Here is a 144,179-nt window from a genome sequence, read left to right as displayed (position 1 = left end):
TCTGTCTTCAGTCACAATTTTGTGACAAAGTTGTTTGTTTTCTATGTCTTATTTAAGTTTTCAGGAGCCCAGGTGGTAATGCTGGATAGTGTTGGACTATTAAGAGCAAGGTCGCTGGTTCAAAGCCACTAGTCATTCCACAGGAGAAAGATGAGGTTATTGCTTCCTGTAAAGGTAGCAACTTCAGGATCCCTACACAGAGTCACTATGAGTCAGAGTCAGCAGGACAGAATGGGTGTCATTTTATTTAAGTCACTGTGGCTGTGGGTCCTTCCAACACCATTGTGGCCTCATGCGGATGCTCTCCTTCATCCAGAACAGCAGTTTGTGCCTTTTTCTTGTGTAAAACTTAGCAAAGGAGTTCCTAATAAAATATAATTGGATTGGGAGTCTTTTTCCCCTAAAAACAAAGTAAATACAAAAATAGAAATGAGACTATGGTGGTAATAACCAGTTGGAGAGTTGAGAGAGCTGAACTCTCAATCCTGATAGAAAACCATTGTGACTGAGCACCTGCTCAAGGTCATCCACAGCCTATGAGGTTGAGCCTATGTGTTGGGGAGTAATTGTGTACATAAAGTTAACCATTTCTCTTTCTAAAGATTCTGTCTAAAGCTTACATTAAATAATAAGCTTTCCCCTGGGCTAGGTAAAGTTCAGGGAGTTTAACCCCCTAGTATCCACCCCCTCTCAGCATTCATCATGTTAGGCCAGAGGAGGCAAATCACACCCACTACCCAGGGAGCACTGCTTCCAAAAGCACATTGCCTGTGCCGGGGAAGAGGGGAGGTACCCGGACCAGAAATGCTGACAGAGTGGAACCAGAGAGCTCAGCCCCCAGCTTCCCGAGGGAGCAGCTGTGATGGTTCACTTCTGGATGAATATGTTTAAGCAAAGGCCAAGGGCATGACTTGGGCAGCACGAAAAGCAGATGTGCAGAGGTTGTTCACTGCATTCCAGAAGTTCACACACTCTCCTGAGGCTCCTTGGCTCAATGGCAGGAAGTCATTGGTGGCTTCCACCTTCAATCCCAAAAGGTCACTGCCGTCCAGTGGATTCCAACCACAGTGACCCTATATGGAATTTTCAAGACTGTAAATTTTCATGGGAGCCAGCAGTCTCATTGTACCCCTTGGGACAGCGAGCTAGCAGCCCGTTTTGCCACCAGGGCTCCTTCCTCTCAAATTCTGGATGCAGTCCCTCCGAATATCCTGCCCTGCCCTTGTCTAGGCTTCTTAAATGCGTTCCACGCTGCTTATGTTAGTCTGGGTGCATTCGAGAAACAAATCCACAGAAACACGTATGTATAAGAGAGTTGTATATAAAGGGTGAGTGCACATCAAGAAAACATGCTCACATGTGCTTATGCACCCGCTTTGTCTTCAGCGATCATGTTGGTGTAGGCTGGTGTGCTTTCTCCATGTGGACTTTGTTGTTTCTTAGCTACATGGCCCCCTGTTTATCTTCCAGCCTTTAAGACCCCAGACGCTATAAGCTTTGATAGCCGGGCACCATGGTGCTTAACTACTACACCACCAGGGTTCATTAGCATGTGACTTATCTCCTGTCATTCACACTAGATGCTCAAAATAGCAGAAGACCAGGTTTCTCCTTTGTGGCCACACCAGGTACTGACAGAACCAAGAACAGAGACACAGTTATATATCTTGACTATCATTTGCATATTATATGCCAGGAATCCCTAGGAAGTGTCTTGGAATTGTTCTACTCTGGTTCAAATTTCACACACCCTCCCAGTTTCCATACTGACTCTGCCAAACCCCTAGTAACTGATTTGCACCTCCTATCAACTTGGAGAAAACACCCTAGGCCAGATATAGAAGTGGACATACTTGGTACCCAGAAAAACTGTTCAGTGTTTTGAGGGCGGCTCAGCAAACAAAATGGGCACAGTGATTAAGCATTCAGCTGCTAACACAACGCTCAACTCTGTAGTGGTTCTGCAAGAGAAGGATATGGTAGTTGACCCCCCAAAAGAGTTACAAACTTGGAAACCCTACGGGTATTTGTATAGGGTAGCTATGTGTTCCAATTGAGATGATTGTCATAGGTTGGGTTTGGTTCAACCCGTCTTACTGAGGAGACTCCTTCTTTACATGCGATCAGTTACTTTAGAGGAAAAAGACATGCCTGTCCCAGAACAATCCAAGGATTGGTAAAGGCAACACCCACAAAGACACTCCCTCTGCCTGCCTAACTCTAAAATGCTGCCCATAAAACACTCTGCCTGGTAATATCTGGGCAGCACACTGGGGAGGTGCAGCAAATGTGTGTTGAATGTATGAGGCCATTTCATAGTTTGGTTGCACGATCAGGGTGTCTGTCATAAAGCCCATCTCTTTGACTCCACCTCTCAGCAGAGATGAACACAAGCTTCCCATTTTTTTCTCGGCAATGTCCTTGTCAAATAAAAGTTCCTTGTAGATCAGTAACTTGCCACAGAGCAAAAGATATGGGAAGAGGCTCATCTTTCTCCTGGCTATGAAACAGAATGGCAAGCCCCTCCCTTCAACACACACACACACACGCACGCACACACACACACGCGTACACGCACACCCCTGCCTTACAACTACATTCGGTTGATTAGCAAACAAAGCTCTACAACCCAACTATGTGTTTTTCTTCTCCAGAGGAATGACGGACTTATATACCCTGCATTGTCTTTTTTTAATGGAATTGCCCCAGTTCTCCTCACCTTTCCTTAGATAGTGCAGTGAACTATTAGATGACTGCAGGTATTGAAAACTAGTATTGATTTCCGGTTTGTGTCACCTTTGGCTTTTAGCACCCTCCACTTCTCTAGTAAGCTTTCCATTGCTTTGGGGAAATTTTCTCTCTCTGAATTTATTATGTGAGGGTGGTAGTGTAATAATCAATGTGCCTATGGAGGACTATCCTTCATGACCTAAACTCATTAAGGGGCAGTGCCTGATGGAGCATCAGGTTGGAGGAAGGCCTATTAACAACCTGCATTATACAGATGACACAATTTTGCTGAAAATGAGAAGGACTTGATTCACTTGCTGATGAAGATGAAGGATTGATTAAAGCCTTCAGTTTGGATTATGACTCAATGTAAAGAAAACCCAGACCCTCACAACTGGACCTATTGATAACATCATGATCAATGGAGGAAAGATCGAAATTGTCAAGGATTTTGTCTTGCTTGAATCCACAATCAATTCTCATGGAAGCAGCAGAGAAGAGAACAAATGACACATTTCACTAGTCAAATCTGCTACACGAGACCTCTTTAAAGTGTTGAAAAGCAAGAGATTACTTTGAGGACTGGGGCGGGTTGACCCAGGCCATGGTATTTTCAACTGTCTCATATTCATGTGAAAGTTGAACACTGAATAAGGAAGACCAAAGAAGAATAGATATATTTGATTAGTAGTGATGTAAAAGAGTAATGAATGTACCATGGACTGCCAAAAGAACAAACCCATCTAACTTGGATGAAGTACAGCCAGAATGTTCCTCAGGGCAAGGATAATGAGACTTCGCCTTAACTTTGACATGTTGTCCGGAGAGATCAGTCCCTGGAGCAGGACATCGTGTTCTGGAAAGTAGAGGGGCAATGAAAAAGAGGAAAGCCCTCAACAAATGGGATTGACACAGTGGCTGCAACAATGGGCTCAAACTTAAGAACAACTGTGAGAATGGTACAGGACCGGGCAGTGTATGATTATGTTGTATGTATGGTCACAATGAATCCAAACCCTCACTATGACACTGAACAACAACAACAACAACAACCTGACTGAATCCTCTAGGAGGACTCTTGAATGTGAGAAAAATGGAACGAAGCCAGAGGAAGGATTGGAGGATGTCTTAAGTTTCTGTCTTAATCTCCTTAACCAAAAATTATCCAACAAGTCAGTAGCCTTAAAACACTTTTCCCCCTGCTTTGGAGCTTACAGGTTCAAATTTGGGGTGCGACTCTAGGTCAGGGTCCTTCTTTGTGGATAGCAGAAAGTTCCTTGGCATTCCTCGCTATCTTTCTCCCCGTACTGTGTGTTACTGGGTCTATCCTGGCCTTTAACTCAGAAGTGTTTAGGTTTAGGCTCAAGCCTATTCTCATATGGCCTCATTTTTTAAAACATTTTATTAGGGACTCATACAACTCTTATAACAATCCATACATATACATATATCAATTGTATAAAGCACATCTGTACATTCTTTGCCTTAATCATTTTCTTTTTTTTACATTTTATTAGGGGCTCATACAACTCTTATCACAATCCATACATATACATACATCAATTATATAAAGCACATCCGCACATTCCCTGCCCCAATCATTCTCAAAGCATTTGCTCTCCACTTATGCACTTTGCATCAGGTCCTCTTTTTTTTTCCACTCCCTCCCCGCTCCCCCCTCCCTCATGTACCCTTGGTAATTTATACATTGTTATTTTGTCATATCTTGCTCTATCCCGAGTCTCCCTTCCCCCCCTTCTCTGCTGTCCATCTCCCAGGGAGGAGGTCACATGTGGATCCTCGTAATCAGTTCCCCCTTTCCAACCCACTCACCCTCCACTCTCCCAGGATCGCCCCTCACACCTTTGGTCCTGAAGGTATCATCCACCCTGGATTCCCAGTGCCTCCAGCCCCCATATGCACCAGTGTACAACCTCTGCCCTATCCAGCCCTGCAAGGTAGAATTTGGATCATGGTAGTTGGGGGGAGGAAGCATACAGGATCTGGGGGAAAGCTGTGTTCTTCATCGGTACTACCTCGCACCCTGACTGACCCATCTCCTCTTCTAAACCCCTCTATGAAGGGATCTCCAGTGGCCATGTGGCCTCATTTATATTACAAAAGAACTCCCTTCTTTTCAAACAGGATCATGTCGACCAAGGTTCAAATTTCTCACATATTTTGAAGGGGCTACAGATCAATCCATAATGGTTCTTTTGGGTAGCTGTAACAAATGGCTACCAATCGAGTGACTTAAACAGCAGGCATTTGTTCTCTCACTTTTCTGAAGGACAAAGGGTTAAAATTAAGGTGTGGGCAAGATTCATTCCTTCTGAGAGCTCTGAAGGAGAATCAAAGTAGCCTCTCTCTGCTTCTGGTCACTGCTGCTAATCCTTGATATTTCTTGGCTTATAGATGCACTGATCCAATCTCTGCCAGTGTCTTCACACGGGGTCTCTGTGTGCCCACTCCCCTTCTTATAAGAACACACCAATCAGTGCATGTAGTATCCATCTGAAATCTAAACCCAGAAAGATGGAGCTCTTGAAATACTTATCTAAGCACATCTGCCAAGACCTCCTCTCCAAGTAAGGCCATAGCCTCAGGTCCCATGTGAACATGAATGGGTGTGTGTGAATGTGATTTAATGTACTACAGAGGGCACGCTTTGGCCTCAGGAGGAGTGTTTCGCCATTACCTGCTTCACAGCCCTGAGATTGCCCAGGCATTTGCCACATTTTCTTGTCTTCCCAACATTTATCCACCATTAGGCCTTTTTCCCTAAGTTAGTCAAGCGTCAGTTTCTGTCACTTGTGATCATGACCCTCCCTCCCGCCCAGGTCACAAATTTAAAGTGACACAGGCAGTTTCTTTAATGGGCACTATGTTATCCTGACTAGCAAGCATTGCTAAGGAGGGAGGATGAATCAGGGAGAACCCGCTTGCTTCATCTAGCTTCGGGGCAGTCCACAGAGGATTGATCCCTGAGCCACTAACGAATTTTGCAACTGTCACAGAACAATGCAAATAAGTAAGATCCACATCTGCTGAACACCATCATGAGGTCAAACTGTGTGTAAATCAATGCCTGTTTCAAAGAGTGAGTAAATCCTAAGGTAAGGAGTGACAGGGCTTTGTTGGCATAAACCCAGCAAGGCATTATGGGTCGGATATTAATGAACTCATGCTCCTGGGCCTCACAGAGCCCCAGCTCAACTGCTTCAGCTTGTTGACAAACTGAACTCAGGGTACCCGGAGAGAGCACTAACATTTTGATGAACAAGGTTGGTTGGGGATGATGCTTCCTAACTTGCATTTTAATATAAATTTGATGATTCATCTGAGCAATGTGGAAAGAGCATTCAGATAAAAGAGAGGGACAAACATCAAGTGACCAGAGGATGAAACTTCTTTCTAATCTGTGCCCACTGGAATTGCTTCTTGGGAAGGTATTTTTTGGGGGTGTGGGGTTGTTCCCCTACCCTGCTCCAAGCCTTCCTCCTCATGCCCACCCCCACCCCAGCATACATCCTACTGGGAGAATGTCTCTGAATAATGAAGTTTTAATAAATGAAGCTTTAATGAGCCTGATAGTCTGCCTAAGACCCCTTCAAACTGTAGTCTTTCATTTGTATTCTTCCATCCTTTCTGAAGAAATGAACCTGATGGCAGGTAGTATGTTTCCTTTCCAGGATGAGCTGATAGAGCCTCTCGCTGCTGCAGTGGGAGGTGAAACATTAAAAGGCCCTCTGTGGCCATGAGACATGCCCACTCTCCAAGAGACACTGGGCAGGTTTTCTGAAGCTCCTCAGAATTGACTAGTGGCCCTGGTCCACCCATCTCAACCAACCCAGTCTTCATTTGCACTGCATGCCCTCTCTGAGCTCCAACTGCATGCTTCATTTGAGGATGACAAAGCCTCTATTGTCTGAGAAGATGTGCAGACATATGAACTAATCAATGCTCCCCCTGTCCCCGGGGAGTGTGAAATTCTCCCATCATGACCCACCAGCTTCCCTGGAAATTCCTGTCTTAACTCAGGCACTTAATATCAATGGTGTCTCTGCTTCCTTTCTTCTTGCACACCCCCCAGGCATTAACTGTCATCCTTCCTCTCCCTAAAATATACTTTGAATCTATTCACTTCATGCCATCCCTACTGCCCCAAGGTGTGTCTTGCATTGACTATGAAACTAGATTCTGTATCCATTTTCCAGGGCTGTCAAAACAAAGCATCGTAAATCAGGTGGCTTTTAAGAACAGTCCACCACCTGTCTATCAGTTCGTGGTGCAGTGGTAGCTAGAGTGCTGCTGTGAAATTGGAAGCTGTGCCACCGATATGACAAACCCCAGAAGGGTCAGCAATGATGGGCAGGCTTCAGTGGAACCTCGAGCCCTGTGGTGCTCAACCTTCCTTTAATACAATTCCTCATGTTGTGGTGACCCCCAACCATAAAATCATTTTCCTTGCTACTTCATAACTGTAATGTTGCTACTGCCATGAATCGGGTGACTCGTGTTAAAAGGTCGCTGGACCCCAAAAGGGGTCACAACCCACAGATTGAGAACCACTGCTCTAGCCTAAGGCAGACTAGGAAGAAAGACCTGGTGATCTACTTCCAAATATTAACAAATGAAAGCCTTATGGGTCACAACAAAATATGGTCCTATAGAGTGCTGGAAGATGAGCCACTGACCTGCAAACAACAGCTACAAAAATAGACTCAAACACACCAACAAAGGCCTGCTGAACTCCAAAGCCCTAACAAACCCACTGCCCTCAAGTCCATGCCAACTCATAGCGGCCCTATAGGACAGGGGCGAACTGTGTATTAGTCTGGGTATGCTAGAGGAAAATCGAGGGAGACTCATGTGTATGAGAGAGAGTTGGTGGTTTTTAAAAATCATTTCCCTATTATTTAATCATTATATTAGGGATTTATACAACTCTTATCACAATCCATCCATCCATCCATTATAAAGCACATTTATACATTCATTGCCCTCATCATTGTCAAAACATTTGCTCTCCACATAAGCCCCTGGCACCTGCTCCTCATTTTTCTCCTCCCTCCCCACTCCCCCCTCCTTATGAACCCTTGATAATTTTATTGGGGGCTCATACAACTCTTATCACAGTCATTCCATCCATCCATCCATCCATCCATCCACCCATTGTGTGTCAAGTACATTTGTACATGTGTTGCCCTCATCCTTCTCAAAACATTTGCTTTCTACTTGAGCCCTTCGTATCAGCTCCTCATTTCCCCACTTCCATCCTCCTCCCCCTCCCTCATAAATCCTTGGTAATATATAAATTATTTTGTCATATCTTACACGTCAAACATCTCACTTCCCTCACTTTTCTGTTGTCCGTCCCCCAGGGCAGAGATTTTATGTAGATCCTTGTAATCGATTCACCCTTTCTACCCCACCTTCCCTCCACCCTCCTGGTATTGCCACTCTCACCACTGGTCCTGAAGGGATCATCTGTCATGGATTCCCTGTGTTTCCAGCTCCTGTCTGTACCAGAGTACATGTTCTGGTCTAATTCTACCTTATAAATCCAGAGAGAGAGTTTTATATCAAACAGTAATTGTACATTAAGCAAACGTCCCAGCCCAGTGCACATCAAATCCATAAGTCTGATATTAGCCCATATGTCTGATACCAATCTATAAATTCCTTTTCAGACCCATAAAACATGTGCAGTGATGCTGAATGCAGGATAATCACAGGCCAATGGGTGGAAAGTCTTGTGGATCCAGTGGCATTGTAAGCATCTCAGTGCTGGCTGCGATCTCTCTGAGGCTTCTTTGGCTTCAGAGGTCTGGTCGCATCCATTTGGCTTGCCTTCTGCAATGTCTCCCAAGGAGTAGCAGAGAGAGAGAGAGAGAGAGAGAGAGAGAGAGAGAGAGAGAGAGAGAGAGAGAGAGAGAGAGAGAGAGAGAGAGAGAGAGAGGTGTCTTCCACCTCCAAGGAGGAAGTACCAGATTTCTCAGAGTTCTCAGGAGAAGGCTATGCCCACATAAAAATCTCACTGACTATCTCCAGATTGGCAGCCTAGACTCCACGCCTACACTCCTAATCCTTAACTTGACACAAGATTAGGTGACTACCACAGGCTCCTAATCCATAACAAGCCCATTTATTTTTTCCCTGCATACCGACACCAATCCAATACCCAAAGCTTTACACAATGGGTGGAGATCTACTTCTAAAACATGAATATAGAAAAATCGCTTTTGCTTGAAGGCTCTCAAGGAAATGCTCACTGAAAACTCCATTCCTATTATCTCACCTCCCCCAAATTAGTCTTCTTCTGGGCTTTCAGTCACACCAAGATCTCTCCTGCCCCAAGGCCTTTACATGCACTGTCACCTCTTCCAAGCCCTGAAGTGCCAAGTTCAAAGTTCCAGTTAATCTCCCTGATCCTGAATTTTAAGAACGGTGTGTGTGGGAGGGAAGGGGTTGGGCTGTTTGTTGAACTGCTGGGTTTTGGAGCCATTTGTCATGCAACCTCATTTTGTCAATGACTGGTTAATTAATGCAGCATTCATTTGCCCTTCTTCCACTCACAGCACATGGCTTGTATCTTTGGGATCACTCTTCCACCATGCTCCATCTCCATGCTTCTGCTGGCATTGACCCAATCTGCCAGCTCCAGGCCTGGCTAGTCAGGGCATGACTTTCCTCTGTCCAAAGGGACTGGGTCAGACTCAGTATGAGACTCATGCTAGGTTAATGATATCTAACCCTAAAAAATGCCCCAGAAACAATTTCCCCATTGCCAATGAGTCCATTTTGAATCATAGAAGGTCCCTGTGGGGTTTCTCAGACTGTAAATATTTATGTGAGCAGAAAGTTCCATATTTTTCCCTATGAGGTAGCTGGTAGGGTAGCACTGCCAACCTTGCAGTTAGCAATCCAATGCTTACCTGATAGTACCACCAATGATTAGAAAGGAAAAGAGCCTCTCTCTAATAGAATTCCTAAGCTTCTAGATAAAACTACAGCTGTCATCAGGAAGCCTGCGTGAAACTCAAAAGGAAACAGCTCTGAAAGGAAAAGGTTCAAACTCTGATGGTATCAACTGAGTGCCAGAACCCAGCTATTCCTGATGCTCTGTCTCCAGACTTACAAATTCCATAAACCTACCCATTAATTCCTTCTCCTGCTCCTTCCCTTCTCACGCCCCAAGGTACTTTGACTTAGCTTTGAAGGCACTCACAACTTCACGGGTTCTGCCTTGCACAGGTGTCTGCTTGCTTCCAGTTCAGTCCTGACATTGTCCCTATCTTTAGCCATGTTAGGCTTGCGTCCTAGAGCTTTCCTTTGCTTGTCTCCCTATTGCTCTTGTCCTATGAAGTCTGTGGCTTTATCTTTAAGTCTAAGTCCTGCCCTTTCGCTTTCGTAGAAATCTGTCTCTGTATCTTGGCTCATGGCAGGTTGTGTCCTTCAAAGATGACTGTCCTAATGTTGCACATCGCACATTCTCTTGTTACAAGATGAGTTTGTGTTCATTTTTCCAGAAACAGGGCCTGCTTTCCCTCTTCCTTGCATCTTGGCAGGCCTTTGACTATGGCAGAAGTGTTGCTCTGTGACTTCCACCTGGTCGTATTGGGTTGTTCACCATTGGGACCCTATCAGGATGTTGCAAGGAAGACCAAGCCAAATGAAAATGTCACATATAGGGTTCTTCTTGAGCTCCAACCAATAGAAGTATCAGTCGTGTGAGGGAGTGAGTCTTAAGAGAGCTGCAGCCTCTGTCCTTTGAGCTACCCCAGCTAATGCTTGATGAAGCCAAAACTAGTGTCCTCACTGAGCTCTGCCCAGATTGCAGATTTGTGAGCAAAATTGATATTATCATTACTTTAAGATGTTATTTGTGGGGATACTTTCTGTTAGCAGCAGATTATCAGAATACTGCCTAATCAGACTGCATTGCCACTTTTACTCTCTCTCTCTCCATATATAGATATAGATATCCTCCACTCATCTGTCAGTTGGTTGTACTATAATGGTTTGTGTATTGTTATGGTGCTGGAAGCTCTGTTCCCAGAATTTCAAATACCAGCAGGATTGCCCATGGTGGACAGGTTTCAGTGAAGCTTCTAGACTAAGACAGACAAGGAAGAGGGGCCTGCTAGTCCACTTCCAAAAATTACTGAAAGAAAACCTTATGGATCACAAGAGAACACTGACTGACTAATGTGTTTTGGACACACTATCAGTGGACAATTGCTAGAGGAAGACATCATATTTGATGAAATAGAGGGACATGGAAGATCCTTATTGAGGCAGATTGACCTAATCGCTGCAACAATGGACTTCAACATTCAGGAATGTGTGACAATGGTGCAAGATCAGACAGCACTCCATTCCATTTCATATAAGGTCTCCATGGATCACAGTAGACTTGATGGCACTCTCTATATGTTTGTCTTCAGTGACTTCCCAGAGGGCTGCTCTGCCTGGCAGCCTCTATTCTTCATGCTTCCAAATGGGGAGCACAACAGGTCCATAGTCACTGATATTCCCCTCAATCCCCAGGTCAAGTAAGGAGGCATGAAACTAACTATGTTGTTCTCTTTGCCTTGTCTCTCTTCCTTTTCCCCTCCTCCAACAGGGCTAGAGGGGGTAAATACTTACCTTGCAGTCTAGAAGAGAATTTCTTCCACACCAAAATCTTCTCCTTCCTCAAAAGGCACATACATGCTTTTCTCCCTGTTTTGAATTAAAATGGCAGATGGGATGGTAGGAAAGAAAATGAACTAGTCTAACAGAATGGCCAAACAGATTTACCTTCCACATAAGAATGCAAATAACTCCTCAATCTTGTTATAGAGTCATGATATGATGAGCTCCATCAAAGCAGAGTAGAACACCACGGAGGTCAGACCAGAAAGACCATATTGAGTTGATTTTGTATGAGAGATTCTAGTTGCTAATTATACTTTTCATAACAGACAGATGGCAGGTATAGAAGCCCAGACTTAAAATGTCTTTATCTAATTGCCTGCCTAAATATATATTTGCAATATGGTCCTCAAAGGGAATACTTTCTTTACCTTAAATTCCATTTCTTTGTCCCCTTTCTTATGTAATTTTATTGAAGTATCATTGATGTACAATAAACCATAGTGTGTTTTGCTCTTTGAGGTTTTTAAAAAGAATCATTTTATTGGGGGCTCCTACAACTCTTATCACAATCTATACATACATCCACTGCGTACATTTGTTGCCATCATCATTCTCAAAACATTTGCTTTCTACTTGAGCCCTTGGTAGTAGCTCCTCATTTCCCCTCCTTCCCCCTTCCCCTCCCTCATGGACCCTTGATAATTTATAAATTATTATTCTGTCCTATCTTACACTGTCCGACATCTACCTTCACCCACTTTTTTGTTGTCCCTCCCTCATGGAGGAGGTTATATGTAGATCCTTGTAATCAGATCCCTCTTTCTACCCCACCTTTCCTCCATCCTCCTGTTATTGCTACTCTCAGCACTGGTCCTGAAGGGGTCATCTGTCCTGGTTTCCCTGTGTTTCCAGTTCCTATATGGACCAGTGTATATTCTCTGGTCTAGCCAGGTTTGTAAGGTAGAATTGGGATCATGATAGTGGGCGCGGTAGCATTTAGGAATGAGAGGAAAGTTATATGTTTCATCGTTGCTACACTGCATCCTGACTGGCTCATCTCCTCCCAGCGACCCTTCTGTAAGGGGTTGTCCAGTTGCCTACAGATAGATCTTGGATCCCCTAACTGTACCCCCCTCATTCACAATGATATGATTTTTTTGTTCTTTGATGCCTGATACCTGATCCCTTCTACATCTTGTGATCACACAGGCTGGTGTGCTTCTTTCATGTGCGCTTTATTGCTTCTGAGTTAGATGGCCACTTGTGAACCTTCTAGTCTTTAAAACCCTAGACTCTTTATCTTTTGATAGCTAGGCTCCATAAGCTTTCTTCACCACATTTGTTTATACACCCACTTTTTGTCTTGAGTGATTGTGTCGGGAAGGTGACCATCATGGAATACCAGTTCCTTAAATTCCATATCTATAGGCTTAAGTCTTACCCACAGGAAACCTATTTTTATTTTATCCCTGGAACAAAATCTTGCAATAATTTTCTCTTTTTGGGCAAGTCCATCCTCAATCACTTATCCTTTAACATTTACAAGAATTTATCTGTAACCAACCCCATTTACATAGTCTCATTCATGCTATTTCCACAATAATTGCTAATAACCCTATTTTTTAGAATCGGCAGAAAGCATCAGCATCAATATCCCATTGCCACTGGGTTGATTTCAACTCAGTGGTACCCTATAGGACAGAATAGTATTGCCTCATAGGTTTCCAAGGCTGAAAAAAAATCTCTTTATTGTGAGTTGGGTGAAGGTTTACAGAATACATCTGTTTTCCATTTGACAGTTCACACATATTTTGCTTCATGATATTGACTGCAATCTGCTCAACATAATATCACTTATCGCACTTCCTCCTTGTATTTCCTGTTTCCATTCCCCCTTCTTTCCTGAGCCTTCTGAACTTTATCTTTGAATAAATTATATCCTTTTGATTCAAAGAGTTGATTAGTGTTACTTTTTACCTTATAAATCTACCTATTGTTTGGCTGAAGATTGAGCCAAGGGAGTGAGTTCAGTTCCAGATCTGAAGGTGCCTAAGGACAACAGTCTTGTGGGTTCCAAGAATCTCTCTCTGAGCAATACCACTGAACATTTAAAATAAGTTTAAACTTTGTTGCACATATTTCTCCTATTCTATCCCAAAATTCCAAAGCAAACTCATTATCATTGTGTTGAAGCTGACTCATAGAGACCCTACAAGATAGAATAGAACTTCACCCTTTGATTTTCCAAGGCTTAAATCTTTACCAGAGCAGACAAACTCCTATTTCTCACATGGACCAACTGATAGGTTAGAACCACTTTCCTTGTGGTTAGGAGATCAATGAGGAGTCCACTCTGCCATTAGAGCTCGTTAAGAATGCGATCCAGCATCCCCTAATGCTATCCCTCTCAGATCAGTTGGTAGTGGTAATCAATGTAAATCTTAAGGGGGTCAGACTGCCACATCGTAACTCTTCCTTGGGGAAGATGGTGGGTTTGAACTGCTGATTGATTAGCCCTTAAGTGCTTAATTACTGCCTCATCAGGGTTCTCCTTAACATCAAAACAGTGGACACTTATTGGTTTATCTTACTGGTCTCTGTTCCCTAAAAATTGCACTTCATCCACAGGGTTTTCTTCTACAACACACAGCTGCTAGTGTTTTTGGTTTGTTTTTCCACATGACTTCACCTTCCTGGTCAAAGCTGATTTGTCCAGGGCTAAACACACAATGAAAACATAGCCATATTTGCACACTACAAAATTTGAAGTGAGACAGCAAGCTATTTGTTGAGTTTTTTGAATGACTGAAGTCTAAAAGGAAGTGTTATGATACAGGAAACAGTGAGTTTTGATGTCCAGGATCTATGCTGGGGACCCAGTTGGCACTCCGAATGACTATTCAAAGTGATGGTATGAATTCTCCTCTTCCATGACCTACACATATAATAGCTATAACCACTAAGTCCATGATTTGACAAATGTCTTGTGTGATTGAGTTTGGGTTCCCCATAGGATTAGATCCTGAGACAAAGGTTTTAATTAAGCCATTTTCTGGGGAGATATCAATAAGGAAATGGGAAATAGAAAAGAGAAAGAAGGCAGCCAATGAAAAGTACATTATCAAACAATTTAAAATTGTGAGCAACTGGAGGTTAATCTTACTGGAGACACTGTAGAAAATCCACTAGTTATTCTGCCCAGAATGTGAGGGAGTGTGGCTATTTGTCCAACAACTCCTATGGGTCATTGGTTAAGGGTTACTCCAGGAAGCAAGAATTAACTCCACAACCTCCTAAGCCATGCATGCTCAGGTACAGTGGTCTACAGAAACTAGAGAAAGCAAGAAGAGAGATGTGCTGGCCATTCGGAATTAGGATAGCATGCCAAGTTGTCAGACATGTCAGGTTCTTGAACTATCATAACTTGAAAGTCATCATGATCCTGTGAGATATACCACTGGTATTTCAAACACAAGCATAGTTACCCGTGGTGGAAAATTTTCAGAAAAGCTTACAAGCTAAATAGACTAGAAAGAATAACCTGCCAATCTACATCTGAAAAAAATAGTGGTGTTTGTGGAGCACATTGATAGCAGTGGAATATTGTTTCATATAGTGCAGGATGATGAACCCCTCAAGTTGGAAGACACTCAAAATATAATTGGGGAAGAGCTGTCTCCTCAAAGTAGAGTTGACCTTAGTGATATAAAGTTTTCAGGACCTATATTTGTTGATGTGGCAATGACTCAAAATGAGAAGAAACAGCAGTACTGCAATAACCACTAACAAGAAGATGGGATGCATGAAATATGGATCTAGAAAAATTGGAAGCCATGAAAAAATGGAACACATAAAGATCAAACACTCTAGGTGTTATTGAACTGAAATAGACTGGTATTGGCCATTTTGAATGTCACAATAATATGGTTTACATACCAGAGTAACAAATTTGAAAGGAATGGATGACTTTCATGTTAAAAATGAGAATGTTTCAACATCGATTCCAATGTTCACCATTGTTAGGTGTAGGATATATTACTCCTACAAGGATGAATAATTAATAAAGTTATTATTCAAATTTACACACCAACCACTAATGCTAACAATAAAGCCATTGAGGATTTTTACCAACCTTTTCAGTCTGAAATTGATGAAACATGCAATCAAGATTACTGATGACTTGAATGCAAAAATTGGAAACTAAGGAGGAGGATCACTAGTTAGAAAATATGGCCATGGGGATGGAAGCCACATGGGAGATCTCATGATAGAATTTTCCAAAAAGGATGGCTTATTGATTGAAGATTTATTTTTCAGGGATGTAAACAGTAACCATAGACATGGATCATGTATATTCGATAGAAATACACAGGAATTAAATCAACTATATCTGTTGAAATAAACTACTATACATACTCGAGTATAACCCAAGGCAACTAATTTTACCCCCCAAAGCTGGGGTGCTTTTTCAGCATAAAAAATGTGCTGAAAAAACCTCGGCTTATACTCAAGTATTTACGGTATAAAGAAGTTCAATATCATCAGTCACAAGACTGGAGACGAACTGTGGAACAAACCATCAATGGCAAATTCAACTCGAATTCCAACAAAATTAAAACAAGTCCCCAAGAGTCAAAGTATGAATTTGAGTATATCTCATCTAAATTAGAGGATACTTCAAGAAGAAAGTTGACACATTGAACACAAATCACCTGAGATGATACGAGTTCTGCAATAATATCAAGAACATCATAAATAAAGAAATTCAAAGATAATTAAAAAGATAGAAACTAAAGAAAAGACAAAACGGATGTCACCTTGAATGTGGAGTAGCTGAAGCCAATGAAAGAAATGATGAAGTACGAAAAAGAGAGAGAGAAATATAGAAATAATTGATGAAGTAAAGACGCTGAATAAAGAAGCTGAACATAAAATTTCAAAGGGGAATTAAAAAAGATGGAATAAAGAATTATATGAAAAGGTGCAAAGACCTGGAATTAGGACAGCAAAAATTAAAAGCATGTGCATTTCACTAGCTGAAAAAATTGAAGAGAAATTCAAAATACAGAATTACACAGATAGCATCAAAAGAAGATGAAAGGGATTCACTGACCACATGAAGCCCAGGCTCCACAGCGCTGAGTCCAGAAGACCAAGATAGCATAGGGTTCTCACTGCAGATTGCTCTGAAAGTGCTCACAGTAGTAGGCCCTGGATCAACTGGGGAAAATGTAGAACTCAAAATAAGAAGACTAACCTTAGGATATGATAGGCACTAGTGGAATTCCCATTTGACACCTGACCTCACCTCCATGGCTCAACTTTCAGCCCCCAAATAGGAGACCTATACTGTCAACGATGTACAATTCAGAGCCCAGCATTTGTCAGGGAGTTACTCAGAAGGCAGGAAGGCATGGGAACGAAAGACCAATGGAAACGGCAAACAAAGGGAGGGAATAGGAAAAGTAGTATTGCATTGTAGGTATTGCAATCAATATCATAAAACATTGCATGAATTGTAAAGAAAATCAATTTACTCTGTAGATTTTCCCTCACATCACAATCAAAACAGTGTAAAAAGAAAATAAGTCATATGACCGAGTACACTGGTAGATCTTGCTGAAGACCAATTTCCAGTGTTAAAAGATGTCACTTTGAGGAATAAGGCACAGCTGAGCCCTAGTGGTATAGTGGTTACAAACATAATGCGTCAGAACCAACCAAGTTGGGTTGCTCAACACAAGATCAGCAGTTCTGCTCCCATACAAAGTTCCAGTATTGGAAACCCACAGGGATATCTCTCCCCTGTCCTATAGAGTTGCTAAGGGTTGGAATCAACTTGATGGCAGTGAACTGGATGTAAGCCAGGCTGACTAGAGACACAAATCAAGTGACACTCATATATGTGCAATAAATAGTTTTTAATCAAGAAGTCATTATAGTATTTCTAGTTCAAGGAAATATCCCAGGCCAGTCCAACTCAAGTCCATAAGTCCAACACTAGCCCATAAGTTCCTTTCCAACTTACGCAGTTACATGCAATGATGCAGAATGCAGGGATGTCAAAGGCCAGTGATTGCAATGTCGTGTGGACCCAAGGTCGATGGAAGCATGGCAAGACTCTGGCAGCTCTCAACGTGGGCAGGAAGCAGTCAGGTGAATGCAAAAAGAAGGGGAGGTTCCCAGGGCCCTCCTTATGAGAAGGCCATGGTCACAAAGAGGCACCATCAGGCTTTGGTGTGATTGACAGATTGGATACCAACCTTACACTTTTACATATCTTCAAACTGACATAAAATTATATAACTATCATACTATGGCATTTTCAATCACCTCATATGTACTTGAAAATGGACAATAATTATGAAAGGTAAAATAAAAGTTGATGTCTTTGAATTATGATGCTGGTGAAGAATATTGAATATTCCATGGACTTTCAGAAGAAGGAACAAATCTTTCTTGGCGGAAGTAGAGCCAGAATGCTTCCTAGACGTGAGAATGGCAAGACTTCATATCACATACTTTGGACATCTTAACAGCTGAGCATAGTCCCTAGAGAAGGTTATCATGCTTGGTAAAGTGGAGTGGTGAAAAAAAGAAGAAGGTCCTCAATGGGATGAATTGGCATACTGGCTGCAAAAATGGTCTCCAACATTAACTGTGAGGAAACAGGCTGTGGGTGCTATGAGTTAGAGCCAAATTAACAGTGTCTAACAATGAAAACTCCCCTCCCGCGCCCCATCTGTCAATTTGCTGCACTGTGGTAGCTTGTGCTTTGCTGTGATGCTGGGAGTTAGTCCACTAGTACTTCAAATACCAGGCAGGATCACCCACGGTGAACAGATTTCAACACAGCTTCCAGACTAAGAACTGACAGGACGACAAAACAATCAGTCCACTTCTGAGGGATTCACCATTGAAAACTTTATGCATAGCAGTAAAATATTGTCTGATATAATGCCAGAAAATGAGTCCCTCAGATTGCAAAACAATAAAAATATCACCGAGAAAGAGAGCTTCCTCAAAGTAGAGTCCACCTTAATGATAACTCAAAACCTCACAACAGGAGCTGTAGATAACATCATAATAAATGGAGAAAATATTGAAGTTATCAAGGATTTCGTCTTGCTTAGATTCACAGCTAATGCTCATGGAAACAACAATCAAAAAAACCAAATAACATATTGCATTAGGCAAATCTACTGCACATAACCACTTTAAAGTACTGAAGATCAAGAATTTCACTTAGGATTAAGTTGCGCCTGGCCCAAGGCATGGCATTTTCCGCCACACCTTATGCATGTGAAATTTGAACATTGAATGAGAACGACTGAAGGAGAACTGGTGCATTTGAATTAAGGTACTGACAAAAAAATACTGAAAGTACCACGGGTGGAGAGAAGAACAAACAAATCTGTCTGAGAAGAAGTGCAGCTAAATGTTCCTTGGCAGATAGGATGGCGAGACTTCATCTCATGTACTTTGCAGATGTTATCAGGACAGACCAGTCCCTGGAGGACATCATACACATTACAGTGGAGGGGTTGCAAAAAGAGGAAGACACCCGATCAAATGGATCGAGACAATTCCTACAACAATGGACTCAAACATAACAAAATTTTTGAGTATGGGGCAGGACCAGGCAATGTTTCATTCTGTTGTGTAGGCATTATTATGAGACAGAACTGACTTGAAGGCATCTAGCAACAAAGTGTACTAAAGCTTCTTCTGGCACCTTCATTTGCTAATGGATTATAATTCAAAATGAGAAAAATCATTGCAACCATTCATTAATAATCAGAACATGAAACGTGCAAAATAAGAATCTAGGAAAATTGGAAATCATAAAAAAACGGAATCTGACCTACAAAGATCAATATCCTAGGCATTGGTGAGTTGAAATAGTCCCTTTGAATCTTAAAATGATAAGAATGACTATGCTGACAATGACAAATTCAAAAGAATGTCTCTTTCATCCTCAAAAAGAGCATTTTTAGATCTATCTTGAAGTGCAATGCTGCCTGTGACAGAATAATATTTATCTTCATACACAAGGAAGGCCGGTTAATAGAACCATTATTCAAATTTTCTCACAAACCACTAAAGCCAATGAAGAATTGTACCAACTTCTTTAGTCTGAAATTGACCACACATGTACTGAAAATGCATTAATAATTGCTGACAATTGGAATGCACACATGGAAACAAAAAGGAAGGAAGAGTAATTAGAAACTATGGCTTTGGGGATCGAAAAGAAGCTGAAGACTGCATGAAAGAATTCTGCAAGAGCAATAACTTCCTCATTGCAAACACCTTTATTCAACAACAGGAGCGGCATATATACATGTGGAATACACAGGAATGGAACTGATTAAATCTGTGGGAAGACAGGATAGAGAAGCTCAATATCATTGAGACAAAACAAGACCGGGGGCCAACTATGTAAAAGACTATCAATTACTAATATGCAAGTTCAAATCAAACCTGAAGAAAATTAAAATAAGAACGCAAAAGAGCCCAAATACAGTCTATATTATATCTGTGGTCGGCTGGGGTTTCTAGAGAAACAAACCAGTGATACTGATACATGTAGAAGAAGGAAATTTATATCAATAAGAATTTTACATTAAGAAGTCCACACAACAAGAAACCCCAGTCCAACTCCAGCCCATAAATCAGATGCAAACTAGAGGCCCTTCCAGACTCCTGAAGCTGTTGGAGGAATAGCCCAAGAAACAGGAAAACCACAGGTTGGTGGAAGCAGAGTTGGGAGAGTCCAATGTCAACAGGCAGTTGGCAGGCCACAGACAGCTCTTAGGGTCAGCAGGTCTCATGGTGATTGCCATCCCAAGAAGCCAGACGTAGGGTCCAGGGTCATTTCATCAGGAAGAAAAAGAGTGAGCCCATTCTCCACAGTCTACTTATAGCTATGAAATAGGTCATACCCCCAAGGAGAGTGTGAGCTGCACCTTCTGAAGATCCTGGTCAAGCTAAATTGACACGAAACCTTACTATCACAATATCTCACCTGAATTTAGAGCCTATCTCAAGAATGGTTCGGACATATTGAACATTAATGATCAGCTACCAGAAGACTTGTGAAATAGCATAAAGGTCATCAATCTTTTTGTTTTGTCATGTCACCTGTGGCTATTTATTTATTTATCATAAATCATTTTATTGGGGGCTCCTCAAAAAGATCATTAATAATACAGGAAAGAAAGAAAATACTACAGTGGATATCAGAGGAGACTGGGAAACTTGCTCTTGAACCTAAAGCAGTTAAAGCAAATGGAAGAAATGATGAAATAAAAGAGTTGAACAGAAAAATTTGAAAGGCCAGCTTGAGAAGATAAAGTAAAGAATTATATTGTAACGTGTAAAGACCTGGAATTAGGAAAGCAAAAGGAATGAGTACAGTCAGCATATCATAAATTGAAAGAACAGAAGAAAAAATCCAAGCCTCGGATTACAATGTTCAAGGATTATTTATCAAACTATTGAATGATGTAGGGAGAATCCAAAGAATATGGACGGAGTGTCCAGAGTCTCTGTTCCCAAGAATTAGTTGAGGTTCTACTAGTTCAAAAGGCCAAGAGGAAGTTGAAGCTGCAATGTAAGCATTAGTGAAAAGCAAGGAAGGGATAGGAATGGAAATATTTCAACACGCTCATGCAGTGATAGTCCATGTCAAGAAATTTGGAAGATAGCTCTCTGGCCAACCAACTGGAAGTGATTAATATTTGTGTCCACTCTAAAGAAATATGACGCAACAAAATCTGCAAATTAATTTAAAATAACATTAATATGACATGCAAGTACAATTTTATTGACGATACCTTTAAAAGTAGTTATAGCAATATGTCAACAGGAAGCTGCCAGAAATCCAGGCTGTATTAAAAGAGGGCATGGGGCAAGGTATATCAATGCTGATTTCAGATGGACCGTGGCTGAAAACAGAGGATACAAGGAAAATGCTTACTTATGTACTATTGACTATGCAGAGGATTTTACTGTGTATCATAACAAACTTTGGGTAGCATATGAATACATATGAGAACAATGGGAATTCCCGTACATTTAATTGTGCTCCTGTGGTACCTGTACACAAACCAACAGGAAGTGGTTCGAATAGAACAAGTGGATAGTGCGTGGTTTAAAATCAGGAGAGTGTGTGTTGTGGTTATATCCTTTCACCATATGTGTTAGACAGGGTTCTCTAGAGAAACAAAACCAGGACATTTATGATTTGATAGATAGATAGAACACGAAGGAATATAACAGCTAATTAGTCCACATAGCAGTACAAAGGACTCAGTTTAACTCACTTCCATGCAACAGTAAATATGGCAGTACAGCCAGGCAGCAAACTGCAGAACTAGGTAAGGCAGCCACACACTGGTCTGATCACCAGAGAGCAACTGAGAGATAGGTGTGGCTTGCTGAGCCATTTATCTCTTTGCCCACGAATCAAACTGCGAACTTATTAATCCCACATGTTCTTATTGGCCAGGTTGGCACTATAAACCTACCTATCTATCACACTATACTTATTCAAATAATCTGAGAAGCTGCTCTGTATGAAGAAGTTGAGGCATCTGGTTTGGAGGAAGAATCATTAACAACCTGTATTATGCAGATGACCCAATCTTGCTGGCTGAAAGTCAATAGGCCTTGAAGTACTTACTGATAAAGCTCATATAGTACACCTTCAGTGTGAATTAGTCTTCAACACTAAGAATACAAATGTCTTCTCAACTTGACAAATATAAACACACAACATCATTACAAATAGAGAAATGTAGCTAAACTCTATTTTACTTGGACCCACAATCAATACTCACAGAAGCAGCAGTCAATAAATCAACGTATTTCATTGGAAAAATCTGTTGTAAAAGACCTCTTTAAAATGTGAAAGAGCAAATGTTTTACTCTGGGGATTAGCAAATTATGCCTGCTTTTAGCCTTGATATTTTTAATCACCTTAGATGCATGTGAAAGGAGTCTTAATTTCAGTGTCTGGTATGGGTTGAATGACTAACAGCAAGGTTGGTGGTTCAACCCACTTGCTGCTCCACAGAAGAAAGAGGAAGCTATTTGACCCTGTAAAGATTTACAGCCTTGGAAACCCTATATGGTCACTATGAATAAGAATAGACTTGATGGTAATGTTTGACATATGCATGTGAAAGATGGACCATAAATAAGGAAGACTGAAGAAAATATGATGCCTTTAAAATATGATGTTGCAAATAATATTGAATATGCCATGAATGCCCAGCAGAACAAAGAGGTCTATCCCGGAAGAAGTACAGCCAGAATGTATTTTAGAAGTGAGGATGGTAAAACTCCATTTCATATACTTTGAACATGGTATCAGGAGAAATTAGTCCCTAGAAAAGGACAAAATACTTGGTAGAGCATCGTCAAAAAACAGGTAAGCCCTGAATGAGATGGATCAACACAGTGGCTGTAACAATAGGCTAAAATATGACCATTGTGAGGATGTCACAGGACTAGAAAGGCTTTTATTCTATTGTGCATAGGGTCACTATAAGTGGCAGTGCGTGAGTTTTTGTTGATTAACAACACTGGGATATGAGCAATGTGCCCATGGCATATGCTAAACTGTCACCATGCTGGACACAGTTGATCTTTGTGGCTTTAGAGGGTAATTATTTAGAGGGTTATGATTCCACTGAATTTTTTTCTGTGTATTCAAACTATTCCATCCTAAGATTCCACAGATCTATCCAAACCAAGCTCACTGCCATTGAATCAATGCTAACTCATATCGACCCTACAGGACATGGGTAAAATTGTACCTGTGAGGTTCTGAGACTGTACCTCTTTACAGAGGAGAGTCCCATCTTTCTCCCGAAGAGCAGCCGGTGATTTCAAAATACCGACCGTGCAATTAGCAGCCCAATGTGTAACCAAGAACTATTCAGGGAAGCTAGAGGGAGAGCATGAAAAGAAATGAGTAGTTGAGGTGGTTGGATGCGCATCCATCCCTTTGTTCTACTCTCTATGACTTTTTCTGAGTTCATTCAAAATGTAAATTAAGACACAAAATAGAATTCTACCCAACCCTGCTATATGCCTAAACAGTATCCATTTTTCTCATTCTTACTACTAATAGAAGCTCAGTTTTGTTTAGGGTGATAATGTACCTATTTAAATCGCTCCCTCCTAGGCTCCCTTGCAGCTATGCATAAGCATTTGACCCAGTTTGGGCCAAATATGTGTAGGTGAAAGATACTGAGTAGGACTCCCAAGAAAGTTTTTGTTGTTGTTTAAGGCAAAACACTTGTCTGGCATAACCCATTTCATTTTTGTCCTTGGCTCTTCTGCTGTCATGCTCCCTAGTCAGAATATTGAAAGATGAGAGAGTCACATAGGTTACATGAGTTTGGCAGACCAAAAAGCATGCATTCTCCTATATCCAAGATGAGTCCCTGAGCAAATACGCCAGACCTAGGCTACCTATTTCAAGACTTACTATTGTATAAGGCAAACCCCTGTGTGGTGCAAAGGGTTAACACAATTCACTGCTAAGACAAAGATGCCTTGGAAGAAAAACCTGGCAATCTACATTTAAAAATTCAGCCCTTGAAAACCTCATGGGGCACAGTTCTACCCTGAATCATATGGGGTAACTGTAAATCAGAATCAATTCAGTGGCAACTGGTTTGGTATTTTTGGTGTTAATATAAGAAAAATGAAGCTTTTGTGATTAGACCACTAGTGTCGGTTTATTTTTTCCCATGTAGCCAGATGCAATTTGGACTGATAGAGAAATAATTAAAAGAATGTAGAGTTAAGTAAGCATAATGATTATGGAACTAATCATTTAGCAATGGGCTGTCACGGTGTATCATATGAGGTCAGCCAGCGGGCCTTGGGGGCCCTTCCCATTATCCATAGATATTTGAAATAAATGGAGGCCCTCACCAAGATGGGCTGCAGACACCTCCAGGACTCACTTGATCCTTGGCAAGCTCCCTTAGCCTTAGGACACCACCTGCTGGAACTGTGGCTTTGCTGCCTCTCCTGGCTCTCAACTTCCCTCCTAGAGGACTCCAGCCACCCTTCTCCTTCCAGATCTTTCCAGCAGGAGGCAGATATTGGTCTCTATGCTTTTGCATGTGGCCAGTTTTCTAGGGACAGATCAGCCTCTCCCAAGAATTTGGGTTGACCAGAGTGAGCGTGCCCACAAGTCTGCAGAGCGTACGGCCAGGCCTCTGAAGAGAGAACTGCTGGAAGATTTGCCCCTTTTCAAAAGCGCTAATTCCATAGTTGAGAGCTCGTCTCCTGGGGACTCAGCTTGAGTCTTAAGGAGCACATCCCCTTTGACACTGCTGGCAACTCGAGGTGCTGTGGATCATTTTCTTCCCTTTGAGGAGTGCAAGGGAAATGCTACAATCTGTCCCTTCACATGAACCACCAATCCTTATCTGGAGAACTCTCCGAGATGACAGGGATGGGAGGGAGATGTTTCTGGGACACGCTTTCACCTGCACATCTCTCAGGTGAGTCAAACATTTGACCCCCCAAAAGTTGAGTGTGATGGTGAGAGTTCAGGCTGGGAGATAGAGTGTCTGGGTTCAAATCAAGAGACTGCACATCTCAGCTCCCATGGTTCTCCTGCATAAAACCCAAGCCAAGCAGTTTATCACTTCCCTGCTGAGCATCCTACTGAGGCCAGCTAAACTCAATCTTTGCTGATGACAACGTTGCTTGTACCAAATAGCTTTGCCATGTAGCCCTTAGCAATGGCCAGAAGGGCTGCTCATCAAACCGCAGAGCAGGGCTTCTGGCGCACATGTTAAGAAGGGGGCTATTCACAACAAAGTCGGTAGTTCAGAACCCACTAGCTGTTTCTCTGGAGAAAAACTGTGGCTGTGTGCTTCCATAAAGATGCCCAGCCATGGAACCCCCCTGGAGAGGGCCATGATGAGCTGGAATGAGCTCTACAGGAGTGGGATTTTTTACTGTGGATGTAATCCCACCCGGGCAGAGATTTTCTTTGTGACATTAAAGAGGCTGTACCTTACACCAATCACTTGGCTGATACAAAAGGATTCAATTCAACACTGAAGCAAACCAACTCCAAGGGAAGAAGGCAGAGAGCTCCAAGGACCACCAACCATGGAGGTTTTTGAAGTCAAAACAAGAATACCGCCCACGAGCCCTCAGCCCCCAGGGATGGACAAAGAGAGCCTGCCCATCAAGCTGGTGCACTGGCATGATGCTGTCAGCCTCCGGTGCTGTGAGAACATTGACTTTAGTGTGTTAAAGGCACCCACTTGCGGTATGTTTGTGATGTCAGCGTGTGGAAACTATGGCAAGCCCCCCTCCCTGCCTCACAGCAGCAAAGCCTTGGCATTAAAACCCCGTGCCTTCTGTGGCGCTTGCCAGCTGTGAGAGGGCAGTAAATGCCCTTGGCTTTTCTGCTCCTTGTTGCGACCTCCCGCTGAGGCAGGGAGCAGAGGATGTGTGGTTGGAATCTGTTTTGTTTCATCACTACCCTTTGTCATCTCTCTGAACACTGTCATGTGCTCCTCACCAGTGCTTCGCCCTCTCTATCACCAAGCCATGTGCTCTTTAAAACATGCACACACACACACACACACACACACACACACACACACACCTGATGTTCACATTTTGAGGCACATTTGTCTTTAATTCACTAATAATAACCATAATTATTCAAGCCCCTTTACCATCTGAAAAGAAATCTCTATGCATACACTTAGATCATGGATGCCAACTGCCTTCTTAAGAACATTTCCCAATGAAATATTCAGCAGCGATTATATTAAGCCTGAAGCTGTTCATCCAGTTTGTGTTAATCAAAACAAAAACAAGAGACGAAGGGATCCAAAAGGACATGTAAGATCATAGACTGAAAGTAGCCCCCTCGAGCACCAAAGGCTTGTCCAGAAGGGCAGAGCCACAGGTAAAAGCTATGTCTCTCTGGAGTTGCTGGCATTTAACTAGGTGCAAAATGTCAGCGCAGGAAATTGCTTGCCCAATGCAAATACTAACAAGGGAGGCATGTGTTCCTGTGTAAATGGAGCTACTGCCAATCCGGGCCTTCAGGATCCAGCTCCCATCGCAGCATCCACGGGAAGCACCAGGGGAATGTTCCGTTTGCTTATTTTCCCTCTCTTTGCTAAGAAGAAAAAGAGCCTTTGTGGCCTAGTGGCTACAGGTTGGGCTGCTAATTGCTATAACAGCAGTTTGAAACTACCAGCTGCTTTGTGGGAGAAAGATAAGGCATTCGGCTCCCATAAAGAGTTCGAGTTTCAGACATTCACAGGGGCAAACTTACAGGGGCAGTTCTACTCTGCCCTATAAGTTGGCTGTGAGTCAGCATGGATTCGATGGCAATGAGTTTTCTAAGAGTAAGGAGTATCTAGGGGTGTAAACAGTTAATGAGCTCTGCTATTAAGGGAAAAGTTGTCATTCCCAACCCACTTAGAGGAGCTGTGAAAGAGAAGCCTGGCAATCTTCTTCAGAATCCTCGGCCATTGAAAAGTTTATAGAATGTATTGGCCTTGGTTGTTAAATAAATCCAGGTATATGGTGGAGCATACAGGGCCCAATGTCATAAAACTGGGTGGGGGTGGAAAAAATCTCTGAGACAGATGCAAAAACTGTGAGGGAATGAGTTGTTGAGCCTGGGGGATCAGGACCATCGTCTCTGGGATTTTCAAAGTTCCTGAGCAATCAGGAAAGGGGCAACAGTTGGTCTCTCCCCATCCAGAGGACAGCAGAAGAGGAGAACTGATTGAGCACAATGAATTAATGACTAGTGACTCAAGCAACGATCACCCTCCACCACTGGAGACCAGAAGAACTAGATGGTGCCTAGCTCTCACTATCGACTGCTATGAAAGAGATCACATTAGAAGGGCTTGATTAGAGTAGAAGGGAAATGTGGGGCAAAACTCAAAATCATGATAAAACACCAAGCTTACTGTTTGGATAAAGGCTGGTGAAATTGCAAGACTATGGTGCTTATTTACCCTGCAGGTCTGGAACTGAACTCATCATGGCTCGATGTTCAACCAAACAATAGACAGGTCTATAATGGGAACAATGACATTAGAGACATACAAATACCGTAGAATAATAGATCACATGAGATCAAAAGACAGCATTCCCCCAAGAACGAAGTTCAAAAAAGTTGAGAATGAAGGCAGCTTGGAGACAAGAAACAAGAAGATGTGGGGGAAGTGATGGTACATTGTGGGAATTGCTGTCAATGACATGAAACAAAATGTGTATGCATTGCTCAATGGACAGCTGAGCTGCTCTTTAACCTTCACCCAAATCACAATAAAAATGTTTTTAATCAAAGAAAACTTCATGGTTCACTTCTACTCTGACACACAAGGGGTGATGAGGAAAGAGTGTCAACCGGGTTTGCTGTGGTCCAACCACCAGACATGTGCTTATGGGAGAAAGAGCATGATGACGCTGGCAATACCGAGCAGGACCAAGATGGTTTTATTTGCCTGCATCATGAAGATGGTAGCCTGGTGGTGAGATGATTCAGAGCTCAAGTGCTAACCAAGAAGCCACCCAGTTTAAACTCACCCAGCCCTACTGAAGGAGATTTCCCTCCTCAAAGGTGTTGTTGGTTGTTATGTGCCATTGAGGCGATTCTGACTCCCTGTGACGGGAAGGAAAGGCACACTGTGCTATAGTGTTAGGGTTTTCAGTGGCTACTTCCTCTGAAGTGGGCAGTGGGACCCTTCTTTGTATTCTGTTCTAAGCCTGGAAGTTTCCCTGACACCTCTTCACTTGGGGTAACCCTGCTGGCATTTGAAATACCAGTCACGTGGCTTCCAGCATCACAGTAACACACAACTCACCACAGCACCACAAATGGATAGACAACAACAGGCTAGGAGTCTTCATGGGAGCAGGCAGTCACGTCTTCACTCTCTCGATGGGGATCAGCGAGTTCAAACTGCCAGTCTCTCTGTTACAGCCGCACATGCAACCCCTGTGCTGCTAGGTACATTTCCTTAAAATTCTGCCTAGAAAAATCTGTGGAACAGTTCTTCTCTGTCACAGAGGGTCACTGTGAGCCAGGATGGGCTCTGAGACACACAAATGCAACACCATGAAGCCACCTTACTCTGTCCTGCTCTTATTTAACTCTATTCTTTTCTGAGCTATCTTTTCCATATATTCAGAAAAGACTGGCACTGAGCAGTGTTAATTCCACCAAGGCCAGGAAGGAGGTCAAAGAGTCACAAAGGACTATCTCTTTGCTCTCATGCCACTGCACTAAGGAGGCTTGGGTGGCAGCTGGAAGCTGCACATTTCACTCCCTGTCCCTACACTCCTGGCTGAGTCTCCTCAGAGTGAGACTGCCCCTTTACCCAGCTCACTGCATTGGCTGTCTTGCTCTGAAAAGAGAATTCGCACATGTGAGTCTGACTGGGTGGCAGATGGGAATCTTAATGCTGCTCTTTGGAATATGAAAGGTCTTGGATCAGATTGCTGCAGGGGAGTGATGTCTGCAGAAGACCTGCTGGTCTCCCAGTTAGAAAGAAGCCTTCCCCTTTGCCTCAGAGGTGCGTTCACTGTGGGTGGCAAGTCAGATCCTTGGGCTGGCACTCTCAGTAAACAGATCATATGGGCACCTTGAGAATCGCTTGCTCACTGACCCAGCTCCCCAAGGATGTAAATATACCAACCAGGATGACTAAGGACACCAGTGCCAAGAATGATCACATTCTTTGCATGTGTACAAATGAGGTGGGCAGCCACCTTCGCTGATGGTGGCCGCACAGTGAGTGTCTGGAATCACACCTGGCTAGGTGGACCATTGAAAGAGTTGGTGACATGATAATAGGGAGTACACCCCCTTGCCAGTAAAGCTGAGGAAATGGCATTTGAGGAAGCAGGGGCAGCCGGGTCGCCAGAATGAGGTCAGCGAGAACCTTGCTTGTGCCTCCTTTGTTCACTGGTGGCTGCTGGCATCTGGGTAGTGAGGACACCATGGCTACTGCCAGAATTCTCCACGGTCCCTGGTTCCACTCTCAAGTCGCTGGCTTCATCACTACCACTGCCATCGAGTCGATTCTGACTCACAGCAACCCGAAAGGACAGAGTAGAACTGCGGCTGGTGGGTCTGCGGGGACTGTGGATCATTATGAGAGCATTTCTATCTCGCAGTAGCTAAAGGGTCCAAAATGCTGACCTTATGGTTAGCAGCCCAACATAACCCACTTGGTCATGAACCCTTGCCAGCTGATCCAGGGAGTCCATTCCCAAGTGCATATCTAAAAGAATGAAAGACGAGTGCCCAGATGGATGCTGTACTAATCACTATGGGCAAAAGGTAAACAATAAGCCAACAATACCCATCAGTAGAAGAATAGAGAAAATATGATCTACACAGAGTGGGGTATACATATAGTCTGTCACAAGAAAACTAAGGCCTTTGATTCGGACAGACTCTGTAACACAGGTGAATGCAAGACATGAAGTGAAAGACGCCAAACACCAAATGCCATGTATTGTGAGTCCATTTAGAGGGAAAATGCTGGACAGGTAAATCCCGTAGAGCCATAGAGTAGATTGGTGGTTTCCCAGGGTGGGGTGGGAGGGGCAATGGGGAATGACTGCTTAATGGCTGCAGGGTCGATGAAAATGTTCTGGAACTGGATGGTGGGAAGCTTTCACAGTGTCCTTAAAACTACTCTTAAAAAGGGGAGAGAAAGAATCTGCAGAAAGCACAGTTCTGATTGACTCACATGAATGCGGTCACCAAGAATTGGAATCCACTAGAATTGGAATGGCAGCTAGACTATTGTTTCCTTGGGAGGTGCCTCCAGGAAGGACCAGTAGAGAAGGGTAATACAGATAGAGCAAAGGGAAGGGGCCAATAAAGAAATGTCATTGAGTAGGTTCCCAGAGACAGTATAAATCCTCCTGTAGTTGTCCCACCCAACGGCTGAGGGAACTGGAGTGTGGCTCCACCTATCCCCATGTGTCATTGGTTAAAGTGGCATTAGGTCCTGGAGGATGTCAACTCCCCTGTCTGCTCAATGACTGTTCCCTGTGTGGGGAGTTACATGTGCTTCCTGTGAGACCATTGGCATTTATGGGAGTGGTGGATGCCAAGTGCTAATACATGGGCACATTTGCAGCTGCTACAGCAAGTGTTGTACATTTTTAGCTGCTTGAGTGACAGGTGGGCCCTACCTCCTGCCTACATTCAGTGGTAGGGTGTTCAGATGGGGGGCATTCGAAAAATAACAAGGCCCTATTCTTTGCAAATAGACATTATTATTATTTTAATCTGTCCCAACCCCCTTTCTTATCTGTCCCTGTGAACTACCTCACTGGCTGAAATATCAGTTCCCTGGGGAAGACACCACATTTCAATACGGTCACAAGGCTGTTTTCATTGGCCCAGTGGAGACACTGACATAAGATGGGTCAACTAGATGCTTTTTCTGGAGCATTTCCAACCAAAAAACGAAAAAGAAAGTCCCGCTTTTGCAAGTGGCCTGGCATCTAAGAAGCATAATTCAGAAGCACATGTCCTGCCACGTGGAGGAGGCGGTCTATGTTGCGAGATTACAGCATGTGCCCTGAGAGACAGACACAAAGAACACAGGAACATGCCAGTGGTGGTCAGGAATGGTCGACAGAGCCAGCTGTCCTCTTGTTCTCCCCACCTTTCCATTCTCCTAGGATTCTCTCTTCCAAGTATTGGTCTCTTTGCCTGTTTACAACCAAATGAGCCCCAAATAAGATCCAGATCATAGAAATAGAAGGAGGAAGTTGGATGGAGACTGCAGTTCATACTCCCTGGAAGCCATTCAGACTCCCTGCAAGAAGGAGACACTGTGATGGAATTAGCTCTGGATTCCTGACATTTATTGAGGAATGCGCAGGGAATAAGCACCTGTGGGGGGAATCAAGGAAGGGCACAAGAGGGAAATATCAACAGAGGTCTCAGCCCTGCCTATGGAGAGTGTCATAGTCAGTGTTCCCTAGAGAAACCAAACCAGTTATATAGCTGTAACTGGAGATATCAATATATCCACCAGGGCTCCTATGGTTAACCACTGCACCAGCCACTCATTGCCATCAAGGTGGACTCAAAGTGACTGTGTAAAACAGTATAGAACTGACCTTTTGGGCGTTGGAGACTGTAACTCTTCAGGAGATTATGAAGCTTCATCTTTCCCTCAAGGAGCCCTTGGTGTTTTCAAACTGCTGTCCTGGCTGTTGGATGCCCAATGGGCCACCCACTATGACACCAGTGCCCCAGAGAGTGAGGCTTATTTCTAGGAATTGGCTCACATAGGGGAATGGCAAGTTCCAAATTCATAGGTCAGGCAACAGCCTAAAGAGCTCTGTAGATGTCCATCCTAAAATCGATAGGTTAGGTGATGGGAAAAGACAAGAATAAGAATTGTCAGAACACACCCTAGGGAAACTCCCTTTCTGCGCTGAAGGCCTTTGGCTGATAGGTTTACCCCTTCCCACATTATGGAAGGTATTCTATTTTGCTTGAGACCAACTCCTTCATAAGAGCAAATAGATGAGGTGAACAAGCGGCCATCTAGCTCAGAAGCAATAAAGCCCACCTGGAAGAAGCACACCAGCCGGTGCGATCACGAGGTGCCAAAGGGACCATGTATAAGGCATCATGCAAAAATAAAAGAATATATATATATATATATATATATATATATATATATATATATATATATATATATATATATCTGTGTGTATATGGGTATATACATATATACCATAGAGAATGAAGGGGGAAGTGCAGAGTGGAGACCAGAGGCCCAAATGTCGACCACTGGAGATCCCCTCATAGAGGGCTTTAGGAGAGGAGATGGGTCAGTCAGGGTGCGATGTAGTACCGATGAAGAACACAGTTTTCCCCCAGATCCTGGGTGCTTCCTCTCCCCAACTACCAGGATCCAAATTCTACCTTGCAGGACTGGATAGGGCAGTGGCTGTACACTGGTGCATATGGGAGCTGGAGGCACAAGGAATCCAGGGTGGACGATACCTTCAGGACCAGGGGTGTGAGGGGTGATACTGGGAGAGTGGAGGGTGAGTGGGTTGGAATGGGGGAACTGATTACAAGGATCCATATGTGACCTCCTCCCTGGGAGATGGACGGCAGAGAAGGGGGGAAGGGAGACTCCGGAAAGGGCAAGAGATGACAAAATAACAATCTGTGGATTATCAAGGGCTCATGAGGGAGGGAGGAGCGGGGAAGGAGGGGACAAAAAAAGAGGACCTGATGCAGAGGGCTTAAGTGAAGAGCAAATGCTTTGAGAGTGATTAGGGCAAAGAATGTACAGATGTGCAGACCTTCAGATAGGGCTTTGGTTAACAGGCTCATGGCCAAGAGTCTCTCTTTGTGAATAAAATTCTATCAGCACACGGCTATGTCCTTCTCTACTGCTTGCTGCTATTTTCACACTCCATCAGTTGGGTTCAGTAATAGTCTCCAAGAGTATATGACCAGTGGAATCATAAAGTATGATTTTCAGGCCTTTTTCAAAAAAGAAATTTGCTGATCCTTGATCTAGGGGAAGAGTCAGGAAGAAAAACAGAAAGACTTTCGGAAATATATAATTTTAAACTATAATGATTATTTGACAGAATATAATATTTTAAAATTTTCACTTGAATGGATAGGTAAGAACTACCTACCATGGTTGTACAGTGGTGACTTGCCCAGTAGTTAAACGAAAAGTCAATCATTCAGACCCAGCAACTGCTCTGTGGGAGAAATTTTTGGTAGAATAACCTCATAAGGAACTACAGACTTGGTATTCTTATATGAGAAGTTCTCATCTGTCCTATAGGATTACTAGGAGTTGGAAATGATCAGTTTTAGCAGACTTTTAGTTTGGGTGAAAAGCAACTTTTTTCAATATATTATACTTGAATAAATGACACCAATTTTCAAACCACCAACTTTACAGCCATTAGTTGAGTCCTTAACAGTTAGCACTACCCAGGAACTTCACTGAGTCTGCCTGAAAGCTATTCGACTGTGGCAGTTAAGTGATTTCCTGTCAACTTGCAAAGGAATGAACTCTAGCCTGTCAATCAGTTTGCAGCTAAATGACCTAATTTGGAGGTGCAAATAAGATAAACATCTCACTAGAGGCCACATACATTCTCTCCATGCGAGGCATTCCTGTTCACAAGTCACATGGAGCTACGCAAATAGCAGCCAGAGCCTTGGAGCTGGAGGAGTCCCATGGAAACCCATGTTAGCACTAAGATGCTTTCAAGGCCACTGGATCCACAAGACCTTCCACCCACTAACTAGCCTGTGATCTGCCTGTACTCAGCGTTGTTGCATATGTTGCATGAATCGAGAGGAATTTACAGATTGGTGTCAGACATATGGACTACTATTGGACTTATAAGGTTGATCTGTCCTGGGCTGGTATGCTTTCTCAATTTACAATTGCTGCTTCTATAAAGCTCTTTCTATACACATAGAAGTGCCTATGAATTGATTTCTACAATCCACCCAGACTAACATACTGACCTCAAGACATATGCTGATCACCCCTGACAGAGTAATATACACTCCCTGTAGAACAAGCTCATTTGTTTGTTTTCCTCTCCAACAGAATGTTTTCTCTTCTTACAACTTTGAATCCACAAACATTAAGGGTAGGCACTGAATCATAAACAATATAGATTCCAAGTGGGAAACTATGAGATGAAGAACCCTGGATCAAAGTAAGAAACCTGACTTGAAACTCCCTCTCCAAATGCTCCAGAGTCAGAATGCTTCCTTCTTTTCAGGCCCTTACAGCACCCTACAATACACAGCTCCCTCCCTGCATGGGCGGTTCGTATCTGTACTCACACTGACTTCCCTCCGTGTGTCTTACCCACTGTAATACATGGAATTGTGATTGACTTTTAGACTGTCCATTCGCTGATACAGTGTGTTCTTGGCAATGTTTCTAGAGATGGTACACCAGCCTTCACGGAATCTACATAATATGCGATAGCAACAGTACTAATATGTGAAACCCACTGTAGGCCTGGAGCATGACTGATACAGGTCACAGTAGTGCTACTGAAAGTGAATCCAGAGATTGCACAAAAGAATCTCAAAGACATCTTAAGCTCCCTCAAGTCTCCTTCAGACCCAGCCGGTTGCACATTAGTGTTGACACTTGCAAACACAGAATATGCTGGTCATGAAAACCATGACATATTTCCAGTCTCCTGCTCCACACACTAGCTCTCAATAAAATGACTTGTTAAAATACCTGAGTGAGACAAGTCTGTGTTCATACAAACTACTGAATGGGCTTACCTGGGGACTCTGGTACTGAGGATCTTTTCCCAGAGCTGTATGGTTGGGAATGGTGTGGATTTTATTAGCAGAAGGGGCGGGGGGCGGTATTTGCATATCTTCCTAATATACAGTGGCAACTATGGCTGAATATTTTCAAAATGCTCACTGTTCCACCTTAAACGTAAATGAGTCTCCCAGAAGGATTCATTGGGATTATTACTTGGAAATGGTTCCTTATTATGTGATTGCGATACACAGAATACAGTCCTGTTCATATTGTTTCATACACAATAAGCGATTTATATATAGCTGATTTAAGACAGTATGTATGCTCATTTGCTTAACATATTTCACTCAATTTATTTCATTTATGTGGCAATAGACCCATAAGTTTATATCTAGTCAGCATGAATTGATTTTAATGCTTAACATCTTAGAGAAGGAACAAGCATATACTACAATTTATCTCTTTTTAGACATTTAGGTTATTTCTCATTTCTGGTTTTATAATGAAAGTTACTATTTGGGTTGAAATAAAAGAGAAGAGAAAAAAGCATTCACATTAATATTACAAGAAATCACAGTAACAGACATGGCCTTACAGTAAACTTTTCTTCAACACAATTGTAATATTAACAATAAATATCATATTTTTAGTGAGAGCGTTCCCATTAGGACAGAAACACACCAAAGTCTTAACTTTGCTAGAGAAGATGTCTTAGATGACATTGGAACTGCATAAAGATTTTTCTAAAATATTTAATAGTTTAAAGCCTCTTGTGTCAAAGTCAATAGGATCTCCCAGAAGCACAGACTTACGACAATACTTGTTTTATTGCAGAACATATCTTAAGATGTAGATAACAAATGTGGCGAAGAAAGCTGATGTTGCCTGGCTATCGAAAGAGATAGTGTCTGGGGTCTTAAAGGCTTGAAGGTGAACAAGCGGTCATGTAGCTCAGAAGCAACAAAGCCCACATGGAAGAAGCACACCAGCCTGGGTGATCACGAGATGCCAAAGGGACCAGGTATAAGGCATCATGCAAAAAAAAAATGTGTATATATATGTGTGTGTGTATATATATACATACCATAGTGAATGAAGGGGGAAGTGCAGAGTGGAGACCCAAGGCCCATTTACCGGCCACTGGAGATCCCCTCACAGAGGGGTTTAGGAGAGGAGATGGGTCAGTCAGGGTGTGATGTAGTACTGATGAAGAACACAGCTTTCCCCAGATCCAGCATGCTTCCTCCCCCAACTACCATGATCCGAATTCTACCTTGCAGGACTGGATTGGGCAGAGGTTGTACACTGGTGCATATGGGAGCTGGAGGCACAGGGAATCCAGGGTGGATGATACCTTCAGGAGCAGGGGTGTGAGAGGTGATACTAGGAGAGTAGAGGGTGAGTGGGTTGGAAAGGGGGAACTGATTATAATGATCCACATGTGACCTCCTCCCTGGGAGCTGGATGGCAGAGAAGGGGGGGTAGGGATACTCCAGATAGGACAAGATATGACAAAATAACAATCTATAAAATATCAAGAGCTCATGAGGGAGGGGGGAGCAGGGAGGGAGGGGAAAAAAAGAGAACCCGTTGCAAAGGGCTTAAGTGGAGAGCAAATGCTTTGAAAATGATTAGGGCAAAGAATGTACGGATGTGCTTTATACAATTGATGTTTGTATATGTATGTACTGTGATAAGAGTTGTATGAGCCCCTAATAAAATATTTTAAAAAAAAGAGGTAAGTAACAAACAAAATTGATTTCCTTCTAATCGCTTGATGGTGGCTAGGGTAGCAGGAGAGTAATCACTGACAAAATGCAACCAAACTTACCTCTCCTGAAACTCAACAGAATAAAATCACTGAAAGGCTAGGTGTACATTCATAAAAATCTATATCTGACACAGATAAGAACAAATCTGAAATTATGTCCAGAAGTTACTCTTCAGTTTGTTTGTGTATGAAGTCTTCCATTTCAAGAGGAACATAGACATTTGTAGCTGAAAATATTTTTCAACAAGGGAAAAAGGAAAGGGCAGGCACAGCTTCTCGACCTTTGCAGGAGGAAAGAAACAACGAGAAAGTCGTATCTCAGATGCAGGTTCTAAAAGGAAAGAAATGGGCTTACTTCAGGCAATGGTAGTTACCTGGACTTGAGGTGGGTGATCTTCAGTGGGGCCTTGTACCCTGGGTACCATCAATCCTCCAAGGCCAAGCCAAGCAGCTCTTCTACTGAGGCATCTTGAGCAGGTTGCTCCGGAGGTGTAGTGGAATAAACTGTACGACACACTTTGTGTTCAGTGGGGCAGTCATTTCCCCAGCAACCTTTCTGTTCATACTATGGACATTACTTTCTTGGAGGTAACAAATTAGGACATACATTTGCCCATGGCCCCGAGTGGGAGCATCTGAAGCAGGGTGCTCATGGTTCACTCGTGGGCGGCCCAATAACTAGTTTAGATACACCCACTCGGTCCTGGAGGGCACTTGCTAACATTTGAAATTTAACCTTAAGTCTTGATAGCTTATATAACTTTTCCTGATCCTCGCTACTGTTGAAAACTTTGAATGCTGCACTGCGATCTTGCTGTGAAGTCTGGGGTCCACAGTCTAACTTTTTAAGGTTTCTTTTAATGTCTGGAGCTGATTGTGAGATGAAATTTGAGTGACGTACAATGATCCCTTTTGGTGTAGTAGGGTCTACTTTCATGTATTTAAACCTTCTGGAAGATGATGTGACAGAAATTTGGCAGAATTTTCATTTGGTTCCTAAATGATTTCCCTAATTTTGTCATAATTGGCTGCTTTATTTGAGGCTTTTGGCAAGCCCTCAATGAGATGAAAATCATATCATTTTGAAGAATTGGGTGCTCATGATCATCTGATAATTCTAATTAGGGTTGTGCTTGGGAACTGCCTTGAAGTCCACGGGCTTAACCCAGTCTGGGCATACCCTTCATCAGCTCTCTTTGTGCAGCTATCCAGATTCTCTCCCGATCTTCAGGGGTCAAGGTAGTTGTTAAAATCATATGGATGTCATGGCAGGTAAGATCATATGACTGAGTGACATATTTAAATTATTTTATTGTTTATCTTTTATTTCATAATCATAAACTTAACTCTGCTTTCCAGCTGGACACAGGAGAAATAAGGAAAGTAGGAAACCTGAGTAACTGGAGGGAGAGCACAAGATTAAACGATACTGCAAGCACATTGGGAACAGAAGGGTGATTTCTCAAGCTACAAAAGGAATGGTCTGGTGCTTAAGATAAAACATGAAAATTCAGATCAAATTTAATTAGAGTTGTCCACAGTCAGCAATGGTGATCTTCTTGCTGGTTTTGCCATTCGTGGAACCAAAACGCTCCATGGCTTCCACAATATTCATGCCTTCTTTCACCAGACCACTCAGTCTTTGCGGGACAGATAACTGACTGGGAACCGTTCGTAGTGGGCCCAGTATTTGCATAGACAGGGTGCCAGGACTTGTGTGCTTCAGGATGAAGTTCTCATCTTCAAATTTCTCTCTATAGATGGACTTGCACCAGTGCCATTATGGCATGTGAAATCACCACCCTGGCAAATGAACTCTGGAATGCGCCTGTGAAAGAAGGAGCCTTTATAACCAAAGCCTTTCCCCTCAGTACTCAGAGTGCGGAAGTTTTCTGCTGTCTTTGAAACTTGTCTGCAAACAGCTTGAAAGAGATGCAGCCGAGGGGCTCACCATTGACAGCTATGTCGAAAAACACAGTAGGGGTGACCGTGGCTGGACCAGAAACCCTAAAAATTCAAGCAACAGCATCTGCAAAGCCGATATTTAAATTCTTTAATGTAAGTGTCTGGGTCCAATGTATAGCATCTAAGATGTTTTCCTAAGCCTGAAAAATAATTTAACAAAAAAGGGATCTGAATTTTTACTAGCCTCTCTGCTCCTGCAACATCACAGAGGGTACTGAGGGGGGATAGGATTGAGCATGGATGCTTTGGATTTGAAGGAGCTGACTTTGTGCTGGAGAGGGCTGGACATAAAAGAATGAGAGGTGGAGATGGTGCTGGCAGTAGGGGACAGGTGTCAGATGTCTTATAACATGGCAAGGGTGGGAGGGGAACTGGTGACAGAGAGGTGGGAGGACTGGACAATCATGGTATGGACAAGGGAGGAGTTTGGGTAGAAAGTGTATGAGGTAACAGGGTAGGGGATACTGGATTACAGAGTGTGGGCTCAGAGGTGGTGGGAGGGTGTTGAAACAAGGCAGGAGTGGGAGGAGGTGGTGAGGAGGAAGGCTGAAGAAGAATGAGACACTATAGCAAGAGATATAGGGTTACAGTCTGGCAACTGGGAGAATGTAGCAGCATCCTGTGGGTTGGAAAAACCTGAAGGAGGTTGTAGAGGGGAGGGGAGAAAGAAGGCACAGCTGCAGTTTGGTCAGAGACAATAGGCACTGAAATTGGCGGCATATCATGAACAGAAGGATCACAGACTGATTCTTAGTCTGAGAGAGGAACATTCTCCTGAACCAGTAGGACTTGCATAGTGGAACAATTCTGAAATAAATGAGGTTGAGCACAAAGGAGAAAACTTGGATATACGGAATATCAGAATATATTTTGTAGATTAAAAAGAAATTATTGAGATCTTGAAAAAATTTAAAATCAAGTATACCACCTGGTGACCATCTTGAATTGTTGTCCAATTTGTACTGCAGTCATGCATTATTACATAAGAAAATCAATTTTCCCCTATGAATAACTGATTTAAGACCGAGTGAATTGAAGTTTGCCATTACACAAACTAGAAGTAATTTATGCCATTGCTTAGTGTGGTAGTTATATAAACATTTGACAATTTGATGATTAAGACTGAAGGGGTGGAGTCCAGCCTGCCAATCAAAATATAACCAATGGCCCCTGTGTGGGTACGGCCTTCTCCTGACAATTTTGGAATTCCGGAATTTCCTTCTTGGAGGCAGGAGACAGTCTCTCTCTCTCTCTCTCTCTCTTTCTCGGCTCACTCTCTTAGAGACGCTCTACTGACCAGACACATGATACTATGCTGATAGACCCCATGCCCTGGGAACTAGAGAAGCCACATGGAGACCCCTGCCAATGCTGAGATGCTTACACCACCACTGAATCCAGACTTTCTACCCACTGGCCTGTGATTATCCTGCATTCAGCATCATTGCATGTGTTTCTTACGTCTGAAGGGGACTTCATGGATTGGTATCGGACATATGGGCTAATATCAGACTTATGGGCTTGAACTGGACTGGGTGGGAATGCTTTGTTAATGTACAATTTCTCTTTATATAAACCTCTTATACACACGACTTTCTATGAATTTCTCTAGCCTACCTGGACTAACACACTGAGCATTCTTACAACCCATTTTAAAATGCTGAGTGAAAATGTGAGCTCTGTTATATGAGGTAGTAAAACAGGAGAGCGTCCTTACACTGGGTAATTACCACCTAAGCCCCCGGGGCTGGGAAGACAATCTGACTGAGCAAAGCTTTCTGGTACGTGGACATTTTCAGAAAGGCCAAGAGAAAATGAGCAGATGACCTTGAAGTAGGGAGCTTTGGATTTAACACTCACCAATGTGTTGTCAGAGGGTCTTTAGCTGAAGATGTGGAGATCCCTCTGTTAGGCTCACTGGCTTGAAGGGGGTCCAGGAAGGCTGCTGGGAACTTTAGAGGCTAGGGAAAGGAAAGTGCCACTCCAGTCCTAGCCTCGACAGCCCCCCACCTCCCCCGTGCAGGCCACCATATCTCAGGTTTTACAGAGATAAGAGACAGAGTGAGACCTTTAATTTATAGATTTATTGAGGGAGGTGTGGTTTGTAGGGAACAGGAAATCATAGGGGTTTAGAATAGTTAGGTAAGAAAGGTTAGAGCTGGCCCTTCGTCTAAAGCCAGAGGATTAGCTAAATTAAAATGTGTAAAATCCATGAGACCCACTATTACATAAGAGAACATGAACAAACTACAGTAGAATTGGTGAGGAAGGGGTTAAACAGCTCTAATGTCTGCTGCAGAACCTGCAGAAAGAATCTAAGTGGGAGGGAGAGCCAGCCTTACAGGTAGAGAGAAGAGGTGAGAGCAAAAGAGGCCAGAGCAGCAGGAGGGTAGAAGGAGCCCAATCCAATCCAGGCTCAATTTGAGTGTGTAAGTCTTTGGGATATCTGTACTCTTTTTGATAGGAGGGTTCCCCCACATCTTTGTGGGTGGTCTGGATAACTCCAATGGACTGGCTGCCAGCTTCCACAGACTGACAACACAGCTGGGTGGCAAGATAGATGGAGGAAGCTTTGTAAACATAAGAAACCTATGCTTTCCTTAGTAAAGGCTTCCAACGAACCCTAGAAGGGTTCTGGCCCTTCTAGAGACCTATAAGCTTTTCCCCAAAATACTGGGTCTCCCTTTGACTGAGTTCCAGGTCACTGAACCCAATCTTTCTAGGGCAGGGCGTGTCTCTTCTTCTCCTGCCAGCTGCCAAGGTGTCCACTAAGAGCCACCGAACTGGGCCATCTCCTTGAGGCCCCAGTCCTGGAAGGGCTTAGCCCAGCAACCTGGGAATGCCAATCAGTTTCAGTGCATGGTGGCTGCACTGGAATACCACTTCTACACCCACAAGGCTGAGGCTCCCTGCGGCCACACAACAGCTGGCACTAAGAGCCAGGGAGTTTCTAGAACTGGACCTTGGGTTCTCCCCCGGCCCTGCTTCAGAAGAAGGTACCGCACAGGTGACAAGTCTTAGCAAACCTCCGGAGGAAGCCCTAATGTTTTGCGCACCAGCTGCAGCCACTAGCTTCTGGAGACGCGTGCTCTTCTTCGTAGTGAGAGAAACAACAGACCCCAGGGCTCACCGTTGAGCTGATGAGGTGCAAGGAGTCTCTGGGAGAAGGTATCGATGTATGGAAACAATGAAAAGGGGGGTGAGCAGAAACCCACAAGGCAACGAACCTGGGAACCTCGAAGACAAGACCCCCAGCCTGGGATTACCTTTCTCCAACAGGGATTTCCACCAAGAACCCCAACCAATCCAAAAGTTGGGGGATGGGACACCAGCTCACCTCTCACCAGGAGAGGAGCGTCCCCTGGGGAAGGTGAGGAGAAGAGAAAGGTCGCTTAAACCCCAGCAGGACTTCTGTGTGCACCAGGGTACCCCAAACTGGCTGCTGCCCACACGCACATGCTTGGGAAAGAGCGCCCCTCACCTGGGAGCGCTGGCTACTACGCAGAGCTAAGGTACCAGGAGGTTCTCTCGCACCACATGCAGCGCACAGTAAGTAGGACGCTAGGACGCGCCCAATAAGCCACACTTCCGGCTGGGACATCGCCACTTCCACCCCATCTCTGAGCACCCGGGTTAGGAGGAGCCGGCGGGGTTAGTCTCTGCCTTCACTTCACCTTTGAGGCGGTTCTGGACCGGACCATTGGCTTGGATGCACACACCCAGGTGTCTGGGGAAGGGAAGAACCAGAGTGCTGTTTAGGCTGGGGGCGGGGCCAGAGGCGGGGCCTGGGGCGGCGCAGGGAGGAGCCAGTGATAGTCCTCCCGCAACAATGGGCCCTCAGACTTTGATAATGATGGCCAAGTCACCTGAGGGCAGAAACGGTACTTTCTCCCAGCACCGAGAGTGTGCATGGGAGACATAAAACGATGTACAACGTACGTGGACTGTGTAAGCTTGTGATCAGATTCCCCAGATGGGGCATCCTCCTCACTAACATGAACCATCCAGCCATTCAACCCTGCCACGGTGTTAATGGTGCTGACGCAAGAACCGAAACTAATGACCTTTGAGGTGAAGGGCCATTCTGCTCCCCAAAGCATTGTCATGTATGAAGACTGCCTTTAGGAAAAAAGAAGTAGCTGGCATCAAATGCTCTAGGTAAATTTTATGTCAGAGTAACAAAATTTAAATATAAAACAAGCGGGAGCACTAAAACGTGATGGGAGAAGGGGGAGGGGAGTTGTTAAACTTGACTGTCCTTAGAGTTGGAGTTTGTACTTTTATCTTGTTTTATTTTGCTTGAATGCTATTGGGGCAGTTAAACATGACAGTTCGATTCAATTATGCATATCATGATTTCCCCACTCTGCTAATTTAATTTATCACTCACCAGAGGTTCTATCAATCCAATGGTTTCAAGTGCATGGGCAGAATATTTGTAGAGACTCTTCCAAATTGCGAGGTCTGGAATTTAAATTTAATTCCTCCAAGTAACTCTTGTCTGTTGGGTCTCTCACAACAAGTGCTTATGGGACAGATCAAAGTGAAGCATGTCCCTATTAATTTGCATCCATAAAGACTATGCTTCTTTTATGGCTGTTATACTAGATAATTTCATTATGAAAGTTCTAGTCAGATTCCAAAGTTGCTGGCTGAAAATGGAGATACAAGAATTTCAATATTGTTACATTTCCCAATTTGGTGAGATCATTCCACAGACGATGGAAAACTGTCGCCTAACTTTATAAGGAATCAAAAAAAAAGTCACTTATCAGCAAATATTTACTGAATTAAACTGATTTATGTTGCCAGTTCTGATGGACTCGCCATATCTTTAAATCTTGGGAAACAGAGACTAGATTTTGCAAAGAAAAGGGGACTTCTCTTGAAATACCTGCCCTGTTCGACTGGGTAGGCTAGAGAAACAAATCCAGGGACATTCATAATGTATACGAAAGAGCTTTATATCAAAGTGTAATTGGATATCAAGAAAACATCTCAGCCCAGTCCAGACCAAGTCCATAAGTCTGATATTAGCCCATTACTCCAATACTAGTCCATATATTCCTCTTCAGACTCATGCACCACATGCAATGATGCTGAATGCAGAAGGATCACAGGTCGGTGGCTGAAAATTCTTGTGTATCCAATGGCGGTAGACTTTCTTAGTGCTGGCTCAGGTCTCTATGTGGCTCTTTTGGCTCTCTGAACAGTGTGAAGGTGAAGCAGAGAGAAAGAAGTTGGGCAACTTCCAGGGAGAAAGAGTGCAAGTTCCCAGAATTCTCATGAGAAGGTCAAGCCCACCAGGAAGCATCATGGAGCTGTGACATGAATGACAGGCTAACCTTCACCCCTAGACTAATTTATCAGGTGAATATGAAATTATGTAACTACTACACCTGCTTTCATGTGAGGTTTTCTGCCCCCATGGATAAATCATGAATTGTCAAAAAAATAAAACAAGCAAACAAAAAAATCAATCACTGCGATCGAGTCAATATGGACTCAGAGGGATGCTTATAGGACAGGGTAGAACTGCCCTTGTGAGTTTCCAATTCAGCGTCCAAATTAAGTTCCCATGGTTCAGATGTTTACATATTTTTGCAGTAGTTGATTTCACAGTACATGATTTTACATTTACCCTGTAATTATAATTCATGAAGTGTTGTTTTACTTCCAGTATTGCTGCTTCCAACCCAGTAGCTGCTTTTAACAGACTAGATACTTTCAACACAGCAGCTGCTCTCTACAAAGTAGCTGCTCTCTACACATGTGTTACTGGTAAGCAAAAGCACATTATGGCACTAACCCTGTCACACACACTTGCATTTGTACGGGGTGTATGTGATTGGGTTGGAGTTATGATATCATTACGCCAGTTACTCATATGTGGGTGTTTTTTGCATGTGGGAGGATCTGCCTGGAGACAGATAGAGGATTGGTGTCTTGGTTCCTAAGACCATCAGAAATATGTGTTTTCTGATGGTCTTAGGCGATCCCTGCAAAACGGTGTTTGTCTGGGTATTTTAGAGAAACAAATCCAAAGAAACTCGTGTATCAGAGAGAGTTTTATATAAAGGTTAAGTACACATCGAGAAAATATACCAACCCAGTGGTACCCAAGCCCACAAGTCCAAGATTAACCCTCATGTCTGACACCAATCCATTAAGTCCTCCTCCACCTCACAAAATACACACAATGACTGGAGGAAAGCCAAATCAGAGAACATGTAAACATCTCAGTGCTGGAAGGGGTCTGCCACGGCTGCTCCAGGGCTGTATTGGGGTAGGTCCATGCGACTTCTCCTTGGGGATGTCTTGCAGGAAGTGAACCTTGTCAGCTTAAGCAGAGAACTGGCCAAGGTCGCTGCACCCTGGTCCGACCATCACAACGCAAGAGACCTGGGAACTAGAAAGGCAAGGCTCACCGAGTCATTTATCCCTCGGCCCTTCAAACAATCCCACATGTGTTTATCGGCCAGGTAGGCACAATAAACTAATTACCTTGAGTAGTTCGACCTTCAAAGGGGTATCGACCCTCCAAGTTGAGAACCAGTGCTCTATAGGGTTTATATCAGTCTTAAGTGACTGGACCGATGTGAATTGTATGTTTGGGGTCCAGCCTCTAGCGTTGCACCTGAGATAGACCCAAGGTAACAAGGACAATCACAGTTAGCCATGTGTTCAAGAGGAGCATCTCCCCACTCTCATGTCTGAATTCCTAAGGTACTCTCCTCTGGAAACAGCTCCCAGAATGGACTCACTTGATTTGATTTTTCTAAATATAAATCAACCAGTTTTTAGGGAAGAGGCTGAAAAGAATTTATTTCTACATAAGTCCAATGGTCACAAATCATAATATGCTTCATAAAGGAAAGGCAGATGAACCACTCAAGAGAGATTTGAAAACAGTTTCCCCTTGCAAATTAATGGATTGAAACCTGAGGACACAGGCTTGAATGACCCAGCAAACTATAGTGAAGAGCAGTCATTGTGAACTCCAATGAGGCTAACCCTACTCTCTACCCCTGGTTTTTCCAGCTTTCCACCTGACCACTTTTTAGCACTTATTTCATGGAATATATTTGTTTTCCCTTTCCACAACGTTTTACCTTATGCTACTATTTCCTTTCTAAAGCTTTACAGCAATCCCTTTCTCGTTGTTGTTCTACTAATTCTACTACTTCTGCTTCATCTTCGTTTTCTTTTACATTAAGAGAAAATAGAATGGTTCCTACTGGAATTCCTACTAAATCTGTTGCTAAAATCCAAATTTTGTTTGAACAAAATAAACTAAAAACCACAGCAGAGCATCCTATTTGTGCTCTCACTTGCACCTACTCCTGGATCCTGGGCCTGTGCTTTTGGGGCCTGAGCACACCCATTACCCTGAATTCCCTTCAGTTCAACCCCAACCCTGTGCTGCAGGGTGGTTTATATGGGAACTCACATTAACTTTCCCTCACTGTGTCTTCTTGCACAGTCATACGCAGCCGGGTCCTCCACGGTCACAGTGCTCAGGTGCAGGGAGAACTGGTTCTTGGATGTGTCTGGGTTGATGAATAGATGATCTCTGAAGGATGGTGTGTATTCGCTCAACCACTCTTACCTGTAGAAGCTCCTTCCTATCCACCCAGGGCTGCCTGATCTGCTCCCAAATAGCGCTGGTTCTGGAGCCTGAGTCCCCAGTGATGGTGCAAGTGTGCGTGAGGGTCTGTGATGCCCTCACCACCTCATGGTCTGACTTCTGCAGCTTCACTTTGGACGGGACACAAGGAGACTTACAAAACAAGTATTAAATATCCCACCTGTCATTAAAACTGCTGTGACCTACTGTATCTCCCTGCCACTGACATGATGGGAGACACAGTACCATCAAAATGAGAAAAAGAATGCAAACAGACCTTTCTGTATCAGAGTCTCCCTGGTACAGCAGGCTCTGGAATTCTGCTGGTTCCAGAGGGGAATCTTGAGGGTGGGGTGGGTGTTCATATCATTTAAATAATAAACCACACCAGGCTTTTGCTTATGAGTGTTACTGGCTGTTATCAGGGGGTCAGAGGATGACTATTAAGAGTGTGCTAATTGACAGGGCTCACAGCTCCACATGGAAGCTTCTCCAGAGCTGGTTCTTGAAGCACGTTGTATGGCAGTGATATGTAAGCAATGAGAGTGGGGTGGCCCACAGGCATACACTGAATTTATACCCTCCCAGATCCTAATATTTGCAATCATAAAATTATCCGAGTTCCAGTGTACCTTGTATTGTTTGATTTGAAAAAATGCATCCACTAGTGTGTGCATTAATTTATTCATTTGAGTTCTGAGAGCTATGAACACGCCAGACATTCTTCTGCACTGAGGGAAAATCAGTAAACCACGCAACTGAGCTAGGAAATGAATGATCTCTTCCTCAAAAACTAAACCCACTGCGAGTGCACCTGTCCTGATTCATGGGAACCTTATAAGATTGATTAAAGCTGCTCATAGAAATTCTCTGACTGTAAATAATAACAGGAAAAGACAACCTCATCTTACTTAGGAGGAATGGTTGGCTGGTTTGTGGTGAGCAACCCAATACTTATCCCATTACATCACCACATCTCTGTATATCTTTATACTAAGAAGCCCATATTAAGGGCTTTTTAAATGTCACTTTGAGAAGCCAAGTGGTGATACTTTCAATATTATTATATGAATATGAGCCCTGGACTATGAATAAGGGGGTCCATAACCAAATTTATGGCCATTCACTTACCTTTTGGAAAAGAATGTTGAAAGTACCATGGACTGGGCTATCAATATAACAAGCAGATCTCTTGTGAGGGAAACATAGCCTGGGAGTTCCTTAGAATGAAGGATGGTGAGACTTAGTTCCATGTACTTGAACATGTTATCATGACACCAGTCCATTGAGAAAGACATCATCAATGATAAAGGGGATCAGTAAAGGAGAAGGTGATGGACTGACACAGTGGCTGTAACAATGGGCTCAAACATATTTATTGTGATAATGGTGCTGAACTAGGCATTATTCAGTTCTGTTTTGCGTTGAATCACTGAGATTTGAAATTGATTCTGTGGCACTTAACATCATCAAAATTAAATGAAAAGACACAATATTCTTCCAAAGTTGAATGACAGTGCTGGGGAAAGGATATATGTTTTATTTTCCGTAGCAAAAGGAAATATGTAACAGACTACACTCTTTATAATTGTTCTTATGTGGAATTTCATTTTGCCTTGGTTAAATATTGGTTGCAAAAGTCTTGTCTTCGTATTTATAGAACATTAAGCATCCAAGGTTGTTTGGGTGCAGGAACATAAAGACTCTTAGTGACCCTACATGAAAGAGAACTCTCTGAAAGGATTTTCTTTTCTGTAATAATGATGGGATAACCTTATCAGGTCTTTAACCAACTGAGTCACCATGTGGTTTTGAACTGCCAACCTTTTGGCTAGAAGTTGAGCATTTAATCATGCCCACATAGTTTCGTGGTCCAGGTTCTACTACATATAATTTACATGTATCTACTTTTACTTCCTACAGGTGAATATTTATGTGTATGTTGACTGGTCTTAAGACATTATGTAGAGTTCTTCTAGGTCAATACTATTACTATTATTTGTTCCTTGAGTGTTTAATATGGGATTCTGTCCAATGCATTGTGTGATTTTAGTAGTAACCCTGGGCACCGTCTTCAGTGCCAGAAACACCTCCCAGAATTGTGAAAACTAAGAGTGACTCCTGTAATGGCCAAATACCCCATAAGACATATCAAGGAATTGATGCATTTGGGTTATGTTGTGGCAGTTTCATCATCTCTTGTCAACTTGGGAAGGGATGGAGTCTAGCCTGTCAATGAGATCTCAGCTTGATGACTTCATTTGTAGGTGCAAAGGAGATGAATATCTCCCTGGAAGCCAGACCCAGATAGCATCTCTTCTTGTTGAGACATTCCTGTTTACAAAGCCACATGGAGCTACACTGATGCAGCTAGAGCCCTGGAACTGGGGGGGCCATGTGCAGACCCATGACAGTGCTGAGATGCTTCCATCACCATAAGAACCACAAGACTTTCCACCCACCGGCCTGTGATCTACATCATTGCATGTGTTTCATGAATCTGAAGAAGAATTTATAGACTGATATCAGACATAGGGGATAATATTGGACTTATGGACTTGATCTAAGCTGGGATGTTTTCTTAATATACAAATACTCTTTGATATAAAGCTCTTTCTTACACACATGTGAGTTTCTCCCTGGATTTGTTTCTCTAGTATACCCAGAATAGCACATGGTGTTAGAGAATAATATTAAATCTGTCATGGGCTTCCTGAAGGACAAGCAGGTCTGTCTTGGAGTAAACACATCTTGTTTAATTCTTGTAATCATTCAAATAAGATTGTAACTCACTTATTTGGGCATGACATTAAGGAGAACCAGAACCCAGAGAATGATCTTGTACTTGGTAAAGTAGAATGTCAATGAAAATGTGAGAGACTTTCAATGGGACTGATTGTCCTAAGGCTGCAATGATGAGTCCAAAGAGAGGGATGATTGTAAGGATGGCGCACTTTCGGGCAGTATTTCATTCTGTTTGTATTAGTCTGGGTACTTTAGAGAAACAAATCCAACGAAACTCATATGTATAAGAGAGTTTTATATAAAGGCAAGTGCACATCAAGAAAACATCCCCAACCGGTGCTGCCCAGGCCCACAAGTCCAACATTAGCCCATACGTTCAACACCAATCCACAAAGTCCATTTCCATCTCAAAAATACATGTATTGACACCGACTGCAGGAGGAAAGCTGAGTCAATTAATGTGTAAGCATCTCAGCTCTGGCAGAGGTCTCAACATGGCTGCTCCAGTATCTAGGGTGCATTGGGGTGGGTTCATGTGGCTTCTTCTCAGGGATGTCTTGCAGGAAGTAACCCTTGCCAGCTGAAGCAGGGAACTGGCTAAGGCAGCTGCACCTTGGTCCAACCATCAGAAAACAAGAGACCCGAGAACTAGAAAGATGAGGCTCACCGAGCCATTTAGCACTCTGCCCTTCAATTAACACCACGTGTTTATCCGCTACATTGCACAATAAACTAACCACCTCACTGTTGTTCATGTGATCACTGTGAACTTAAGCCAACTTAAAGATCCCTAACAAAATATTATGCAGGTTATTGTAAGTTAAAATTATTACATAAACATATATTTGTGAGTATTCACTGGAAGGAAAATATTGGACATGCAGCTGATGGATTGGAGAAAATTTGAGGCTCACATAAGAATTTTATACTGCATTAATATTTTTATAAGGAGTTTTGGTGGCATAGTGGTTATGCATTGTGCTAAGATTTGCATTCACCAGTTTGCAACTACTAGCCACTCCATGGAAGAAAGACAGGGGATTCTACATCAGTAAAAATCAGAAACTCACTATAAATTGGCATTGAAATAATGGCAGTGGGTTTGGGTTTGGTTTTCTTTTAATATTTTTAACTTGACAACAAATGGCACTAGTTAGTGTCCTGAATTGTAAACTGAGATCTGAGTACATATTGTTGTGAAGTCTGCCTTTGGGTAGATGGTAAATAAAGGCCATCCCTATAAAAAGAAGTATGGTCAGATGCCTGGAGATTCCCTAGAATCACACTCTGCACAATGGTCCCTAGAGAGGTGCTGACAAGGCGAGGGAACCACAGCTTCTGAGAGGAAAGCATCACTGACCTAAGTCTCTTGCATCTGCTTAAACCATGACCTGATGTACTAAGGTTTGTGTCTGGGCTCACACTGACTTCCCATCACTGTGTCTCTAGCACAGTAATACACGGCTGTGTCCTCAGGATTCACAGAGCTCAGTTTTAAATAAACTTGGCTCTTGGAGGTGCCCAGGTGATGCTGACTTGGGCCTGGAGAGCTGGATTATAGTCTGTGCTCCCATCACCCCGTATATCACCAACTCACTCCAGTCCTTTTCCTGGGGCCTGGCAGATCCAGTACACACCATAGCTGGTTAAAGAGAATCCAGAGACAGTACAGGTGAGAGACAGGGTCTGTGAGGGCTTCAACAGTCCAAGACCTGACTCATAATTGCACCTTGGCCAGGATACCTGGGTATAAAGACAAACACAGTGAGTCGTGTGCTCAAATGCTGTAATCTCAGACTTCATGTACGAATCTCTGAAGCACTCACCTCCCAGAGTTGCCACCAGAAACAAGAAAAGCCATACACAATTCATGTTCATGTGGCTGAGATTCATGATAAAGGAATGCTCTCCAGGGTGAGAAGGCATATGACTTTAAGTACATGTATGCTGTGGTTTCATCTGAATGCATATTAGGCATTTGCATGTGGGAGGTGCGGTTGTATGTAAAAAGGTGGAAAGGGCAGAATGGTGGTGTCCAAGTGTGTAATCTAAAAAGACTTTTCCCCAGCTTTGTCTTCCCTAAAAATATGCCAAACATTAGAGGCTATTTGCCAGCGTATTGTGGGAGGTAATTGTTTCCATGGAGAGCCAGAGAAGTGGTCAAACCTGCTCAGTGACATCCAAAGTTAGGCTGCCATCCTGAATCTGAGATCCGTCCATCTTGGCACAGGTATACCCCAATCCCTCCCCTTCCTATTGCCTGTATACCCCTAGATTTTCATCCTCTCATTACTGTATTACCTATAGTATGACCCCTCCCTGTGATGTGTGTCTTTACCTGAAATTACGGGGCTTGCACACCCTCAAAGGTATATAAATCTTGGTTAGAAATAAAGAATCTCTCTCCCGTGGTGCTCTCCTCTGCGGTCCTCGCTTCCGTGTCCCCTCTCCCCTTGTTCTCCTTCCCCTCACTCTCCTGCCCTCAGGTCTCCCATCTCTATGGGAATCACCGAGCGGGGCTACGGTGAGCATGCTAACATGAAATTTGTCTGATTCCATCATTTTACTCTTTCTTCTATCGCCTGTATTTCTCTATGAGTTTACTATAATCTTTAATTATTATCACTGTACAATTGTGCCTACCAGACCTGGGATGATTTGTGAGGCGCTGGCTACCCTGACAGCCATGGGAGAATACAGTCTTCTCCCTGAGGTCTTCACTCTAGCAATCATACAAACATCTGTGCAGATTTCATGTTTAATGTAGCTTTATGTCATTTCCATCAAAATACCCAGATGTTCTATTGAAATTAAAGACAATCTCTATCCTCACGATGTTTAGGTAACAAGACCAGGCCTACCTGAATCTTTCCATACATCTGAACACATAGGGAAACAAGAGTATGTCATCCATAAAGCTCCTTGGCCCTATGATATTTCAGAATATTTAGAAAGGAGTAAAAATACTTTAACCCTATCTTCTAGATTTAGAGTTGGAATAAAAGGTTTCCTAACAATATGGTTATTGTGTGGTTAAAAGAAACCACAGAAATAAGAAAAAGTGCATTTATCCTCTCATGAGTTATTACCGAGGGTGGGCATTGGGCTCAGTGTATTTTGAGAGGCGCCTGCTAACAGCGAGAGGCGTTTCCTGGACTTACACTGTCTTCCACAACTGTGGGTACCTCAGCAACATTCTTTTCTGGTACTGAGCTTTCAGACTCTTGGTCAGGAGTATTACCTGGAGTTGTCTCTGCAGGTTTCCTGCCATGGGCAGTAGAGCTACCATAGTGGTCAGCACAGCAGTTCTAGCTGACCAGGCACTGCAGTCCTTACCCAGACTCCTGTCTTCACTTCTATCTTCTCTTGGTCCAGAGCTGGTGGGTCCTTAGCATCCATGCAAGTCTGCTTTCTCCCTGAGACTGGTTTTCTGTCTGGACTCACACTGACTCTCACTCACCGTGAAAAGCTTGGGCCATAGAGAATGATACAAGTTGCGAACACTCTGAATTGGTTGCAGTGAAATGAAGTGAGATCGATTCATGTAGATATTTATATAGATATTGTTATGAGATATATGCCACAATAAAATATCAATCAAGAAAGACATTTGCCTGAAAGACAATCAAAGTATTAAACAGAGGTTAGGGTTCATTCTGTCCACAGAAATAGGAACCATACTTAAAGCAGATTTCTATTCAAAGTAATTCAAGCAAGAGAGTTATAGAGTTATTTATTCCATGTTAAGGAAGAAATTGTCAAGTGAGAATTCTTTTTATGGGTTTCTGTGATGCGTTTGGGAGGGAATTTTGCAGCTGTTGGTAATTGTTGAACACAATAATAATCTAATGCCATTTGTGTTAGTCTGGGTACATTAGATAAATGATCCACAGAAACTCATATGTATAAGAGAGTTTTATATAAAGGTTAAGTGCACATCAAGAAAACATCCTAACTCAGTGGTACCCAAGCCCACAACTCCAACATTAGCCCATATGCCCAACACCAATCCACAAAGTCTTCTTCCATCTCACAAAACATGCACAATGAGGCCGATGGCAGGAAGAAAGCCAAGTAAGAGAATGTGTAAGCATCTCAGCACAGGCAGGGTCACCCCTCAGCTGTTCTAGCACTCAGGGCTTCATGGGGGTAGGTCCATGCAGCTTCTCTTAAGGGATGTTCTTGCAGGAAGTGAGCCTTGCCAGATGAAGCAGGGAACTGTCTAAGGCAGCTGCACCCTTGTCTGACCATCAGAAAACAAGTGACCCTAGAACTAGAAAGGCGAGGCTCACCAAGCCATTTATCCCTCGGCCCTTCAATTGACCCCATAAGTGTTTATCGGCCAGGTTGGCACAATAAACTATGTACCTCTCCATTGAATTATGTATGAGAAGAATGTTGAAAATATTATTTTGTAGCACATATATGATAAAAATAACTTAGAATATGACATAGTTTTCATTTTTTACTCACAATTAGAAACTGATGGAGAGTGTTGCTGGTACAACATTTCAAAAGACTAGCTAAAATATTCAATCAGAAAAGAGATTATGATATAAGCCAGAAATTTGAATTTATAAAAAGTGTTAGCAATGGAATAAATATTCTTTATTTAATATTTTATTTATTGTCTCACTTTTCCTCCAAAACTGTTTTATTGGGAGCAAATGCAGTTGTCATATCCATCCGTAGTTCAAGTGCATCAAGCAGTATTATACAACTGCTACCCCAATTAGCTTGAAAACATCATCTTCCTTTCTCAACTAGTGGCACCATCTCCCTTTATTCCACCACCACCACCACTCCACTGTAGTCCCAGAAACCCCTATTCTACTTGCTGTCTCTTTATGTTAATCAATTCTGGCTTTCATCTACCATCAAAAAGAAAAACATATCGCTGAAATTCAAGAATGCTATCCCCCAATGACAAAATACATGAGATAAACTCCAATAAGAATTTAAATTGAGGAAGCAGGCAGTCCAAGTGCAGTCAGCAGCCCTTCCTCGGAATCCATAACAGACCTAGGTGTGCTTCGGATGTGTCAGTCTGGCTACTGGAATGTGAGGATCTTGTCAGTTGACTGCCTTTCTCAGGATATTCTGGATCCAAAAGCACTCTTTAGTAGCTGGTGTCCTGCAACACGCCCTGTGGCTCATGCTGAACACGCAAACTGCTTGTCATATGCATGATATTGAATACAGCAAGAAACAACAAAAAACACCTACTCCCTGCCTTCAAGGAGATTTCAGCTCACAGCACAGCCTTATTTCTCTATGTTTGCTGTTCTTCAACTGCAGCACAAAGGAGGGATGCTTGCAAACCTCCCTCCCTGCACTGGCCACAGAGTGAAACCACTGGCTGTGAGGACTGCTGCCTACTCTGATGGTGAGCCGGCTCTGTCTCTTCTCTGTGAGCAAACTACTGTTGCACACAGAGCCTGTGTGTGAGCTGAGCTTCTGTCAGTGACTTCCGACACTGGTTTAACAGAAATCAACAGTTATATGTGTGCAGTACACAAGAAGGGGAGTAATTCAACTGGAAGGGAGAATAAGGTTATTTTTATAAAAGAACCTTGTAAATTGAAGCACAATCAGGAAAAATATATTTAAAAGGAAAACCATTAACATGTTAAGAAAGATTTTTAAAATAATATAAAAGATGTCACAGAAAAGGATGATATAATTAAAATGAGAATATGATATATGAAGTTTTGTGGAGACCAGGATGATGGAAAAAATAGAACAATTTTTAAAAATAGAACAATTCCTGATAATAATATGAAGTATGATTAAACACAATGCAGAATACACAGAAAACAAATTAATGGACATAAATAAACAAAACAAGATGCAAATTCAGAAATTCGATAACTATAAGCCATTGGCACCGTTGAATCCCGAATCACAGTGATTCTAGGACAGAGTAGAACTGCTCCGTAGGGTGTCAGACACTGTTAATCTTTTGGAGGAGCAAACAGCCTCATCTTTCTCGCTTGGAGGAGCTGGTGATTTCAAACTACTGACATTGAACTTTGCATCCCAATGTAAAATAGATAAAAAGATGGCAAAATGAAAACCTGTGCCAGGGGAGGCTAAGAGTTAAGTGAGAAAGCCCTAATTCCAACAGGAAATCCTCCCTGTCATCCATCTGTGCCTGTCTAAGGCTGGGTTCTCTGCGCCCCCTGCTGCCCAGTGTCTTCCCTGCAGGGGAGGTTTGTGTCTGGGCTCACACTGACTTCCCCTCACTGTGCTCCTTGCACAGTAATACGTAGCCGTGTCCTCAGCGGTCACGGAGCTCAGCTGCCGGGAGAACTGATTCTTCGATGTGTCTCTGGTGATGGAGAGTCGGCTTTGGAAGGACGGGTTATAACCTGTATTACCACCATAATCTATGCACCCCATCCACTGCAGCCCCTTCCCCGAGGTCTGGCGGATCCAGCTCCAACAGTAACCACTGCTTGTTATGGAGAAACCAGAGACAATGCAGGTGAGGGACAGCTTCTGGGAGGGCTTCACCAGTCCTGGACCCGACTCCTGAAGCTGCACCTGGGACAGGACGCCTGCAAATTAAAAAAAGAAAATTCCATGTCAGTCACTCACAACTATCTCCATAGACCCAGGTCGGATATCTGAATCTCTCACCTTGGGGAACTGTCACAGGCACAGCAGAACACACAGCAATAGCATCTTTAGACCACAGCTCTGTTTCCCAAGAGACCCACAGCCCTGTCTGAAGAGAACTGATAGTTTTCCCACCCCAAGGGTGAAATTGTACCCTAGTGCCTGAAAGATAATTTGCATATGAGGGAGTCCTGTCCTTATAAAACAGAAAGTGATAGAGGCCAGGCCCCCCTTTATCTTCTGAGCCCATGGTACGGTAACTGTTTGAACTCATATGTTAAGCAGGGACCCTCAGTTCTTGCTTCAGCCCCATTAACACTTTGGCAGAGTTGGGGGGTTGGGTGTTTCCAGTTTGTTAGGAGGATACACATCCACACCCAACGTACATCGTTCTATCTCAACCATGTCACCCATGCACTCCCTCTGCAAAGGGCCAAATTACTGGTGCCTCAGCCATTGTTATCTGAGTCTTTGCCGTTGGAGTTTCAGCCACAGGTGTGGACCCTTTGGCGTGGACCGCCTCTCTCCTCTCTGGCTCCTCCCCGAGCCCCGCCCCAAGCTGGCCAGGCCCCGCCCACCCCCTCACCAGGCGCCTGTGCTGGCATCTCAGCAGAAATGGGCGGGGAAAGAGCTGCCTTGAGAGGAAGTGAAGGCAGACCCCTACCCCTCTCTGACCCCGCCAGCTCCTCCCACCCCGGGTCACGCCCAGACAGGGCCGGAAGTGGCGGTGTCTTATTCTGAACTGCAACTCACTGCAAGGATTCCACTGTCGGTGCTCTGCTTGCGGTGCCAGAGAAGCGCCCACAGCCTGAGCACACTGTTGCCGGCGCTCCCAGGTGGGAGGCTCTGGGCTCCGGGACATGTATGTGGGCGGAGGCTGTTTTAGTCCAGCTGACTAGGGTGCAAGTGCCCTTTCTCTCCCCCAGGAACCCTGCCAGCGCTTCTCTTGGTGAGAGGTGGGCGGGTGTCCCCAAGGCCGGTCCTATTTCCCTGCTTTCAGATTGGTTGTGGTTCATGGTGGGAGTCCCTGTTGGAGAAAGGGGATCCCGGCTGGGGTTTGGGGCTTCGGGGTTCCCTGATTCTCTCTTTGCGGGTCTCCTAACCCCCCTCCCTTGTTTCCTTCCGCACAGCGATGCCTCCTCCGGAGACTCCTTGCGCCTCCTCAGCTCAAAGGTGAGCCCGGGATCTTGTTCTGCTGACCTCTCTCTGGACCCGACCAGAGTCTGTTCTAGGCGCAAGATCTCTTGCTGGTCCGTGACAGAAACGTCTTCCCTGGCTTTAAAATATTGGTGGCCGCCCTTTCTTCTTACTCTTTGTTTTTATTTCTATCTATATATTACTAAGGTTTTTTAAAATCATTCCCATTTCATTTCCTTTCTATTCTTTATTGTTTCTGTTGGGTTCAGTTTGTGAAGCACAAAAGGAGTGGATGCCTAGAGATGAAATAACATGCGAGTGTCTGTAAGGATGCCTGGGTGGGGTCGGGGTGGGTCGCTGGCGGAGTTGGGGAGGGTGAGGGGACTTGGGGAGTAAGAATGAAGGATTGAGGGGACTGAACACTACAACTGAAGGTGACTAATAAGTCTGCTTAAAGGCGATTTAATCATAGTGGGAAAATAGACGATGTGAAATCGATTGTGGTAGTGATTGTGGAATGCTTAAGATGGCTGAATTGTGGGATTATGTGGGATATGTGGATTAAGTGCCCCAAAACATGTTAAAAAGAAAGAAAGATGCTCTCCATCACAAAAGTAATCTAACTAAACTATGCACAGAAGAATCAAAAACCAAACTGAAACAAAGGAACCAAAAACAAGGTAATGTTAAGGTGTTCAACCTCTATTTGGGGGATGAAACTGGAAGTGACCCTGAAATGGGCCCTTGGCGTTTGAACGTTGTGAGGCTGAAGGACAATTTATTTGGGGCTGGTGTAGTGGGCGTTGGCCCTGGGGCCCTTGGCCAAGGCGCCTCTGCCAGCTGTCCAGGCAGCAGCAGGCTCATGGTCACCAGGATGTCGCAGGCTGTGATGGTGGAGTAGTTTGGAATGTGCCAGTTGAGATGCCTGGTCGGCGATGTGCCCAAAGGTGTCTTTGATCAACGAGTGCACAACGCTCATGGCCCTGAACGAGATACTGGAGTCTGAGTGGACCTACTGGAGCATCTTGTGCACATAACACACAGTAGGTCTCCTTGCCGCTGCATTGGCATTTCTTGCTGTCCTCCCTTTGAGCCTTAGCTGCAGCCTCCTTGGGACTCCTCCCTGGAGCAGGCAGGGACTTAGCAGGGTCAGGTGGGTTGTTTGACTGGGACGGTACACCTGGTAAAGGTAATGTAGGTGTCCTAAGGCGAGCTGAGGGAGGACAGAAACCTCCCCTGGAGCAGAAATTGTTGAAGCTCACTGGATCTTGATTTTTAGTAGGAATTTAGACCATGAAAGAAGGACCTCTAGATCCCTCTGACCTGTTGGGGTTTCAGCAGGAAGTGTTGGAAAAGTTACCACAGGGATAACTGGCTTGTGGTGGCCAAGTGTTTATAGTGATGTCACTTTTTAATCCTTCAATGTCGGATGATTTGATCTAATCTTCCTTGTAAGATGGGGGTGGAGGGGTGAGGGGCAGGAGTAGAGGAGGGAGGACAGGAGAGAGGAAGGAGGTGAGAGGGAATGATTGGAGCTGCCTCCACACTCCCTGATCGCCCCTAGCCTTGAACCCCGGGCAGCCACCTGCTGGAAAAGGTGTGTAGGCCAGCCACTGAGTGGGGACTTGTTTTTCTCGACACTACCTAGGTGGTCAATGAGGAGGTCCTGTTAGGAAAATGGGTTGGAGATGCTCACATTGTGCACTTGTGTGTCAGCATGCCGTTTGGATCCCTGGCCCGCTGTCGGCACTCTCCCACCCTGGGGTCCCCAGGCTTTCCCACCTGTCTCACAAACTTGAATAGTTGAGTTGGATCCCATTTTATTTTTGTAGATCTTATCATTGTTTCAAAATGTTTCACACACACAAAAATCTATTTTCAATTTCATTATTTATGTGATTTTGTTGTGTACATAAGTGCATGTGTGTGTACCATACACATGTTTTTGTAGTATCCTTTTTGATAACAACTAAGGATGTTTACCAGTAGTTTTGTTAGGGCAAAATGTGTGCTACCTGCTAACTGCATATATAAATCTCCTAGTACTGCTTTTGCCCATTTTAGCCCTGCAGGCAGGCTGGCCGGCTCTCCCTGCTCTCTGGCAAACAGCATCACCTCCTCCTCCTCTTGTGTTTTAGAAGGGTATAGGTGTGTTTGAAAGATGGTCAGCATCTTAATATGTAAGGGTTAATGGTTTGGGAGTTGGAGATTAGCAGTTTATCATTAGGGATTTAAGTACCAAGTATTTTTGTGTGTTGAAATGTTGCCTAGAACATTTTAACATTTACTACCTGTATATAGTATTTATGACCTATTTGGCAACTTTTAAAAAATTTAATAAATCTTTTTATTGGGGCTCATACAACCCTTATCACAATGCATAAATATATCAATTGAGTAAAGCACCCTTATACATTAGTTGCCCTCGTTATTCTCAAAATTCTCCTTCCACTTGGGTTCCTGGAATCAGCTCGTTTTCCTTTTTATCCCTTCCCTTCCCTCCCCGCTCTCCCCTCCCCCATGAACCCTTAATAGTTTATAAATTATTATGTTATCTTATACTTCCAGGCCTCTCCCCTCACCCACCTTCCCATTGCCCATCCCCCAGAGATTAGAGGAAGGTGATCACACAATGATGGTTTTTGTTCTTGGTGTCTGCCACCTGGTCCGTTCAACACCTTGTATTCGCTTAGGTTGCGCACTTCTCTGTGGGCTTTGTTGTTTCCGAGCTAGATGGCCGCTTGTTTGCCTTCAATTGGCAACTTTTTTACATGACATCTTCAATTTATGATGAATAAGGAATTTTCTTTTCTTCTTTTTGGAAGTCATTTTCTTCTTTTTATTAATTCTTTTTTTCTGATCAATCTAGCTAGTATCATTTTTAATATGAGTGGTGAAAATGGATATGTATGTTTATCCTGATTCTGCGATGGGGTGAACTTTTTTCTCTTTCTCTTACATGTGACATTTGCAAAGTTTTTTTTTACAAGAATGTATATTAGCATATTGAGTTTTACCTATTTCATGTTAGATTTGTAGTTGTTTTTTTTTTAACATGAAAAGCTTTTTACTTTGTTTATTATTCATTCTGTGTCAATTTAGATAATTGACTTTTCCCCCATCACTAGGCATATTTGAGTGTTCATTTTCTTGTGTTAAATCAATTCTGGGATGAATTAGAATTAATCTTGATGCATGCTTATTTTAATATATTGTCTGACTCAGTTTCCTATTTTAAAAATAACTTTTTCATTCAGATCCATTATCAACACTCGTCTATATTTTTCTTAAAATATTGTCATCTGACATGGGTATCAGGTTATTTCTTGTCTCATAGAAAATGTTACTAAGTGCTCTAAAAACTATTGTTATGTTGGAACCCAATAAGTTGAACTTAAGCAACAAAACAGTAAAAAAGTGCTTATTAATCTTATGTGAATACTCTAGCTGCCAGAATTTTTAGTTTTCATCTATCTTACAGTTAGGCTGGAAGTTTCTCAAGAAATTTTATTTTGATTCAATTGATTATAGACCTTCTAAGCATCCTGCAATCCAGTGAGTAATTATTGTCAGTCTCTTGCTCTGCTGGATCCTCTGAACTTCCAGCTGAACCCTCAGTGTACAGGACTGCATGATTTACAGTTTCCTAGACAGACAAATAGCTGCTCACCACTTAGTGAGTGTGTTGTTTTAGACTAGAGCCCATGTTCCTGAAAGTACTCTGCCACCTGGCATGCTGTGAGGCCCTTAGAGAACTGCCTTCAGCTCACCAAAAGAATGGACTAATGAGGGGTGGAAATGCCTCAGTGATTTTGTTGTCACCTTGTTTGTTCCAACATTTTTTAACTGAAGAAACCTCTTCCCTTTTTTTCATGAGAGAAATAATATCTTTTGTAAACATAAAACACTAATGTCTTTGTGTTTGCGCTGGGTGTATATTTGTGGTTTCTGAGACTGTTGTCATATCAGCTGTCATTGAGTCAGTGCCATCTCACTGGGACCCATTGCACAACAGAACAAAACATTGCACTCTCCTGTGCCATCCTCATAATTGAGGATGAACGCATGTTTTTAAAAAATTTATTTATTTTAACTCATTTTATCAGGGGCTTGTACAGCTTGTATTACAATCCATGCATATATCAATTGTGTTACACACATTTGTACATGTTGCTATCATCACTTTCAAAACATTTTCTTTCTACTTGAGCGCTGTATCAGCTCATTTTATTCTTCCCTCATGAAGCCCTGATAAATTATAATTTTTTATTGCTTTTTCGTGTCTTATACTGTCTGATGTCTCCCTTCACCCACTTTTCTGTTGTCCATCCCCCTGAGAAGGGGTTATATGTAGATCATTGTGTTCATTTCCCCTTTCACCCCTCACCTACCCCTTACTCTCCTGGTATTGCCACTCTGATTATTGGTCCTGATGGGTTTATCTGCCCTTGATTCCCTGTGTTTCTAGCTCTTTTCGGTACCCATGTGCATTCTCTGGTCTAGCCAGTTTCGTACAGTAGATTTGGGGTCATGATTGTGGGGTGGGGGGAGCACTAAACAACTAGAGAAAAGTTGTATGTTTCATAGGTGTTATACTGAACCCTAACTGGCTCATCCTTGTGACCCATTCTGATAGGTTAGTTTATTGTGCCAACCTGGCTCATAGGAACATGGTATAAATAATGTTGCAGTTTGATTGGAGGGCAAAGAGATAAATGGCTAGGCAAACCGTGCCTCTCTCTCTCTTGCACTCTTCTCATCAGATCAGGGTGCGCCTGCTAGTTCTCTGCCACAACTTGTGAGCTACACTAAGTGTTGGCCTAACAACCTGTGGATCATGTCGCTAGAGCTTGAGGTTCCTTTGAGAAGTGCTTCATCATGTTGCTGATGTATGCATCACTTGAGCTTGGGACTGTTGGATCCTATCTTCTTGCTCTTTGTTGATGATCTGCCCTTTGTTTGCTGCCTGTGTCCAGACTGCCTGCATTGCCGTACATAAGACTCACCTGTCTGCTTCCTTGACCTTGGACCCAGTGGCCCTCATGAGTTGAAGGACTTCCAGTATATTAAATGTTTCACGGAAGTGAGTTGAACTGAGCACTCTGGACAGCTGTGTGAACAAATTAGCTGCTATATTCTTTTGTGCTTTATATGTCTATCCATTATATAGAATATATAATAATATATAATGATTATATATAATGGTTTTATATATAATGATTATATATTGTATATGTAATAGATGTATGTATGCACATATCTATATATATTCACAAGTGTCCTGGTTTTGTTTCTGTGTAACACACCCTTCTGTAAGGGGGTGTCCAATTGCCTACAGATGGACTTTGGGTCTCACTCCACACTACCCCTCTTTCAAATTGATAGGATTTTTTGTTCTGTGTCTCTGATGCCAGATTCCTGATCCTATTGACACCTCATGATCACACAGGCTTGTGTGCTTCTTCCATGAGGACTTTGTAGCTTCTCAGTTTGATGGCCTTTAGGACCCCAGAAGCTATATCTTTTGATAGCCAGGCAGCATCAACTTTCTTCACCATATTTGCTTCTGCACCATTTTGTCTTAATCGATTGTGTCAGGAAGCTGAGCATCATGGAATGCCAGGTTATTAGAACAAAGTCTTCTTTCATTGAGAGAGTACTGGGGTAGAGGTCCAATGTCTATCTGCTACTTTTATACTTAAAATTTAAATATATTTACATAGATATGTTACCCTTTTGTCATATATATGTGTACATATGTAAATGACTGTATTTAGAACTCTATAAATGCCCTTTGTCTCCTACTTCTTTCCTCTATTTCCTTTTACTTTCCTCTTGTCCCACTATCATGTTTGGCCTTCATCAGTTTTCAGTAATTCCTCTCATTACATTGCCCTTGATCACGCCCTACCAGGAATCCTACACTCTCCTCAACGTCGATTTTAGATCACTTGTTGTGCCCTTGACCCCAGGCTTACAGCCACTTCCTTTCCCCCACTTCCCTGTTTCCTTTATCCCCCCCCCCCCAGAACCATCAGCCCCATTGTTGTCTCCTCTGGTGTGTTTATCCTGCCAATCTTATCTAGATAGACATGCGGAGACAATAATAAGCACAGAAACAAGACAGAGCAAAATAACAACAACAAAAAAGGAAGCAACCACCGGAAAAAAAGAGAAAAGACTTAAGAATCATTCCAGGTTTGTTCGTTGATCATTAGGAGTATTTTACTGTTGGTTGAGTCTGATGTGGTACCATGCCTTGGCCACTCAGTCTGTTTTTTTGTATTTCCCGGGCACTTCATTGCTTTGCTCCTCTTGCTGCTCTGTTGCATGCCCTTAGAGTTTTGCCCCAGTGTGGTGAAGTCAGATCGAGCACATTTCCCACAGTGTGCCACAGTGTTGTCCCTCATAGCGCTGTGGGTCATTAAGGGATGCCGTGTCTTGTGATTGGGATGGCCCTATGGTCCTCTCTGTGCATTAGGCAATTTGAGCAGGAATATCATTCTTCGGGTTTGGTGAACCATTTGTCGCAGTCACTTTGTTAATCCATTTGGTAGTGGGATTCATGTTTTTCACTGCCCGTCATCTTTACCAAACAAAATATCCTTTTCGAGGAATGATCTTTTCTGATATATGTCCAAAGTATATAATATGAACTCTCACCATCCTTGCCTCTAAGTAGCACTCTGACATTACATCTTCCAAAACAGACTTGTTTGTCCTTTGCATGTCCATGGTATGTGGGACATTCTTGTCCAGAACTACAATTCTAATATATTCATTCTTCTTCAGCCTTCCTTTGTTCATCTTTCAAATGCACAAGAGTCAATTGACAATAGCCTGCTTTGGTCAGGTGAAACCAGTCCTCCAGGTAATATCTTTTCCTTTCAATACTCTAAAGAGGCATTGTTCAGCAGATTTATCTAATGCAATGATTGATCTCTTGACTGTTATACTTTCAGTATTCAGGATATTTGTTTGTTTGGTCTTTTTTCTATACACCAACCAATTTTTTTCTGGAAGGAGTTAAAATTTACTCAAGCTTTAGATTAAGAATTTTGATCAAGGAGGGGCTGTCGGAGCCAGCTCAGGAGTCAAACCGTCCTGAAAGAGGGGGAATGATTATTAGGGTAAAAAGAAGAGATTAAAAGTATTGGGAGGGCAACAGTGAATACTGAAGCTTCGGGTTTGTTTTACATACTCCTTTTATCCATGCAGAAACAACCCGGGGTTTATTATCTCATTGTTAAGCAAGCACATTTGCTACACATAGCAATTTTGTCTTCTGCCAAGGCAGACATCCCTGAGAAAATTAAACAACGTATCTTCCCAGACTTTGCATACTTTCTTGTTCTTTTTTTTTTTGTTGTTCTTGTTCTTAACAGTATGTTCAAAACGTAAAGTCACAGAAGAAATCAGCAAACACTGACACATAGTTCATGAGACTTATCAGCTGTTTCAAAGCTGAGTCTTAATGGCCTTCAACAGCCCCCGCTTTTTTATTTACTGAAGACGTCTTTACTCAAAACGTCAGCAGATCACTGTGTCTGTCTTAGGTTGTGAAGTCCTGAAATCGCCCTTACCCGTCATCAGTCACTGTCTGCAGGAGACTATGACCTGTCTTAGGTTGGAATACTCAGACTCGATTTTACCCGTCTGACTAACCAGCCTCTGCCTTATACTCCTGTTTGGGGAGGGAGTGAAGTATGCAGGTGTACTTCCTGTAATTTTGTTCCTAAAGCCAATAATTCAACCATAACCTTGTGCAGTATCATAGGGAGTATGCATAAGATAAACAATACACACACTCCCGCTGTGACTAGAGAAAAAGCATGTGAGGTAGGCCTCTGAGATTTCCTAACGAAGGGAAAGAATCTTGAAAATGCTGGAGCCAATCCTCAGCAACCTTGTCGACATCAAAATAAAGAGACTTAGCATCTTTTATGGCTAATATTTCTTGATGGAGTTGTAATCAATCTAAAGACTCATTAGCATTGTGCCAAGTACCTTGAAGATGATTCTACACTTTAATCCAGCTATACTGACTGTTAGTGTACTATTTAGGTGTAACACAGATCCATGTATGTACAGCATGGCACTGTAGACTAGACCTGGCCTTAAGCCCCTGCACCTCGTCTCCTAAATACATGACCATGTCATAAAGAGCATTTACTTTTTGTTCTAACTTCCTGTCTATATCTTCTTGAGTACCCAAAACATTAGTCACATCTTTGGATAATTCATTTCCACAGTGGGCAGTTTGTAAGATTTGTGAAAGTACAATTGCTGCAGTAGTAGCAGTAGCAACTAAACTTAATATAGCTAAAATACTTGCTATAAGCAAACCTACAAAACACTTAAATCTGGTTGATGCTTTTTCAGTCTCTTCTAATACCTGTAACCCTCTTTCTGAATACCAAGGCCCAGTAATATTCACTGGCAGCATAACAAAAGAAGGTTGATATAAAATGGCGATGACAATACCTTCAGGGGACCAGGTAATACAATTAGACAAATTGCAGTTATTACAAGACCTGTTAAACTTAGAGTCATCATGATCTATAGTAATATTCCCTGCCAAAAGTACATAAGGCGATGGTACGCAGGCAGTAACATTTCCCTGTGGTCTGGAGGTAGGGCCCATAAGCTTCATGTCCCCCTAAGCAGCCCCTATTTTCCACCACTGAGTTTGTGGAAAACCCAAATCTGACCACCAAAGCCCTGCAGACAGCCCCTTTTCCCATTTGGCAGTGTTTTTTTTTTTTTTTGAGTATTGTCCTGGTTGACAGACCAATCGATGATATATCTCTCTTTTGTGACGTTATACCTGATGGGCTTGTCTGTGAGACACGATCTCCACAATATGGTTTTATTATTCTTTTGAATCTCTAGTCTACATGAGGAAAAAGACTGTGGAGTGGGTGGAATAACATTTCCTTCACTTTGTACAGGGAGGGCGTGAGTCATTAACCCACATCTTGATTTCCAGACCTTCCCAGACAGCAGGAAGTAAGAGTGGTGGATCAGAAACTTAAGCCTAGTACTTCTCACTGAGCCATGTCCCCAGAAGCACTCTGAGGCAAATTACCATCTGCATGGTTTGCAAACTGCACCAACCATTCAGGCAGCCCCCATGCTCCATCAGCATCCTGTGTAAAAACCCAAACATGCCCTCCTCCCCATATTAATAGCGGGTTGGGGCCATTCCTCCAGGCAAAACAAGCCAATGATATCTCTTCATAGGCTCTTTGAAGTTGGTGGAAGGGACACTAAAGGCAAATCTTTTACAATATTTTGGATCCAAGGGCGTGGTATAAAAACAATCTTTTAAATCTAAAATGATCTTATATGTATTGGCTGGAATAGCAGAGGGGGAAGGGAGCCCAGCCTGCAGGGCTCCCATAAGTTCCATAGTATCATTAACCCTCCTTTACTGTTTTTCCTTACAAAGCAGCTGCTATCGCAAGCCCCTGAGTAAAGAAAGGTTCAATGTCTGAGCATAGTCTGATATAATCGGACAGGTTGCCCTTTTTTCCAAAAGGTCTCAGCAGCTGCCTGGCAGGCAGTATTTGCATTTTCAAAAGCCAATTGTTTCCATTCTGCGGCGGGAAGCACCTCGAAGGAAAGTGTATCTAATAAAGATTGAGTAAAAGAGGCAGTTGGGCCATATTGAGCACAAGCAACCTTGAGTTCTTTTAGCTGTTTGAAAGGAATAGGAGTAAGCCCTCTCCAATAGTTTGTGTTATTTTTCATCAGTTAACCTTATGTAGAGAGCTTGAACCCCATTCTCTGGGCAAAGATGATTGAAGATAAGTCATCCTTTTCCTTGATCCATCTCATTTACCTTTAAACTTCTGCATTCACGTTGGCTCTTGGCATCACCCATGTACCTACAACTAGACATCCTTTGAGTGTAGCGTGCATTCTTTTACAAAGGCTTTATCATTGCCATCCATAAACACAAGAGCTTCAGAGAGGAGAAAATAAACATCCCTCTGGGCCTGTTTCCTAGTTAAGGATGTCTCTGCATTGACTAGTTCACCTCTAGGATTTGCTGTTCATGTCCTTCTGTTTCTTATTGTCCACTTTAAAAAGAAGTTTCACGGATTAGCGTACTCTGCTGTGCATATTACTATGGGCCTCTAATGGATTCCCCCATGCTTAGTAATTTCTTAACACTCAATAAAGTATTTTATTCAAGGAGATGTGAGCTCATAAAGTTTGAAGAGCTCACATGGTTTGGACTGAACACACGCAAGCAGGAAACTCACATAATGACATTTGTGTTTTAACAGTCATATTAACATACACATGCCTACTATGAACAAATCAGCACATATACTAGAAGTAACAAATCTTCATACAATACCCTCAGATTAATAAATATACATGCATTTACTTAAGAAAAAAACCCACAAAGACACACTAAAATATACTAGAATTATAATAATAGAATCAATGCAGAACAGACTACAAGTTCTGTCACATAGTATAACATATTAAGGCACAGAGTAGTTCATGTGTACTAGCACATACAAAAAAAACAGACAAAGTGCATACAAGAATATACACACTGAGCTACAAGAATGTGGAGGTGTGTGGCAGAGACATTTTCTCTGCAGGTAGAGGAAATAGGTACCTAATTTAACTAATCCTTCTTAGGCTCCTCTACATTTCTCCCCTGAGGGTCCCTGTTATCTGTGGGCTTGAGTGACCCCTGAGCCCCGCCCTCTCCCTGTATGGGTGTATGTGTCTGGGTTCCCATAGCCTTTCCCTCTGTGTGTGCCTGACTCAGAAATATGTGATCATAACTACAGCAGTCACAGTACTGATTGACAGAAAATCAGTCCCTGGGCATGTCTCTAGAGAAGGATATTCTGACAGAACTTGAAGGGAACCTGTGGGTGCCCTGTACAGAATAGGATGCTTATAGCCCATGCACAAGGGGACATAGGGCAGGAAGGGAGGTGAGGTCTGTGGAGGCATGTTGAGACTAAGCATAAAATGTGTCTTATCTCCCTTTTCCTACTCTTGTATCAATATGCACAACTGCTAAATTAAACAGCCTTTGGAGAAAAAAACACTGACTCTCAAATTAGCCTGTGGTGGACAAGGACAGACAGGAGCTGTGAATGAATAAAATGAATGAACTCAGAGAAGAAAGTCTCCATTTGGATGAATGGAGAGAGGTGACTTGATCTAGGATTGGGCTACTGGTGGTAAGTTCATGTAGTATGTTGTGTGGAAATATATATATATATATATATATACACACACACAAACATACAAAGATAATAAAGTGAGATCCTTTGCACAGCAGGGACTGTTATCCCGAGGAAGGAGGGAATACAGGAGGGTTATTGAAAGCAAGGGATAAAGTTTTTGATGAAGCCGATGATTTGAACAGAATTTGTCCTAGATGCAGGAATTACCAATTACATGGGAAATTTGAGACAATTCAAGGGAAAAACGAAACAAGCTAAGTTTGAAATCATCCTATCATCAGAGGGAGATTGGGTGAGTGTTTCAGAAAGACGGGAGGAGATGCACTGATTCCCTGAGGGATGCTGAGAAGGAGAAGAATCCCCAGACACAACAGGAAGCCAGTAGTGAAGCTCCATTTGGACCTGCTCCTGGGTCTGAGTCCTGTGCTCTGCAGATCCTGAGGGGTTCCTGCAGCCTAACCTCTTCCACTAGGGTACATTCATGTCTGGGTTAACTCTGACCATTCTCCTCACTGTGTGCGTTGATCTGGGTAGACTAGAGAAACCAATCCATAGACACACGTATATTGTGTATAAGAGATTTAATATAAAGGGCAATTGTACATTTAGAAAGCATCTTAACCCCAGTTAGGGCCAAGCCCATAAGTCCATTATTAGCCCATGTGTCGGATACCAATGTATAAATTCCTCTTCATACTTATGAAATACATGCAATGATCCAGAATGCAAGATGGTCACAGGCCAGTGGGCAGAAAGTCTTTGGATCCAGTGGCATTGTAAGCTTTTCAGCGGAGACGGGTCTCTACATGTCTTCTCCAGAACCCAGGGCTGCATGGGGTAGGTCCATGTGGCTTCTATTCAGGGATGTCTCACAGAGAGTCACCCTTGTCAGTAGGGTGTCTCCCAGGGATTAGAGAGTCTCTCTTCCACCTCCAAGATGGAATACGGGATTTCCCAGAATTCTCAGAAGGCCATGCCCACGCAGAGGCTTCATTGGCTATGATCCAATTGACAGACTCCAACCCTTCCCTCTTTATCCTCTGAAGTCCCAAATTCACACCAGATTATGTAACTACCATACTGTGCATCTTTTGCACAGAAATACAAAACTGTGTCCTTGAAGTTCAGGTTGTCCATTTGAAGTTATAGTATGTCCTTACCATTGTCTTTGGAGATGGTGAATTGGCCCTTCGGAGAGTCCTACCAACACTATTCATGTATGAAACCCACTGCCGCCCCTTCTCTGGGGCTAGGCAGATCCAGTGTATATTATAAATACAGGCAATGAATGCAGAGACTGTACGGGAGAATATCAGAGAAGCCTCCGACTGCCTCAAGTCTCCCTCAGATGCCATAGCTCCACCTCACACTGGACACCTGCAAACACACAGACATCCTGATCCTGAAAATCATATTTACTGCCTCTCACTCATGCCCCCTCATGCACACTTTCTCTGCATCAAAGCATCTTTTGAAATTCCAAAAAGGAAAATTGAGCTCAATAGAGATTCCATTGTGACTTGATTTGTTCAGTCTTGAATGGGGGTACCTTGGAATTCCAGAGGTGGAGCAACTGTCCAAGAGCTTCAGAGTTGGGACTTGGATGGTTTTCCTCAGCAGGGGAGGGGTCTATTTGCATACCTTCTGCCTATATAGTCATAAGTAATGTTGAATGACTTCTAAGAGAGTCACTCCAAGAGTAGATAAGAATGTTCTAGATATCTTGGAAAGCCCTGCGTGTGGGGTTCATTATGCAGTGTGCTGCTAAATGCAAGGTCAGTCATTCTAAATCTCCAATGGCTCTGCAGGGGGAAGAATTCTCTACACACCCATGAAGATTTATAGACTCAGAAGCCTACAAGGGCAGCCCTATTCTATAGGGTTGTTAAGAGAAAGAATTGACTTAATGGAAATGTCAACCTACAGTTAGAGACAGTGCCTTGAAATGTGCCCTCCTCCTCTCCACCCCTTAAGTGTGGTGCTTATTCATTTCTTGATGCAGTTAAATAAATATTCCCCTAGAAATATATATTTAATCTGACACAAGCTTCCCTTGTCTAATTCTCTTTTAAATTATCTTTTGGAAAAGAAAATTCATATGCTAAAAGTAAAACCCTCCCCAGCCCCTTCTAGACCTTCCCTTAATTGTCCCCTTGAGCTGAATATGACAGCGGCTCCTGAGTCTCGCTCCTTCCCTGCAGGTTTGTCTTGCCTTGAATCAAGCTTGCCTTCCCTTCACAAATCTTTTGCACACCAAGAATTTTAAGGTACTGAGTTAAACTTAGAAGTTCTGTAGATGCTGAAGGTCTCTACATACCCAGAGAAGCCAATGCTGTCTGTGAATTTGCATAACACATCGGGACGTTTCCAGGGCATCTTCCAAAAACTAGAGGAAGTCTCCCATGCTTGAGGAGTTGATTGTGCTCTCCAAAATCTAGGTATTATGCTTTACAATACTAATGCTTTCTTTTTTATTAAATACTTTTATTGGGGGCTCTTAGGGCTCTTATCACAATTCATGCATTCATCCATTGTCAAGCACATTTGTACATATGCTGCCATCATCATTTTCAAAGCGTTTGCTTTGTACTGGAGCCCTTGATATCAGTTCCTCATTTTCCCCTCCCTCTCCCACTCTCCCTCTTTCATGAACCTTGATAAATTATAAATTATGATTTTCATATTTTGCATTGTCTGCTGTCTCACTTCACCTACTTTTCTGCTGTTTGTCCCACTGGGAGGGAGTTCTATGTCAATCCTTGTGATTGATTTCCTCTTTCTACTCCCACCTTCCCATTACTCTCTTGATATCTCTATTCTCATTGTTGGTTCTGAGCGGTTTATCTGTCCTGGATTCCCTGTGTTGTGAGATCTTATCTGTAGCAGTGTAAATATTCTGGTCTACTAAGATTTATAAGGTAGGATTGAGGCCATGATAGTGGGGGGAGAAGCATTAAAGAACTAGAGGAAAGTTGTTTGTTTCATCGGTGCTGTAGTGCACCCTGACTGGCTCTTCTCTTTCTTGTGACCTTTCTGTAAGGGGATGTCCAATTGTCTATAGATGGGCTTTGGGTCTCCACTGCACACTCTTCTTCATTCACAAAGATATTATTTTGTTCTGGGTCTTTGATATCTGATACATGATCACGTGTACACCTCATGATCATACAGGCTGGTGTGCAAAGAATGTACAGACGTGCTTTATACAATTGATGTATGTATATTTATGGATTGTGATAAGAGTTTTATGAGCCCCTAATAAAATGTAAAAAAAATAATTTGACAAATCCTGGTTAAAGGATATGTTTTTCTCAAGAGAATAATTACCTATTAAAATAATAAATATTGACAAAAATAATATACAACTGTCAATTATTTCAGAAATGGTAAAATCAGGTTTGGTTTGGTTTTCTCTTCACAGGAGATACTTGGGCTGGGATTCACACACATACAATTTCAACCTAAAGTAATTTGGAAAAAATAATTAGGATGGAGAGAAACTGATTGTGTTGAGTGAAGCACATGGAGGTCAGAATTTAACGGCATAGAGAGACTACCAGTCCTTCTGGGATTGATTTCAACTTGTCCCAAGTGTGATTTCTTTCTCCCCTGTCTTCTGAGGAAGAATATGGGCTTTTAATTTTTAGGATCTGCCCTCCAGGAAAATAAGAGACATGCGAACCTAGTTGCTGAAGGTTCCTTGAAGTGGTCTTCCACATGGGTGAATTGGAAAACTCCAGACACAAGAGCAAAGAAACACTTGGCACCCCCTGCACCTGCTCCTGTGGCAAAGATTGTGTCCCATGTACCCTGAGCTCCCTCTGCTGCCCAATTAGGGTTGTGATGCTTGAGATGTTTGACCATTAAGCCTTCATTGTGTCTCCTAGTACGTTTCCTACATTTTACATGTCAGTGTCCTCAGGTTTCAGATTGTTAAAACACATGCAGCTGGTTGAGCTATAGTGGTTGCAATGCATCAATATGTGAAAACTGAGTTGTTGCTAAGACTCATCACAAGGCTTCTGTGCCACCTAACACAGGTCGTGTTTCCCAGAGCCTTTTAGATCTAGAAACATTGATATTTTCAGACCTGGAAGCTAGACATAGCACTTTGAGACATAGCACATAGCTTTCCCAACTCATGACTGGTCTGTAGCAGCTCTACCTGCACGATCACACCTAGGAATACGGGGGGAAATATAATTTAAAACCATTCTAAGATGAAAAGAACTGCTTTTGACATGAAGGTGCTTACAGGGTAGGACATTCATGTCACCAAGAAGAATCCAGAAGGGTGTCACCTCCACAGACATCTCTGATTAACATGGTAAGGATGAAGGCCTAAGATACCTGACTTTCATGTGTGACTTGGAGCTCTGTTACTATATTTTACTGTAGGCGATCCACGTGTGCTGTGATTGTGGAAGCAGAAAGAGGATGGCTCTGAGGAGGAGCAGTAATGGCCTCTAGAGGGGATTTTCCTGACCTGTGTTCTGTGAGGTCAATCTCTACCTTTCATCATTTGTACTGACTGTGGACAAACAATTTCTTCCTGAAAACCATGGGTAGATTTGTAGAAATGCAGACAGTTGGCCTGAGGTGTGAGCCATAATGAAGGGAATTCCTGGGGATACTATTTTCCTAGGAATGTTCCACTTTCTCTCTGGGCAGCCCAGTTCTACCTTTAGGACAAGGGTAGCCCATGAGATGTGCAGGCTGTTGAGTTAAAGTGGAAGGTAAAATGATGAACATTTCTGAGCATCCACTTCAAAACAAAACACTTTTATTAGAACTTTCCCCCTTATATAATTCAATACTTCAACCATATCAAGAAGAGTTGTATAATCTTTACCACAGTCAATTATAGAACAATTTCTCCCCCTCTGTAATCATTATTCATGTAATATATTTCACATACTTGCAAAACTGTATGCAACAAAACTTTCACCGATTCAACGCCTTCTACATGTGTAATTCAGTGCCATTGAGTATTCTTTTCAGGTTGTACAACCATTATTTTTATCCCCCTGCATATTGTTTCACTGCAGTTAAACTTAATTTAATGCCCCCCTAAGCCAAATCTCTTCCCACTTCACACATGGTAACCATAGATCGTTTTCTTTCTTTCTTTCTTTCTTTCTTTCTTTCTTTCTTTCTTTCTTTCTTTCTTTCTTTCTTTCTTTCTTTCTTTCTTTCTCTTTCTTTCCTTCCTCCCTCCCTCCCTTCTTTCCTTCCTTCCTTTTCTTTCTTTTTCTTTCTTTCTTTCTTTTCCTGATATAACATTCACATTTCCATACTTAAAACACTTCTAAAAAAAAGTTGTATGCCCATTTTCAAAATAAGCTTAATGCTCCCTCCTGCTTCACAGATCCACTGATTACTCCTCCCCCTTCCATATAAACCATTGCCTCAGTTATGGTCTCTATTCATCCACTCCTTTACTTCCAAACTTGGAGATAATAACAAAAACAATTAAAAACAAAGATATAATTAAACATAAAGAAAAATTATAATGACATAAAGATACAAATAAGAGTAGAGTACAAAACAAATAGAGAAGGTACCTACTTCGCTTTTCCTGTCCTGCTCTTTATCTGCCTCCATGGTTGCTGTGGTAGTTGTATAATCTGCTGTCAATTTGAGACTTAAGATGAAGGGATGGAGTTTAGTCTGTCAATCTGGGTGCAGTTTGATGACATCATTTGGAGGCACTGAGGAGAAAAATAGCTCGCTGGAGGCAGGACACAGTCTCATGCCCTATGAGACATTCCTGTCAACAATGCACAAGGAGCTACGCTAGAGCCCTGGAGCTGAAGGAGCCACGTGGAGACTCTTAACAGCTTTGAGATGTTTCCACCCATCTCCACTGGATCCACAAGACTTTGCACCCACTGGCATGTGCTCTTCATGCATTCGGCATCATTGCATGTGTTGCATGAGTCTGAAGAATTTATAGTCTGGTGTCAGATATCTGGGCTAATATCAGACTTATGGACTTGAACTGGACTGGGCGGTTATGCCTTCTTAATGTACAATTTCTCTGTGATATAAAGTTCTCTCTTGTACACATATGAATGTCTGTGAATTTTTTTCCCTAGTCCACCCAGACTAACATAGTTGTGGAGTTTCACATGTTCACTTTCCAGGCACTAGTTAGAGGTGCCCATGGTATATGACAGGATTTAGCTAGATCCATCCTCTAGGTGATCATATTCTGGGTACAGGATCTTAACATGGCTCTGCTCAATACTTACCTTCATTGAAAAATCAATGAAGATAGGGGCATTACAGCAAAGTGGTGTGAAGAAAGCAGATGGTACCAGGGTATCAATTATCTGGGATCTAAATGGCTTGTCTTCAAGCAGCCATCTAAGTCAGGTGTCAAGGAAGTCCACAATGAAGAAGCACACCAGCATGTGTGACCCAAAGATAGTGACAATTCAAATGTGATGAAGGAAAAACCTTCAGAGCTCAAATTATGAACATCCAATTTGTCGAAGGGTAGGTGAACAGTGAGAACTCAAAAAAATCCATCTGAAGAATATTTAGTCATATTAAACCTCTGGCAGATCCCCTTGAAAAGCTTTACTCTCAGACAGAGATAACTGCGAACTTGATCACGGTGGATCAGACCATGGCATAATATGACAATTGGTCAGTTGACCTACCTCTCGATCCAACCTGTACTTGCTCTAAGGTAAAGCATTTCTCACTTGTTCCATGACAGGATTTTTTTTTTTTTTTGCTGAACTTTAAAATATTGATGGTAGTCTTTCCTTCTTTATTCTTCATTTTCATTTTTATCTTTATATTATTATTATTTTCTTCTTGCTGTTTTATTTTGGTTTTGTTTTTTGTTGTTTCTATTGGGTTTCAAAGTTTGTAAAGCACAGAAGGCGCGGATCCCTAGAGACAATAACTGATGCAATGGTCTATAGGGCCCTAGGGGAGTAGAGGAGTAGGAAGGGTGAGGAACTTTCGGGAGCAAACAATGAATGTGGGAGGGGGAGAGAACCAAAGAATTCATTATTATATATATGCATATATACATATAGTACAACATTTTAAACATCTATGTAAATGAATACTATTTTTAAAAAACATTTTATTAGGGACTCAGACAACTCTTATGACAATCCATACTTACATTAATTGTATAAAGCACATCTGTACATTCTTTGCCCTCATCATTTTCAAAGCTCCCTCCTCCCTCATGTTCCCTTGACAATTTATAAATTATTATTTTGTCATATCTTGCCCAGTTCAGAGTCTCCCTTCACCCCCTTTTCTGTTGTCTGTCCCCCAGGGAGGAGGTCACATGTAGAGCCTTGTAATCGGTTCCCTCTTTCCAACCTACTCACCCTCTACCCTGCCAGTATCACCCCTCACACCCTGGTCCTGAAGGTATCATCCTCCCTGGATTCCCTGTGCCTCCAGCTCCTATCTGCACCAGTGTACATCCTCTGCTCTATCCAGACTTGCAAGGTAGAATTTGGCATGGTAGTGGGGTGGGGTGGGGTGGAGGGAGGGGTGGAAGCATTTATGAACTGGAGGAAAGCTGTATTCTTCATCAGTGCTATATCACACCCTGACTGACTCAAGTCCTCCCCTAGACCGCTCTGCAAGGGGATCTACAGTGGCCAACAAATGGGCTTAGGGTCACCACTCTGCACTTTCCCCTTCATTCACTCTGGTAAGATTTTTTTTTTCTTATGATGCCTATACCTGATCCCTTCCACACCTCTTGATGACACAGGCTGGTGTGCTTCTTCCATGTGGGCTTTGTTGCTTCTGAGTTAGATAGCCGTTTGTTTACCTTCAAGCCTTTAAGACCCCAGACACTATCTCTTTTGATAGCCGGCACCATCAGCTTTGTTCACCACATTTGCATATGCACCTGTTTGTCCTCGGTGATTGTATCATGGAGGTATGCACCCAATTATAAAGATTTTTTTGTTCTTTGATGCCTGATATGTGAATATTATATACATCTATTTTTAAAACTATATAAAAACAAACAAAGCTTGACCAATGGTTACCATGGGTGAAGGTGAAATGGTTGTTGCTTAGGGGGAATTCAGTTTATATTATTGGTGATGGGATAATTTTGAAAAGGATATCAATAATGGTTGTAAACATGAAAAGTATCATCAAAGATACTCAATTGTACATATAACAGTGGTTGAATTGGAGAATGTTTTCTTGTGTACATTTTGCCAAAAATGTAATGATATGAACAAAAGGAAGAAAAAATTTAATCGATAGTGATGATGATTGTATGCCCCCCACTTTTTTTTAAAAAATGAAGCATCTTTATTAATACAGTATTTATTTGTCTCTGTCAAACCTTGAGCCAATTATTTTCCCCAGGCTGTCCGGGGAGGTGCAGGGAAGGGAAATTTTGGGCAGAGAGACTTGGGACAGAGAAATGTGGGGGGTAGATATGGCTCCTTCACATGGTAAAAAGGATGAGGAAGGCCACCATCAGGCAGAAAAGCCCGAGGGCCTTCGAGAAGGCAAAGCCCAGGATGGCATAGGAGAAGAGCGGCTGCTTCAGAGAAGGGTTCCTGGCATAAGCAAGGATGAGGCTCCCAAACCCAGTCCCAATGCGGGCTCCAGAGATGCCACTCCAACTGTGGCAGCCCCAATGAGCTTGGCTGCTGTGTCAATGTCCTTTGAGATATGCTGGTTTGGAAGCTGTGACTAGGGATCAGTCAAGTCAGGGAATGTAGGGATGCCAAGCTGCTGAAGCGCTCTTCTGTCAGTGTCTAGGATGTTTCTGCGCCACAGATGGGACACCTCATCAGCTGGGAGGCATTCCTGACCAAGGGATGAGTGGAGAAGAATTTGGCACTGGCAAAAATTTTTAGGGGATGAGGGGTAGTGGCAGGCAAGCTGCTCCTACTGCAGAGAAAATCAAGACAGGTATATGCCTCTTCTTGATATGATTGAATTATATCATGTGCATGAAATTCCAATAAAACTGTTTTAGAAAAGAAACAGAAGATCATCTGTTACTTACACAGACCCTCATTGAAGGGCTTTGGTTAACAGGCTCATGGCCCAGTGCCTGTCTTTGTGAATAACATTCTATTAGCACACAGCTATGCCCTTTTCTCTTTCCTGCTGTTGTTTTCACAATCAGTAAGGTTGAATAATTGTCTCCAAGTCTATATGACCAATGGAATCATCAATTATAGTTTTCAGAGGTCTTTTTGAAAAAAGAAATTTACTGACCCCTGATCTAGGGGAAGAATCTGGATGAAAAACAGCAAGGCTTGATGAAAAACATAATTCTAAACTATGAAGATTGTTTGACAGGATATAATATTTTTTAAAAATAACTGATAGATAAGTAAGAACTACCAATCCTAATGGGACAGTCATGACTTGCCTAGCTGTTAAATGAAAATTCAGTCATTCAGACCCACGAACTGCTGTGTGGGAGAATTTGTGGTGGAATAATCTCATAAGGAAATACAGGCTTGGAAATCTTGTAGGAGCAGTTCTAGTCTGTCCTCTAGGATTACTATGACTTGGAACTGATCAATGTCAACAGAATTTTAGTTTGGGTGAAAGCAACTTTTTACAATATATTGTACTTGAATAAATGACACCACGTTTCAAACCACCAACTTTACAGCCATTAATTGAGGCCTTAACGGTTAGCACTCCACTGAGTCTTCCTGAAAGATATTCAGACTGTGGCAGTTACATGATCTCCTGTGAACCTGCGAAGGGGTGCAGTCTAGCCTGTCAATCAGGTCACGCCTTAATGACCTCATTTGGAGGTGCAAAGGAGATGAATAGCTCACTGAAGGCTAGATACACTCTCTCCCTGTGAGGCATTGTTGTTGACAAGCCACATGGAGCTATGCTAATGGCAGCCAGAACCTTGGAGCTGGAGGAGTCACGTGGAGGCCCACGCCAGCAGTAAGATGCTTCTAATGCCACTGGATCCACAAGACTTTCCACCCACTAACCTGTGATTTTCTTGCACCTGGCATTGTATCATGTATTGCATGAGTCTGAAGAGGAATTTACAGAATGGTATCAGACATATGGGCGAATATTGGCCTTATGGGTTTAATCTGCACTGGACTGGGGTGTTTTCTCAATATACCGTTGCTCTTTATATAAAGCTTTTTCCTATACACATAGGAGTGTCTATGAATTTGTTTCTCCAGTCCACCAGGACTAAAACACTGACCTTCTCAAAATACACGCTGATCACCCCTGGAAAATTTCTACTCATTTGGTTGGTTGTTTTTCTCTCTATGAGAATGTTTTATTTTCTTACAATACAACTTTGAATTCACAGATATTAAGGGTAGGAACTGAATCATAAAAAGAAAACAAAACATAAATTCCCGTGTGAAATAGTGAGATGAAGAACCCTGGATCACAATAGAGATCCAGACTAGAAACTCCCTCTCCAAATGCACATGATCCAGAATCATTCCTTCTGTTCATGCCCTTACAGAGCCCTGCAACACAGCTCCCTCCCTGCATAGGAGGTTTGTGTCTGTACTCACTTTGATTTCTCTCTGTGTTTCTTCCCCACCATTATACATGGACGTGTGATTGACTTTTAGACTGTCCTTTCGCTGATACGGTGTGTTCTTGGCAATGTCTCTGGAGATGGTAAACCAGCTTTCATGGAATCTGTACAATATGTGATATCAACAGTACTAATAAGACACCCTGCAGGCCTGGAACTTGGCTCATACAGGTCATGGAAAAGTTACTAAATGTAAATCCAGAGTTTGCACATTAGAATCTCAAAAATGTCTTATGCTCCCTCAAGTTTCCTTCAGACTCAACCAGTTGCACATTGCAATTGCCATTTTCAAACAAAATATATGCCGGTCATGAAAGCGATCACACATGTCAACTGTGTGCAACTCATACCCACTCACACACACTTGCTCTCAATAGCATTACTTATTAAAATAGCTGCCTGAAAAACCCAGCTTAGTACAGACTCCATGATGATTCTGTGTTCATACAAACTTCAGAACAGCGACTCTTGTAGATTATGGTACTGAGGATCTTCTCCAAGAACTGTTTTGTTGGGATTGGGGTGTTTTTTTTTATCAGCATAAGGAGGGCCTTTATTTGCATATGCTTCTCCTGAAGAGAATGAGCCTGATTCACAGATAAAGCAGTCACAAAACCCCATGCTTCAATCCCTGAGCGTTTCACCTCTGAGAGTTTCCCCAAGAAGAGGAAGAAACTGACATATTGGCAATGAGGCCTATTTTCCCAGGTGTATTAAATCAGAATAAGAGCTAAATTTGAGTAAATACATCATGAGACTATATCCAATGGACTATGTGCAGATTTGCATGTGAGTGGTAACTTTGTAATAAAGTTTAAAAGGGGTCAATCTGAGATGAGAATGTTGGCTGCTTCCTCATAGAACACATTCCCTTCCGTGACTTCTCCATTCTTCAAGAACAAGGCCTATTCTTTCAGGCCACAGAAAGTGATAAAGAAGATGGTTGAGGAGGGAGACACAAATTAAGTTTGAGAACAGCTTTGGGAATAAAGGCAGTAGTCCTCTCCTCTCAGGGACTTATATCTTTCTAAGATACTCAGAACAAAACCAAGAGCATTTAAATTGTCAGATACACATTTTCTCTCTGCAATAGATTATGTAAAATTAGATATTCAAATATTTGAAGGTCAGCTAAATCTAGAAATCTCATTGAATTCAGCCAAAAATAGCTCCCATTCAATGCGTGCTGTAAATAGGAGTGGCTTTTGTAAGTCACTAAGAAGGAAGAACTTTTCTTTGACAACTACACTCCTACATCTACTCAAGAGTTATTCTAGTGTGGAAAGAGTACATGCAACACTAAAAAAATTACCTTTGACACAGGAAGACATGTAGTATCCACAAAGTCATCATTAATAAAGTTATTGACACCTAATCTTACATTTCATACAGGATCTTATACCAAAATAGCTGAAATTCTTCACTTAAGGTTGTGTGTCAATGGATACTGGGAATGTTACCGGTATCAAACAACAAAATACTAGCAAAGCCACTAGGAGGAGGATGAGCTCATTAATAGGACAAATGTGGACCCTCTGGGTGAAACCAGAAGGAGTGGCCGACATTCTTTGGGGCTGTGAAGGTGAAGATACAACATCCAGCATGAAGAACTGAATGATCCCGTTTGGCCCTAAGCTCTCCCTGAATCCTGAATTTTCACAAAAAGTTAGTGTGTTTCCTGGACTATCATGGGCTGCAGGTTCTGAAGGATAGACTGATATAGGATATTAACACCCAGATATTAAAATGCAGTTGGCGAATTTATGTATTTTCAGATGGGATTCCAGAAAAGATACACACACACACACAGCCACAAAGGTTAGGAAAAACAACCAAAGCTGTCCTGACCCCTGAGATTTCCCCAAATGTTGGAAACTTGACTGAATAATTTGTGGTAGTAGAGCCCTGCGTTTGCACTCTACCCTGGGGTAAAAAAAAGGAAAACAAAAAAAGCAAAAATCAGCAACAACAAAAATTGTGTCATTTGAAGAAACAATTCAATATAAAATAGGCAGACTGCCTATCTTTTATTAAATTATTAGCTAGATGATTGCCAGAATTCCTCAGAGTGTGCTGAAAGAACATACTGTTAGACTTTCAGCCAATACTCAAACACTTAATAGATACCTTTACCCAGGCACCATTTTCCTGAAGTCTGATTGGAAAATATTTTATCTGAGCGTCTTGAGAACTCTGATGCAGGGACCGCTGGCAAAGTCATTTCCTGTCCTTAAAGGTTAAGAAGCGGATTGTTGCTGTGGGGCAGAATATAGTTTTGGTTACAATATAACTTTGAATTCACAGATGCCAGGAGTAGGCACAGAAGTATTATTTTTTAAATTAGAGATTTCCCACAAGGAACTGAGATTTCTGAGAATCCACATATAACCACAGGAAACCAGCCTTGAGCTCCAGCTGCTCCTGGGTCTGAGTCCTGTGCTTTGTGGTTCCTGCGCACCCCCTGGAGACCAATATCCTCCCACCAGGGGAAGTTTGTGTCCGGGCTCTCACTGACTTCCCCTCACTGTGTCTCTTGCACAGTAATGCATGGCTGTGTCTTCGGCTTTCAGGCTGTTCATCTGCAGATACAGCGTGTTCTTGGCGTTGTCTCTGGAGATGGTTAATTGGCCCTTTACTGAATCTGTATAGTATGTACTAACACCAGTACTAATGCCTGCGACCCACTGCAGGCCCTTCCCTGGATACTGGCGGGCCCAGCTCATCCATGGTCACTGAAGGTGAATCCAGAAGCTGCACAAGAGAGTCTCAAAGACTCTCCAGGCTTTCTCAGATCGCCCACAGACTACACCAGGTGCACCTCACACTGAACACCTGCAAACAGACACTCTGATTAGATGACTTACATACAAACACATGCACTCACAATTATACACACACACAGCAAGCTCTACAATGATTACCATGTAAAATGGCCAAAATGAAAGCCACGTTTGGTACCAAATTCATTATGTGTCCTCTGGACTAGCTCTTGCTTTCAAAATATTAACAGCAGAGACCCCAGAAACGGGTACTGTCCTCTGAGAAGTCCCACATCAGGGCCTGTGGTTGTTTTATCAGCAGGCAGAGAGCTGCATTTGCATGTCCCCTGATATTTAGAAGCAGATGAGTAGAGAATATGGACAAGAGTTCTCCCTCAGACTGAACGAGCACTCCCAACAGAAAACAGCTCTTAAGCAGGTTGTTTATCAAGCATTGCTTTAATTGTTATCAATTATCAATCTTTTTAAAAAATAGTTTTCAATTTGTAAACTTTATATTACATACATAACAAACTTTCTAATTGAGTGGTATGAGCATTCACAATGCATCCTCTCTGATTCCCCTTATGGTGTGGATTCACATGATGATAGTGGACCGTTCTATTACCTGTTTCTTGTGTGGGAACCTTACTGATTTTCTTTCCTTCTAAGCATTTCCATATTTCAGTGATATTTGTACAGTGTGGACAGGAAGTTCTTCATAAAGCATGTCCACAAAACATGCAGAATGGTGTCTCCTCTCCGGTTTCTGATCTGAGAGATTCCAGTCCTCCTGCTTTTGTGATAATCAGGAAACCTGGCTATTTATCACTTTTCTTCATCTTCTAAAAGAGTCAGTTTTCATATAATCAGCTTACTGGTTGTGTTCCTGTTATTTCATTTATCTTGGTTACTTTTTTATTGTCTCTCCCAGGCCCGTGCTACCTATGCCATGGATATTACCTATGCATACTCACCTTTTTCTAGTTCCATTAGTTGGAAACTGAAGTAATCAATCTCAGAGTTTTACTTCTACACTATACAACTGTGTGTTGCTATGAATTCCTCATTAAGTTCTCTTCAGATGAACCCCACGGTTTGTTGTCTTGTGATTTCATTTAATCCAGTACAGCCATCTAGGATGTGAAAATCATTAAACACATGTTCATGACACAAATAATATAGTATATATCCATATATTCATCACTCACACTCACTGCCATGAGCCAGTGCAGACTCATCATGACCCTATAGACAGCGTAGAATTGTTCTTGAGCACTTCTGAAACTGTAACTCTTTAGGGAGAAGAAAGCCCTGTTTTTCTACTGTGGAACAGCTAGTACTTAAGAACTCCTGAAATTTCAGGTCGCAGCTTAATGAGTAACCAAAACACCACCAGGATTCATTTATGCATACATATATTTAAATGTGTTTATGCATACAACATATAAATGAATGAATATTGAAATTGATGTGGTGTTTTGTAATATTTAGGAAGACAAAATTCTCAGAGAAAATGTTTTGGAGGGAAAGGAAACCCTAGATACTAAGAGGAAGCTCCTTGCTCCCATGCCTCCCCCATTGCCCTTGCCCAGAAGTCTGGCTCCTGTGCTCTGTGCAGCTCATGTGATCCCTATAGACTAAGGTCATTATTACAGGGAAGGTTGTGCCTGGATGGCACTGAGTCCTCTCACTGTTCCTCTCACACAGTAATGGACAGCTGTGCCCTCAGTGGTCATTGCGCTCAGCTGCGGGGAGAACTGCTTGGTGGATATGCTTTTGGCGCTTGAGAGTCAGCTGCATTAAGGCAGGTAATTGTTTCCTGATGCTCAAACATATTGATAACATGTGCTGCAAACTTTTCTGCTGGTTGTGGTGGATTCAGGTCCAGAAATATGGAGCCACAAGAGACAGCAAATCTTAGGGAGAGGATTTGTGAGGGATTCATCACTCCTGGGCTCAAATCCTGATGCTGTACCTGTCACAGGGCACCCAGGACAGGGAGGAAAAAAATCCATGCTGACAACTAATGTAAGTCTCTTTTATGTTAACCCATTTTTGGAGTCTCTTGCTATTACGAGAGACATAACTTCCAGGCCAAAGAATATATGAAAGAAAATAAAAACTTGCGGACAGGTTATACAGTTTCTGGAGAATTGTGACCAGTGTGGTGCCTTTCACCATGTTTTGAACTTTAACCTGGAAATTGAAGGAGTGATCTGCATGTTAGAGCCCAAGGAGAACAAAGTAGAGATACTTTCAATCTTTTCTCAAAAAACCGAAAAGAGAGTCTAATGTCTTCATCTTCTCTGGAATTGGCTTCCATTTATTGAGAACTCAAGTTCCTTACACCAGAGTGGAGAAAATGTCTGGACACAGAAAGCTTAGAGAGTGTTAAGAAATTCTGATTTCATTAACCCCCAGCTGACAGTGGATATTACTTCTACTGTGTTCTCTCATTTCTCTGAATAGTCTCTTGAAAATTCAGTCCTCTTTCTTTAGCCTAACATGTAAATTAGCACTAGTTGTGATGGTGGACATGTACAGAGTTTTGAGATGCAAATGGGCAAAGGACATGAATAGATACTTGACTAAAGGGGACATTCAATTTGCAAAGATACACATACAAATATGTTAATTCCCATTACTCATTGGTGGTGTTATTGTTTATTTGGTTGACTTTGTTTTTGAGATCTTTTCTTGGAATGGTTACAGAATACCTGGCCATATTTTCTGGAAAACATTTTAAGCACTTTCACGGAATATTTTTTCTAAAACATATATGTTTAATACAACCTGTAGTGTGGTTTGTTTGTTTTTTCCATGAATTTTCATTGTGTATCACAGTAATACAGAATCATTGAAAGCTGTAGTAGTTTCTCTGTGCAACACGCTGTTCTGAGCAAATAACCTGAGAAGCTGTACTAACTGAAAACTATGACATCAAGATTGAAGGAAGCCAGGTTCATAATCCGGCACATGCAAATGACATAAAACTACATGTTGTAAGACAATATGACTTGTAGAACTTACTGATAAAGAGCAGGGATTACTGCCTTCACTTTAGATTAAAATTCAATGTAAAGAAAATTAAACTCCCTAATATGGGACCAATGGAAAGTATCAGGATAAATGGGGATAATATTGAAATTTGGAAGAAGTTCATCTCTCTTGGATCTACAATCAATATTCATGGAAGCTTGACTCAATCAACTGCTGCATTTAGTTGAGGAAACCTGCTGCACAGACCTCGTCAAAGGTGAAGAGCAAGGAAGTCTCTTTGAAGACTCAGATGTACCTGGCCCAAATTATGAGGTTTCCAATTGTCTCATGTGCATGTCAAAGTCGGACAATGAATGAAAAGGATGAAAGATCAAACGATGTACCTGAATTATGGTACTGGAGAATAATTTGATGGTAGGATGGACCACCAGAAGAACAAACAATTGTATATTGAATGATGTGCAATGCTTAATAGAAAGAAGGGAGGAGGTGATTACTTCATCTCAAGTACTTCGGACATTTGTTAGGAAAATCAGAACTTGGATAAGGACCTAATGCTTTATGAAACATAAGGTTATTAAAAAAGGTAACTTTTAACAAGCTAGATTGGCACAGTAACTGCAAAAAAGGCCTCATACATCACAACTGTGAGAATGAAGCAAGACCTACGCTTCATTCTGTTTTCTCTAGTGTTGCTGTGGGTCCAAATTTATTTGATAGGACTTAAAACAGCAAAATGCAAGGTCAATGACAAACATTGAACTCAATGCAGAGTAAGTGAAGGCATTCACCTTTCAAATTGGAATCAGATAAGGCTATCATTAAATACCAATCTTAATTCGTATTGTGCTGAAACTGTGGTAGTTAAATAATCTGGTGTCAGCTTGAGAATATTGAAAGTGAAGGGGTGGAATTTAGCCTGTCAATCGGGTCACAGCTTGATGACCTCATTTGGTAATGCTATGGAAATAAATAGCTTGCTGGAGGAGGGATACACACTCACTCTAGTTGTGGGATACAAAATGCCCCCCAGCTTTGTCTCACACAAATTTCTGACAAACAGAGGTTATTTGAAAGCTCATGGTGGGAGGTCAGATGCTTAGACATATTCCTCCTGCAGGCATCTGTTCCACTCTAGGTGGGGTACCCACCCAACTGTTAATGGTTTCCATGGAGAGCCAGGAAACAGGTCAAACCTGCTTGGTGACATACAAAGTTAGGCTGCCATCCTGAATCTAGGATCCACCCATCTTATCACATGTAAACCCTTAATCCCTCCTCTTCCTATAGTGTATGTACCCCTATATCACCCCCCCTACCACTACTGTATTACCTATTCCACAACCCTTTTCTCTGATGTATGTCTTTACCTGTAATTCGGGGGCTTACATGCCCCACCCAAAAGAAGATATATAAGCCTGGGTTAACAATATAAAGCCCTCTCCCCTCACTCTCCCTGGCTCTCAGCTCTCCCTTCATCTCCCTCCATCCTTGCTCCCCTGTTCCCTTTCCCATTGTCCTCCTTCCTCTCCCCCTCTCTCCTGCCCTCCTGTCTCCCATCTCCACGTGGACCACCAAGTGGGGCTGAGGTGAGCATGCTACCAGGAAATGTGTCTGACTCCATTATTTCAATCTCTCTTCTAATCTCTCCGTATTCTCTAGGACTTTATTATAATCTTTATATATCTCAACTGTACTATTGTGCCTATCAAACCTGCAATTAGTTGTGGGAGGCTGACCTTTACCTCACACTCCCTGTGACACGTTCCTGCTGATAAGACACATGGAGCTACACTAGATTCCTGCAGCTGGAGGATCCTGTAGCATTGAGAGTTTCCATTGCCTCTGGATCCACAAGTCTTTCCACCTACTGGCCTGCGATCTTCCTGTATCCAGGGTCATTGCATGTGTTGCATGAGTCTGAAGCGGTATTTTTAGATTGGTATTGGACATATGGGTTAATATAGGACGTATGGACTTGGATAGGATGTTTTCTCAATATACAATTGCTCTTTTATGTAAAGGTCTTTCTTAAACAGATTTGAGTGTCTATGAGTTTGTTTCTCTAGTCCACCCTGACTAACACAAACTTTGAACAATAGCTATCAGTCAACAAATGAAAACCAAATGCATCCTAAATGGCAACAAAGAGGTAAAACTCTCTATAATTGCTGATGACAACTCTCTGTAATTGCTGATGATTTTCTAAACATAGAAAATCCAAAAGCCCTAGAAGAAAATTGTTGAAAGCTCTGAAAAGGAAATCAGAAAATAATATCATTTACAATAGCTACCTAAAAGATAAAATAAATGGAATAAACCTAAGAGAACCAAAGTCTTGTAGAAAGAAGTCTATAAGAAAAACACTACTCCAAGTTACCAAAAGAAATGCAAATAATGAGACTAATGGACCATGTTCATGAAGCAGAAGGCTCAGCTTTGTGAAAATAACACACTCTAAGCAATCTATAATTATAATGCAATTACCATTATAATTAACTTCTGACCAAGATCCCAGTGTCTATCTTCAAGGACATGGAAATTACTGACCATATTTTAAAAGAAATGGGAGGAGATGAGTCACTCAGGGTTCAGTGTAGCAACAATGAAAATCAAAACCTTCCTCTAGTGCTTGAACGCTTCCTCCCCTCAATTCTCATGATCCCAATTCTGCCTTGGGGACCTGGTTAGACCAGAGGATGCACAGCGGTGCAGTAAGGATCTGGAAACAGGGAATCTAGGACGGATGAACCCCTTAGGACCAGCGGTGAGAGTGGCGACACCTGGAGGGAAGGGGGTATAGAAAGGGAGAACCGATCTAGGGGATCTACATGTAACCTCCTCTCTGGGTGATGGGAAACGGGAAGGAAGGTGAGGGGAGAGACCGGACAGTGTAAGATAAGATAAAATAATAATTTATAAACTATTAAGGGTTCATGGGGGAGGGGGGAGAAAAGAGGGAGGGGTAGGGGAAAAAGGAAAATGAGATGATTCCAGGAACCCAAGTGGAAGGCGAATTTTGAGAATGATGAGGGCAATGAATGTATAAGGATGCTTTACTCATTTGATGTATGTATGGATTGTGATAAGAGTTGTATGAGCCCCAATAAAATGATTTATTAAAAATTACTCTTCAACTTAAAAAAATGAAACAAATCCATCATAAAAAGGCCAAAACTACACAGACACTCCATACCTAGGAGATCCAGTGGTGTTGTAGATTACAAAATAGACTACTATTTGCAAGTTCTGCAGTTCAAGACCATCATCTAATCCTCAGGAGAAAGACAAAGCTTTCTGATCATGGAAGGTTTTACAGTCTCAGAAATCCAAAGGGGCAATGATGGTTTGTCCTGTACAGTTTCTATGAATCTTAATTGATTCAACAGCAGTTAAGTTGGGTGTTTGGGGGTGGGGGGACAATCCCTATAACTGCACCTGAGATTGACCTATGGGAAAACGGACAATCACAGTTTAAGTGGATCATCGCTAGACTTGTCTCTGAGTCCCTAAGACAGTCTTCTCTGGAAATGTCCACCTGGAAAAAAAATCACTCACTTGTGTCTCAGGTATTCTGGATGTGAATGAGCTAGTTTCTAGAGAATATACTAGAACAGATTGATCCATATATAAAGCCAAGGGTCACACAGCAGAATATGTTTCACAAATCCAGGCAGATGAACTACCTCAAGAAATGATTTCAAAATACTTTCCCTATGCAAATGAATGGATTGAAATTGAGGACACAACCTTGTATGAGTGTGCAAGATAAAAACAAATTTTAAAAAAATGTCCCCAAACAAAGCAACACACTCAGGGAATTAAAATAGAGATAAAATGACTCCAGGTGGGAATACACAGTTAAAATGGAGTCGGCATAAGTCTAAACATAGGACAAGCTGCTAGAAACTTCTTCAGAGGAAACAGAAATTTACCTTTGGGCAATAAATAAGCAGGAGCAGCTCCCACACTCCCCCGGCTTTGTAAAAATTAAAGAAACAACGCAAAATTCTTGAAGAGTGTATGTGGGAAGGGAGATCTTCCGTACTTGGCTCTTGCCCTTCTATCGAGACCAATACGCTTTCCCAAAGAAAGACTGGCCTTCACTTTGGCTGAGTTCCTGCTCACTGAACCCCATCTTTGTACAGCTGGGCCTGTCTCTTTCTCCTTTTACTTGCCACCTGCCAGACTGTTGACTGATAGCCACCAACCTGGGTCACCTCGCTTGAGGCCTCCAGTCCTGGAAGGACTTAGCCCAGCTACCTGGGAATGCCAATCATGTCTCAGTGCGCCGTGCGTGCGCTGGAATATCACTTCAACAACCTCAAGGGTGGGTGTACTCCCCGCAGACACCCTACTGGCTGGCAAGGAGCCAGGGCATTTCCAGACCTGGGTTCTCCCCCCGCCCCGCTCCCCGGGGAAAGTTACTGCACAGGTCACAACATTGGGCAAACCTCTGGAGGAAGCCCTAACGTTCTGTGCACCAGCTGCAACCACTCGCTTCCTGAATAGCGTTCACTTCTTCATAGCGAGAGAAGAAAGGGACCCGGGGCTCATCTTTGAGCTGAAGATGTTCCAGGAGTCTCGGGGAGGTGGCACACTGTATGGAGACAATGCAGGGGGCTTAGGAGAGACCTGCAAAGCGACTAATCGGGAACACAGACGCCCAAAGCCAGTCTGGGATCCCCCTTTCTCCAACAGGTTTCTCGCAAGGAATTCCAACCAATCCCCAAACAGGGGGATGGGACCAGTCTCTGGGACACCCTCCCACATCTCACCGTACAAGGGGAGAGGTACTGGATAAGAGGAGGTGAGGGGAGAAGGGTGCTTGCACCCGAGCCAGGCTGCTGTGTGCGGCAAGGTCACCCCAACTGGTCACCAACACGACCCCAACGTGGGCGCGCCGACTACACAGAGCTCAGGCTGCAACACTTCTCTGGCTCCACACCGTGCACAGCAAGTAGGAACCTAGCTATGACCCTCACTTCCGGCTAGGACACTGCCACTTCTGTCCTGTCTCAGCGTGACCCGGAATAGGAGAAGCATAGTCATGGGTGTGATTGGGAAACACATAAGTGAAAATTCAGTCAGGACAGACTTCATTAAGCACAGATATTCAGGAAAATATGGATGTGGTAGAGGTTGATATGGATGTGGCAGAGACATCAAAAACAGTAGTTCCTGGTGCTTAAATTCCCACCAACGTATCTGAACGTTTGTTCTTCATAACACTGACCATACAGGAAATAATTCAGATGAGTTGGAAATAATGCAATGTGTAGGTCTTAGTGGGGAAAAACCCCCCCCCCACCAGATTCTTATCCTGAAAAACGGTTAGATTAGTATTACATGTATGATCAAAGTCACATATCCCATACAGCACTGAGCTAAAAGCACCAACCTGTGACATTCAGTATCCACATCGGAAAAGGTGACGCCTGAGTCACTGTGATAGTGGGTCAGGATGTCATTCTCTTACAACCAGAATCTCACAGCTGTGCTCAGGGCCTCATAAAACAATTAAGAATACACTTCTACCATATCGACACATTTGTATACAAAATAAACTGAATATGTTCTTCAGCTCTTGGATAGTCGAGTACATTTTAACTTCCAGGTGGTGCTTATACATGTCTGAGACTGAGAAAATCAACCACTGCATCACCTGTCTAGTTTTGGACTATTGTCTATAAGGACACTACTTGCTGTGGTAAAGATGAAACATGTTCTATAAAATGTAAAACACAAAAGCCTAAGGAGCTGTTTCTCTGCTCTCTGTGGTTCTATGAGTCAGAATTCACACAACAGCTCTGACTTTATTGTTCTTCTTTTAAATGTATTTTCTTATTCCATATATGTAAAACCTTTAGAGTTTTGTGTATTTGCAAACCGGAGGCAAAAACAAGAGATATATCACTTCAACCATGGAGCTTGGTAAACAAGAGGAAAACTTTTTAGATTGAAAGAGGCTGAGACAATGGGCTCAAATATAAGAACAATTATGAGGACGGTTTAGGGCAAGCCAGTGTTTCTCCCTGTGGTGATATGGTCACTATGATTTGGAACTAACTTAGTGACACCTAACAACCTCTCTTGTACAGGGACTGTATGTACAATAAGTACTGAAATGTTAGAGTGTTTCTTTTTAAAATAAGCAGTAAAGTAATAATCATTCCAGAATCTTGTTGAAAAAAAATATAATCATGGTTTTAATATGTATACCTGCAATATGAATCAATAGTAAAGGACAAAATTGAATAAATATAGATTTGTACAAGAAACCTTTTTATTAATGCATGAGAAACTTTAAAAGAAAATTTTATGACTACAGAGAATATGGGGTAAAATTATTTATAAAATACACTCTACAACAGAATATATTATACTAATATTTTAACAATAAAGGAACATATTTGATGATTACATAACTATTGGTTTAGGTGAGTGAGTAGATCATACATCAGACCAGTTTATCTTTACATTTGTGGAAATGGGATGGATTGAGTTAGAGAGCGCCTATCCCTGACTTTGAGTTCATATTTCAACTTGATTAAGTGGGATTATTACCAGGGATACAAGAATGTTTCGATATTAGAAAAAATTAATGTAACCAACCACATAAATAGGACAAATAATAAGAACCATATCATATTAATAGATGCGTAAAAGGCATTTGACAATATCTACTACCTATTCCTGATAAAAACCCTCAATAACATAGAAATAGAAAGGAGAGACCTCAACACATGAAATATATTAAAGGAAACATTCTGTGTAGGACAATTAGTTGACTGTAACTTGGTCAAAATAGACACTTGTTCACATAGAAAGGTTTCATAAAAACCTATGTGAACATAAGAACCCACAGATTGGGGGGAAATAAATCTTAAGCAGTGCTGGGAGAGAGAGAGAGCAAGGGAGGAGAAGAAGACAACAGGATAACTGGCATTTTCAGGGATTCCCCATCTTGATGCTCACCTGATCATACACAGGGAGCAGAGCCTGAAGCACAGGGAGCAGAGCCTGAAATCAGTGTCTGAGTTTCAGAGGCGTCCAGGTGAAAAGCAGGAGAGATGTGGTCAGGTAGAGCAGATGGCAGCAGATGCTGTCAAGTGTGTGTCTCTGTGGCCCTAGCTGCTGGAGTGTCTCTTGGGGAAATTCCCACTTGGGAAGCATGCCTTCCACCCATCACTTTTCTTTCAGTTTGTCTTTGTGCCTGGACTTGTGTGGTGTTGGGATTCAAATGCAAACGCTTTTCAAATGCAAGCTGGGCCACCCAAAGTGCTCAGATTTCAGCAGGGCTTCCAGACTAAGAAGAAACTACTAAGAATGAATCCTTTGCCTTGCCAGGCCCTGAGCCTCACCTCCAGGAACCTCCCTCCACGACACCCTCATTACCTCCAGGCCCCGCCCCTTCCCACAGAGACCACCCCACCCCCTCCCCAGGTGATAGTTTCCTGCTGAACCCATTTCCTCTGAGTGAGAAGGATCCAAGAGTGCGGCCCAAGAGCTTCTGTGGGTGAGTTTCTGTGTTTCTGTGCTGATCCCTGGCGCGGAATCCCCTGCAGGCCTGGAGTCCCAGCTGTGTCCGGGTTCCCGTGGACGTTACACTTCCCGCAGCCCATACAACAGTGTTCCAGGTCGCCGCGACCCCCTGGGACATTTCCAGTTAAATCCTTATTGAATTGGTTGCAGGCCTTTGCCTTCGGGCGCGGGAATACTCTGGCCGCTTTTTCTGCTCAGAGCTCCTCCGTCCAGAAAGGCGCGATTGCGTGTTTTTTTTTGGTTTTTTTTTTTGGCGGGGGGGGGGGGGGGGTTGCCTGGGGCCTGTCCCTTCGTGTCAGGTCGCGGGCATGAGAGCATGGGGACCCCAGAGTGGCCTTTACTGAAAGGAGAGGCAGCCTTGCAGTCATCAGGCCACCCCACTGATGACCGAGGTCTGTATTAGAGCTTAACTTCTCAGCACCCTGCTTTGCAAAGGGGTACCAGAGCAGTGACAGCCCCAAATCCCCGCACAGATCTGGTCCTTGCATAGATTGCAGAGCCCCACATGGAGTGAGCCTCTATTGAGTGGTTTCTGCCCAGGAACCAAGGTAGTAGGTAATCTGACCCTCAGGCTTTGCAGGGTGGCTTTGCTTCACCTCTGCAGGCAGCCCATGGAGAAGCAGTTTCTCTTGGAGGTTTGCCTGAGTGTGTGTCCTTGATGGAGGTCACCAAACTGGAGACAGTCCAGGGGACTCCTAGTCAGGAGCCACTTGCTTTTAGCCTTTCCCTGACTGCATTGGTCAGGAGGCCCTGGACCCATTTTGTAAGCCTGCTATCTAAGGATGGAATGTCTGCCATTGAGATGCATGCTTTTGTGAGTTTCCTTTGCCCCGCCCCTCCCCCACACCCTCTTTGGCTCACATCTCAGTTGTGAACCTTGGAAGCCATTTCCACCTCCTGTTGGTGGCTTCCTTCATTCAGATGATGTGTTTGTGCCCTTGTGCTGTCTTTGTCTCATAAGATTTAATAGATGTTCTCTTTAAACTATATTTAAAACGCGGTCTCCTTTTTACTCTACTGCATGTTCTTAACCATTTCTGCCCATCAAAAACTAGCTTGTGCTCTGATTTGGACTACAAAAGGAACTCCAATCTCAAATATAATTTACGGAGAACATTTATTAATTATTAAAAGAGACAAAGAGAATACAAAGACGCGGACCCATCACCGGATGGAGATCATAGTGCAGTTCAGGGAAACAGTCAAGTCGGGAATCGAATGAAATAAGATTGCAACAGAGGAAACGGTCACACGTTTCTGATTGGTGGAGCATCAGTACAGCATGTTATAAATGGGACTACAGAAGCAGGGACAGGACTGTAACTGAGCCACCTTCATTGCCAGATAGAGCATTTTACAAGATTGTTCCAAGTCCTTCTGACCCAGGCAGTCAGGGCTCAACTGCTAAGGCATTTTGGGCTCCTGACTATAGGACCCTCTGCATTACCTGGAGATCAGTGAATGGTGTTCACCTTCCCAGTTCCTCTGTCCCTGGGCCAATTTAATCTATTTCCTTGCTTGATGATCAGAAAGAATTCAATGGAGGCTTAATCTACAGCCATCTATCCTATAGCGCTTTACTCACTGGAGTGCTAAGACTTTAATCTCTAATACAGCTCCTGAGATTTGTGTCTGCGGATGCTGGACTTTTCCACTTGGAGTGTGAAGAGCCCCAGGGGGGGATGTTTCCCCTATAAGCCTCATCTCAGAGATTGGTTGCATTGATGGCTCATCTCTCTTTAAACTGCCACTTTCCCCCCTGCCGCCACCCTCTTATGATCCTTCTTGGCTCTTAGAGCTTGCTGGCCCAGATTTAATATCCACTCATATTTTTAATAGGGAGTTTTGGTTTCCTTTTACATCCTTTTGATTTGCAGGACCCAGCAATTATTTTACTTACTTATTTTCAAGTCATTTTATATATTAATGTGGAGAAATAATAGGTCTTCCCCTGTAGTGTTTCAGTTTTGAAAATCCACAGGGCAGTTCTACTCTGTCCTCGGGGGTCACTGTGAGTCAGAATTGATGTAAGTTAGTGGCACATGTGGTCAAGGTCAGCACTTTTTGGTAATTTCAGTTATTTTATTTTCACAGTGACATAGATTGAAATCCATCATTTATCCTACTGGATACAGAAAGCGTTTGAAATATCCTGATGTTTATTAATTAACCAGATGAATTTAGCTTCTATATTTTCCAGCTTATGCTTGAGTTGGTCCCCATCCTCCCCAACCCCCTCTCCCCACATGATTTATTTTGAAATCATTAATAGTGGACATACATCCACATCCTAATGGCTGCATACTGTGACTGAACGACCCTAAGTCTCATTTGCTAACCTGCTGACACTCGCCTCTATATTTCCATTGCTTCAGCTTGCTATTTCTGCATTGGTCCCCGGACCCACCAGATTCAAAATGTTAGTGGGCTGCTGCCCATGCCCATGTTGGATATCAGCAGGAAGTTCCCTAGCTGCTCCACCCCCCTTAGTCAGCGTGTACAGTTGTGATCGGAGGAGAAAAGTATTCCCGACCGTTCCTGGTTTCTTGCTGTATAAACCAGAGTTCAAGTAGTGCGCTTGGGGCCAGATGGATTGAGCGCCAGCTGTTTCCTGGCGGCCAGCTCCAGTGAAGCTTTGCATTTGATCCTTTTCCCTGTGGCCCTGATTAATCTTTTGATTTACTTTTTTTTCATATGTTAGCTCTTCAATTTGTTTGCATTTTCTGTTCAAGAACAGAGTCCTACTAATAGCTCTTCCTTTTAAAATTTGTGTCATGATTATTTCTAATAGAAGGCAACCTCCAGATATATAACTGTTATATATAGTAAGATAGCATGTTATTTTCTCTGTGCCCCACTGCATGGTAATGCTTGAATGTTCTAGCCTTTTATCCACGCGTTCTTGATAAGAGGCTTGTTTTGTCCACTGCGCTACAGTGGATTCTGTGAGTGATGTCACAGCACCTTCCACTCCTCGTTGGGGTTTCTAGGCTATAATCATGCGTTACCAGATGGCCACTTCATGGAGCTGCCAGTCCTTTAACCACTGGAGCAGTGGGGCTTCTTCACGGACTAATTTAGATGGGCCACACTGACATGTTATTCATTGCAGACATGGTGATTCTTAATGGGAATTATATTTGTTTTTGATTTAGTCATAATTTCAATGTAATATCCATGTGTATACATAGACAAGAATATGTGATCATGTTCAATTTCCCCTTTGGTTAGGTGTCATGGAGTTAGTTCCATCTCATGGCTATGTCATGTGTTATAGAGCAGAACTGTTCCATAGTTTTTCTGGAGCATCATGTTTGTGGAAGCAGATCTCCTGTTCTTCCACAGTAATGCGGGCTGTTTACCCCCATCAAGCCTCAGGGGAACAGTCTAGTGCAAGCTGTTTGTGCCACCTAGAAACTTTGTCCCACCCCCCAAAACAAACTCACTGCCACACAGTCAATTCTGACTCATAGTGTTCCTCCATAGGTATCTGATAACAAAATCTATACAGAAGCAACCAGCCTCATTTTCCTTTTGCAGATGTGCTGGTGAGGTTGAACTGCCAGCCTGCAGAGTAGCAAATGATACCAGAATTCATTTTTCCCCCAAAGGAATGAACCAAATCAAGCATCTGCCATCAAACCCACACCAACTCCTGGGGACTCCATGTGAGTCAGAGTGCAGGGATGTTGCCGAGGGGTTTCAGTGACTGGTTTCTCAAGTGCATCACCCAGGCTTTCTTCCCTGGAGACTGAGTAGACACAAACTTCCAGCCTTTCCATGAACACCTATCCATGGTAACCATTATCATGCTCAGGGACATAAAAAACTAAGCAAGACACACATGTGTGTATGTACACACATGCCAGAACCTATGAAACCTGGCAATCTATCAAAGAAGGAAAATTCAAAACTACAAGGAGATTGAGTTTCTAACTATAACATGAAAAACCACACAGTTGAATTTGTAAAATTTGCAGGACCCAGAAAAATAAAGTCATTCTGTAAATTTTCAGCTCTCAAGTTTTTATGTGTATCGTACATATATACGGTAACCTAACTGGTCTCTTTACCATAGATAGAGAATAAAATTAATATCAGCTTTAATAGATCTTTAAGAGAGATGCTGTATATAAATAGCTTAGTATTCTTTCTGAATTATCATGGAAGATGAACAGGGATCCTAAATACTTTTAAGATGTACAATATTTGAGGAATTAAAAAAGATTTATGACATTATTCTATTTAGCATAATTTTGCACTGTTTAGCATAATCTATTAGGAAAAGATATGCAGTAGCTTCCAAATGGAAAAATTCCATTATTTTTATTCCATTTTCCCATGGCCTTTTTCAAAAACCCCTTGTGCATTCATGGCATGAAGGATTGGCTACCAATGAGCTCCTTGTATCTCAATTAAGTAATACTTGTTAAATATCAATCATTTTGCCTACCATTGGGTTCCATATGGTGACCGTATGTGGTTTCAGAGTAAAACTATGCTCCGTAAGATTTTCATTGGCTAACTTCAGAAGTTGTTGATTTCTTCTAAGGTTGCCTTCAGTCTCTAATCATTTGTTTGGTAGCTGAGCACTCTGTTGCTCACACTACCCAGGGACTCCATTTAGGGACCTGCATCTTGAAGTGTGAGTGCTTGCAGGCAGAGCCCTGTGTAGCCTGATGTGTCAGGAATTAGCTTCCCTTACAAATTGGTGGGCCTTTCTGGAGCTGCTTTTCTTTTTCTGTAGGTCTTTCATGAGTTCCTGTAATGATACTTTATTGTATGTGGGACACGTGAACAAAGGAGTCCTTTTGTCCAGTGGGTTAAATATTGGGCTGCTGACTGCAAGGGCAGCTGTGCACACTCACCAGAAATGTGCAGAGAAGATGAGTCTGCCTGCTCCACTAAAGATGTGCAGGCGTGGGAGTCCTACAGGGAGTTCTGCTCTGTGATAGCTCTGCTGTGAGTTGGACCAGATGTGGTGGCAGGGAGTTATGTGCGGACAATGCCAACCCTTGTTCTTGACCCCTTATTAGCTATTTGAGGCTAAATGCAATTTGATTCACATTTTTTGTGGACTCTTGTGAAGTGCAAAAAATAGAATATTTTTTGTTGACAGTTTTGGGAACTGATATATTAGTGGAGGAGAGTTTTTTGGAACATGCTATTTTTTTTAATCATTTACGTTGGGCTCAGACAACTCTTATCACTATCCATACATCCATCCACTGTGTCCGATGTCTCCCTTCACCCACTTTTCTGTTGTTCATCCCCCATTTGTCTTTAGTGATCTTATAGGGAAAGTGAGCACACAATGGTATGAAATTTTGGAACATGCTACTTTTTTATTGATTTCAATCTTTTTGCATTTCTTCATTGAAATCCCAACGACACACCTTTCTGACTTCCTTTATCCTTATAAAAATGTATTTGTTCAACCTGGGCTTTGACTATCCTTAAAACATAGCAAGTACATTTCGTCCTAATACCCTGTGGTCTGGTATTTTCTCCTCTAGGAACAAACTCTTTTGGACTACCCATTAGTTAATCCCATCACATCCTTCAAATCACTGTTTTCAATGAACGCAATTGATTAGACTACTAAGGGCAGATAAGGAAAACCACTTGTAAACAAAAGGGCCCCATAGGCAGGTACACAGAATGATTTCACAATGAAATCAGCTGAGAGAGTACCTGTTTTCACCGCCCCTCTGTATTGAGGACAGATGTTTGCTCTGGGTCCTAACTAGAGTAATTAATTAGAGGCATTTAAAAGGATGCTTTTCTTGTTGTTAGTTACCATCTAGTTTTCTCCAATTTATTACAACACTGTGCACCCATGGTGATGTAGTGTGCTATGCGTTGGGTTGGTACCCACATGTTCAGCCATTCAAAACCGCTCACTGGTCCACAGTAGAAGATGAGGCTTTCTACTCCCTTAAAGAGTTGCAGTTTCAGAAACGCGCAGGCCCTGTTCTACTCTGCTCTGTGGGGATGCTTTGAGTCAGAATTGACTCAATGACAGTAATTTTTTTTAAAAATGTACACCAGAAAGAAAAACATGCCCTGTGACCTCCGTACTCTGACTTCAACATGGTCAGCTTTTATCTCTGAGACTGGAATGGTGACTTTGAGCTCTTCACATATTGGTCATAAACCTGAACGTCCTCATTTGCATTTCTTTTAACTATTGCCTCTTTTGTTTTACTTTCTTGCTGGTGCTTCTTCATGCTCCACTTATTTTCCAGTGTGGGAAGTTCCATGAATGCTTATTGCTAACGAGCTTTTCATTTAGTGGCTGACCATGGAGCTTCCCTCTCCGGCCCCTGAAGACCTGGGTGCTCTTTGACTCCTTAGCCTGTATGTTTGAGAAACGGAAATCGAACTGAGCATTTGCAAATTCATCACAGAACCTTCCCATGTTGTTAGAATTTCCTTATCATGCCAGGGTTCTCTGGCTAGTGTTTCCTAAAGTGATCATTTTATTTCTCCCTACACTAGCTCACGAAATGTAAATATGTATGTGTTAATGCTTAGACTCCACCTCTGTTGCATTTCTCATAAGAGTTATTATCATTTGGCCTTGTGCTTTTGTTCTTGTTATTTACTGTGGAGTGTTTTCAACTCATAGCCACCTCATGTGTGCAGGGTTGAACTGTTGGTTTTGGAATGGTGTGCCCTCTCAGAACACATTGGTCTGGTTTTGTTCTGATTTGCTCAATGGTTTTTTATTTGCTCAATCAATCTAATAATTTCTTATATGCAAGAGCCAGTTGTACGGCCCTGAGGTAAGCAGTATTGTCTGAGGGTCCTGGCTTTTCCAGGACAATGCGTTCCAGTTATCTGAATTGAATAGATTGTTTTCTTCGTCTCCTCTTTGTACTACACAGAAGATCCAGATCATCTCTGTAACTGATGACTGACAGAATAAAAAGCTCTGGGCATATGAACAGAAATGTAATTGCCAGGCATTTAGTTGTACACACATGGACCTGCATGCTGACCTGGTTCAACAAGTTTTCATTTGAGCAATACTGAAATTGTGAGTAATGTTGGTGACTTCAGCTCTATCCCATTGGGAGCAACATCTGCTTAAAAGTGAGTGACAAGAGGACTAAATGAGCCAATGTGGCCAAATCTTTTTGGAAATTGCCTCAGAATCGTGGTTGCTGAATAAATGCAGTGTTTTATCATGAACATGTTGTGTGAAAGAGGCCCTAGTGGTTCACTGGTTTAATCGATGCCGCTGGCCAGACCCTTTGTGGCTCCAGCATTCCAGGCCCATCAAGGGAGGCCAAGGAGGCTGCGTGGGCCCGTGAAGATTTACAGACTTGGAAACACTAGCGAGCAGTTCCACTCCCTGTTTTATGGTCAAAATGAGTTAAAATGTACTTGACCGCAGTCCATTTGGTTTTGGTTCATCATGAAGGAATGGGAAGGCTTTAAAACCCGGCACCCGATGCACTGCTGTGGATGAGATTTTGAAAGGCTTATTGGATCGACACTAGGTTACACTGTTGTAGCAGAATTGTGGAGTGACCGTGACAGCTCATGCGACTTTATGCCATAGCTAGTTGGCCATGCTGTGAAATCTTAGCATAAAGTGCAACCTTTTCTATGTTGTTGTTAGGTGGCTTCGTGTCCATTCCAGCCCCTAAAGCCCTCTATGTAACAGCGCGACACACTGCCCTGTCCTGCACCATCCTCACATGTTCCCACGTTGGAGCCATTGCGACAGCCCCTGTGTCGATCCATGTTGGCGAAGGCCTTTCTCTTCTTTGCCTCTCTCTCCCTCACCAAGCACCATGTCCTTCTCCAGGGACTGGTCTCTCCTGAAAAGATGCGGGAACAAAAGTATGACAAGTCATGGAGGCCAGTCCCACAGCTGAGAGAATGCTAGTGGTCATCATGTTCAGCTAGTCGTCCTTCCATGATCTGCAAATGTGAAAAAATCTTTAAAAATCTAAAATGTGAAAAACATCTCAAAGCCTGGTATGTAAGTCCTAGTATCCTAACAGTTTAACATTGAAATGCACTGAAGTTCAGTCAACTTATAAGAAAATTGGAACCTAAGTACATTTTCCCAATCAGCAAAAAGGACATGCTATTATGATACTGAATATATTGTGCTCTTTTGTCAGTATATCCTATGAGCTTAGTGTGTATTGATGTGCGTATCCAGTATTTTTTGAGGGGAGCAGTCCATAATAATTACATGACAGTAGCTTTGTCTCAGTGGGAAAATTTTCAAGATATCTGCATATATTCTTTTTTTTAATCATTATATTACAACTCATCACAATCCATACATCAATTGTGTAAAGCACATTTGCACATTCATTTCCATTATCAATCTCAAAGCATTTGCACTTCACTTAAGCCCCTGGCATCAGCTCCTCATTTTTGCCCCTCCCTCCCCACTACCCCCTCCCTTATGAACCCTTGATAACTTATAAATTATTATTTTGTCATATCTTATACTGTCCAAAATATCCCTTCACCCACTTTTCTGTTGTCAATCCCCCAGGGAGGAGGTTATATGTAGATCCTTGTAATCAGTTTGCTCTTTCCACCCCACCCTCCCTCCATCCTCCTGGTATCGCCACTCTCACCACTGGACCTGAATGGATCATCCACCTTGGATTCCTTGTTTCCATGTTCCTATCTGTACCAGTGTACAGAGGGTATCTATATTCTATTGTTACCTTTCACTCTTGCCCGGTTTCCCTTTTCAATAGCTTGTCCTATCTCATTGAAAATACAAAATACACAAGCGTGCAACTGCAGAGTGACTGGAAAGTAGGCGAGTAACATAGACACTCTATAGAAAATTTCATAATTCCCCAAATAATCATCTCTATCACCAGGTAACACGTCAGCTCTTGATCACGTAGAATTCTCCAAGAGGATACCATGACTCCAGGGCTTTGGGTCCCTACTTTGTTAGTTCATACCAGCAGCTCTCCAATGGCTAAGGAGGGGCGACAGGGAGAAGCACAAATTCTGCAGTGTTTCCTAGTTGTCATCTTCCTTTCACCCTGTGCTTCCTGTTCTGATAAATATTCTAATTTCAATCCTCCCTCCAATGGAAGAGAGGATATGAATTTGGAATCGAGGCTTTTATTTTTGATCATTCATCTGATTTATGTGTTCTGACTGTTCTCTATTCTGAAACAGCTAGATAGAAATAAGGCTGCAGTTGGTCACAGACAAACTGTACAGAGATAAACTCATTATGCTAGAAGCATGCAGTCCTTGGGATAACATGTAATCAGTGAGGGAGTGTGTCTAGTGCAGTGGTTCTCAACCTTCCTAATGCTGCAACCCTTTAATACAGTTCCTCATGTGTGCTCACCCCCCAACCAAAAAATTATTTTCATTACTGTAATTTTGCTACTGTTATGAACGGGAGAACCCTTTGAGAGGGTTGTTCAACCCCCAAAGGAGTTGCAACCCACAGGTTCAGAACAGCTGATCTAGTGGGTGAAGTGGGTTAGCTAAACCCTGATGGAAATCCTTAGAGCAAGACCCCTGTGTCTAATGCCCATGTGAAGTCTCTGTTTCCCCAGGACTGTCTTCTTCATCCTTTCACATAGTGGAATGCATGGTACCTTGCCAAGCCAGAATATACGGGATGTTTTAGGACACTGTGGCTGTTGAGGAGGTGGCTCTGAATTTCTCCGAGGAAGAATGGGCATTGCTGGACCTTTCTGAGAGGAAACTATAGAGACACGGGATGATGGAAACTTTTAGAAACCTGGCCTCAGTAGGTATGAATATTTTCATTAAAAACGGAAAGATGTGTGCGTGCGTGTGTATATGTATATTTGTGTATGTTTCATACTCAGTGATGCTATTGCAGTATGTGAGCTGAGTAATGGGAATACTTTGTTATATAAACAAGTGTAGTACTTTCCTCTCAGGAGCATGATGTCATGTTTCCCCATGAATATAAGGCTCTTAGTGTTATACTGATTTCTTATATCAAGTGTGACTATGAGTCTACTAAGTTTCCTTACGTGTTATAAATGTGAGTGTTGACCTTTGGTGCAGAGAGGCTATGTGTGCATTGTGCCTTGTAAGAGCTCTGTGTTTTTTCAAGGTTAACATGATAGCTTTATCTATTTATTATCTATTTATCCATTGTGTGTCAAGCACAGTTGTACATGTGTTACCTCATCATCCTCAAAACATTTGCTTTCTACTTGAGCCCTTGGTATCAGCTCCTCAATTTCCCCCCTCCCTGCTCACTGCCTCTCCATCATGAACCCTTGATAATTTATAAATTATTATTTTTTCATCCTTACACTGTCCAATGTCTCCCTTCACCCACTTTTCTGTTGTCCATCCCCCAGGGAGGGGGTTTTATGTAGATCCTTGTAATGGGTCCCCCCTTTCTGCCCCACCTTCCTTTCACCCTCATGATAGCACCACTCTCACCACTGGTCCTGAAGGCATCTTCTGTCCCAGATTCCCTATGTTTCAGGTTCCTATCTGTACCAGTGTGCATCCTCTGGTCTAGCTGGATTTGTAAGAGAATTAGGTTCATGATAGTGGAGGGGAGGAGGAGCATTTAGGAAGTAGAGGAAAGTTGTATTTTCATTGTTTCTACACTGTACCCTGACTGGCTCGTCTCTTCCCTATGATCCTTCTGTAAGGGGCTGTCCAGTTGCTGACAGATGGGCTTTGGATCCCCAATCTTCACTCCCCTTCATTCACAATATGCCCGATACTGATCCCATCGACACCTTGTAATCAATCCATAGGTTGTGTGCTTTTTCCATGTGGGCTTTCTTGCTTCTAAGCTAGATGGCCACTTGTTTACCTTCAACCCTTTAAGATCCCATATGCTATATCTTTTGGTAGCTGGGCTCCATCAGTTTTCTTCACATTTTCTTTGCACACAGTTGTCTTCAGCTATCATCTTAGGAAGGTGAGCATCGTGGAATGCCAGGTAATAGAACAAAGTGTTCTTGCATTGAGGGAGCACTTGCATGGAGGCCCAATGTCCATCTGATACCGTAATACTAAACCTATTAATATATGCACCTAGATCTATTTCCCCACCCTAATATAAATATATTTACATATGCACATGCTTGTATTTAGACTTCTGTAAATGCTCTTTGTCTCCTAGTTCTTTCCTCTATTTCCTTTTACTTTCCTCTTGTCCCACTATCATGCTCTGTCTGTAGTTCAGTAATTTCAGGGTTTCAGTAATTCTTCTCAGTTACATTGCCTTGATCAATCCCTACCAGGCATCTTACACCCTCCTTGCCACTTATTTTGTGTCAGGGGAAAGGCCAGACCCTAACACATCACAGCGGGTCGGTTGGTGCAATTGTACAGTGATAATAAATAAAGATTATAGTAAAGTCATAGGGAGCATGAGAGATAGAAGAGAGATTGAAATAATGGAGTCAGACACATTTCATAGTTGCATGTTCACCTCAGCCTCACTTGGGGGTCCACATGGGGAGAGAAATATTTATTGCTAACCAAGGCTTTTATATCATCTGGGGATGTGCAGGCCCCCTAATTACAGGTGAAGAAATCCATCACAGGAAAGTGTTGTGCTATAGGTAATATAGTAATGGGAGTGGGCTGCTGTAGGGGTTCATATGCTGTTGGAAGAGGAGGGAGTAAGGGTGTGCATGTGACAAGATGGGCGGACCCGAGATTCAGCATGGCAGCCTAACTTTGGATGTCACTGAGCAGGTTTGACCTGTTCTCTGGTTCACTGTAGAAATCATTATCAGTAAGGTGTACTGTAAACCCACCTTGCAGGGTCTAAATTGAAGCCTTTAGGGGGAAGTATCCCATTGTCCTTAACAGCAGGGATGGGCCCTATATGTGGTGGGACTAGACAGTCCTCTGACAGCTGATTGCCTTCAGGGAGGTAACTTGACAATTATTTACCATTAATTGTGAGCAGTGTCCTAAGTCTAACATATATTTGGGGGAGATGACTTGGAAAAATCTTTCTGTTTCCCACTATTTTGGATCACTTATTGATTGTTCCCTTTTCCCTGGGTTGGTTAACACCACTTTCTTTCCCCCACCTCCCCTTCTCCCATGTCATGCTCCCTGCCCCAACCATGGGTCCTGTTGCTTTCTCCTCCAGATTGTTTATCTGGCCTATATTATCTAGTTAGAAGTGCAGTTATAATATGCACACACACACACACACACACACATACACACACACAAGCACACATACACACAAAAGAGCAAAACAAAATGACAAAAGAAAACAAAACAACAGCAACAAGAAAAAAAGGGAAAAAAGAGAAAAGCCTGTAAAAAGTTAGAGGTCTCTATGTTGACCTTTAGGAGTGCTTTTCTGTGGAGTCTGATGGGGGCCACGCCCTGGCCCCCGAGTCTAATTTTGGTACTCTTGGGACTTCCTTGCTCTACTTCCCTTGCTGTTCTGTTGCACAACACCCTTAGTGTTTTGCCTGGGTGTGGTGGGGTCAGATCGGATGCAATTCCCAAACTGTCTCCAGTGTTGTCCCCTATAGGGCTATAGGTCAGTGAGGGATGTCATGACTCATAGTCGGGGCAGCCATAGTGCTTCTTTTTGCATGGGCTGCTCAGAGCAGGCATATTGTCCTCAAAGCTTGGTGGGCCAGGATGTGTGCTCCACTCTCTCTTCCTCCCCCTTCATTTTCTCCCGTGTGCTCTGATCAGACATGTCCCTTTCCCTGAGCTGTAGCTTCAGTGTTGTCCTCTGAAGTAAATTCTTCTGGGGGAAGGGGCAGCTGTCCTCTTAGTTGGGATTGGGGCTGGCCCCTCTGATATTTTTGTTATAAATAGATTTTCTTCCACCAAAATTCCACAGACCTAGAGGAGCATAGGACTGGCTCAGTGTCAGGGAATTGTTGATTATCTTTTCACACTTTCCTTGTGATGTGTTTTTCTCCAAGAGCAGCATGTCAGGTACACCTTTTCGCCCTCATATGACACTAATGTGATGGGGATCTGCCTTAGGCTGGGTTCTCTAGAAAAATAAAACTATAGACACTGACATATGCATAAGAGAGAGCTTTTCATCAAGAGAACATCCCAGCCCAGTCCAACTGAAGCCCATGGGTCCAATGCTACCTAGAGCATCCATGGCTCAGTGTGTTCAAGTCCCCAAACTTCAGTTTTTGGGTGAGCATCAATCCTATCTGTTGTCCAGCTTGGTATATGTGTGTGTATCACATACATATATGTGTGTGTATCACATACATATATGTGTGTCTATATAGTCACTCTAATATTATATGTGCACACGAATGCCTTGGTTTAGTTTATTAATTCATCAGTATATGAGGACCTTCAACACTACAGAAAACTACAGGACTCTAAATTCATGCTTTCATCACAGAATGGGTGGAAACAAATTCCCTGTTTCAGGGTTTTAATCTGAATACATTTGTACTTCCTTTTCTGTAAGATAAATGCTATAATTTTGATCATGCTGTATTTCTTTTTTTATTAAATCACTTTATTGGGTCTTGTAGAACTCTTATCATAATCCACACCTCCATCCATTGTGTCAAGCACATTAGTACATTTGTTGGCATACTCATTCTCAAAGCATTTTCTTTCTACTTGAGCCCTTGCTGTCAGCTTCTCATTTTTATTCCCCCCTCCTCATGAACCCTTGATAATTTGTAAAGTATTATTTGTTCATCTCTTACACTGCCCTATGTCTTCCTTCACCCACTTTTCTGTTGTCTATCCCCCTGGGGAGGGAGTTATACGTAGATCATTGTGATAGGTTCCCTCTTTCTCCCCCCACCTTCCCCTTCCACTTCTGATTAACAATTAATAGTTAGGGAGTTAAGTACCAAGAGTTATTTCAGCGTGTTTAAATGTAGCCTACAATGTTTTAGCATTTATTAGCTATTCATGGCATATCGTGAATATTTTATGGATGTGATAATTAAATTATGATTAAAGGAATTTTTATGTCTTTTTGGAAGCCTCTTCCTTAAAAAAAAGTGAACCTGGTAGCTCTAGTTAGAACATACAGTCAATTTTTAATATCACTGGTAAAAGTGGACATTTATGGTTGTCCTTTTTCTGACGTGGGGTGATGTTTTTTCAAGTATGACTTTTTCTTTTTAGGAATGTATATTAGCATATTAACATTTTGAACTATATTTGTTTTATGTTAGATTTGTAGAGTTATTTTTCCTTAGCATGAAAAGTCTTTGACTTTGGTTAGTAAGTTTTGTGTCTATTTAGATTATTAATTCTTTTTTACATTAATTGGTATATATTACAGTGCTCATTTTCTTATATTAAATCAACTCTAGGATAGATTCTACTTAATTATCATGTGTAATTATTTTCATGTGTTTTCTGACTCTATTCCCAATGTTTTCAAGAACTTTTTCATGTAGATCCATTATCAATATTGCTCTACAGTTTTCTTGAAGTATCATTATCTGACCTTGTTTACAGGTTATTACTGGTCTCATAGAAAATATTAATAAGGTTACTCTGACAATTATTGTTATGTTTCACCCAATAACGTGAACTTAGACAAAAAGAATAAAGCGTCTATTCATATTGCGTGAATACTCTCCTGTCTAGCTGCCAGAATCTTCAACTTTAATCTGTCTTACAGTTAGCCTTGAAGTTTCTCATGGAATTGAATTGTGATTCAGTTGATTGTAAACTTTCTGAACATCCTGAAACCCACTCGACTCTCATAGATCACTTGCTCTGGCTGGATCCTCTAGAGTGATAAATGATTTACACCCCTCTTGACGGGACAAATCGTCACTCACACCTGAGACTATGGATGGGACATCCTTGAACCCAAGCCAATAAGCCCACTACTACAGTGTGTGTTGTTTGCCATCAGTCAGCATTACCTAGAAAGCTTGGAATCCAGAATTTAGGTCAAGATGACAAAATGGTTTGATCAGTCATCTCTTTTCTGGATACATCTTGCATTTTTAAGCATCTTCCCTCACCTTGGCTCTTACCATGACCCCTTGCCATTCCATGACTGTAAGCTGCAGTCTTTCCCAAAGGCTTTAAAATCGGACATCTGTAAACACAAGAGCTTAAGAGAGTAGCAAATAAGGATTCCCCTGGCTTGTTTTCTTGTTTAGAATATCTCTATCTTGGCCAAGGTACCTCTAGGATGTGCTATGGGTGTCGCTCTGTCTCTTGTTGTCCACCTGTACAAAAACTTTCTCTAGTTACTACACTATTGTGCATAAATGGGCTACCCAACCATAGCGATTTCTTCACACAATAGATATTGTAAAGAATACCCAGGATGCAAGGGGATTGGAGTAGGTTTTACTTAATGAGAAGCTCAGCCTGAGTTGGAGTGGCAGATATGAGCGTGATTCAGCTTGATCACTTTCACCAGATATGTCAAGGGTTTTGGTCTGAGGTTCCGTTATGGGCTTTTAAAGAACATTCTTCATAAAATATTCCGTTCTTCAGTTAGATTGCTGGTGAAAAGAAGATATTTACCTTCAATGGAGCTTGAGAAATTTGAGGCCTTAAGTACTTCCACTTTGTGGATCCAAAGTTGATCATGATATTTGGGAAATTAGTAAAATTGCTCTGCAAAGATAGAGTGGACCCTTGTTTGATGCAAACCCTCAGCTTTGAGCAGGATTTTGATCCCAGGTGGTGGGGGTGGTCACTATTTAGCGCAAGAAGTACAGGCCAAGAAAGTGATATGCCTTTTTCAACATTGCCTCCTCTTCTGTTTCAGAACAAAGATTTGCCACAGAGAAATACAGTCCAGTCTAGGGAGCTAGAAATCTGGTACTAGTGTCTTGCACATTGAAGCATGACAAGGAAGGACTTCAACTTCTGACTGGGTCGTGAACCAAATCCATTCACCTGACTCCAAGCAGGGTGAGCATCCCTGGGGTTCCTGGGGTCAGCACTGGGCAGAGGAGTTTGAGGGGAAGCAGGAGGGATCTGAGCTTTCTGGGGTCTGAACCCAGGAAACACCAGTGTACAAGAACCCAGGCTGCCCCATTGGTCGGGGTCCGAGCAATTTGCGCATCTCCCGGAATGATAGAATTTGCTGATAATGTAACCATGTATAATTGTATTAGAACTTAAATTGTGAGCACTCCAATTTGCAAAAGGCGGGTGGCATAGTGGTTACAGATTGGACTGCTAACTGCAAGGTCAGCAGTTCAGAATTACAAGTCACCCCTGAGGAGAAAAACAAGGTTTCCAATCTTGGTAAGAGTTATAGTCTCCGAAATCCACAAGGGGCCATTCCACCTCCCTTTAAAGGGTCACTGTAACCAGAATCCACTCTGTGGCACTGAGTTGGGTTTAAGGTTTGCATTGCTGATGACAGTGACAACTCTGTCCATTTGCTGCCTCCCCAGTTTGATTAAGCCTCCATTGAATTCCTTTTGATAATTAGCCAAGAATGTAGATCATCTTACCCTTGCGGAAAATGCCTTACAAAATAGATTGCCTGCACTCCTCTCCATCCATCCCCCTCCAAGGGCCTGCCTAGATGTATCCTTGATGGAGCTCACCTAAGCGAGGACAGCACAGGGGCCATTGTTATGAGTCTGGCCTTGATTGCCTCAGTTTGAAGGCCCTGGACCAATCTTTTAAGTCTTTCTATCTAATAATGTGCATGTCCCAATTATGGTCCCATTCCTGCTGCTGCAGTCCCACCTGTATCTGATGTATTGCTTTGCCACCAATCATGATCTGTGACATGGCCTTTTGTTCTGTGTCCTATTTATCTAGGGTCCCGACTCTGAATCCTCAGTTGCATTTGAACTGCTAATGGCCTCCCTTATCCATATGATGTGTGTGCGTATCTTTTGTTGTCTCTTAAAGTTCAATAAATGCTCTCCTCAAATTATGTTTGACAAAGAAGTCACTTTTCCACCCTAACACACAATTTAGCATCATCAGTGCCTCAAGGTACAGTTCTCTGGGACAGCATCTTGACAGCCGTACCTGCAGGTGAGGTCAGGCCCTACAACCCCCTGGCTTCTGTCCTAAATGTACAAAAATTACAAAGTTCTCTTAGTTCTGCGGATAAATTCTCTCTCTGCACCTTAGCCTTGTACCAGACACACTTAGCTCTATGTGGGTTGGCAAATCTAGTTCCCCAGATAAGAACTCAAATGTACCCCTATTTCACCTCTAACCTCCTGCCCAAAGGCACTTAGCTCTCTTGTTCTGTGGTCTGGGAATGCCACTGCTCTGTCTCAGGCTCTTGGTTCTGCTGCCACCATGTCTCTGTTGCTGCTTCTTCCCTTCATGTCCACTCTTGTGTCACAGCTGCCTGTCTGCTGGATTGAAGAATTTCTGTGAAAGAATCTGGGATCTAAAGGCCCCTACTCCTGGTTCTTTTTTTTTTTTAAGTCATTTTATTAGGGACTCATACAACTCCTAATACAATCCATACATATATCAATTGTGTAAAGCACATTTTTACATTCGTTGCCCTCATCATTCTCAAAACATTTGCTCTCCACCCAAGCCCCTGGCTTCAGGTCCTCAATTTTTCTTCTCCCTCCTCACTCCCTCCTCCCTCATGAACCCTTGATAATTTATAAATTGTTATTTTGTCATATATTTCTGTGTCCCATTTTTCTGTTGTATGTCCCCCAGGGAGGAGGTCACATGTAGATTCTTGAAATAGGTTCCACTTTTCCAACCCAACCTCACTGTGCCCTTCAAATATCACCACTCACACCACCAGTCCTGAGGGGATTATCTGCCATGGCTTCCCTGCATTTTCAGTTCCCATCTGCACCAGTGTACATCCCCTGGTCTAGTCAGACCTGCAAATCAGGATTCAGACCATGACAGTTGGAGGGGGGGAGGAAGCACCCAGAAACTTGATCAAAGTTGTATTTTTCATCGTTGCTACATCACACCCTGACTGTTTCATCGCCTCCCCAAGACCCTTCTGTAAGGGAATGTCCAGTGGCCTACAAATGGGCTTTGGGTCTCCACTCCACACTCCCCCGCTCATTCACTATGGTAAGATTTTTTGTTCTGATGATGCCTGATACCTGATCCCTTGATACCTTGTGATTGCACAGGCTGGTATGCTTCTTCCATGTGGGCTTTGTTGCTTCTGAGCTAGATGGCCGCTTTTTTACCTTCAAGCCATTAAGATCCCAGATGCTATATCTTTTGATAGCTGAGCACCATCAACTTTCTTCACCACATTTGCTTATGCACAAATCTGTCTTCAGTGATCATATTATCGAGATGAGCGTGCAATGTAATGACTCTTCTCCATCTATCTTGATTGATAATTTGGCTTGGTAGCGTATTCTTGGGTTTGCATTGTTTTCCTTCAATTTTTTGAAAATGTTACTCCACTCTCTCTTCTTCATAGTTTCTGCTGATAGGTCTGATCATATTCTTATTTGGGAACCTTTATATATGATTGCTTGTTTTCCCCTAGCTGCTCTCATGATTTTCTCCTTTTCCTCAAAGTTGGATAATTTAACTATTATGTGCCTTGATGACTTCTTCTTGGGATCCAGTCTTGCTGGGATTCTTTCAGCTTCCTGAATGGTTGCCTTGTTTTAATTCACTAAGCTGGGGAAGCTTTCCTCCAAGAATTCTCTCACTACTGTTGCAGATGACTTCTTTGTTGTGTCTTCCTCCAGTAAGCCAATAATTCTAATGATGTACCGCTTCATAGCATCAGACTTAGTTCTTAAGTTTTCTTCAGCTTCTCTGATGATCTTATTAGATTTTTGTTCTCGTTTGTTGAAGTCTGCTTGGCTGTCCTCCAAGTCACTGATGCGGGCCTCTGATTCTTCCAGTTGCTTGTCGAGGTCCATGAGTGTGCTACTGGTTTTTGTTATCTCCTCCCTAAGCTCCTGTATTTCTCTTTGATTTATGGTTTTTACCTTTTCTATCATTTCATCATTTTTCTGTATTGTTTCCCTCATATCCCCTGACTCCAAGTAACATTCTGAAAATTTCTTTCTGTGGCAGCTCAATGTCTGCTTCCTCTATGCATGCATTATGTTCAGGACATCTTCTGGCTTTGCCTTTTGTTCCTCTCCTTTTTTTGTTGAGGTTTTTGGGGCTGATGGCTGCTTGTGTTGCATTGTTTTAGATGAGCCAGGTGCCATTTTCCAGGGAGTCGAAGAACACTGGCTCTCTCTGGGAGACTTTGAACTGCCTATAGCTTATTTCACTATGGAATTAACCTACCACTTTGTCCTCCTGTGGCTTCCCTCTCGGGGGAGTGACCCAGAAGGGTTGCCTGCTTTGGTGTTGCAGAGGTTGGGCAGAGGCTCCTGCAGTAACTTTTGTTGAGGAGTGTTGGCCGAGCTGCCTTATGCCCCACAGGCACAAAGGCTGGAAGGAGTTTCCCCAGTCAGAAGTTGAGCAGAGTATCCCCTGTTGGGGGCCAGCAGGGATTTTTCCAGCCTGCTAACTACACAGGGTGGAGCTCACCTAGCTGCGTGTGGCTCAGGTGTAAATGCCCTAAGTTAAGGGAGTGGTCTGGAGGTTAGCAGTAGAGTGTGAGAGACCAAGAAAGAGGAAAAGAGGAGAAAAAAAAGTTAAAAAGCAAGCCAAATGTGCCCATGAGGGGCGGGGGAGGGGGAATATAGTGAAGAGATGGATAGAAAGCAACAATGTAGCTGAGCCCTTATCCAGGCCAGAGGAGCTGCAAGGGTTTAATCCTTGTTCGGAGGTGGTAGCAGCAAGCTGTGGCTGTGTTGAGAAAAGGCTGCTGCACAGCCCTCCAAGACTGATAGGGTGACAGAGAGGAGATGCAAAGGTCTAGTGCCTGCCCCAAGGCAGGTGGTGGCAAACTGTGGCTGTGTTGAGACCAAGCAGCCCTACAGGCTCCAAATGGTCCTGGCTCTGGCAGAGACAGTGGCGGGGCAAAGGTCAAGCCCCAGCCGGCCTCCACTGAAGTAAACCAAAAGCCCCCAGCCCCTCAAAACCCCATGGGTCTGTGCCTACTTGTCTTTATGATGATGCTCCTCCTGCATTCCAGCAGTGTTCAGTTATCTCTAAGTAACTCTCCTAGCTTGAATTCTGTGGAGTTCCTCTGGTGTTTGTTACTCCTTCGCCATCTTGCCGGAAATCCCCCTGGTTCTTCTTTTTTGTTGGTAGTGAGATCCCAATTTCTGTCTCTGAAATAACTCAATTAGTTGTAACATGAATTCCAAAGTAACTAATCTGTAGGTTAGGTTTCAGACAGTTTATTTACATAACCACAAGGCACAACGGTACCAATGTATTGTTGGCCAAGCTGCCCGATTGTCTTATATGACAGCCCCAGTGGGTTTCCAAGACTGTAACTTTATAACGGAGTAAAAAGCCATGTCACTCATGCTTTCGAGGAGAAATTGGTGGTTTCCAATTGCTGACCTTGCAATTAGCAGCCTGACAGTAACCACTATGAGGGACAACTTTTCCTCGTTCACATTGGCAGGCGACAAACCCAGGTAAATAATTTGGAGGAAGTTAAGGGGGCATAGCTAGACTGTGTACTTGTATAGACCACCTGTCTGACTCAGTGATTCTCAACCTTCCTAATGCTGCGACCCTTTAATGCAGTTCCTCATGTTGTGGTGAAGCTCCAACCATAAAACTACTTTTGTTGCTACTTCATGACAGTAAGTTTACTACTGTTATGAATCAGGCAACCCCTGTGAAAGGGTCCTTCAACCCCCAAAAGGGTCTCAACCCATAGGTGGAGAACCACTGATCTAACTGCATTAGGTACTACAAATAATGGTATATTAAAAACATTATCTATATTGGGATTCAAAAGTGCACTCATTATTGGGGGATATATACTTCTTCATTTACATTTATATGTAATTTATATATGTATAGATATAAATTTCAATCTAATAAATGTCATATAAATGTTTATTATGGAGCCTTGTTTTTGACATGCGTTAAGTGTTGGACTTCTATCCTCAAGGTCAGAGGTACACACCCATTAGCATCCTGTCATGGCTTTAGAATCTTGGAAGCTCTGTACAGCAGTTCTCCTGTGTCCTATCTGCAGCTTATATGTCTAACTCTACTTGATGGTGAGTTTAAAAGTGTTTCTAAAGTTATTTTACAATTTATAGTTCTCCTATAAAATAATCTTTAGTTTATAATAGCTCTTTATATATCCCATGTAAAATGTTTCCAGATGCTTTAATTAACATAATCATCTTAAAGGTTCATTGATTTGTCATTCTCTTTGAGAGTCACACAGTAAGGAATTGGTAGTTTGTATGCTGTGGGGTAGGGATCCAACTCTTTGTTTATTTTTTTATATTTATATTTGATTGCCCAATCTCTATTTGTTATAAAATAATCTTTTATTCACATGTGTGAACATTATGAGTTTTAGATTTTATTGCTCATGGTATAAGCATGTTTCCCATTACTCAATAAGGGCACCGTTAACAGTATTGGGGACTTTGGGTGTTTAGAAGAAGGAAAGAACAGTAACAGCACCTGGACCTATTGGTTATGTGTTACACTGTATTCTCCCATCAGCCTGCCGATGGTGCATCACCAGCAGCTTAGAGGAAGGAGGAAGAGTGCCTTGTATTATTACTTTTGGGATTTCCTCACGAGAGATTGAAATTTGTGAGCATCATTAGAGCTGATCCAGATAAGACAGAGCATCCCAGTTGCCTGTAGTGTCCTAAGGACCAAAGAAAATGGCCAAGGCTCAGGTGCTTCTGATGTGTTTTATCCTTTTCTGTATTTTCTACTGGAATTGTAGGAGCCTGTATAATACTGATTCAGTTCATTGGAAAAGCAGAAATGTGAAATAGTAGAACTTAGAGCTAAACTTTTACTCTGATTTCAACATTTGGCTGGAGAAGATTAGGAATATATTGATCATAGGATTAACAATAAACTATTGACATTGAATATAATATAGCACTGAGGATTCTTTGGATAACATTATCTTCCAGCTCATAATTTATTATTCTATGGCCAGCATATCTTTCAAATTATATGCTATACATGGTTTTTAAGGAGAAATAAAATCACTTCTTTAGGAGAGTTCAGTAGTCCATGGGATTTTTGTTTGAGTAACTTTCTTTAAAGCTTATTTCTGAAGGTGATATGTTAAATACTCTCCCACACAGCAGCATTCTCATCAATGCATCTAAAATGGGTCTTGTTGCATTAGTGGTTTAAAAATGAGACAGCATCTCACCTCCTCTAACTAGAGATGCAGGAGAGAGAATTAACTGTCAACATCAGCTCTGATTCATATGAGGCAGAGCTTAGACAGACCTGTACCCTCCAATGGTTTTCCAGTCTGACACCAGTATCTTTGCCACACTCCTCTCCTACTCAGCTTATTCTTTTTTTTTTTTTTTTTTGCTGTGGCCATGGACTAATTACAGTCCAGAGTCACAGGTACAAGTTTTACTCAGGAACAGAGTATAATTTGGTATCAGAATTAGTAGGCTACACATTGACTTTCATATTAAAGAACCATGTAGGCACATTTGCTCTTCTTCAGGGAAGGCCTGTTTTCCCTGTCCCCTATCAGACATTTTTCCTTCTAAAGATAGGCTCATTTCTTAGTTCCATCTTTATATGGTCCTCTCAACTACTTTTGGATATCCTCTTCTTGATCTTGCCTGCCTGTCCCACTTTCTTGGCTGAAAAGCCCTTTCTGGACCTGACACCATTGGCTCTGTCACTCTGTCCCTTCTGCCCTGGTCATTGTCTCCATTAGTGCAGCTCTTGACCCATGAATAGTACAGTTCATTTTGCAGGAGCAGCAGTAGACCCATCCCTATGTGGTAGAGGTTCAAGATGGTCCATGATTTGCTCAGCAACATCTCACAAAACTCAAAAGTCATCAAGTAAATAAATCACTCTTCAAGATGTGGAAGCTGGTGAGTTCCAGATCTATATAAAGGTCAGGAATCAGTCTGTAGGTTTTTCCTCATTGATTTGTTTATAAACGCTGATGAACCAGATCATCAGGTCAGACCACAGTCCACTGCCTCACAAAGAGAAGTTGTTGAATCTCGTCAGCTAATAGGTTGCAGGGGCTGAGGAACCCAAATTGGAAGGTCAGACAGCAAGCTAATGGCTCATAGAGTGGAGGAAGCTCTCAAGTCAGGTCACACAGGCAGCTCATAGTTGCCATTCAAGGAAATGCCACATTAATTTTTTGGAAGCTGCAAATCCCTAATCCATGGGTTCATTCTGAACTGTGTGGCTGCAGGGGCTAATAAACCCAAATCAACAGCTCAGATGACAGGATAATGCCTCACTGTCTCCTCTCAAACCATGCCTGCAGGCAGTTCTCTCTCTCCCTCTTAATATGTTGGCTTCTTGGGCCAACCCAGCATCTTCCCTGCCTAGGCAAGATTAGGAAGGCTCCAGAGATCCACCCAGCAGAATTAGGCTGGGGGCGCCTTGGAGAGCATGTGGTGAAAGATGGCAAGTTCAAGAGGACCTTGCAATTAAAGTTAAGATAATTCACTCCAAAGGTGGCTGAGGAGAATTTGTCCTAAGGTTGTCAAGAGGAGCTTGTCCTAAGGTGGCCTTTAAGAGCTTAGAAAGTTGTTCTGCACTCAGTAAGGGAGATAATGTCTATGAACATTCTGATCTTGGTTCTGACTTATAGCTTCTTGTTCCTGATCCCGAGTTGTACCTTGTTCATTAATAGACCACTTTGATCTATTGAGTGTTGTGTGACCACAGCAACAGATTATCAAACCCAGAAGTGAGACAGAGTGGTGTGGAAGGATTGACTTGTTTTAGAGTTGACAAAAAGTGTTGGAGAGTTGAGGTATGTTTGACCTCCCCCATCTGCACTGTTCCCAGTACTTATTGCCACTGAAGGTACCGAGCCTCTAATAATGGTGATGCTGGTAGAAATCCTAATGCCATTTAATAACAAATAGGTCTTTATCTACCTTGTGTGATTATAAAGCTGAGCTATTTCTAGAACATTCAGATAATGTCACTGGAACTCAAAATTCTAATGTTAAGAGTGGGTGCATTATTTTCAGGCACTGGGGTCCCCAACACTCCAAAAGTGATCCTCAGGAGTGACATTGCAATTGTGAGAATATTAAAAGACAGAGAGCAGACAGCTGGACACAGGGGCTCTCTTCCCATGTCAGGCCTGAGAGAGTGAATATATTTTCCAGTGGGTATATATAATGGAGCTTACAGGTCTTTCCATAAGGCGTTCGTGTCATGCAGTTAGCATGTACATAGTTAATGGGTCATATCATAAGCGGGTAAAATTCTAAACAAGCAAGATGCTGAGTTACCATCTTGACCTAGTGTTAGTTGACTTCAAACTGGCCCTGTGCCCTCCCCAGGTGTTTGCTACATTTATGTTGGGCTGGCTCTAGAACCTGATTGCTCAGATATACAGATAACCTTCAGGCATAGTGAAGTAGCCAGGTACAGAAATGATTCCTCTACTATGGGAGCTCCTTTAAGCCTGCTCCTTAATGTGGAGCTAGCTATTGTGGGGGCACTGTATTTGACCTGGAGAATGTATTTGAAAACATTTATTTCTCAGAACACTGGAGATCTTTCTAAAATTAGGGCTAGTTTTCTCGGCTGATGGTCGTGAATGTAGAAATAAGGTAAAATATTTTTGTACCAAGTCCTCAGTTAATGACGCATTATGGAATGAACTACCACAATAGTTTTTATTATTGTTTTCCTTTTTTTACTGTAAGATATATTTTTTTAAAATCTTCAAATGGAAAATACTTCATTAAGTAGACCCCTCTTACTACAGGAACCACTGACATTCAACGATGTGGCTGTAAAGTTCACCCGGAAGGAATTGTAGCTCCTGAACTCTGCTCAGAAAACCCTATATCAGGATGTGATGTTGGAGAACTATCACAACCTGGTTTCCATTGGTGAGGAGAATTCTCAAGTCATTGACCTCGTCACTGGCTTTTCCTGTCTTATATGTTAAAAACTTTGCGGTGTTTGTGGTATTCTCAAAGAGGTAGATTCTCATTGCATTTTCTCATCCTAGGTTAGTGGGTTAGGTCTTCTACCCCTGAAAGAATGCTATTTACTTTGTTCCTTTGAACATTATTTTTCTAGAAATACAAAACTGCAGTCTTTACACACTTTACGTTAATTTTGGTGTGTCCAAGATTCTGTAATTTCCCTTAAACAGGTTATCTAATTGTCACCCCAGAAGCTTTCTCTCAATTGGAACAAGAGAACTGTGTTTGGTATTAGAAGCAAACTATAGTGGAATTTTCTCAGATGCATGGTCAAAACACCTTAAGGGGAATTGGCTGGGGTAGTTGATTGAACAGGGAGAAGGCCTCATATCTATGAAAGGTGTCAGAAAATGCATAAAAGTGTGTGCTACTTTGTATGTGAGAGTTCACTTGTCCAAGATGTTGAGGGAAGTACACCTGTAGCTCTTATGAGATTAGATTTCCATTTTCTTGTTTTACACTAAGTGTGTTTGCTTCCATAATTTTCTTTAACATTCTGAAATTTTCCCTTCTTTTATGTTTCCACTTTACTATGAAAATCTGTCTTGCACACTTCTCTCCAAACAGAGAACTCTGAATTAGTAACTGTCCTCTGAATACAGCACATTCCTCCCCTACTGAGTAAGAATGGATATCCATTTGCAGTATGCAGCACCATCTTGCATCTTGAGCTCCCACCATAAACGGGTCTCCTTTGTGCTTCCTTAGCTTCCCCCCTTGGAGTTTCTCTAAAGATTTGGTGTCCATATTCTCATTTGGTGTCCTGTTCCTTTAAAGTTTTCTTCATGCAGGTGATGTCAGTTCTTTCTGTTTTCTTAGAGAGATGGTCAATTTGCCTTCTCTGTTGGAATTCTTTAACAGACATATTTCCCCATATTTTACTCCTTTTGGTGAAATATATTTATGACTTCTGTTGTTTCCGGGTATCTAAAATCATCTTCCTAGCAAGAAAATTATCAGCTTAAAGTATACTTTAGCACTGTACCTTACATTTTTTTCTACCTGTAAGATTTTTTTAAGTTGTCTGTTCCTCCAATAATTTTTGTAAGTGGAAAGGGCATGTTTTTTTTAAATTAAGCAATGTCTGCTATATATTTCTTACTATGTAGTGTCCCTTCCTTAGGCCCACCCCTTCTTAACAGGTCCAATACACGAAAGATGACTGTTGCTGCTTCTAAAGAACATTTTTGCAGTATATTCCAATAGGTTTTATTGCTGTTATTCAAACAATGCATAGTACATTCAATATTGCTCTCTTTTCTTTTCTGTCTCTTGAGTAGCCTTTTGGTTTCCATGTGTAAGTTGCCTTTCATGTCATCCCACATCTCATCTGGTCTCTGTCATTAGTCTTCAGTCAGACTTTTATTCCTCATGTTTATTCTTTACATAGTCTCTAAGCTGTGCTCTAGCTACTTTGGCTAGCTTCTACTTGGATTTGAGCAATTTATGATCTGTTCCACAGTTAACCCCTGGGCGTGTTTTGACTTATAAGCTTCTCCACCATTTCTTTCTGTAGATGTGGTTGATTTGATTTTCATTTGTTCCATTCCGGAAAATCCATATGTGTAGTTTCCATTTCTGGTGTTTAATAAGGAATTTGCTATGAATTCATCATTAGTCTCAAAATGTTATCAGTGAACCTGTGTGTCATTTCTGTTACTAAGGTCACATTTTCCAACTACTGCTACTTTCCCCAAATTTTACACTTATCAGTGTGTATGATTGTTTGGTTGATCAATGTCAGGCTGAAAAATTCATGTGAAAATTTCAATATATATTTTAAAATATTTTATTGGGAGCTCTTATAGATATCATAACTTCCCATAGTTCAATTACATGGAGCAGTCCTGTACAATAGCTACCACAGTTTGAAAACTTTTTCTTCTTTAATTCCTTGATATCAGCTCTCCTTTATCCCTTCTCCCCTCAATTTCATTATTGTGGTGGTAAACAGAACCTGGATGAAAGTGTGAGCAGCAGCCTTATATCTGTACTCCTGACCACAGGGCTTGGAAGACCAGTTCTAGTGCTGGAAGAAAACCCCCACAAGTCCCAAAGCTAGAACTGCTAATGAGCAATCTCCAGACAGAGATTTCCCCCCAACTGCCCTCCAGGAAGATGTTAGTATACAGCTGCTACAGGTGCCTGACTTCTTGCTTCTCAGCTGAAAGATGCCTAGCTTTGAAAGCAATCAGGTTCCCTTTGTTGCTGTCACTTAAGGAATCAATTATCTCTTTCTCTCTTAAATGCCCACTGGATGGGTCCTAAAGGACTGGTGTGTAATTGAAGGGCAGAAATAAAAAGGCTTTGCATTCTTTCACCAATTTATATAATCTCAGGGCATGCAGCTCCCCCGCCTCCCACACAAACACAGGCAGACACCTAGCTACCTAACAAGGTAGGCAGGATCTTTAGCCTCGGGATCCCTGAAATAATTGGATGAGCAACTTAAGACCAGTGCTGAGGGTAGGTGGAGTGGAGTAATTGTCTCCTGAGCGGGGAGAACAATAACAACAACATGTCTGCTCTTGTCGTTAAAGCTGCTGGCAGATAGTAATTAGCCATGCGCTTGTATGAGGTATCATTAAGGTGGCACTACAATGAAAGGATAGTGTGGCGATGATATTTAACTAAGAGTATGTGACTGGGACTCTTCTCCAACTTTGTGAATGCTTCTATGTTTGCTTTAATTGGTGCACAAAACTGAATAACACTTGTACTAACTGGTCTTGCTTGCAGGCATATGAATATTAGCCTACCACTGACAAAATTATACATCAGGGAAGATATTGCAGTGTGCTTTTGGATAATGAATATGATGCCAATCTTCTTGAATTTGTCGATCTCAGCCTTATAAACCACTTGATTATCTAATTAAAAATAGCCAGTACCAGTCTATTAAAGTTGAATAATGCATACACTATCAATTTTTACCATTCCATTTTGTTTTGACAACTTGCAATTTTTCATGACAATATTGCATGTATGCCATTTTCCATTTACTAGAGGATATTAGCAGCTATTTTTTCTCATTTTCAGTCATGCCATGTCAAGCACTGAAGGTCCCCAAAGCTTTTCCTCCATCTACATCATTATGGTTGACTGTACTTTGAGGATTTAGTACTTGTTCAGTGTTATTTCATTGCCATTAAACCTGAGGGGTTCATGTTCCAGAAGTCGATCACCAGATCTTCCTCCCAGTCCCTATTTCTGGAGAATCCACTAAGACCTGTGCACCATGGGTGGTCCTGCTTGTATTTGAAACACTGGGTGGCAGTGCTTCTGGCATCACAGCAACCTGCACGCCACCACAGGACAGCACTGTAAGAGGAGTGCTGTGAGCTAAAATACAGGCTCCACAAACATAAGGAATGTGTTTCTGTACCATAATCCCTTTCATATATACCTGTAAAAATGGTTTTCTCCCAAGTAGAATATTCGCCATGTTTCGCATTCCCAACTTTATCTAGCACTTAGTTGTCTTTCAGTAAAGATTGATTAAATGAATACATTTAACCTCTACCAAATGGAATTAGCAAGTCATATCACTCCTGTGGTCTATTGGTCTCATGTCTTCCTTCTGTTATGTTTGTTGTATGTATTCATGTACCTCTTTAAGCAAATATCAAACCTGTGTCCATTTATCACTTTCATATCCAACCTGATTTCTATAGTAACTATTTTTACCATTTGAATTGTTTACATGATTGTATTTCGTCCAATGGGCAATAAACATTAAGCATAGTGTTTTATTTATAGTCATAAAAGAGGGTTGTCACTAAAGATCTACTTTATATCAATGTGTATTTTATGGGGTCCATTGAAAACCAAGATATTTAAAAGAGTCAATGTTGTGTTCTTTTATAGAAATCCAGAAAGATGATGATCATTTGCTTGAGCACTTGCAGTGTGAAAGATGCATTGACAGAATGGAATGGTGCTACAAATGTAATACATATTCTCAGCATAAAAATAATTTTCCTCCAAAGGAAACTTATGAGATGTTTGGATTACATGAAAAAAATGTAAAATCAGATTTAATCATTCTGGAATTAAATCAGAACAGAAGCAACAAAATACAGAAGATGAGAAAACTTTTCTCCACAGTGAACAAGAGCAATTTAATACTGAAATGAAATTCCCTGAGTGTGAACCACCCAGGTTCATGAAGTCACAGTGCATTCAGCATCAGGAGTCTGATGAAATTGAGAAACTACACACAGGCGATAAATGTGGAACAACCTTCATTGAAGACTCTGTGTTCTATGAACACCAGATTATTGGTATACTAGATAAGACCTACGAATGCAGTCAGTGTGGGCAAATATTCAAGAAAATGTTCAAACTCAATGAACATTATCAAAAAAGTCATGAAGGACAAAAGCTAGGAAAATGCTTGCAATGTGGGAAAAATTTTCACAGTGTATCATACCTCAAGGGACATCAGGAACCTCATGTGGCAGGAATGTCCTATGTATGCAGTGAATGTGGGAAAGGCTTCACTAGGAAGAGTGATCTCACTGCTCATCAGCAAACTCATACTGGAGAGAAACCCCACATATGTGGTGAATATGGAAAAGCCTTTATCAGGAAGACTCTTCTCACTGTTCATCAGCGAACTCATACTGGAGAGAAACCCCATGTATGTGGTGAATATGGCAAAGGCTTTAGCCAGAAGAGTAAATTTACTGTTTATCAGCGAACTCATACTGGTGAGAAATCCTATGTATGTGGTCAATGTGGAAAAACCTTTCTCACGAAGAATGTTCTCACCATTCATCAGTGAACCCATACTGGAGAGAAACCCCATGTATGTGGTGAATGTGGAAAAGCCTTTATTCGGAAGCATGCTCTCACTGTTCATCAGCGAACTCATACTGGAGAGAAACCCCATGTGTGTAGTCAATGTGGAAAAGCTTTTATCAGAAAGAGTAAAGTTACTGTTCATCAGCGAACTCATACTGGAGAAAACCCCCATGTATGTGGTGAATGTGGAAAAGGCTTTATCCAGAAGACTGCTCTCACTATTAATCAGCAAACTCATAGTGGAGAGAAACCACATAAATGTAGTGAATGTGGCAAAAGCTTCATTCGTAAAGGAAATCTCAAAACTCATATAAAAATTCACAGGAGTAAAACCCTATATATGTGGCAAAGGCCTTATCCAGAAGATTTCTCTCACTGTTCATCAGCTAATTCACACTCGGGAGAAACCCCATGTATGTCATGAATGTGGAAAAGCCTTTATCTGGATGGCTTCTCTTACTGTTCATCAGTGAACTCATACTGGAGAGAAACCCCATATATGTGATGAATGTGGAAAAGCTTTCAGCCAGACACAATGCCTTACAGCACATCAGAGATTTGACAAAAGGAAAAAAGCCCTTTGCATGAATTAAATGTGGAACATCTTATATGTGGACATCAGATCTCGTTAATCATGAGAAATTTTCAACAAGAAAAACTTTCATTGGAGTTAGTGTAACAAAGCTTTCAAAACAAAGGAAGAGGTGCTGGAGTTTGGCCTGGGCCAAGTGTGTGAACGGACAGTTGTGACTTACCATATGGGTACCCGTGTTCTGTGTTGCTGTCCCTCTACTGACATGGCCCACCATCTTGGCGACAGATGACCTTCCAGACTTCCACAGAGTGCATGTTCTTCCTCAGATGCATGAAGGTTCCCTAGACTATACACGGTAGTCCCTGGAGAAGTGCTGACAAGGTGGGGAAACCACAGCTTCTGAGAGGAAAGCCTCACTGCCTTCATTCCCTTGTCTCTGCTGAAACTGAGTTTGTGTCTGGGCTCACACTGAGTTCCCATCACTGTGTAACTTGCACAGTAATACATGGCCGTGACGTCAGGATTCACAGAGCTCAGTTTTAAATTAACCTGGTTCTGGGATGTATCCCTGGTGATGCTGACTCAGTACTGGAGAGCTAGATTATAGTTTGTGCCCCCCATTCTCCCATATTATCCCAATCCACTCCAGATCCTTTCCTGGAGCCCGGTGGACCCAGGTCACATGATAGCTGGTTAAAGACAATCTAGAGACCGCACAAGTGAGAGATAGGGTCTGTGAGGGCCTCACTAGTCCAGGGCCTGACTCTTGTACCTGCACCTGGGCCTATACAGCTGGGGATAGAGAGAAACCCAGTGAGTCATGTGCCCCGATTCTTCACTCCCAGACTTCATGTCTGACTCCCTGAACCACTCACCACCCTGAGTTGCCAGAAAGAGGAAAACCCACACATGCTTCATGTTCATGTGGATAAGATTCGTGACACCCAGAAAATGCTCTCCAGGTGAGAAGGATTATGAATTTAAGTCCTTGCATGTTGTGGTTTTATTTGGGTTCTTGTCAGGCATTTGCGTGTGGGAGGTGCATGGTATGTAAAGGTGGAAAGGGCTGAATGGGGCCCCTGCCTCTGGGACTCACACTAGAAAAGTGATGCTGGTGGAGTCCTTGAGAGAACACAGCCCTCTCTTTGAGGTCTTCACTCTACCAATCATGCGGACATCTGTGCAGATTTTAAGTTTAATGTAGCTTTACATCTATTACCATCAGAAGTACACAGATGATCTGGTGAAATTAAAGACAATCTCTATGCTTACCATGCAATGGAATCAAGACTAGGCCTACCTGAATCTTTTCATTCCTTTGACCACGTAGGGAAACAAGTATATGTCTCCCTAAAACTCCTTTCCCCTATAACATTTCAGAATATTTGGGAAAGGATAAAATATACTGCGTTATAGTCCATGTTTAATATTGGAAAAAAAGTGTTTCCTACCAACAAGGTTATTTGTGGGGAAACAGGAACCCACAGAAGTCTTAAGAAGGTCATATTTCTTCCCATGGATTAGTACCCTCTGTGGGTGATGGGTATTCTGAGTCCCCTGCTGACAGCAACCCATCACATACAGGAGAGGTGTTTCCTGGGCTTACACAGTCTTCCAACTTCTGTGGGGCACACAGTAACATTTTCTCTGGTCATAAGCATTCAGATTGTTGGTCAGGAGTGTTACCTGGAGTTGTCTCTGCAGATTTCCAAACACGGGCACTGGAGCTACCATAGTGGTCAGCACAGCAGCTCTAACTGCAGTCTGTATCCAGGCTCCTGTGGGGCCTAAGCACCCCTGCAAGTCAACTTTCTCCCTGAGGTTATTTTTACCTCTGGTCCCTCAGTGGGAAAAGCTTTAGAGGTAGAGAGTGCTACAAGTTGCAAACACTGTGAGCTGGATACAGTGAAAGGAAGTATGATCTACAGACATAGCTCTTTATACAGATTTTGATATTGAGATATACGCCACAAAAAATACTGGTAAAGAAAATCTGGCTCAAAGACAAAGATATTCTACAGGATTTAGGCTGCCTTCTTTACAGAGGAACGGGGAAGTATTTAAATCAGGCTTCTATTCAAAATAATTGAAACTGGAACGTTTTAGTTAATTATTTGATGTTAAGGGGAAAGTTTCTAGTCAGAATTATTTTGGGGGTGGTTTTCTGTTATGTTTGATGGGAAATTTTGCAGATGTTTTTAATTGTTGAAAACAATACTCTAATGCCACTGAACTACACCTGAGAAGAATGTTGCAAATAGTATTTTGTTGCATGTTTCATGAGAAAAATATGTTCCAATACATGACAGAAAGTTTTGCACACATAGCTGCAAACGGACAGAAATTCTTGCCAGTACAATATTTCAAAAACTTTAAAATATTGAACAGGAAAGGGATTGTGATATAAACCAATAACTGAATTTACAATAAAAAATTTCATAATGAAATAGTCTATGTTTATTATTTTATTTGATTATTTGTTTTTTGCCCAAACCATCTTATAGTTAGCTGTGGTCGTCATATAATCATTTGTCAATTTCACAGGATTAAGAGTGAAGGGGTGGAGTCTAGCCAGTTAATCAGATCATAGCCAATGTGGCCTCTGTGTTGGAGTGGCCTCCTGAGGATTCTGGGAACTCCTTCATTCCTCCTTGAATGTAGGAGTCTGTCTCTCTCTGTCTCTTTCTGTTGACTTCCTGGGAGACATTGCAGCTGACAAGACATGTGGAACTATGTGAGTGCTCTCAGCTGGAGAAATCACGTGGACCCATGCGAGCGCTGAGATGCTTACAATGCCACCAGATCCAGAAGACTTCCCACCCACTGGCCTGTGCTCTTGCTGCATTTGGCATCATTGCATGTGTTTTGTGAGTCTGAAGAAGACTTTAAAAATACGTATCGGACATATGGTCTAAGATTGGACTTAAGGAATTGATCTGGACTGGGCTGGGATGTTTTCTTGATATTTGAGTTCTCTTGTACATAAAGCTATTTCTCAAGGACGTGAGTGTCTATGAATTTGTTTCTCTAGTCTACCCATAGTAACATAGATATCATATCATCCCACAGTTCCATCACATCAAGCAGGAGGAAAACATCTTTCTTGAACTTTTTAATATCGGCTCCCTTTTACCCCACCCATTGCCCCACTGTATCTCCAAGAAATCCTTGTTTGTCTTGCTGCCTCTATACATTTATCAATTCTGGGTTCGTATACTGTTAAACAGAAATACACATAACAAAACTCAAGAGAATTACCCCCAATTGCAAAATACATCTGAGGTGAACCCAAAAGGAATTGCAAGTTGAGGAAGAAGGCAGTCCAAGTGTACTCTTCTGTCCTTCCCTGGAGTCCAGGACTGAACCAGTTGTGTTTAGGATCAATTATGTCAGTCTGGCTCCTGGGATGTGGTGACCTTGCTGGATCACTGCCTTTTCAGGGGCTTCTGTGTTCAAACATACTCTTTAGGTCTGGTGTCCTACAGCCTGCCCCTTCTACCTTTGGTTGAACACATGCTAACATTCCCCAAACTGATTGTTAAATATATTACAAGGAATACAAACGACGACGACAAAACTAACTCCCTGCCTTCCAGTAGATTCTCCCTCATAGCACAGCCCTATTTTGTCATCTTTGCTGGTGAGGAGGGAACACTGTTCTTTTAGCAGCTCAAACGAAGGATGCTTACAAAACAACATCCCTGCACTGGCCGCAAAGTGAGACTGCTGGCTGGGGGTAGTGAGACCCGTTACTGATGAGCCAGCTCCATCTCTTCTCTGTGTGTGCAAAGTACTGTTGCATGCAGTATTTGTTGGTAAACTGTGCTTTTGCTGGGGACCGCAGACAATGGTTTAACAGATTCATGCTGTTAAGTTGACCTTACATTACAATAGAGGGGGATACTATTGGAAGGAAGAATAAGGCTATTTTTGTACATCTACCTTTAAATTGAAGCAAAGCAAGTGAAAAAATATATTTAAAAGGAAAGCTAAGTGTTGGATCGGCCCTGTGAACAGCTCACTGCTGTGGGATTGCCAAATTTGCAGGTAGGTAGCTGGGTTGGGGCCTGGGATATAATACCAGGTGTCCTTTAAATTGGTTTATCCACAGAGAGCACAGCTGTGCTCTCAATCATGCCGTCGGAGTTCACAGCACCTTCCTGTGCTTTGCTTCCCTTGCAGGTGCTGTGGCAACTCCCGGCCGAACTGTTGATACTTCAGGATCATCCCACAGAAGCCTGCAGAGACAACTGGAGGCTTGATGGTGAACCACATGGTCTGCAGAGGGAGGAGAGCTCCCACTGGTGATAATCCCTAGCTATGCCCAGCTCCTTCCTGCAGATGATTAGATCAGGCCACGTGGAGAGAGTCTCAGCACTGGGGAAACAGGAGTGCTTGGAATCTGCCAGGTGCAGGGCTAGGTGTCGGTGGAGGTGTTTCTATATTGCTTTGAGAAAGGAATCACAAAATGCCTCACCGTGCTAGTAGAAATAGGACCTGGTATTTCCAGCTTTCCGGCACTTGTCCTGCACAGGCCAGGTACCTTTCAGAACTGGTGCCCAGACTGTAGCCTGATCCACTTCTGAATGTACACTCCTCCCTGGGCCATTCATTGTAATAGAAAATTGACACCCCAGGACCACGCATAAACAGCGGATAATTCTGAGCTGTTTAGGAAACCACTGTTATAAGCACAATAAAAGTGCACTCTTCTAAAAATAATTCACAGGGTACATAAGGGACTGTAGTGGATTGGTTATACTCCTCCCTTGCCCCAAACCACAATAACCTCTGGAAATACAGACTGGTATCTCTCATGAATATAGATGCCCAAATCCTCAACAAAGCCCTGGTCAATAGAATCCAACAGCATATAAATTTATTTTAAAAGACCAATATTCTCAGGTCAATGAATCAGGACAGAAAACCCAACAATAAAAACATCCACATACAATTGATTTTTACATTGGCCCAAAAGACATTAAATGGGAAGCAGGTGCCCTCCTCAATAAATGGTGCTGGAAAATCTGGATAACCACCTGCAGAAGAATGAAATGAAATATCTCATTCTATGTACTAAAATAACTCCAGGTGGATTAAACACCTACATGTAAAATCCAGAGCTAGCAGGATCATTAGTCCAGGGAATACATGGGTTGGCAGAATTAACAAAAGAAACATACTCCATAGAAGGTAACATAGATGAATGGGACCTATGAAAAAGAAAACACTTGTGTAAATCAATAGAGTTTATTTAATAAAAGAGTAAAAAGAGAGCCCACAGACTGGAAAAGGATATTTAGTAATGACACATCATATAAAAGACTAATGATTAAGATCCACAGAATTTTACAAGGTTATAGCAAGAAAAAAACTTTTGATAAGATGGGCTAAAGACCTGAACAAACAATTCATACAAGATGATAGATAAATGGCTAATAAACACATGTGGAAATGTTCTAGGTCTGTAGTCATTGAGGAATTGGAAATCAAAACAACAATGTGATACCAACTAAAGCCCAGTAATGTATCCCAATTTAAAAACAAAACATAACAGAACAATAAAGGGTGGACAGGGTCTGGTGGGATAAGGACTTTTGTACAACTGCTAGTAGTCATGTAAATATGTACAGCCACTATAGAAGGAGATATGGCGATACCTAAAACATATGGAAATTGAACTACCATCTGACTCACCAATACCATTACTGGGCATATACCCCAAAGAAATAAGAAAGAGATGACGAACAGACATGTGTTCCCCCATGATCATTGCAGCACAGTTCACAATAGCACGAAGCTGGAAACAGCCTAAATTCCCATCAAGAGAAAAGTGGATACATTAAAAAACAACTCTGATGTAAACACACAAATAATATGAATCCCTAAAAAGCAGCATTGAAACACTTCAAGTCGTGGAAGGATCTGGAAGACATGCTTAGTGAAGTTAGTCAAGCACAAAAGGACAAATGCTATTTAAGTTCACTCCACTTGGAAAAAGTCGCAGAAAGGGCACAAGCTCAAGTTTGCACATCATCAGGCCCTCTGGCTAGGAGCTAGATCGCCTGGGAAAGAGCTGGACCAGTGCCATGAACCACAAATCCTCTGGTCAAGGTAAGTATAGTGGAGGTCATTTGGCCAGAGGACACTTCCTGATCTCCTGATAGCTGGGATCCATTGGTGGGGGAAAGGGGGCAGGATGCTGAGTAGTAGCAATATGGATCTGGGGTGAGGTCCCCTGGAGAGGGTGGTGGCCCTCTCAAAGGGGTGAGGCTTAGTGATGGTAGGGCGTGGGCAGCACTGAAGAGGGGAGATGGAACAGTCAATTTTGGGTGAACGTAAGTGCGTGTCTGCTCGGGTGTGGGAAAGGAGAGCTGACAGCCAAGTGGAGTAAGGAGAGACTGCAGGTGCTCTTCGGATCAACAGGTAGGGAGGGTATTTCATGACTTGCACTCGGAGAGCAGAGCTGACTTAGGACTCTGGGGTTACCTGGGAAGCCAGGTCAGATGTCACAGAACAGTGGGAAACTGAATCCTGACTCTCAGAGTACAAGTCATGCTGCAGAGCTGCTTCTGTGGGATCCCCAAATGGGAACTCCACTGGGGGAACTGGATTCTACCCCAGACTCACTGTAACCTGAGGAATTAAGCTGGAAAACACATGGTGTCTGGGGTTGAAGAAAATAGCTGTACCAAGAGCTGTCTACTATTGGTTGTCTAACAAACAAGTCTTGGTACAGCAAGTGTGCTGTGTTAAGACGTATTATCCTGGCAACTGTGTGGCTGTTCTGTTGCAGTCTGCTTATACTCATCTACATTAGGCTGTTTCTCACAGGTGTGCCGCCATTGGAGCTCACCGTCTTGAAGCAGTGTAATTTGTTTGGTTATTTTTCAGAAAATGAAACCTAGGGATGTTGTGCCCACAGGGAAAGAAAGCATAACAAGGTTTTAGGGTGCTTGAAGGGTGGAGGAGAAAAAAGGGAGATGATTTGAAGAAGTCTAGGAAGGAACCCTATCATTTGGAAAACATGTATGAGTATGCAAGAAATTGCACAATTCGTTTGGACAGAATTGAACTATGGAACAATATGACCTATACAGTGGTTGCCAAGTTAAATAATTTTAATTTTATCAAATAAAAGGTAATAAAGTAATAGATCAAGGAATGGGTTTGGGGCTTGCACTAAATCCTATCCCCAATTTAAGGACTATCAGTTCGAGCCCACAGGACGATGGCAACGTAGTCACACATGCCAGGGGGACTCTGCAGAATCCAGCCCAGGAGAGTTGCTTAGAGGGAAATTCAACGCTGCTGGATCGCAGGAGGTGCATCATAAAGATAAGTAGGCGCATATCCACTGGGTTTTGAAGGGCTGTGGGTTTTGGCTTACATCACTGGAAGCCGCCGGGGGCTTGACCTTAGCCCAGCCGCTGTAACTGCTGGAGCCGGGACCATTTGGAGCCCAGCCAATGTATCTGCCAGAGCCGGGGCCATTTGGAGCCTGTAGCAGGGCTTGGTCTAAACACAGCCACAGTTTTCCCCTGCCTGCCTCAGGGCAGGGACAGGACCCTGGCAGCTCCACCAGCAGGGATCAGGGTTCAGCTACATTGATTGTTGCTTCTGTTTATATCTCTGCTCTCTATTCCAACACAGCCGTGGAGGGCTGCACAGGAGCTTTTTCATGTCATGGCCACAGCTTGCGGTGCCTACGTGGTCTGAGCAGGGACTAAACCCAACACCCCACAGCCCAACAGGCAGGGATCAGGGTTCAGCTACACTGCTGCATCTGTTAACATCTCTGCTCTGTGTCCCCCCACTTCTTTGGGGGCTGCTCAGCAGCTTTCTTGCGACTCTTGGGGCTCAGCTGTGGATAGCAGCTGGGGCTTGGGGCAGGGAGTAAGCCCTTGTAGCTCCACAGGCAGGGAGTGGGACTCAGCTACATAGTTGCTTTTGCTTCCCTCACTTCCCTATACCCCTGCAGAGTCTAGTCTAACATTTTAATTTTTCTCCCCCTGCTCTTTATTCCTACCCTGCTCTCTCATGCTCCATTGCAGACATATGGGGCACTCCCATTGCCCTAGGGCATTTGCGCCTTGGCCACACCCAGCTAGGTGAGCTCCACCCTGCTTAGATAGCCAAAGGCTAGGGAAAGGCCTGCTTGCTCTCTAGGGGATACTCCTCAGACTTCTCACCAGGGAGTTCCTGCCTGAGTACCTGGGGACATAAGGCAGCTCAGCCAACACTTTTCAACATTCAAACCAATAACAGGAACATCAGCCCAGCCTGTGCAACACTGGGGCAGGCAGCCGACCTGCCATCTGGGGTACTCCCCTGATAGGGAAGCCACAGGAAGATAAAGTGGTAGGTTAATACCATAGCAAAATCAGCTGTAGGCAGTTCGAAGAAGCATTCCTGTAAGTCTTCCAGAGAGAGACTAGAAAATGGCACCTGGTCCCTCTAAAATAACTCAACGCAAAAAGCCATCACCCCTAACGACTTCAACGAAAAAAACAGGAGAAAAAAAGACAAAGGCAGAAGATGTCCTGAACATAACAACATACATAGAAGAAGCAGACATTGAGATGCCACTCAAAGAAACTCAGAATGCTGCTTGGAGCCATGCAGGATATGAGGGAAACAATACAGAAAAAGGATGAAACGATACAGGAGCTTAGCGAGGAGATAATGAAAAACAATAGCACAATCATGTTCCTTGAAAATTGATTGGAGGAATCAGAGAACCCTATCAGTGTCTTGGAGGACAGCCAAGCAGACTTTAATAAACGTGAACAAAAATCTAACAAGAGCATCAGAGAAGCTGAAGAAAACCTAAGAGCTATGTCTGATGCTATGAAGCAGAACATTAGAATTATTGGCCTACCGGAGGAAGACACAACAAAGAATCATCTGCTACAATAGCGAGAGAATTCTTGGAGGAAAACTTGCCCAGCCTAATGAATGAAAACCAGGCAACCATCCAGGAGGCTGAAAGAACACCAGCATGACAGGACCCCAAGATGAAATCACCAAGGCACATAATAGTTAAACTATCCAACTTTGAGGAAAAGGAGAAAATCATGACAGCAGCCAGGGAAAAACAAGCAGTCACATATAAAGGTTCCCACATAAGGATATGCTCAGACCTATCAGCAGAAACTATGAAAAAAAGGAGAGAGTGGAGTAACATTACTCCAAAAATTGAAGGAAAACAACGCAACTCCAAGAATATCTACCCAGCCAAATTATCGATCAAGATCGATGGAGAAGTAAAAGTCTTCCCAGACAAGGAAAAACTCAAAAATTACATTACAACAAACCCAGCCTTACAAAAGATCCTCGCCGACTCAGTATGGGCAGATGAACAACACTCACCAAGCACAAATAAGAGACCAATACATAGAACAACTTCACCCAGAGCACAACAAGGAGAAAAGAGACCCCAAGATAGCATTGGTTTAAGGATGGAAAGAAGTCAAGAATGATACACACAAAAAACACACACTAATGAGAAAGGAAAGTAGGAAAACTCCCAACACAAAAGGTATAAAATGGCATCACAGAGTCCACAGATGGAGATAATAACCCTGAAATCAGTGGCCTGAACGCAGGCATTAAAAGACTGAGACTAGCAGAATGGCTTAGAAAACACAACCCATCCATTTGCTGCCTACAGGAGACACATCTCAAGGCTACAGACAAAAATAGGCTGAGAATCAAAGGCTGGAGAAGGACCTACCAAGTACACAGCAATACAAAAAAAGCAGGGGTTGCAATCCTAATCTCGGAATAAATTGACCTCAAAGTACAAACCATAAAAAGAGATAAGGAAGGATACTATCTAATGCTCAAGGGAATCATAGACAATGAACCACTAAGCATTGTAAACATATATTCCCTGAATGAGAGACCAGCTGAATATGTCAACCAAACACTCCAAAAGATTAAGAAAAAATCACAGACCCGACAATTATAGTGGGTGACTTCAACACACCACTCTGAGAAAGATAGATCACAGGGAAAGAAACTCAACTATGATGCACATACCGGCTTGGGAGGAACTGGAGGAAATCATGCTAAGTGAAGTAAGTCAGGTACAAAAGGAAAAGTAAAACATGATCCTGCTGAGGCAAATATTAAAAAAAAAATGCTAATGTGGCATAGGGGAAAAAGTTACTATATACTAACATTTTTGGGTTGAAGACTGTGTAGTATGGCAGAGACCAGATCAAAACCAGGGATGCACATAGTAGACAACTGGGGAGGAGGTGGGGAAAGAAAAATAAAAGGATGAATATAAGGAAGAAAAGGTGAGCTGGGGCATGGGGCACTAACCCACCCAAGGGGAGGGTATTGTTTATATCTCCACAGGGAAAGTGGGACCAGACTTCCACCCAGTGCCGCGAGGTGTGAATGCAGCATTCCGGAGTGGAGTAGGGAACCAGTGGAGAGGTCTGGGAGGCTGGCCCCAACACCAAAAATTAAGTGGATTCCTGCCCCTCCCCCAAGAAGAATTTGTTTCAAAGGACGACATTGATTCTACAGCTCGGGCAGAAGGATATATCGGATCAGAGCACACGGGCGCAGATGAAGGGGAGGAGGAGAGAGTGGAGCACAGACTTGCCCACCAGGCCGTGAGGATGATGTTCCTGATTAGAGCAGCCAGTCCACAGAGAGGACAACATGGCCCCCACTATAAGACATGATACCCCTCAGTGACCAATGGCGCTACCGGAGAAAGCATCAGAGACACAGTGTGCAGATTGCACCTGACCTGATCCGACCACACTGAGGCAAATCACTGGGAGAGTTCAGCGGAACAGCAAGGGAATGGAGTGGCAAGGTCCCCAGGGAATGCTGAAAGTGGATTTGGGGCCAGGGCGTGGTGCCCATACAGACTGAACTGGAAAACACTCCTAAAGGCCAACAAACGAACCTTGAACTAACTACAAGCTTTTCTATCTTGATGTGTTTTGTTTTGTTCTTTGTCAGTGGTTTGTTGTTGTTTTGTTGTCTGGCTGTATACTGTTGCTTTGTTTTCCTCTGTCTTATTTTTGTGCATGTTATTATCTCCACAGGTTTGTCTACATGAGACAGGCTGGATGAACTATCTGGAGGAAAAACAAAGGGACCGACAGTTCTGGGGGTACCTGGGATAGGGGGAGATTGGGCGTAAAGAAGTGGTGTTAACAAACCCAGGGACAAGGGAGCAACATGGGATCCAAATTGGTGGCGAGGTGGGGAGTGGCTGGCCTGGTAGGGAATGATAAGGGCAAGGTTACTTAAAGAAGAGGTATAGCTGTAAGCCAGGTGGGGATGGAGCATGATAGTGGGGCAGGAGGAAAGTCAAGGGAAATAGAGGAAAGAACTAGGAGGCAAAGTGCATTTATAGAGGTCTAGACAAAGACATGTACATGCAAATATATATATGAGGATGGGGAAATAGATCTATGTGTCTATATTTATAGGTTTAGTATTAAGGTGGCAGAAGGACCTTGGGCCTCTACTGAAGCACTCCCTCAATACATGAATAGTTTCTTCTATTAAATTGTCATTCTATGATCCTCACCCTCCCGACACAATTGCTGAAGCCAAAGCATTTGAACAAGTAAATATGAAGAAAGTTGATGGTGCCCGGCTATCAAAAGAGATAGCGTCTGGGGTCTTAAAGCCTTGAAGGTGCACAAGTGGCCATCTAGCTCAGAAGCAACAAAGCCCACATGGAAGAGCACATCAGCTTGTGTGATCACGTGGTCCCGAAGGGATCAGTTTTCAGGTATCAAAGAGCAAAAAATCATATCATTGGCTGCACAGCTCCATGATACGATTGTCGAGGACAAACGGGTGCATAAGCAAACGTGGCGAAGGAATCTGATGATGCCCGGCTATCAAAAGAGATAGTGTCTGGGGTCTTAAAGCCTTGAAGGTGAGCAAGCGGCCATCTAGCTCAGAAGCAATAAAGCCCACACGGAAGAAGCACACCAGCTTGTGTGATCACGAGGTGCCAAAGGGATCAGGAATAAGGCATCATCATAAAAAAAAACCCAAAAACTTAACATCGTGAATGAAGGAGGAAGTGTAGAGTGGAGACCCAAAGCCCATTTGTCGGCCACTGGAGATCCCCTCACAGAGGAGTCTAGGGGAGGAGATGAGTCAGTCAGGGTGCGATGTAGCACCAATGAAGTATACAACTTTCCTCCAGTTCCTAAATGCTTCCTCCACCCCACCTCCCAACTATCATGATCTGAAATCTACCTTGATAGAGCAGAGGTTGTACACTGGTGCATATAGGAGCTGGAGGCACAGGGAATCCAGGGTGGATGATACCTTCAGGACCAGGAGTGTGAGGTGCGATACTGGGAGGGTAGAGGGTGAGTGGGCTGGAAAGGGGAAACCGATTACAAGGATCTACATGTGACCTCCTCCCTGAGGGACAGACAACAGAAAAGGGGTGAAGGGAGACGCTGGATAGGGCAAGATATGACAAAATAATAATTTAAAAATTATTAAGGGCTCATGAGGTAGGGGTAGCAGGGAGGGAGGGGAAAAAAGAGGATCTGATGCAAAGGGCTTAAATGGAGAGCAAATGCTTTGAAAATGATGAGGACAAAGAATGTACAGATGTGCTTTATACAATTGATGTATGTATACGTATGAATTGTGATAAGAGTTGTATGAGTAATAAAATGTTAAAAAAAGAAAATAATCTAAGAAGTTGTCCTAAATATAGAAGAGCACGGAAATAATATTTGTGAAAGCCTTATTAATTCCCTGTAGTGTGAAGATGCCTTAATACTGCATGCCATAAGGTAGTCTGACTTGAAAAACGTACTGATGAAGATCAGAGACTGGTGCCTTAACTACAGAATACAGCTCGATGAAAGAAAACCAAAATCCTCACTATAGGACCAATACAAATTACCATGAAAAATGGAGATATCATTGAAGTTGTCAAGGATTTCATTTCACTTGGACCTCAATCAATATACACAGAAGCCATAGACAAGTGATGTGTTTCCCTGGGCATATTTGTTTCCCAGGACCTCTTTAAACATTTAAAAAGCAGTGTCTATTTGAGAACTAATATTTACCAGATCCAAGCTATTTTATTTTTAATTGTCTCATATGCCACTGAAAGTTGAAAAATGAATGAGGCTGTTTAAAAGTAAAATGATGCATTTTAATTATAGTGCTAGTGAAGAACTTGATAGTTTGATGCACTGTCAATTGTAGCTTAGAAGTTGTACAATTATAATGCTTGTCATAAATGGATACTATGAAAATTTCATTTTAAGTATATTAGAAATTTGTTGAGAGATCTGTCCATTAAAGGACATCATGCTTGATAAAGCAAAATATCATTGAAAAAAGGATGAACTTCAACAACATAGAACATCACAGTAACTGCAACTAAGCTCAAACTTGACAACTGTGAGAAGGAAGCAGGACCCATATGTGTTTCATTCTTTTTTTTCTCTAACATTTCTATGAGAGTGACATGATTTAATTTGACTTAAACAGCAAAATGCAATGCCAATGACAAACATTTTGCTTGATGCATAGTTAATTAAATTTTTCCCTTTACATATTGGCACCTGATAAGGATACCATTTAATACCACTTTTATTTAATAATATGCTGCAAGTCTTTATGGCAGTTATTGATCAACAAGTGTCTAATAAAAGCTGACAATGGTAGCAAAGATGTAAAACTGTAATTGGAGATGGTATCACTCTAAACATGGACAATCCAAGGCCCTACAAGAAAATCATTGCATCCAAATGAAATGTTCAGCAATTTCACAGGCCATAGGTCAATATAGAAAAGTCCATTTGGATTCCATGTACCAACAGAGAACGCTCTGGAAAGGAATTCAAGAAAATAATACCATTTACAAGAGCCACCTATAAGATAAAATGGAAAAAACCTGGGCAGAAAAACAAACATCTGTACAAAGAAAACCTTAAAAACAGTACTACAGGATACCATAAGACATAAAGTGAAAAATTAGCCATACTCTTTAATAGGGAATTTTACTTTGTGAAAATATCAAACACACCACAAGTGATCTATAATTATAATGCAATTCTGATTCAGATCCCAGCATCTTTCTGAAAAGTTGAAAATGAAAGGGAAGAGATTCTATACCTAGAAGCTCTGATGGTGTAGTGGATTATACAATGGGCTACTAGCTGCATGGTCCTCAGTTAAAAACTGCCAGCTACTCTTTCGGAGTAAGATGATCCTGAAAAGTTTTATGATCTCAGAAATCCAAAACGGCCAGTTAGCCCTTGTCCAATAGTAGTGGTTCTCAGCCTTTCAAATGCCATGACCCTTTCATACAGTTCCTCATGTTATGTTGTGGAGAACCCACACCATAAAATTATTTTCTTTGCTACTTCATGAATGTAATTTTGCTACTGTTAAGAATTGTAATATAAATATCTGATATGCAGGATGCATTTTCTTTGTTACAAATTGAACATAATGAAAGCATAGTGATTAATCACAAAAACAATATGTAATTATGTATTGTGAAATATTTATTTCTGATTACAAATAAATGAAATTTTGTCTTGAAGCATGGTGTAGCATGGTTAACAGTCTAATATAATGATAATAAACTGCATTGCTACATTTTGCGACTGTATGCATAAAAAGCCAGCGTGCGTGCAAATGCTGAGAAACCTTCCTTCTCACCAGATCAGAAGTTCTCAGTCTTTGCAAGAGCACAACGAAGTCTACTTTGGTATTTAGACTTGATAACCAAAAAGCTGGAAAGCCCTGTTTCACAGATATGTTGTTGGAAATGGAAGAAGATGGTCTCAGATAGGTATATGACTGCCAACACTTGATCCAGAATTTTGTAACTGGCATTGTAGCGAAATCAGTTTGTGCTGACTCACTGTTAATGAGTTCAATGAACACTTCTTGAACTGTCTCCGGAGCATCTTCATCTTTGACTGTGAATGGGTGTCTAGCAAGTGCAAATGGAATGTCAGGTAGATTTGGAAAGTACAATGAAATTTTATCTGCAAGCATGTGCAAGTGTTCTTTCATAGGAATGACCATCGTCATTCTTTTGTATGGTTCAATGTCATGTTCCTCAAAAAAAGCAGATACAACATATAAATTTTATTTTCATCCTTTTTTTGTGCCAAAGCTAAAGTTTCATTTGGAATGATCAGATCTTTTCAGAAAATCAAGTCATGTTGCATTTGTTCCTCACAGTGATCAATTTAACTCATTCAAGATGGAAAATGTGTCAACCAAGTAAGCTATTTTCTGTAGTTTACTTTGATCGCTGAAAAGTGCTTTGAACTGCGTTGTTGCCTTCTGATTTTAAAATGCTTTGAGTTCATCACAAAGCTCAAAAACACGTTTTAAAACGTTTACTCTTAACAACCATCTTACTTCCGTGTTAAATAGCAGAGCATTATTGTGCTCATCCATCTCGTTCTGCAGTTGCAGTCAACTGTTTAAAGTGCTCGCCTTTACAAAATTGACAGAACTTATGACACTATTCATTATTTCTTGTAACTCTTGTGGAAGCATCTCATTGCTAATATTTGCCGATGAATCATACAGTGAAGTCCGTTGACTTTTAGTGACTCATTCAGTACCAAACGTTGAAATGCAGGTAGGCATCCTAGCATAGCTGGAGCACCATCTGAGTAAACTCCATAAACTTTTCCCAAGAGATCTTATGCTCTTTCAGAAATGAACCTACTGTGTCAAATACATCATCTGCAGTAGTTGTTGTTTCAAGAGGTTTGCAAAAAAGAAACTCTTCTTTAAAGTTGCCATCATTAATATACCTCAGGTAAACCAGTAACTGGGACCAGGTTGCAATGTCTGTAGATTCATCAAACTGGATGCTAAATATTGGAAGTGACTGGATGCTAAATATTGGAAGTGGAGCAGATTTAATTTCCGGGATGACCTGATAAAGGATATCAGCAAACTTGTCACCTATTCTTCTGCGGACAGTATCATTAGATAAGGAAATTGACTCAATTTCATAACAAGTTTGTGTCCAATCATAACTCAAACAATGACTTTGGTCACTTGCAACAATAAATCCTCAGCAATGGTGTGAGGTTTCATAGCTCTGGCAACTCTGAGTGCCACCAAGTATGAAGCTTCATTGGCTGTTAACGTTTGGTTTGTGGTTTTGCCACCAGTGTCAAGTCTGGCTTTCTTGAGTCCATGAGCTTTGCTTCTAAAATAGTTGGTATAATTGTTGGCAAACACAGATGCTTGCTAACAAAATGGCGTTATAGTTTCTTTGGCTTCATATATTCAGCTGATAGAACTTCACAACAAATAACACATTGTGATTCCTCAATTCCTGCTGTAAATATTGAGATAAATACATACTGTAAAAAATCCTCGCTATATTTTATTTTGTTAACATTCTTCTCTACATGATTCATTGTCATGGCATGGTTTTCTAATGAAAATAATATAAAACAATCGCTTTAATAATACAAAAGGTGATACATGGCACAGTTCAGTCAATAGAGTTCGTTAAAGTTTCCTGTGATTTACCATTCTGTGGTTTTGGTTTGTTTGTGTTTTTTTACATACCTGTTACTCTCACAAGGGAGTAGTATTCATATCAACCATAGCTGAATTTAACAAGACCAATCAGCATCAGGATTAAGTTGCCATGGTACAGATATCCCATATTTTTGCAGTAGTTGATGATTTCACGGTACAGGATTTTACATTTACCCAATAATTATAATTCATGAAGTGTCGTTTTACCTCCAATACTACTGCTTTCAACACAGTAGCTGCTTTTAGCAGAGTAGCTAACTGCTTTCAACAAAGCAACTGATCTCTACAGAGTAGCTGCTCTCTACACATGTGTTACTGGTCCGCTTAAGCACATTATGGTGCCAACCCTTTCACATACACTTGTATTTGTATGGGGTAGGCGCGATGATGTCATCACACCAGTTACCCATATGTGGGTGTATCTGCACGAGTGCATACCCACCTGGAGATGGATGGAGGAGTGGTGTCTTGATTTCTAAGACCATTGGAAAATGTGTTTACTGATGATCTTAGGTGATCACTGTGAAAGGGTTGTGCTAGTCTGGGCACTTTAGAGAAACAAATCTACAGAAATTCATGTATAAGAGAGAGTTTTATATAAAGGTTAAGTGCACAGCAAGAAAACATCCCAATCCAGTGCTACCCAAGCTCACAAGTCCAAGATTAACCCATATGTCTGACACCAATCCATAAAGTCCTCCTATATCTCACAAAAGACAGGCAATAACACTGACTGAAGGAGGAAAGCCAAATCAGTGAACCTGTAAGCATCTCAGAGCTGGCGGGGGTCTCCACACGGCTGCTCCAGCACCCAGGGCTGCACTGCAGTAGGTCTATGTGGCTTCTCCTTGGGGATGTCTTGCAGGAAGTGAGCCTTGACAGCTGAAACAGGGAACTGGCCAAGGCAGCTGCACCCTAGTCCGACTATCGCAAAGCAAGAGACCCAAGAACTAGAAAGGTGAGGATCATCGAGCCATTTATCCTTCAGGCCCTCATTTAACCCCACATGTGTTTACCAGCCATGTTGGCACGAGTAAATACCTCAAATGTCGTTTGCTCATCCCCCTGCCCCCCCCCCCCCCAGCAAGTGGTCTCGAACCATAGGTTGAGAACCAGAGCCTTATAGGGTTTCTAATATTCTTAAGTGACTGGACAGCAGTGAGTTGGGTGTTTGGGGTCCAGCCTCTATACCTGCAACTGAGATAGACCCAAGGAAACAAGGACAATCACAATGAGCCATGTGATCAAGAGAAGCATCTACACACTATCATGTCTGAATCACTCAGGCGCTCTCCTCTGGAAACCTCAGAATAGACTCACTGTGTTTTGATTTTTCTAAATGTAAATCAACCAGATATTAGGGAAGAGGCTGGAAAGGATGTATTTCTATATAAGCCAATGGTCACACAACATAAAATGCTTCATAAAGCAAAGGCAGGTGAACCACTCAAGAGAGATTTGAAAACAGTTTCCCTTTGAAATTAATGGATTGAAACCTGAGGGCACAGACATGAATGACCCAGCAAACTGTAGTGAAGAGAAATCATTGTCCACTCCAATGAGGCCATCCCTACACTCTACCCCTGGTCTTTCCAGTTTTCCACCTCACCACTTTTTAGCACTTATTTCATGGAATATAATTGTTTTCCTCTTTTCACAACTTTTTACCTTACTCTACTATTTCCTTTCTAAAGCTTTACAACAATCCTCTTCTTTTTCTTCTTCTTCTTCTTCTTCTTCTTCTTCTTCTTCTTCTTCTTCTTCTTCTTCTTCTTCTTCTTCTTCTTCTTGTTCTTCTTGTTGTTGTTCTACTACTACTACTACGACTACTACTACTACTACTACTACTACTACTACTACTACTACTACTACCACTACTACTACTGCTGCTGCGTCATCTTTTTTTTTTTAAATTAAGAGAAAATAGAATGATTCCTACTGAAATTCCTGCTAAATCTGTTGCTAAAATCCAAATTTTGTTTTAACAAAATAAACTAAAGAACACAGCAGACCATCCTATTTGTGCTCTCACTTGTACCTGCTCCTGGAACCTGGGCCTGTGCTATTTGGGCCTGAGCACACCCATTGCCCCAAATTCCCTTCAGTCCAACCCCACCCCTGTGCTGCAGAGTGGTTTGTGTGGGAATTCACATTGACTTCTCTCTCTGTGTCTTCTTGCACAGCCATACACAGCTGGATCCTCAGTGGTCACAGAACTCAGGTGCAGGGAGAACTGGTTCTTGGATGTGTCTGGGTTGCTGACTAGATCTCTGAGATTTGGTGTGTATTCGCTAAACCACTCTGACCTGTAGAAGCTCCTTCCCATCCACTCACAGCCTCTCTCAGGGCTGCCTGATCTGCTCCCATGTGGCACTGGTGCTGGAGACTGAGTCCCCAGTAATGGTGCAGATGAGAGTGAGGTACTGTGATGGTCTCACCACCTCAGGGCCTGACTACTAAAGCTGCACCTGGGACAGGACACCAGGAGTCTTAGGAAACAAGCTTTGAATATCCCATCTGTCCATAAATCTGCTGTGACCTAGTGCATCTCCCTGCCATTGACCCGATGGGAGACCTAGGACCATCAAAACGAGCAAGCGGATGGAGACAGACATTTCTGTATCAAAGTCTCCCTGGCTCAGCAGGCTCTGGAATTCTGGTTCCAGAGGAGAATCTTGAGGGGAGTGAAGGTGGGTGTTCATATCATTTGAGAAAATAAACCACACCAGTCTTCTGCTTGTGCTAATGGACAGGGGTCACAGCTCCACAAGGAAGCTTCTCCAGAGCTGGGCCTTGAAGCAAGTTGGATGGCAAAAATATGTCAGAAATGTGAGTGAGGTGGCCCACAGGCATACACTGAATTTTTACCCTGCCCAGATCCCAATATTTGCAATCACAAAATTATCAGGGTTCCATTGTATATGAATTGTTTGATTTGAACACACGCATCCACTAATGTATGCATTACTGTATTCATTGTGAGTTCTGAGAGCTATGAAGACACCAGACAGTCTTCTGCACGGAGGGAAAATCAGTAAACCAAGCAAGAAACGAATGAGCTAAGAAACGAATGATTTCGTCCTCAAACTAAGCCCACTGCAAGTGCACCTATCCTGTCTCATGGGAACCTTATAAGACTGATTATAAATGTTCCTGAGAACTTCTTTGACCATAAATACTTACAGGAAGAGACAACCTCATCTTACTCGGGAGGCACAGTGGGCTGGTTTGCAGTGAGCAATCCAATACTTATCCCACTGTGTCACCATATCTTCATATATCTCTACACCAAGAAGCCCGTATAAAGGGCTGTATAAATGTCACATTGAGAAGCCAAGTGGTGATTTTTTAATACTATTATGTGACTATGAGCTCTGGGCTATGAATAAGGGGGGCCATATCCAAAATTATGGCCATTCACTTACCTTTTGGAATAGGATGTTGAAAGCACCACAAACTGGGCTATCAATATAACAAACATCTGTTTTGAGGGAAATACAGCCAAGGAATACCTTAGAAGGAAGGATGATGAGACTTTGTTTCATGTAATTTGGACAGGCTATCATGACACCAGTCTGTTGAGAAAGACATCATCCACGATAAAGCATGGGATCAGTGAAGGAGGAGGTGATGGATTGACACAGTGACTCTAACAATAAGCTTAAAAATATTCGTTATGGTTATGGTACTGAACTAGGCATGATTTAGTTCAGTTTTACATTGAATCACTTAGCGTTGCAATTGTCTCTGTGGCACGTAACATCATCAAAACAAATGAAAAGACACAATGTTCTTCCCAGATTGAATGACAGTGCTGGGGGAATGGGTATATGTTTTCTTTTCCTTAGAAAAGGAAATATGTAACAGAATACACTCTTTATAACTGTTTTTATGTTGAAGTTCCCCGTGCCTTCGTTAGTTATTGGTTGCAAAAGTCTTGTCTACATATTTATAGAACTTTAAGCATCCAAGGTTGTTTGGGTGCAAAAACAGTTAAAGACTCGTATTGACCCTACATGAAAGAGAACTGTCTGAAAGGATTTTCTTTTCTGTAATAATAATTGGATAACCATATCAGGTCTTTAACCAACTGAATTGCCAAGGTTTTGAACTGTCTACCTTTTGGCTAGAAGTTGAGCATTTAATTATGCTCACATAGTTCTGTGTTTCAGGTTCACCTATGTACAATTCATATGCATCTATTTTTACTTTCTACAGGTGAACATTTCTGTGCATGATGGCTGGTCTTAAGACATTGTGTAGAGTTCTTCAATGCAAGTACTGTTACTATTATGTGTTCCTTGAGTATTTACTATGGGATTCTGTCCTAGGCATTGTGTGATTTTAATAGTAACCCTGGGCACCATCTTCAGTGCCAGAAACACCTCCCAGAGTTGTGCAAACTAAGAGTGACTACTATAATAGCCAAATACCCCATAAAACATATCAAGGAATTGGCGCATTTGGGATATGGTGTGGCAGTTTCATAATCTCTTGACAACTTGGGAAGGGATGGAGTCTAGCCTATCAATGAGGTCACAGCTTGATGAATTCATTTGGAGGTGCAAAGGAGATAAATAGCTCACTGGAAGCCAGACCCAGATAGAATCTCTACCTGTTGAAATATTCCTGTTTACAAAGCAACATGGTGCTCCACTGATAATAGCCAGAGCCCTGGCACTGGAGCCCTGGCAATGTGAAGACCCATGCCAGTGCTGAGATGCTTCCAGCACCACCAGATCCACAAGACTTTCCACCCACTAGCCTGTGATCTTTGTCACTACATGTGTTGTGTGAGTCTGAAGAAGAATTTATAGATTGGTGTCAGACATATGGGCTAATATTGGACTTATAGATGTGATCAGAGCTGGGATGTTTTCTTAATATACAGTTACTCTTTGATATAAAGCTCTTTCCTATACACATGTGAGTGTCTCCCTGGATTTGCTTCTCTAGTCTGCCTGGACTAGCACATGGTGTTAGAGAATAATGTTAAATTTGTCATGGGCTGCCTGAAGTTCTGTCTTAGAGTAAGCACATCTTGTTTAATTCTTGTAAGTTTTCAAGTAAGATTTTATCTCACTTATTTGGGCATTACATTAGGAGGAACAAGAACCCAGAGAATGGTCTTGTGCTTGGTAAAGTAGAATGTCAATTAAAATGGGAGAGACTCTCAATGAGATGGATTGTCACAAAGGCTGCAACGATGAGTCCACATAGAGCTACCATAGTGGTCAGCACAGCAGTTCTAGCTGACCGGGCACTGCAGTCCTTATCCAGGCTCCCGTGCTCACCTCTTTCTTCACTTGGTCCAGAGTGGGTGGGTTCTTAGCATCCTTGCAAGTCAGCCCACCCCCTGAGGTTAGTTTTATGTCTGGACTCCCACTGACTCTCCCTCACTATAAAATACTTTGGACATAGAGTGTGATACAAGTTGCAAACACTCTGAATTGGTTGCAGTGAAAGGAAGTACGATATATACATGTAGATATTTATCTAGATTTTGAGATTGAGATATATACCACAATAAAATACTGATCAAGAAAGAAATTTGCCTGAAAAACAATCAAATATTGAACACCGGTTAGGCTTCATTCTTTCCACAGGAAGAGGAA

General features: G+C 42.3%; 1 long non-coding RNA gene across 2 annotated transcripts; it reads left to right on the top strand.

The window, feature by feature from the left end:
* Positions 1-56,152: 56,152 nt before the first annotated feature.
* On the top strand, positions 56,153-121,620 carry LOC142436341 (uncharacterized). 2 transcript variants are annotated; one of them, XR_012781892.1, is made up of 6 exons: positions 56,153-56,292; positions 56,587-56,629; positions 107,423-107,568; positions 112,619-112,730; positions 116,438-116,564; positions 120,531-121,620. It is a non-coding gene; the product is annotated as an uncharacterized LOC142436341 (long non-coding RNA). The 2 variants fall into 2 exon arrangements; XR_012781891.1 differs by lacking the exons at positions 56,153-56,292; positions 56,587-56,629 and adding exons at positions 99,229-99,678; positions 101,283-101,456.
* Positions 121,621-144,179: the final 22,559 nt, after the last annotated feature.

This window comes from Tenrec ecaudatus, unplaced genomic scaffold (assembly GCF_050624435.1).
Source record: "Tenrec ecaudatus isolate mTenEca1 unplaced genomic scaffold, mTenEca1.hap1 Scaffold_223, whole genome shotgun sequence".
Classification (NCBI taxonomy): Eukaryota; Metazoa; Chordata; class Mammalia; order Afrosoricida; family Tenrecidae; genus Tenrec; species Tenrec ecaudatus.
This window is presented reverse-complemented; position numbering and strand designations above follow the sequence as displayed.